Source organism: Herpailurus yagouaroundi, unplaced genomic scaffold (genome assembly GCF_014898765.1).
Source record: "Herpailurus yagouaroundi ecotype Mexico unplaced genomic scaffold, PumYag 159, whole genome shotgun sequence".
In the NCBI taxonomy this organism is placed as follows: Eukaryota; Metazoa; Chordata; class Mammalia; order Carnivora; family Felidae; genus Herpailurus; species Herpailurus yagouaroundi.
The window spans coordinates 82,442,386-82,559,516 of record NW_024412400.1 but is presented as its reverse complement, the minus strand read 5'-3'; the positions used below and the strand labels follow the sequence as shown (position 1 = coordinate 82,559,516).

At 36.0% G+C, this 117,131-nt stretch overlaps 2 protein-coding genes across 5 annotated transcripts; one reads left to right on the top strand and one right to left on the bottom strand.

The window, feature by feature from the left end:
• Nucleotides 1-29,750: 29,750 nt before the first annotated feature.
• On the top strand, nucleotides 29,751-47,915 carry UTS2B (urotensin 2B). 2 transcript variants are annotated; one of them, XM_040479551.1, is made up of 5 exons: nucleotides 29,751-29,969; nucleotides 34,470-34,550; nucleotides 35,702-35,739; nucleotides 37,020-37,113; nucleotides 47,500-47,915. In XM_040479551.1, the coding sequence occupies exons 1-5, from the start codon at nucleotides 29,867-29,869 to the stop codon at nucleotides 47,523-47,525; spliced, it is 342 nt and encodes a 113-aa protein (XP_040335485.1). In that variant the 5' UTR covers nucleotides 29,751-29,866; the 3' UTR covers nucleotides 47,526-47,915. The 2 variants fall into 2 exon arrangements, with proteins under 2 accessions (XP_040335485.1, XP_040335484.1); XM_040479550.1 differs by having other exon boundaries at nucleotides 34,452-34,550.
• Nucleotides 47,916-51,902: 3,987 nt separating this feature from the next.
• Nucleotides 51,903-105,555, bottom strand: OSTN (osteocrin). Of its 3 annotated transcripts, XM_040479549.1 has the most exons (7): nucleotides 105,488-105,555; nucleotides 95,405-95,433; nucleotides 82,606-82,704; nucleotides 79,264-79,478; nucleotides 56,571-56,667; nucleotides 54,445-54,481; nucleotides 51,903-51,994 (listed from the first exon to the last, which is right to left on the bottom strand). In XM_040479549.1, the coding sequence occupies exons 3-5, from the start codon at nucleotides 82,702-82,704 to the stop codon at nucleotides 56,583-56,585; spliced, it is 399 nt and encodes a 132-aa protein (XP_040335483.1). In that variant the 5' UTR covers nucleotides 95,405-95,433; nucleotides 105,488-105,555; the 3' UTR covers nucleotides 51,903-51,994; nucleotides 54,445-54,481; nucleotides 56,571-56,582. The 3 variants fall into 3 exon arrangements, with proteins under 3 accessions (XP_040335483.1, XP_040335481.1, XP_040335482.1); XM_040479547.1 differs by lacking the exon at nucleotides 54,445-54,481; XM_040479548.1 differs by lacking the exons at nucleotides 54,445-54,481; nucleotides 95,405-95,433; nucleotides 105,488-105,555 and adding an exon at nucleotides 95,694-95,844.
• Between the last annotated feature and the right edge of the window lie 11,576 nt (nucleotides 105,556-117,131).

Sequence of the window (117,131 nt, the reverse complement as noted above, 5' to 3'; positions counted from 1 at the left end):
CCCCGCGCGCGCAGCAGCAGCGCCCGACGCGGCGCAAAGTCCGGCCGGCAGCGCGCGCCGACCTGGGGGAGGAGCGGCCGCCTCGGAAGGGCTGGCGACAAAGGCGGCGGGAGACCGGTCCCGGCGGCCCAGCTGCCCCGCCGCAGCCACCTGCTCCCGCGCCCCCGGCCCCGATCAATACCAAATATCCGGAGCCCGGAAATGGACCCGGGCCGTCCAGTACGGAGGGAGAGAGGAGACAGAAAGGCGGGCGGGCCTGGGTGGGGAGGGGGTGGGGGAGGGGGAGCTGCAGGTCTGTAACCGCAACTGCTAGTGGCTGGCGAGCGAAGATAGGCGCCCGCGGCCGCCTCCCTGCTGTCTCCTTTGTGCCTTGTGACGCCCCCGAGGCTGGGGCCCCCGCTGTGCCCCCGCCCCCGGGGCCCTGCCTCCCTCCCCACGGAGGGTCGCGTCTGTCGGTGGGGCCTTTGTGTCCTTCTGAAGGCCTCAACAAAAAGGCCACATGGGTCACCCAGAACGTAATCGGTATTGTCACCGGCTTATACAGCATTCTGTGCTCTGGTTCCTGGGCTGAGATTTCCTGTTGCCTGGCTCTGTCTCAGGCATGCTTTGCCTCCGAATTAGAGGAAAAATAACATACGGAGACGGAAAACCTCTAATACAACCTACAGAACTAGACGACAGCTGATATCTAGGCCAGTTTAGAAACGAGGGCGTTCACAACCAGCTGGGGGAACTGAGTCATCCATTCATCAAAAACGCATGAATGTCTACCAAATGTGATGTTAGGTACTGGGGGTGATGAAGTGTGTTTCAAACATTATCTCTCTTATGGCATGTCACATATTGTACTATAATTGTGACATTTTTATCTCCCAAAAATAGAAATCTGTATCTCCTGGCAACAGAATTCTCCCTCCCTTTGGGAAACCCTCCTCCGCAGTGGGCTCCTCTCCTGAGCTTGTGCAATCATAGAACCTCTCTACCACCACCACCCTTCCCACCCCACCCACCCACACACGTTCTTCTAAGGATGGGTGTGTGACGAATACAGGTCAAGAATACTTGCCTGGGATTATTGCCTGAAGAGGGACAGGTACTTTCCGTTTCCTATGGGGAAGCCTTGCCCTCACTAATAAACAATGAAACCAAACTGTAGACTGAGCAAAGATAAAAGAGAGATAAAAAGGGCTTGTTCTGATAACTACAATAGCAAACCAGGTCCCTGGAGTAGCTGGGGTTCAGGCAGTTCCTGGATTCTGGGATCTACTTCCAGCATCCTCTCAAATTTAAGCTAGTAATTTTACTCTCTTCAGCTTGTAAAAATTGACTTCCTGTCATTCATAACTCAAAGAGTCCCAGTATTACAGGTCATATGGAGGTTTTATTTGGAATCGACATTTAAAAAATAGGCAGATTTAGGCTAGCAAAAATTTAGAAGACTTTTTAGGTCAGAGGGTGGGAAACTATGGCTTACAAGCGAATTCCAGCCCACTAGATTTTAATGACTGCATTTTAGATCCGTAAATGATTATATTTTAAGTCGTTACATAAATACAATGTAATACTTTAAATTTTGCCCCTTAGGTCTCAAAGTCTAAAATATTTACTATTATTGGACCCTTTCCAGAAAACGTTTGCTGATCGGGGTACTAGGCAGAAAGAACATTTAGTAAGTTAAATGTTTGAATAGGAAGGAGATAATATTAGAAAGTTACTTTTATGGTGATTTTTAAGTTCCCTGCCATCTACTGACTTTTTTTAATTCTTGTGGTCATAGAAAATATTTATAGTAGATATTTTTGGTTTCCCTCTCCAAATCCATTGTCTCTATGCTCTGCCCTGGGAGCTGACATTTTTGAATACATTACCAGGACCTCCTTGCCTTGTGCTTCCTGTTGAGTTGGACCAATGGGAGAAGCACTGGCAGAAGATCAAAAGAAGGGAAGAGAAAAATACCAGCGTATGAATTACACACCCCTCCCCCTTGTACTAGGCCAAAGTTTTGGCCATACCCTGGCCTTCTGTCTACAATGCCTGTCTCAAAGCCTCTTTTCCATGGCTCCAGCTCTCATGGGTCTCTAATAATACCATTTTCTTCAACTGCCTAGGGTTGTAAAGGCTTCCCATATTAGTAGTCCTCTTAACCATACCCACAACTCTGTCATAGTCCCTTCATTATATTCTTTTCAGTTAAACCATTTTGAGTGGGGCTTCTGCTTTCTGCCTAAACTCCATATAATATGGTAAGATATGCCAAAGTGTCACTGCTTTGTTTTCCTTGAAAACATCCATATTTCTGCCATAGAGAAAAACATATACATATATACAAAGTCATGCCTATTGTTTAAGAAATCAGCTGCCTGATTTTTCAACAAAGAAATGGACCAGAAACCCCTTTTAGGTGCTGGACCAGATGACCTTGCAAATCCCCCAAGAGTTAGGCTATCCTTCCCCAGCTCCACCCTTATTCTGTATCTACCCCCAACCTGAGCAGTTAGAGCTCAGGGTTACAGGATCAGTACCTTCCAACACAGGACTGAAATGTCTAAATATCTTTTAACTATTTAAAAGGAAACGAATGTATAGTGAGTTTGTGTAGCTAGTTGATGTATTTTAATGTCCTGAAATGTCAATTTTGCAGTAAAAGGAACCAAAAGATAGGCTTCCCAGAGGAGGTACAAATCCCTGATTTTAAGAATGTCTCAAACAAGCAATTCAGGGCTGAATTGCAACACAAATGCTGCAAGGAGAAATAAGGATTTACTTATAAGATAGTATCAAACCACAAATTGAGTAGATTGTTGTAAATGGAGAGTTATATGATACATTTTCTATGTGAAGAGCATTGACTTGGGAATAACAGAACAGGTGGATTGGACTGGGGAGAGTTTGATCGTGTCAGAAAACTAAAACATTCAAAAGACAACCTCAAGTGGTACTAGTTGGTGAACTTTACGAGAGCAGGGGTTTTTCACCTGTTTTATTCACTACTTTCCCTAATGCCTAGAATAGTGCCTGGAACATAAGAGGCACTCGATAGATATTTGTTAAATAAATAATGAATATAGTTATCCAATTGTATTGTCAATAAGAATCCTAAGTTAAAGGAAGGCTAAAGGAAGGGTGGCTGGGTGGCTCAGTTATATGTCCAACTCTTGATTTCGGCTCAGGTCGTGATCTCACGGTTCCTGGGTTTAAGCCCCATGTCCGGCTCTGCGCTGACAGTGCAGAGCCTATTTGGGATTCTCTCTCTCTCTCTCTCTGCCCCTCCCTCGCTCACACACACACTCTCTCAAAATAAATAACATTTTTTTTAAAAGATGGAATTTATCAAAAGATGGACATTATCAAAACAACCCCATACACTTTGACCTAAAATTCCATCTATTATATACTGTTTTCCCTTACCTATTCACAACAAACCTCTTTGAAATACTTATCTACTCCAATGATCTCCTCTTGCTGCTTCGCATACTTTCTTGAACCCATTCCAACCATACTTTTTAGGCCCGTCACTCCAAAAAAAAAAAAAAAAAATTTTATCACATTAACAATGACATTCATGTTGCCAAATCCTGAATTCAGTTTTCAGCCCTTCACAATAAACCAGTTGTTACTGTTTAATAGATATGATTGTACCTTCCTTCTTGAAATGTTTTTGTTCTGTTTTGTTTTGGGGGTTGTTTTTTTGTTTTGTTTTGTTTTTCTTTTCGTTTTTGTTTTTTGCTTATTTCATTATCTCCCACGGGCCTTTTCACTTAACTGATCTCTTTTCCTGGAAAGCCCCCTACCCTTGCCCCACCCCCCTGACAAATAACTGCATGATGTGCTCCTCCATTTTTATTCAGGTATCTGCTCAAGTGCCATTTTCTCAGAGAGACTTCCCTGACTTTATCTAAAATAGTCATCTAATCCCTGCCATTCCATATGTTGCCCACTCTTTTCTTTTTCTCTCTCCAAGTCAGTAATTTCTGCAGATATTATATGTTTAAATGTTTGTTTATTTTGTCAGTCCAATCTACCAAGATAATTGGAACTTTGTCTATATAAATCATTACCGTATCCTTAGTACATAGAACAGTGTTGGCACAGTGTCTGCTCATAAAATGTGTATTGAATAAATTTTTGGATAAAGAATTCTTTTGGTAATTCTTTTGGAGAATTCTTTTGGATAAAAAATTCTTTTGGTAAAGAATTATTAATGCAGATCATGACTATGCTGATCAAGCAATATCTTTTAAAAAGCAAAATTTTTAAGAAAAAATGTGTTTTTCAGAAATGAACTTTAAGAAAAAACCTAGACCTTAATACATTGTAGACATAATTAAAAATTTGTTAGAGAAACAACCAGGACTAATCTCGCTTTGCCAAGAGGAAGCTTTAGCTTATACTATCATGTCCTGAAGCCTATTTTTTAAAGGTCATTTATTTATTAAAGATAAATATATTTCTAAGATGGAAAAAAAAAAGAAAAAAAAACAACAACTATGGACTGTCATTTAGGAGATGTTTCCATGACTTCCATGAGAGTGCAGGCAAGCAACAATGATGACAGTGAGTCTATATGGAGCCAGGGCAACAGAATCTCACCCAGAAGACTTGGCAGGGACTAGGGTGGGATGTTGACAGTTTTCACATGCAGGGATATTAAGCATATTGGCCCAAGTACTGATGAATGCATAGCATAAGGAGAAGCATGAGCCAACAGCAAGAAAGCAAAATTCAGTAGTATGGGCTGTGGTAAAAGGTACCTAACCTCTGGGCTTAGTATACTGAAGTACAAATTCATATACATCATCAATTAAGTACAAACTGCATAAACTATAACTCTCTCATAAAGTATATTTCTAGTTTTTTAATGAACACAAGTACAGTTGTGTAAATGCATTTACAAATTGTGAAAATTAATAAAGAGAAACCTCACTAAAATGTAGTGGGAAGGTCGAAGGGGGAACATAAAAAGGGGAGCCCCATCATTCAAATGTCAATTATAGGAAGAATTGTCAATTACAGACCCCAACAGAAGCATAGTCAACAAGAAAGAATCATCGGTTATAGGCCTGACAGAGAAAGCTGTGCATTGCATTTCCCACAAGAAATTAACTACCCTTGCAACTCAGCCAATGAGAAACCATCATAACCCCAAACTCTTTTGTTTTTCTGCAATAGGCTTTCATTTAAAACAACCCCTCCCAATTTCTTGCTTCTCCATAAAACAACGTCCCTCTTTTGTATGTGGGATTTGCCTATGGTTTTACCATAGCTTGCGTGTCCTAAGTTGTAATTCTCTGCATTCCTGAGTAAACCCATTTTGCTGATAAAATAACTGGCTATTTTATTTTTAAGGTTAACAAAGTAATCACTAATATAACTTTTTTTGGCTGGGTATTTTTTTTTAACCAAAGGTTAACAACAACAACAAAGATTACGTATGGAAAAAAGTCTTAATTAAAAGGAGAGCTGCAACCTGGAAAGAACTGGAATCTACCTTAATAGGATGACCCATACTGTCATTTTTTCTGTAGGAGACCCAAAATTTAGGAAACTTTTTCTACATGTGATTTTTCCTATGATACCTGTAACCAGAAGGGCAGGACCATAAATTCTAATTGGGAGAAGGAAAAAAAAATGAATCTGTCCAGCTCAAGCTGTCCACAATGTGATGGCCTTAGTAGATTCTTAGGTAGAGAAATCTAGGGAATCCCTGGCCTATAACACATTTGTGAAAAATTCTCAATATTTTGCTTGGCTCTATGTGGAGAATGCTTGATGTATGAAAGGCATTCAGTGCTTCAGAGAGCTGTACAAACAGTATAAAAACACGAATGAGAAGAATACATATCAATTACAGTGACTACCCCTGAGGGAAAGAACTAGGGGATGTCAGGAAAATGTGCTATATGTTATATCTGCAAGACTGACCACAACATCCTTTCCTACCACATACACCTTCCTGCAAAATGACATTGTAATCCACCATCAGAGTGTGGAGTCTAATTCTCCTCCTATTGAATCTGGGCTGGACTTGTCATGACATTGATCAATAAAATGCAACAGAAGTAACATTCTGAGACTTGTAAGCCCTGGCACTAAATAGACTAGGCAACTTCTGCTTTTATTCTCTGAAAGAGGCCAGCAGACTTGTAAGAAATCTGACTGTCTTAATATCTCCATGTTGTGAGAAGCTCACTAGTTACTATGTGAAAGGGAACAGAGACTCTCAGCCAACATCTCAAGTGGAGGTCCCAACTGACAGCCAACACCAAGAAGATAGCCAAGCATCTTCTCCAAAACCCAGTTGAGACTTTTGAGTTAAAGCCATGTGGACCACGTCCTCACTGATCTTGCCCAGTTTTTAGAATATTAAACAAATGTGGGGCAGCTGGGTGGCTCAGTCAGTTAAGTATCTGACTTTGGCTCAGGTCATGATCTCACAGTTCAGGAGTTTGAGCCCTGCGTCGGGCTCTGTGCTGACAGCTCAGCTCTCTCTGTCTCTGCCCATCCCCCACTCATTCTCTGCCTCAATCCCTCAAAATAAACATTAAAAATAAGGATATTAAAAAAAATGAATGTTCTTGGTTAAAGCTGATAAGCAATAGTGTGGTATATCATGTATTCAAAGATAGCCAAAAGAGTGTGCTTCAACTATATCTGTGAAGATTCAATACTTTGAGAAAAGGCCATATATCTGAGACAAATATGGAAAATTTTGACCTTGGATCTGGGTATGGTACATTGGTGACTGTATTCTTATTTCCCCCCTTTTTATCTTTGTATAAGAAATATGTATTTCATAACTCAAAATTTAAAAACCTATTTAGGCTTGCATTTCTGGTTAGGATAGAATGAACAGTTCTAAACACATCTCCTTCCATAAACAACTATACAGCTAAAGAAAACATACGTGGCAACTTGTCAAATACTGGGCAGTAGGTAGTATGATCCCTAAGGAAAGATAGACACATGAAGTGAGGCTCCCAGTCTCTAGCCAACTCTGTATTTTGGTACAATTTTCTAACATTTATAAAGGAGGTATAATCCAAGCAGAGTCTCTCTGGGGAGGCACGGAATTGAGCACAGGGCTGCTGACATAGTTAAAACGTGTGGGGGAGGGTACTGAAGAGGTTGCTTCACATAGGAGTCCCAAGCGCTTGGCCAAAGCCCGCCCATATGCAAGATGAAACTCTATGAGACCTAACAGAGAGCAGCATTCATGGAATAGAGAATGGAATGGCAAGTCAAGAGGTCACTAGATCCTAGAAATGTCTGATTAAAGACCCACTTAGCTTGAGACCTCATTAACACCTCTACTGTTCAGATAAGATACTGAAGAGGCCATAAGTTAAAAGGATAGCCTACTTGGAAAGGCTACTCTTTAGCTTATCTAACAAAGTCTGAAACCAACCCTTGACAGAAGGAAACAGAGTTTCTAGTAAATAACTGTCTGCCAGGGCAAAAGTTAACAATTGATAGAAAAAAAAAAAAAGCAATCTAACCAAATTAGATTTAAAATATGTCTTTAGGGGTACCTTGGTGGCTCAGTCGGTTGAGCATCCGACTTTGGCTCAGGTCGTGATCTCACGGTTTGTGGGTTCGAGCCCCATTTTGGGCTCTGTGCTGACAGCTCAGAGCCTGGAGACTGCTTCGGATTCTGTGTCTCCTTCTCTCTCTGCCCCTCTCCCACTCACGCTTTATCTCACTCTGTTTCTCACGCTTTGTCTCCCTCTGTTTCTCAAAAATAAATAAATGTAAAATGTGTCTTTAAAAGTGTCCAGAAAAAAAATTATCTAACAAAAATGACTAGACTTGAGGGGCAACTGGGTGTCTCAGTCAGTTAAGCATCTGACTTTGGCTCAGGTCATGATCCCACCGTTGGTGAGTTCGAGCTCCACGTCGGGCTTTGTGCTGACAGCTCATAGCCTGGAGCCTGCTTCAGATTCTGTGTCTCCCTCTCTCTCTGTTCCTTCCCCGCTTGCACTCTGTCTCTCAAAAATAAACATTAAAAAAATAAACATTTTTTTAAATTACTAGACCTGAAAAAGAGTAGGAAAATGTGGTGAATAATTAAGAACAAAAGCCATCAGTGGTCACAGACACCAAGATGGCCCAGATATTGGAATAGGCCAGGATACAATGAAGCTCTTAGTATCAATTATTATAAGTGTTTTCAAGGATTTAAAGCAAAATGTATGGTCATAAGGAATGAATAGCTGAGGAATCTCAGGAGATAGTAGAAACTGTACAAAAATCAGTGAAAAAATGTAGAAATTTAGCAGGTAAGACCTGAAAATAAGTCAAAATTCTAAAAGTAAAATATATAATATCTGAAGTGAAAAAGAAAACACTGGATAGGCCTACTAATAGAATGAAGATGGTAGAATAAAGACTCTGAACTTGAGGACCGATCAATAAAAATGATTTAATCTGAAAAAAAAAAACCAGAAAATAGATTTTTTTTAAGCTTATGTATTTATCTTGAGAGCCAGAGAGAGCACGAACTGGGGAGGGGCAGAGAGAGAGGGACAAAGAAAATTCCAAGCTAGCTCCATGCTGTCAGTGCAGAGACCCATTCGGGGCTCCATCTCACAGTTCATGAGACCATGACCTGAGCTGATATCAAGAGTCGGATGCTTAATTGAACTTAATTTTAATGCTGCTTAATTGCCCCCAGAAAATAGATTTTTATTTTAAAAAAATGTTTTTAAATATTTATTTTTGAGAGAGACAGAGACAGAGACAGAGTACAAGATGGAGAGGGGGCAGAGAGAGAGGGAGACACAGAATCCGAAGCAGGCTCTAGGCTCTGAGCTGTCAGCACAGAGCCCAACAAGGGGCTTGAACTCATGAACCGTGAACTGTGAGATCATGATAAGCCAAAGCCAGACACTCAACTGACTGAGCCACCCAGGTGCCCCCAAAAAATAAATTTTTAAAAGAAGATCTTCAGGTACTTTGGGTATATCATTCTGTTTATAATACATGGACTTAGAGATGCAGCAGAGGGAGAATGAGAAGGAAATACTTGAGAGAATAATCAATCAAATCAGTATTCAATATGTAACAAAATAGTCCTTCAAAAATAAAAATAAAACAAAGTTATTTTCTAATAAATAAACACTCAGAAAATTTGTAACCACCAAACCTAAATTATGAGAAATACGAAAGGAAGTTCAAGAGGCTGAAGGAAAGGATAGCAAATGGAATTTCAGACTTAAAGACAGAAAAGTCTAAATATAAGGATAAATTTTCAAATGTCTAGCTTTTTATCTTTTTACTTTATTTTCCTAAAAGATAATTTGTTTAAAACAAAAAATAAAATTGTAATTAAGTGTTTAGAAAGTATGCAGAAGTAAAATTCATGACAACAAAAGTACAAATGGGTAGATAAATGAAATTAAATCGCTGTAAAGTTGACGTGTGAAAGACACAGATAAATTAGGAAAGAACATGACCCAATTTATTTATGTGTACAGTACAGCCCCAAATACAAAATCTGACAGATATATAAAAAGAACAGTATAGACCAACATCCCTTATGAAAATGGATGCAAAAATCCTCCACAAGATATTAGTAAATCAAAATCAGAAATATACAAAAAGAATAACACATGAACACCAATTGAAGTTATTCCTAGGACTGTGAATGCAAAATCAATTTAGCATTCAACAATCAGTCAACGGATTCAACATCTTAATCATCTCAATACATATCAAAAAGAGTTTTGACAAAATGCAGCATTGATTTATAATAAAAAAAAACTCTCAGAAGACCAGAAATTGAAGGAATATTCCTCAATATCATAAAATGTATCACAAAAAACACGCAGATTGGTGAAATATTGTACTGTTTCCTTCCAAGATTGGGAACAATGATAGGATATGAGCTCTCTTTACTTTTATTCAACATCTTACTGTGCAATATTCCACAAGGCAATAAGAAGGAAAGAAAATAAAGTACACTTAAGCTGGAAAAGAAGTAATTTTATATGTTATATGATTGTCTAAATAGAAAACCCTAAGATATTCAAAGCAACTATTTGAAATCATAAAATTAGCAAAGGTACAGAGTATAAGGTCAATACATAAAAATCTATTGCATTTCTATATATTAGCAACAATTGTAGAATACAAATTTTTAAAATCCATTTACTATAGCATCAAGATATATAAAATTCTTAGAAATGAGTTTAACAACTATATGTGAGACTTCCAGTCTGAAGAGCAGAAACCATTGCTCATAGAAATTGAGGATGATCTATAGTAGAGAATGGTTCTGTGTTCATGGATTAGAAGAATTAATATATTAAGAGGCCATTTTTCTCAAAATTGATGTACAGATGTCATGAAATTCTATCTGAAATCCCAACATTTTTTTTGTAGAAATTGACAAGCTGTGTTTCTAAATCTCATATAGAAATGAAAATGGTTACACTAGTCAAAACAGTTTTGAAACTGAGCAACATTTGTGGACTCACACTTTCAAACTCTTAGTATAAAACTACAGTAATCAAGACAGTGTAGTATTGGCATAAGGAAATAATTCAATGGAATAGAGACTACAGGAAGAAACATATATACTGTATATGCATTTAATTGATTTTTCTATAAAAATAGTTCAGTCTTCTCAACAACTGAAGGATCTGGAACTCATACATTAGTTCTGTATGAAATTTTATAAGCATTTTAGAATACTGACAGTTTTTAATGTTAAATACACAGGTAACCTATGACCCTTCACTTTCTGTTAAAATGTGACATGCAAAGAAAACACCTTGTATTTGTTTTATCTTATTTCTGCTTCATTTTCCTTTTCTCTTTACTCTTGATGCCCTCACACTTCCTGAAAAAGTGTTGTATAGTAAGTTTTGTCAAAAGTTCTGTTTCCTAATGGCCCCAGGCAAACATAATGGATACAAAAAGTGGCCTTCAAAAGCCAATCCTCTGGGATACCTCAGTGGCTCAGTCAGTTGAGCATCAGACTTGATTTCAGCTCAGGTCATGATCTCACCGTTCCTGAGATCAGGCCCGGCATCAGGCTCTATGATGACAGCATTGAATCTGCTTGGGATTCTCTCTCTCCCTCTCTCTTTCTAAACAAACAAACAAACAAACAAACAAACAAACAATAAAAGAAAAGCCAATCCTCAAGTTGAGATTTTGGGGTTAGATAACTCATGTTCTGGAACCAAAGCAACTTATTCCCTTGCTATTGTTACGTGGAGTGGCAAAACTTTCTGGCCTACAATGGAATTACAATTATTCAAGCTTTCACCTTTGGTTAAGTGGAATGAAGTGTAGTTATAAGAAAAGGCATTAAGAGGTCAAGTAGCTATTACACTTCATTGGTACAGAGGCATTTCTAATTATAAAGTTGCAAGAGCTGCAAAAAAGAAGTAAATGCAGACTTGATAGGTCTCTTAAGACAAATATAAGAAATGGGGATCCCTGAGGCCAGAAATTAGGATATTTGGGACTCTGAACCTCCTAAATTCTCTGATCTCTCAGGGCTAGCAGAATCAGTCCTTTCTACTTGCCAGAGGAAAGCAGCATTACCTAAAGACCATGTAATAAACTATGCAAAACAGTGACTGGGTAATATGACCACTGGTGTCCTCAGAATTCATGCCTTACCATTCCTGATGGTCTCCAGTAATGAAACCCAGAATCAGCCTTTAGTACAACCTGAGTAGGGAAGTAAAAGCATGAGAGTTTGCTGGTGTGGTTTCTTGAAGCCTGCCAATGATAATGCCTATGTTAAATGAAGTCAAGATGCCAAAACGTCCATGCTTTATTACTGAGGAATTTCTCAGAAAGCTCAGGGAAGGGGCGCCTGGGTGGCGCAGTCGGTTAAGCGTCCGACTTCAGCCAGGTCACGATCTCACGGTCCGTGAGTTCGAGCCCCGCGTCGGGCTCTGGGCTGATGGCTCGGAGCCTGGAGCCTGTTTCCGGTTCTGTGTCTCCCTCTCTCTCTGCCCCTCCCCCATTCATGCTCTGTCTCTGTCTGTCCCATAAATAAATAAAAACGTGGAAAAAAAATTTAAAAAAAAAAAAAAAAAGAAAGCTCAGGGAAGTGTAGATGTTGGAATGACAACACTTGAGAATTACCACCTAAAGCCCAAAGAATGCTACCTTTGCTAAGGTAATATTAAATGCACAGTTGAGAAAGGTATTGGCATCTTTGAAAAGCTCAGTGGTAACTTCCTTTGTCAGTAGGAGAGGATGCTATGAAATTAGTCTAATTAAATACACATGAAGAGAATGGGATTCTGGAATGCCCAAATGCAAAGTAAATATGCAGAAATTCTGGAGTGGTGGTAAGAGGAGCTTGACCATCAAAGAAGGATGGTGATGGCTAATAATTTATGGTTTTCCCAGGGTTAACAAAGATGGACAGTTGTTTTGTATACATAATGGAGAGATAGAAAGTGGGTGGGGGATGTCTGACATCCAGTGCCACATTGGAAAATTACAGTCCTTCTTTCAGTTTCCATATCTAAGTCTACTCACAGAGCTGGGTCCTATCGAGTAAAAGGCTGGAACCCTGTAACCATACATGGTAAATGTCCTCCAATCTTCTCCATAGGGATTTGCAGCTATTTGACAAGACAACTTGTCATGGGTGATTTTTTTAAATGTTTATTTATTTATTTTGAGAGAGAGAGAGAGAGAGAGAAGCAGAGGGAGGGAGAGAGAGAATTCCAAGCAAGCTCCACACTGTCAGCACAGAGCCCAAGGCAGAGCTCGATCTCACAAACCATGAGATCATGACCTGAATGGAAAGCAAGAGTCCGATGCTTCCTTGACTGAGCCACCCAGGCACTTTGTCCTGGGTGATTTTTAAAAGACATATATGCAATTTGAACTGACTGGTAGGAAGCCTGAAATGCCATATTAGACCCCTAATGAGAGAGGGATCTTCTAGGGGACAGGTGTTAAGTGCAGCTTTTTGTTTTTTTAACTTTACTTAAACATATTTAATTTTAAGTACAGTTCTGATACAAGTCTGTCTCTCAGCTGACCAACTGGGTCTATAGGCTAACCCTATGGTTATTTCCAGAGTCAACAAATGTATGCTAAGGATGGATACACTTCGCAGGTGACAGAACCCTTACATTGATTCTCTGACCTTTGGAATAAGAGCCAACTGGAGGTGCCAACTGGAAGCATTTACAACTGCCCTCCCCCTACCTCAAAATGGAAAATAAGAAGCAATAGAACATTCAAAAGTAATTGAAGGGATTGGAGCCACCATCAAAGACTTAAGCCGCAAAGTTAGTTACCAGAATGTTCCTCATCAATTTATCTCTGACCTCTGTAAAACCCACTTGGATCATAGTGGATGACGGAGACTCCTGTAACCTTAACCAAATTATAACTCCAAACACTACTTTTTTCTGGATGTCAAGAACTGGGAAAAAGTCTGAGATTTTACTCCACTAGCAAGCTAATAAGTTAGCCTGCCACAGTTTCATGGATTGTGGCAGAAAACATGAGATTCCTGAGTTGGAGACAAATGAAGTTTATTACTCACAGAAATAGCAGTCGGCAGAACATCAGCACTTAACATCAGTTCCTTAGGCCCTAACTCACATAGGGTGGAGCACAGAGGGCCGGGTGGTTTTTTCACACTCAGTGGGGTGTGTTACAAGAGAAGAATCTCAAGCATTCTGATCTTGAATCTTTTATTTTTTTTTTAAATTTTTATTAATGTTTTTACGTATTTTTGAAGGAGAGCATGAGCAGGGGAGGAGCAGAGAGGGAGACATAGAATTTGAAGCAGGCTCCAACCTCTAAGCTTCCAGCACAGAGCCCAGTGCGGAGCTCGAACTCACAAACTCTGAGATCATGACCTGAGCCGAAGTCAGATGCCTAACCGACTGAGCCACCCAGGCACCCTAGTAATCTTGAATCTTTTATAGTGGGAAGTGAGACTATCCTTTATTTGCCTTGATGGAAAATATTATTTTTCTTATACTAGAACCTACCATTTGCTCTGAAAGGAGATGCTTTTTCTGTCTTCCTCCTCCAAAGCTATTTGGTATAAAACATACCTTGAAAGGTAGTCTAGAATGAAGAAAATCAGTGCCTCTGCTCACACAATATGCAAAAATGTGGGATGCCCACTGAGAATTGACTCTCTCTTTTTTTTTAAATTTTTTTTAACATTTATTTATTTTTGGGACAGAGAGAGACAGAGCATGAACGGGAGAGGGGCAGAGAGAGAGGGAGACACAGAATCTGAAACAGGCTCCAGGCTCTGAGCCATCAGCCCAGAGCCTGACGCGGGGCTCGAACTCACGGACCGCGAGATCGTGACCTGAGCTGAAGTCGGACGCCTAACCGACTGCACCACCCAGGCGCCCCGAGAATTGACTCTCAATAGTAGATGCATTATCTTTATTGAAGCACATTAACCAGCCTCTGACATTTGGTGTGTTATTAAAAATTAGTGATCCATTTACCAGAGAGGATCAAATACAGCTTGCCTTTTCATGGCTATGTTTACTGTCCTACTTTTTTTTGCAATATCGCCCTCGGCTGTACCTCAATTCTCAGGTATCCTGACCATGGTGATCATTCTCACATTCTGCAGAATATCCCGGTGGTCAAGTCTATAGATGGCATCATTCTGATTGGTTTGATAAGCAAGAGGTGATGAGTGTGCTCAATACTCTGGTAAGACATATATGTCAGAGAATGGAAAGAAAACCCACAAACATTTAGGGGTAATATTCTTAGGGTCTGGTGATCTGGGGCATACTAAGTCATGGCTAAAAGCAATGAGTATTAACTGGGAATGATTTTGCCTTCAAAAGACATTTGGCAATGTCTGCAGACATTTTTTGGTATTCAAAAATCGGTGGGAGAGGGTTGCATTAAATGGGCCATAAACCAGGGTTGAAGCCAGGGTGACAACAGATGTGGGTAGAGGCAAAGGAAGCAACTAAACATCCTACCAAGCACAGGAAAGCCCCCTTACGATTAGGGAATTCTCTAACCCCAAATCTTAGTAATACCAAGATTGAGAAACTCTGGTTTTAAAGTAATAAATCTGATATTGCCCTTTGCAACTTCTACATAAGAGAAAACAATATTGTATGTTGGTCCCCCCCGAATTTTAGAGCCAACATTTACAGCAACTGGGAATACTATTGAGACCCTTTAATTAAGTGACTTAGAGGCTTCACATTTTTAGTGTAGCCTTGTACAAGAGGGGGTTCCACAGTTAGGTCCGTATTGTATTGCCAGCTGCCTTGCCACTTGGAACACACCCACGTGGCTCAGTTCTGCTTCTATCCCTGGCCTAGCACTTGCTTTCCTTCTAAGCCATAGACATTTTAGCAATAGCTCTTGATATTACCATGGTGATAAGTCCCCAACTCTTTCTGTTCATCCAACCACAACACAAACAAAAGAAGAACCTACATAATATACTGATGGGCAAGGATAGACCAGTGCAATGGCTTATTGGTGCAATGAAGTGCAGGAGGTTCTAGCATCCCGACTGGATGCCTTGGGGCAGAGAGGGAAATAATAGAAACTGCGAGTGAGTGTAGGGGCGTTAGCCTTCTATGGGGTAGACCAAAGATGCAAGAGATGAGATGGAGGCAACAGAGAATCTCCTTGCCCTTCCAAATCACTATGGACTGTTTTAAGGTGCAGTGACTCCCCGATGTCAGTCTAGATTTATCCAGCAGGGCTCAGCAATTAAACACATGTTTTCAGGTGAAACTATAGCAAGCACAGAAACACATCACCCTGTGTTTGGTTTCCTTCTTTCCATGCCTTGCTTTTCTTTTTCATCTTGTGATTCTTTGTGCTGTAGGGGAGGCAAAATGGTACCTCTAACCCTCTCAGGGTTTTTGACTGTGACTGAGATGTAATCAGCATAGACAGATTAATAGGAGAAAAGCAAAAAATGTATTTGATATAAGTTTTGCATGACAGACAGCCCTCATAAGTAAATGAAGACTCAAAGAAGCAGTTAGATTTGAGTGCTTATCTACACTGAATTGGGCAAAGAGTGGTAAATTGTGAAAATATGACAACACAGATGGGCTTGGGCTTAGGGTAGTTAATTGGGTAGAGAAGTGATTAGAAAGATAAGTGTTAGTTTAACAAGGTTTGTTTTTATAGATTTATCTCAGTGATAAGAATGTTTGTTTTCTCCTGATATCCAAAGGATATCTTCCATTCAGGGTTTTGTCTCCTGCTTTCAGGTAGGAGGAGGAGTCACAGCATCCCTCTTGCACCTGTTGTTTTTCAAGTGTCTTTTAGCTCTAAATAATCCTTATGTCAAAATGGAATATCATGAAGTGGCATGATATTTAGTAACCTCCAGTAAAGCATCAGCATGTAATTTTGTCTCAGGGTTTCTTTTTGAAAACTTGAGCTAAAACACAGTGTATTAGAAATATGGATGGCATGTGGTACCTGGGTGGCTTTGTCTTTTGAGCGTTTGACCTTTGATCTCAGCTCATGTCATGATCTCACAGTTCATGAGATCAAGCCTGAATCGAGCTCTGTGCTAAGCATGGAGCCTGGTTGTGATTCTCTCTCTCCCTCTCTCTCTGCCCCTCCCCTGCTCATGCTCACTCACTCTCTCTCCAAATAAAGAAATAAACTTAAAAAAAAAAAAAGCATGGAGGGCATATGGAACTGTAGTCAGTGAGGGGACTGTAGAAGTAGGTTGAGGCCAGTCCATGGAGCACCTTCAAAGTCAAGCGAAGGATTCAAAGGAAGCACAGGTTCCAAGAATTTAATTCTGTATTCACACAGAGTGGTAGGAACAGAATTCTGCATCAGTAAAGTAACTTAGTGCCTGTCCAGGCATTCATTAGCTAATTAAACTGAGGAGCAGAGATAGCTGATTCTTTCTAGTCACGTAATTCCTAGGAATCTCTCCTTCGTTTAATTATGTGGGGTGCACTCTGCTTCCTGTCAGCAGCCCATCCCTCATGTGCTGAGGAGGAAAGGTCTTCCAGAGGTGAACCAGAGCTTCTTTAGGGAATTAGTTAATAGGAAATCTGCAGCAACCTCAAGCATGAAAATTTCCCCTCCTTACCAGAGGAGACCAGTGCTCAAGCAGCTGAAGAGCCCCCAGGCACACCTTCTGTATTATTATCAATATCTCTATGAGGCTTTGGGCAATTTCTGAAGCTAATATGGAAACTTGTTGCTGTTGATATTTCTGACTTAAGTTTTTTGGGGGTAAAACAAGAATAGATATAAACTAACAAGATACATGACAAATAGATGGTTTGCAAAATGTAAAATGTGCTAGGGTTCCATCATCATTACGTCTAATTTACAAACGGTGAAATCAGTGAGTAGGTTAATTTTATCTCTGAAGTTAACTGGTACTCTTTATGTTTGGAAAGCATTGTAGTTCTTTTTCTTACAAGGTAAGTGAGGGAAAAGATCAATGAAATAAACATACCTTATGTTTGGCAAATTTCTATATTGAGGTTAAAATGAAGTGTGAAATATTATATTCACATTGTGTCAGTGGTTTTCTTAACTTTATTTCTGCTGAGGTATACCTTGAGGCAAGGCTTCAAATGCAAGTAGTTTATTGGGGCAGATTTATCAGAAGATATCTGGTGAGGATACCATACCCAGTGAGGCTGGGAAATAAAGAAAACCAAAACAGTATGGTATCAAACAAGTTACCACTGTGGGCAACTAGAGAATAATAATGGGAGAGGGGCAGAGAGAGAGGGAGACACAGAATCCAAAGCAGGTTCCAGGTTCTGAACTGTCAACACAGAGCCCAACATGGGGCTCAAACCCATGAGCCGTGAGATCATGACGTGAGCTGAAGTTGGATGTTTAACCAACTGAGCCACCCAGGCACCCCTAGATTTCCTTTTAAAGCCATCAGTCATGTCTTTCTTCTTCAATACATCCTTTTCCAGTGAAGGATCTGGTACCAACCTGCATCTAAACAAGTGTGTGCATCCTAGTCTATGTCTTGCTACAGTGAAAATTAGAACTATAATGGCTTGGGTGTGAGTCGAGGTCATGTACATAATACTCCATAGGCAACTGCTCACTGAAGTACTGAGAGGTATCATCAGTCTGAAGTGCTAAAAAGAATGCTGGATGTGGAAAAAGAAAAATTGGGACTCGCCAATTGTCATGACATTCATGAGTAGTGCATCATAGATTGAATTTAGGTATTATGAATCTTATTGATGGGCCCTTTCCATTATGGAACACAGCTTCTTGAATGACTGTATCCCTCATATCACTTAGCTCACTGACAGTAATAATATTTGGGATAAACAGGTACTTGGTTTGTGAGGTTTGTTTGTTTGCTTGTTTATTTTTAAGGGATGTGTTCCTAGATACTACTATCCAAATCTTGTCTTAAATTCTTCCCTCTTAAATTCCAGGGAATGGATATCTGTTCAAGGGATGTAAGTTGTGCCTGATGGAGGTATCTTATACTAAAACTATCTATGGAGCTGAATCTCAGCAGCCAACAAAATTGATTGTTTCTGTGTCCTCTGATTTCCAAAGACTCTTTTTTCCTCTCAACCCACACCTCTTCGCAAAGCTCCTAGTAGTGGCAATAAATCTGAGTTCATCCTGTTATAGTAGTTAATGGACTTAAGAACAACTGAGCTGAAAAGTCATACCCAGGCAGGAGTTACAAATTACACAAGTCAGGATAAAAGCTTCATAAATATTGACTCCACCTAATGGTTTGTGTCAGAGGAAGAAATCTCATTATGATAATAGCATCTTCTCCCTAAAGCACTGCTCTATGGACTGAAGTTCTGTAAATGTATTAATATCACCAAGAATTTAGTTAATAAAACTGAATTTTTCAATATCTATCTTCATTCATTATTTAATGTATTAATAACATTGAAGGTTTCTCAGAGTGAAATCTTGAAATATATTGTGGTGAGAAATGAAAGGAAATTTGTGGAGGGTAAGGTAGCATTGTGAATCATCCAGGACTGAGCAAAATGGATTATGCAAAGCCAAGGATGTTTGAATTACTTTGTTGTTTTCCATTCAAATGTTCAGGCCATCAGCTAGAATGAGACAAATTCTCCTGCTGGTTTGACTAAGGCTTATGTAAATTCATAAATATGTTTGGCCACCCAAAATGACTTGCTGGAATTCACCTAAAAAAAAGAGGAGATGGCTCAATCCAGGAGAGAAAGGTTATATATTGTGGGTAAGCAGGAAGTCACTACTATAAATGAAAGAAAAGGAAGTGATACACTCGAATGCACACAAAAAAATAGATTTACTGAGGAAAAAGAGTAGTCATTCTGAGTTAAAGCAGTGACTTTTTCATAATTCATCAATGGATTTTTTGTGAGATCTATTATCATGTTAGATACTATGTTGGGTGTGCAAATATACAAAAATCATCTTGAATTACCTTTTTTTTTCTTAAAAAAATAATGATGGTTATACATGCTATAAATAGATAACTATAGGTTATGAGAAAGTGTTCAGCAGAATATTGCCACAGAATATTCAAGGGGAAGAGATCACGGATGTAATTAACCTCAACATTTTACATGAGAGCCTGAAGCCCAGAGCTTGGAAGTACCAATGTTACATTGAGAGGCAGAAGGTGTCAACTTTTTTTTTTAACTAGGTGACCAAAGAACATTTTGCCTGGCTAGATGTCAATGTAAACATTTCCTTATGTGCATTATTATGATAATGTTTTCTTAAAATTAATTTTCTTGGTAGAGACTATTTAAATTAGGATCATCAATGGTGGAATTACTATTCCCTTTAATCAGCATTTGCAATGCATTTGCATTTGCAATCGCAAACTGTGTTCCAGGACCCATGCTAAATATTTCCATCTATTTTTTTCATTTAACCCCTACCACAAGCTAGAAGGTATATGTTACAAGGAGCAATAAAGGAATTATCATCCTGATGCTCAAGCAACTCAGATTTAGAGAGAGACTCTAGACACACAGGCCTATTTAGTAACAAACAGAATGCAATAAGTGACATAATGCAAGTTATATTATGCTTTCAGTATACAGAAGAAGAAGCAATTAATTCTGCCCTAAGAAGATGGAGGAATTCTTAATTGGAAAATATAATCTTGGGCCTCAGACTTTTCTTTTTCAATGAGTTTCCCAAGTAGAATAATGAAGGATAAGTATCTTCTAGACAATGGGAATTGTGTGAACAAAAGAATGGTCTCTTGAAAGTATTCTCCTATCTCCACTACATAGTGAGGCAAGCTCTAACCAGCTCTCAGAGTATGAGAAAGGAGAAAGCTGAAATCAGGGACAGTGAGGAGAGAACAGGAAACCCAAGATTAGTTCCTAACAAGAGTGAAGTCAGGAACGTGGCCAAACACAGATGTATACCTTTATGAGTTAGATGCTACTAAGGGACAAACCTTCAATCTGCAGTTCAAATCCAAGAGTCACACACAAGGAGAAAAGGCACAGAAGTTACATTTGAAGAGATTCTCCTAGAAAAATGTTCTTTTCTCCCATCCTCCTCTGGAAGAGCCTTGATTCAGATCTTAAATGAATCTGCAGGATGCCTGACAGTTTCCTTTTCTGACATCTCTTGGCTTCAACACTGTTCTTTCTCATAGATATTGACTTTCTTTCTCAAGCATAGCAAGCATCATTACTTCATTGCATGACCTATACAAACATTGAGGTGTTCACATATGAGTTAACTTGCCTATTAAATCAAAGTCATGTTTGGTTCCCCTTCACCTCACTTGCTCAATGCCACCTACTTCCTCTATTTGGGAGAAAAACAACAACAACAAAAGTATGACAGTCTTTGCCCTCTTTTGCCCTCTTTTCCTCTGAGCACTGAGACTCTGATTTTGGAAATCTCAGCCCTGCCTTGTTTTGGAAACATTTTGTCCTTCCATCTTCCTTGAAATATTCTGTGTCTAGAATAGTCAGGAGCCTTCTTTCCTTTAGTAGGTTGATTTGAAGTAGTCAAACTAATGGGAGGCACCCAAGCACAAACAGAACTACAAACGGACTCTTATTCTACTTACTTATTCATTTGTTTAATCATTAGATATTTTTCTGGGGATTTTTATGTACCCAGACCTCTTGTGGTTGCTGAGGATACGAACATGGCAATAAGGACAGACTGCACAAAAACATACATAGTAATTTTTTTAGAGTTGAAACATGGGCTAGTCAGGAAACATACAGTGAAAGGCTATGACAGGCAGAACTACCTAGTGGGGAAAAATCAGAGAGATTTTTCTGAGGAAGTGACAATTTTAACTGAGGCTTAAAATGGAGTGTGTGTGTGTGTGTGTGTGTGTGTGTGTGTGTGTGTATGTAAGTGGGGAGAAGGAAGTGTGCCTCCCTGAAGGTACAAAGTCCTTGTAGCAAAAGTAGCTTGACATTTCTGAAGAACTAAAAGATCATAGTGGCTGAACTATGGTAAGGGAAAGATGAGTCTGGACAAATTGAAGGTGTAAGTAAAGGCAGATAATGCAGGACTTTATAGACTATGTCATGACATTCAATTTTTATCCTAAGTGTAACAAAGAAGGGTTGAAAGGTTTTAAGTATGAATATTACAGACTGGTATTTGCATTTTCCAAAGATTAAAAGCTTTGTGGGAAATGGATTAAAGGGGAGCAAGAGTGGTACAAGGAGACTTAGTATTAATGGTATTTTAGTAGTGTAGGAATGAGATGATAGCTTCCTAGTCTAGGGAGGTGCCAACAAAGACAGATATGGAAAGATATGAAAAATACTTAAGTTGTTTAATGACAGAACTTTGCAATTTGCTGAAAAAGATGGGGAGGAAGGGAGAGTAATGGGGTTCTTGAATGAATAACTGGGTAAACGCCATGCTGCTTAGTTAGTGAACATTAGAAGAGACATGAAACATTGGAGTGAAAATGAGGGGTTTGCTTTTGGACATGGTTGAGAACCTTGTAAAAAATCCAGGTATGGTACTCAAAAGAGAGGTAAGGAGAGAGGTATACATTTTGGAGTCACGGGCATGTAGGTAGTGATTAAAGTTATGCATTTCAGAGAAGAGATTGAAGCATGATAAGGAAAGAGAATCTAGAACAAAACCCTGACAAAGTTCATCTTTCAAAAGTCACAGGAGGAGGAAATGTTAAAAGAAACTGAAAAGGAATGACTAGCAAAGTAGGAGAAAACCAGGGAGTTTTTCAATGAGAAGGCTGTGGTCAACCAAGAAGATTCTGAAAAAGATACACAGGGAGAGGAGATCCAGAAACGGCTCTTGGGTTTGGCAGCAATGATGTTCTTGGAAAGGGCGATTTCGTGGAGCTGGGAACAGGAAGGTAGAAGCAAGATTGAAACAGGCTGAAGTAAATATGTGGGAAAGAACCAGAGGAAGGAAATTATTTCCAGAAGTTTGGCCTTGATGGAGAGAGACACTAGGGATTACTAGGGAAGGAGTTGGAAGTTGTGAATAGTCTAGTAAAGTTTATTTGTTGTTAAGATAAGAGAGAGAAAGGTTTGTTTAAATGATAGTGGCCAATGGACCACTTTACAACTGATAAACCATCTTTACAACTACCATCTCCATGGTAGCTGAAGGAAGAAGGTGAGGTTAGAGACATTTGTCATAGTCCAGGATCCCTGATGGCCAAGGAGTCTACCTTTTAAACTGAGGCCCAAACCCTTTTATTGATGGTTGCTTCCTCTGGTCTCAATTCTAAGAGTCTGGTTTCCTACTGCTTTCATTTATAGGCTTAGAGAATCTTTTTTCTTACACTGGATTTTTTAATCCAGTTTTTTTCTCTTTCTATTTCCATAGACTGTGTTTTATATGATTTCTTGCCCGGTGATTTATCTCACTTACATTTTTGAATGATGTTTTGTTTTGCATCATGTGCTACAAGGAAAGAACCATATATTTGACGCTTGATTTTAAGTCCTCAGTCTGACCAGAATCTAGTCCCCTATTTACTTCTACTCAGACACCTTCCATGCTTTTCAACAGTTATCAAAAGTGTTACTTAAAAACATTAAGCTCCCATATCACAGTGTATCTATGTCTGGAAATTTCTGCTGCCTTGCCTGTCTATTGGTTTAAAACCCTTTATGGATGTTACTTCTTGCTGGTGTTCAATGTTAGGTGTGTATGTTTTATTACTATTACTTTCCCCTGGATTCTGCCAGAGATGTCTCTATATCTCATGGTTCTTCTTTTTTTAAACAATTTTTTTTTTTCAACGTTTATTTATTTTTGGGATAGAGAGAGACAGAGCATGAACGGGGGAGGGGCAGAGAGAGAGGGAGACACAGAATCGGAAACAGGCTCCAGGCTCTGAGCCATCAGCCCAGAGCCTGACGCGGGGCTCGAACTCACGGACCGCGAGATCGTGACCTGGCTGAAGTCGGACGCTTAACCGACTGCGCCACCCAGGCGCCCCTCTCATGGTTCTTCTTAATAAAGAAGTGACAAAATCTCAATGTTTTATTTCTATATTAAAAGATAAATAATCACATTTAACAGCTTGGGGATATTACTGCAAACCTATGGAAATAAAATGGTGTATATGGGGCGCCTGAGGGGTTCAGTCAGTTGGGCGTCTGACTTTGGCTCAGGTCATGATCTCATGGCTCATGGGTTTGAGCCCCACGTTGGGCTCTGTGCTGGCAGCTCGGAGCCTGGAACCTGCTTTAGATTCTGTGTCTCCCTCTCTCTCTGCCCCTCTCCTGCTTGTACTCTGTCTCTCTCTCAAAAATAAATAATAAACATTAAAAAAAAATTTAAAAGGTGTACAAAGGAATACTGTGAACAATTATATGCCAAAAATTAGATTATCTACATGAAATGGACAAATTCCTAGGAAGACACAAACTACCAAAATAAAATCAAGAGGTAGAATAGATCTATACAAATAAGATTGAATTAGTATTTCAATAACTTCCCACAAATAAAAGGCAAAACCAAATGATTTCACTGTTAAATTCCACAAAACATTTAAAGGAGAATAAATACCAATCCTTACAAACTCTTCAAAAAATAAAAGAGGAGAGAATCAGTTCATTCTATGATGCCAGTATTATCCTGATACCAAAGCTAGACAATGAAATAACAAGAAAATTACAGAACAATATCCCTTATAAATACAGATGCAAAAGCTTTCAACAAAATACTAGCAAACTGAATCTAGTAACATTTACTAAGGATCATACACCAAATGGGATTTATCCCAGAAATACAAGGTTTATTTAACTTATAAGTCAATCAGTGCAATACATCATGCATAAAGGACAAAATCACGTGATCAACTCAATAAATGAGGAAAAAAAATTGACAAAATCCAATACCCTTTTATAATAAAAATATTCAAAAAGCTAGGAATTGAAGGAATTTCCTTAATCTTGTAAAGGGCATCTGCAAAAAACATCTAGAAATAATATTGTACTTAAGGTAAAAGTTTGAAATCCATCCTCCCTCAGATCAAGAACAAGGTAAGTAGGTCTACTCTCACCATTTCTACTAAACATTGCTCTGGAGGCTATAGCCAGAACGATTGACACAAAAAAGAAATAAAAGAAACCTAGAGTGGACAGGAGAGAATAAAACTATATTTATGGATGACATGATCTTCTATATAGAAAATGCTAAGGAATCTTAAAAAAAACAAAAACAAAAACAAAAGGTTAGAGCTAATAAATGAAGTCAGGAAGGTTTCAAGAAACAAGATCAACGTACAAAAATCAATTGTATTTTCATACCCTGGCAATGAACAATGTGAAAGTTAAATTAAGAAAACAATTCCATTTATTATACCATCAAGAAGAGAAAACATTTAGGAGTAAATTGAACAAAATTAGTGTAAGACGTGTTCCCTGAAAACTACAAGACAGCTTTGAAAGACATGAAAGACCTCAACAGTCAGAGAGACCATATGGAAGACTTAATATTTTAAAAATGGTGAAATTTCTCAAATTGATCCACCAATTCAATGTAATTCTTATCAAAATCCCAATTGCCCTTTTTACAGAAATTGGCAAGCTAATTCTAAAATTTATGTGAAAATGAAAGAGATCCAGAAAAAGGACACAGTTGGAAATCTCACACTTCTTCATTTTGAAACTTACTACAAAGCTACATTAAACAAGCTAATATGTGGGGGCACCTGGCTGACTCAGTTGGTTAAAGCATGCAACTCTTGATCTCAGGGTTGTAAGTTTGAGCCCCACGTTGGGTGTAGAGATTATTTAAAAATCAAATCTAACCAAAAAAAAAAAATAGTATGGTGGTGATTTAAGGTTAGAAAAACCGATCAATAGAATAGAATTGAGAGACGATAAATAAAACCACATATCAACAAATGGTGCTGGGACAACTAGGTATCTATATATAAAAGAATAAAGTTGAACCCCTACCTCATACCATATACAAAATTTAAAGCAAAATGGGGTCAAAGGCCTACATTTTAGAGCTAAAACCATAAAACTCTAAAAGAAAACATGGGCATGAGTCTTCATGACTTTGGATTAGGCCACATTTTCTTAAATATACTAAAAATACACACACGCACGCACGCACACACACACACATACACACAGAAAAAATAAACAAACTGGGCTTTATTCAAATAAAAACTGTGCTTCAAAGGACATTATCAAGAATGTGAAAAAACAATCCACAGAAAGAGGAAATATATTTGCAAATTATATATTGGATAAGGGACTGATATCCACAACATAAAGAACTCTTAATATATAATCCTAAATAATTTATTATAATAAGAATAATCAATTAATAATGGTAATAAGTTAATAATAATATTGTAATAAAAAGACAACCCAATTTTAAAAGTTGCCAAGGTATTTGAATAAACATTTCTACTTTATTCTGAAAAATTAAAAACTTTCGGAACTCTTTTAAATGAAAAAAATATCCATGCACACTCTTGCCAGAATGCCAGAGCCTCTACTTTTGCCTTCTTTTTGTCTGCTGCTTTTTTTCCACTCATTTAACTTCGCGTTAAAAATTCTACTAAGAGGGGCTCCTGGGTGGCATAGTCGGTTAAGCATATGACTTTGGCTCAGGTCATGATCTACAGTTCATGGGTTCGAGTTCTGTGTCAGTCTCTGTGCTGACAGCTCGAAGCCTGGAGCCTTCTTCAGATTCTGTGTCTCCCTCACTCTCTGCCCCTCCCTTGCTTGAGCTCTGTCTCTCTCTGTTTCTCAAAAATAAATAAAAGTTAAAAAAAAAAGAAAACATTACAAAAATTCTACTAAGCAATCACAGGGTCAGAGGGAAGTCCAAATAAAATTGCTTAAGTTTTTTACTTTGGAAAAAAAGCCCAATTGTTTAATAGAGTCAGAAAGTAATTATTCAAATGTGTTTGAGTCACCATATGGACCTTGATTATCTGTGCTTTTCCTGTCACTCATTATGAGAAATAGTTAAGATGTAAATGATTCTTAGAGTTATCTATAAATTGTAATATAATTCGACAATGTCTTCACTGACAGAATTGAAATGTTATTTAGAAGCTATAACTGAAATACAGACTAACTGATCAAAATAAAATTGCTCTTGAAAATTTGAAGCAAAATGCTGTAAGTGTCCCTTAAAATTGGGATCTCTCTTATTGGAACAACCGATCATTTTACATTTCTGTTTTCCTAATTGAGGACAAGAGACAATGTGGGTTAAGAGTGGGGCTCTGCAGTGGATTTAGGTTTCCTTTTGGCTCCATAACTTTTCCTTTGTTGTAAAAGGTGAAAAATCAAAACAACTTTATAATTTTTGAGGGACTGATATAGGAATTAAATAAGATACTATATGTGAAACGTTTAGAATAGGGCCTGTCATGGGGTGATTACTCAGTAAGTGGCAACAATAACCTTGTTATGTATTATTATTGTGTATATACTAACAGCTCCAGAAACAAATAATCTAACTTCATATATTTGTTTAATACAATCACTAGTGAAAATTTGTTTTTATTTGAACAATTAATTAGATTATACACTATATATATATATGCATATATATATGCATATATATATATATGCATATATATAATCATGAAAAGAATTTAGTAAAATATTTTGGTCTTTGTGAGCTTTTTCCCCAACGTAGATGGAAGGGTCATGGATAAGGCACTTATTTTTCATCACTTTGCCAACATCAGCTAAAATATGACAGAAGATTCAGGAGATTGCCTCGGATTTCCCGAAACAAATGTTTGTAGAACAAAAGTAATGCATAACATTTTGTTTAGAAATGAGTCATTAGTACCCAACCTTATCAGAGAAGGCAGTTAATTTGCCTCTTTTAAGTAGGCAAACCCCATAGGAATTGGGGTTCCTTGACCTGCTGTTTAACATCAAAATTTTTAAAAATCCAAAAATTTTATTTACATTTAAAAACATTTTTTTAAATTAAGGAACCATGAACTGAACATGTCTTTAATATTGACTCATATTTAACTTGCCATTTCATTTGTTATTTATTGTCGCATCTTCATTTTGGATTATGAAATTTATTATCAACATATTATATAGGAATGATCAGGTTTATTATCAGTATATTGTCTATTTTTTACTTTTTTTTTTTAAATTTTTTTTTCAATGTTTATTTATTTTTGGGACAGAGAGAGATAGAGCATGAACGGGGGAGGGGCAGAGAGAGAGGGAGACACAGAATCGGAAACAGGCTCCAGGCTCTGAGCCATCAGCCCAGAGCCCGACGCGGGGCTTGAACTCACGGACCGCGAGATCGTGACCTGGCTGAAGTCGGACGCTTAACCGACTGCGCCACCGAGGCACCCCTACTCTTTTCTTTTTTTAAAAAAATATTTATTTATTTATTTTTGGAGGGAGAGAGAGAGAGAGAGAGAGAGAGAGAGAGAGAGAGAGAGGCAGGGAGAGAAAGAAACAGAGAATCCCAAGCAGGCTCCACACTGTCAGCACAGAGCTTGATGGGCTTGAACCCACGAACCATGAGATCATGACCTGAACTGAAACCAAGAGTCGGATGCTTAACTGACTGAGCCTCGCAGGTGCCTCTTTATTCTTTTCTGTAATAATTTCTTGCAACTATACTATTTTTCATCATGTTGTATATTTTTTTGTCCATTAAGTAATACTGATTTTACGTTTTCTATACTGATGTACTTTTTTTTTTTTTTAAATTAGAGCTTAAAAAGCTAATCCAAATAACCTAGTAAATAAATAATGGTAAATGGCATCAAGGTATATTTGAATGACAGGTTTTGAAACACTATGGTATGAAAAACTTTAAGGATCAAGTTTCAAAGACATTGTTCTTGAATTTTTAGGCTAAAGAGAGAACAGAAACTTAAGGAGCTGCAAGTATTGTATTCTGTCAGTTAGCTTTATACCTAGATATAAAGTTTAAGAGCATTATCCAATTTTGCCTTTAAATTTCCATATATTTCAGTTGCTCTTTACTCACAAATGAAATATGTTTTCACTTATTTTTCCTTTGAATCACTCCAATATTTGCAAATCAGGACAGAAACATCCATGACCATAACTGCTCTCAAAGTAGTCACAATTTAATAGTGGAGGCAGACACAAAACACGTAACTGCAATGAAATGAAGAATGGATTTGGAGTGATGATAGATATCTAAGCAGTCTTATGAAAATCCAAAGGAGGTAAAAACAAAACAAAACAAAACAAAACAAACAAACAAAAAACCAAAATCTATGTCTGAAAGCAAAAGAGAGAGACAGACCCAAAAGACGGAATAGAGCTGGTGGCATTTGATCGGATACTTAAGAAATGAACAGGTAAAATGGCAGTGGAATGAAGGAGTCCAGGTAGATAGAAATTTGTCAGTAAACTCTGAAGTGAGGAAGTGCCAGGTGTGTTCAGGGATTGAAAGCTTACTGTGTCTGGTGCCCAGACATATAGTGGAAATGAGCCTGTGAAAGAAAAACAAGGCTAAATATCAAACTAAGTAGTTGAGACTTTATTTAGGGAATTTATTAAGGCAATGGGTTAGTGGAAAGATGGGCCATTGCCCTTCTTTCACATCATCTCATGCTGCCATTTGTGCACAGGGAACGGAGTCAGTTTTAGAGCTAATGCATCTAGAGTTCTCCTGACAGAAGAAGTAAGTGTCAAGGCCAGAGGTCATTAGCACATCTTTGGAGCCATAAAACTGGAATTGTGGATGTACTGAAAGACTTCGACTTAAAAAGAAAACCATTACAATTAAAGCAAGTATTAAAGAGTGTAATTGATGGGACATTTGCCAACTTTGAATTAATTAGATTTAGCTTTAATCTTTAGAAGTGCTGGTTGCAGCAAAATGAAACCATCCTTCTTTAGTGCAGTAAGACATTAATGTTCCCATTATGATTCATTTCCAATTTGAGCTCTTCCCAACTCAAATCTATTTGGTTGGTTAAAAATGAAGTGATGGTTGCAAATAACATGGGCTATCAGGGAGACCTGGGGTGGGGAGGGGGGAAGGAGGGGTAGGGGGGCTCTAATTTGGTCAAATGAAAGGCATTGTTCCCATTTGATTGTTATGAAAATTGAACCAACAGGTTCAATTGCCAATTTTCCCTCTATGCTTATGCCTGTGTCTGAAGTGCGTGGGCATGCATAGGAATGCCTGCTTTTAGTGAAATGGGCAGGTATGAGATATATCGATTGGGTTCTTCCTGTCATTGACTGAGTAGCAAACCTGTCACTTCTCCAAGTAGTGAATCATGTCGATAGAATGCATTACATTTTATAAGTTTTTTTCTTTGTCCAGATCATCTGTAGTTGAAGCACACTTGCCACCTTTTAAAAGTGATCTCTGCAGCATTCCAGAGCCACTGAAGTATTCATCTTGACCTGGATAGTCAGTTTCTCTGCTAGCACAAAGAAGACTTTTTAACATGAACAAGATCCTTTCAACCACTCTTTGCTTTGGACTCCTAACTTTGTTATCTGTAATGATATTTTTCGAATTGGTGCATGGACGGCCATATCTTACCCAAGGTATGTACACATGAATCTAAAATCCTACAGATGGGTAAATAATCCTTATCTTTCTGTTTGTATTGCCTTGATTTCTCTGCCATTATCAAAATAATATGTTAAGGCATTAGTATTATTAATCATCAAACATCTTTTCAGAAGTTGCTGTTTTAAATTACATGTAATCCGTGATGCTGTTCTTCTCAAGTAAATTAATTTTAACCAACATTGTACTAAATTTATTTTGACTACACCTAATTTTTTATCTAATCATGGGGCACCTTTTTTCTCACTTCTGTTCTATGACCAAAGATAGTGAATGTGTAAGTAATAATACAATCAATTACCTAATATGTGCATATTTTCTTTTATTTTTTAATATGTGCATATTTTAAAGTGTATCCGGGGAAAGCAAAATAATATTTTTAACCTATGAGATTATAAGTAAGTTACTAATGAAAGGAGAATGACTTAGATAAAAACACATTAGGATGGAAATTTGTGTTTGCAGAGATTTGGAAATAATAATGCATGGGGAAATCTACATAGTATTTTCAGGAAGACGATGCTAAATCCACATTATGCATTGACTGTATTTATCAGATTTCTAACATAGAGTACTTACATTAAATGAAATAATTTAATCTATGACATCTAAAATTTGTACCATGAGAAAGTTGGAGAAAATAAATTTTTGCTCTTGTAATATTGTAACTTGTATTGATCTTTCTTTAAAATTTTCAATGCATTTTGTACTGGAAATAGCTCTTCATCTGAGAATCAGTAGGGCTAAATGTAATGTTGATTTATTAGGCAAACAACCTCCTTGAAACTTTTATATATTTCTTTATGTTTGGAAAATAGTAATTTAAAATAGTGCTCTCTAATTTTCCTTCCAGCTTGAAATTTTGAGGTTATCTATCGTCTAACTGACCTCCTTGCTGGGAAGGAAAGAGCCTTTAACTTTGTCTTACATAGGGGAACCAAAACAGGATAGAATACATTTTATTTACATGATACTTGGTTGAGAAGAGGGATCAAGTTTCTCCCTTTGGGATCAAATTCAATTTTACTAGACCATGTTGCTTCCAATGTGGTTTTAAAAGTCAATGAGAGAGCAGTTCTTTTGGCAGTGAAAATAAAATTGCATAAATCCTTGTTATTTATTTATTGGGATTTTCCCATGAAAAATAAGTTGTCTTAGAGACCTAGATATAAGGTTGGGAATCAAAAGAGTCTGGATTTTATCCATAGCTCACATTTACTCTTTGGCCAATCAAAATCATTGCACATGATAGGCATCCTTTGTTCTTCCTGTGAAATGATGGTATTTTCAATGTTCTTAACACAATGTAAATGAGGAAAAATGAGACCATTCACTGAGGACTTTGCAAAATTAGGATGTTGGTGGTAAATGTAACTTCTGATTTCATGTGGATGTGGAATACAGAAAAATCAAACTCTAAAGTATTTTGCTAGGTTCAAGTTAAATAACACCTCTGACCCCAGAATACCACACAGTGATATGCATATATCACTGGCAGCATATTGGAAAGGTTTTTCTCTCTGGTACTCCCTTGGATTTATTTTATTGTACATAAACAGAGAAGATTACGTTACTAGTAGGGTTATTTTCTGATCTAAATTGTCTATGATTAGAATCTCTCTCCATATACACGTATTTCAAAGCAGCCAAAGGTTTGACTTATGTCCTTGAACACATTGTTCAAATAAGCATTTTTGGGGGTTACCATCCCGCTCTTTCTGTGTTACACAATGTCCAAGACAAATGACACAATCTGCCAGCTGTCATTTGGTTGGAGCTATAGAAATGCATGGTTCAATGGGTAAACCTGACATGGGGCAAACTGCCTACCACAAAATGATGAAGAGTGAATATCAAGACCAAGAATACTGGAAAATTTATTAATTGTTTTGTATTTTATCATTTTGGGGATTTCCAGATTTCTTTCTGGTAAAATTTCTTGTCTATATGTAGTGAGAAGCTTCAAATTTGAGTGAAAAGTGAGGAGACAATGAAACCTTTAAGATTCAGTATCTTTAAAGGGTGCCTGGGTGGCTCAGTCATTGAAGCACCCAACTTTGGGTCAGGTCTTGATCTCATGGTTCATGAGTTCCAGCCCCGCATTGGGCTCTGTGCTGACAGCTCTGAGCCTGGAGCCATTTTTGGATTCTGTGTCTCCCTCTCTCTTTGCCGTTCTCCCGCTCATACTCTCTCTCTGTCTCTCAAAAATGAATAAATATTAAAAAAATTAAAAAAATTCAGTATCTTAAGTAGCAACGAACCAGTATTATCTGTGTATTTGCAAAAGCCTTCACTCTGTCGTGTCTGGATAACTTTGTCATCCTTTGTGCTAAGGGTTCACCTACACTCAGGTATTTTTTATTCAAGCATTTCCCTTGTCATACTAACTTTTAGTTCAAAGACAAAAGCATATTAAAAGTATGTGTAATTGTTTTCTTTTAAAGCTGTATCTGTTTTAAAACTAAAAATGAAAAAAAGAAAAAAGACTTTTTTTCAATTATATTTCTAAGACAATATCTTAACTTTAGAAATATAAAAAATATTTTTAAAAAATTTCTTGAAAAAACTTTTTCTTCAGGGATTCCTGTAAACCATGGTTGTCTTTAAAGGTACTGACAAGAATTTCTGAGGAGAGTTATGCAAGTGTAACCACTGGAAACAAAAGTAGTAAAGAGAGGCAAATTGATTCAATTTCTTTTGTGAAAAATGTCCCACTTAAATATGCAGAAGTGGATTAGTAATTAAGTTCCTAAAAGCTTCAGCTCTACACTTTCCTTGTTACCACCTCCTGGTCTTATACATTCTCTAAGTTTAAGGCAATGAATTGGTTTCTCTTATCACAGTTCTAAAATAAGTAGTCATTGTCATCTGGCTATAATATGTACCCTATTTCTTTTTCTAAGAAAAATATTTTAAAGATTGTAGATTGTAATGTAACATTTTGATGAACAACTGTAATAACAATGACGTTATTGCATGGTCACATCTTAAACTAAACTATCTCTGAGGGTCTTCATATAATTGATGTTGAGCAAATTTCCATTGATACTGTATTATGTTTTAATTAATCAGTAGAAAAAATGTTACAGATAATTTCTATGTTTATGAAGTAAAGGAAATTGAAGAGTTGAGCATCCATAAACTATGTTTGGTCAATGTAGAAATGATGCTGTCACCTGTCCCACGTCATCCATTTGCTTCCTCATCAAGTCTCTCTCATTCGTTTTATTAACCTCTTAATTGTTTGAGTTAATCAATTAACATTTTGTAGACACAAGAAAGACAGATGATTAAACAGAATAATATAGTTAAATTACGGGCCATTTCTGTAGCTAAAACCACAATATTCTCACTTCTAAACTTCAGACTCAATGAAGCTAGCTTCTGTTCAAGCTGTCAGCTAGAATGAGGAGCTAGCAAGTGGGGAGCATGATCCCACAGAAGTTCTGGACAAAAGTTTGGCTGTTCAAGCCACATCACAAAAGTTCATTTTGTTTGTAATATACTAGTTGTTACTTCAATTGCATTACTTGTTGATAGATATCTTGTTGAGTCTTCATGTCTTATACCTTGAGTAAAGGTTATTATCCTGATTTCTACTTCAGAATAAAAATATTTACAAAAAATTGGGTGATATTTTGCTTTTAAGGTGTTGAAAGAGTTGAGCATCTGATCAATGAATGGGCTGAGAGGTAAATTGGCAAAGATGGAAAGATGTCAATATGGAGAAAGGAGACTTCATATCACCTTTTCCATAAGATTTCCTTGAGTGGTTTAAAGGCAATCTCCAGAACACAAAATAGCTCATATTTAAATGTGCATAGCACATAGAATCTTAAAATCAAATATTGTTATTTTTTTCTTTAAAAAAATTTTTGGGGTACCTGGGTGGCTCAGTTGGTTAAGGATCCAACTCGTGATCTCAGCTCAGGTCATGATCTCACAGTTTGTGAGTTCAAGCCCCCATCAGGCTCTGCACTGACAGCATGGAGCCTGCTTGGGATTCTCTTTCTGTCTCTCTCTGCCCCTCCCCTGCCCTCTCTTTCTTCCTCTTTCTCTCAAAATAAATAAATAAACTTAAAAAAATAACTTTTATATTTTTCATATTAAACACAAGAGTAGAAAATTTCAACAACACAGATAAAAAATAAGAAATTTACCTGCGATTCTACTACCCAAATTTACCTACTACCCAAATTTAGCAGGTAAATTTTAGGGTGTCACCTTTCAGACATACTGTCTCTCCTCTTCTCTTTCCCTCTCTCATAATCTCTCTTTGCTCCTATACATTGAATGATTTTTGAAACAGCCCCTCTTTTTGGGTTACACACCTTTGTCCACAGCACTTTTTTTGGTGAGTATATGCATTGATAGCTATAAAATGTATTTAATTAAAAGTGCTTTTGGTGACACAGATCGAAAATGGAGGCTTCATTACATTGGAATGATTATTACAGGAAATGAATTGTTTCCAGATAAAGAAGATGCAAACCACGAAGAACTATTGCTGGCTCTACTGAATAAAAATTTTGATTTCCAAAGACCTTCTAGCATTGGTAAGTTAGGAATTTATTCTGTCTTCTGACCTGCTCTTTCTCAATGTTAATTTGTAGTAAAGTAATAACTACTCCTTTTCATGCTGCACTGGCAGCTTAAGTGTGTCTTATTATTTCATATTCATGATAAAGCAATGGCATTATTAAAAAATATTAAAATCCTATTTTCTTTAATTAGAGGGTCCTAATGGGATCAGTAACCATCTATTTACAAAATAGTTATCTTTAGTCATATTCTCATCTCTGCAACTTCTCACTCATACAGTTAATATTTTCTTTTACTAAATGCTTCAAATCTGTTCCCAGGTTTTCATTAGAAATTTCACAAATTAACTGCATTTTAATGGCAGTTAAGTTAGCACATTTGCAATGAAATTCTCTCCATGTGGGAAACAATTGGAGTAGAGACCACTGGGAAATTTAGGCACATCGACTGACATTTTTTTCTTTGAAGATCAGCAGAATCTAATTTACAATTATGCATTAGAGTTTTCTCCAAGAAATGACAAATACTGTCAGAAACTTAGCAAGTCTAGCCTAAGAGAAAATGTGAGAATATGTCAATGTGTTACACTCTCCAAAAACATCTGATCCTCTAAAAAAAAAAATCTAGTCATGGGACAATGTGCTGACTATAACAACATCTTAATGAATACTTTAAAAATACAGGGTTTTATAATTAGAAATAAGATATTCTCATTGAAGAAAATGTATGAAATTATAAAAAAGAAAAATTCATACTCAAACTGTAAAACCCAGAGAGAGCTAATATCAATATTCTGGGAATTTCTTTAATGAATGAATTGTATAGATGTTTGTGTCCCACTTTTTTTCACTTACTATTGTTTCATAAAATTTGCTCATGTTAGTAGAATAATTTACTTCTAAATAATAGTCCTTGTTAGAACTATGGTCTGTTTTAGAAAGCTTTGTGCTTATTACAAGAAATCAGGTATTTTCTCATGACATAACTGGTTGCAATTCAATATGTCAGGCATTGAGAAAATATTTGGGTCTTATATTAGGGATGGTGGGTGGTCTCAAATCTTATGGAAAAGACCTTTGCCTTCCACATAAGATCCCGAATGTGTGACTTGGGATGAATCTATTATTGGCCATGAAAGTTTTCATGTAACGAATGTGTCTTGCAGATACAGAACTGACTGGCAAATTGGAAGAACTTAACCAGGTGAGAGTGTGAAATACTTACATTTCAATTTTAATAATAATTAGAAGGCATTTATCTTTGGGCACAGTTTGAAAAATTATTGGTATGATACCGTAAATTTTTTTTATTCCTGCTAGAGAAAAAGTAAAGTAACTCATTAGAAAAAAAAAAAAATAGTCAAATTCCACTTGGGAAAAAAAAAAAAAACAGGAAAGAAAAGAAAACCAAAACAAAACTAAAGCTGAAATGATCTTGAGATAAAATCTGGATTCTCGTCCCAGCTCTCCAATTGTTATGAGACCAGAAAGAAATTAAAATTCTCTGGATCTAAATCTCCTCATCTATAAAATAGGAAGCTATACCTAGATTGGTGATTTTCAAAATTTATTATTATTTTTAAAAGTGGAAATATTTTTTCCAAAATAAATTGGATACGGTCTCATATCCAATTCATTCGGTTGCATACGAAGGTGGAGCTGTTCTGTTTAAAGCACCTGGTTGGGTGCCTGAAGGGTCACCTCTTTGAACCCGCTCTTAGCCTCCCAAGAGGGAGACCCTTAGCAGCCTTTTCCCCAACTCCTTGACATGCTGTAAAGAAAATGTGAAAATCACCAGATTCGATGATTTCAAAACTTTTCACAAACATGCATGCAAATCCATTATTATGCAAACCATGTGGCTCTTTGGGAGAGAGAATTGTGTCCCATCATTCTAGGCGGGTCAGACATGGACACTCTCAGTAGCCAGGCTGAACTCTACTTTGGTCAGAGTTAGATCTTCAGGGTGTAGACAATCAGAAAGCTTGCTAAAAATGAACATGGGTTGAATTCTGGGTAAAAACCCTAAGGCCTCAAAATACTTCTCCCTTCCTGCTGGAAAGGAGAAATATTTCAGGAAATCCAAACATTTACATAACTCTGTGGAGCTCCTTGAAAAGCACTGCTCATTATAGGTGACATGAAATCGAGTCCAGGAACACAGGCTGTGTTTCCAGGCTCCCCATTAATTAACACCCAGAGTGGACTTCCTTAACCATAAACCTGTTTTTTCCTCATGTCCTGTTGAGTCATGTACCTTTCTCAGTCAGTCTCTAAATACTAGTTTCCTTGTACTTTTCCTGTTTCTTTTTGTTTACTTTCTTCATTACTTTTTCTCCTTTTCAATTCCTTGTTTCTCGTTTCTCCCTTTCTTCTGTTTTTCCTACTCTTTTCCCTGTTTTATTCAAATACTTTCTCTTCTTCAACAGAAAATAGCATCATTCTAATTAAAAATGAATAATTTTTATGTTTGTTTTTTAACAGCTGGAAAATCTAAAAGAGCAGCTCGCAGAGGCCAAAGATTCGGAGATATCCTATGCTATAGGTGGTCTATCTTCTTCCCATCCCAATAAGCGAGGTAAATTTTCATTTCAAATTTTTAAAATTGACATCTGAAAGATGAGTTTTGCAATTATTACTAAGAAGAAAGAGAGTAACTTGATATTTCTTAATCCTATGGTGGTGCTCAAGATCAAGGCTCATATCTTTATTTTTTTTTTTATTTATTTTTTAAACAAATTTAATGTTTATTTATTTTTGAGAGAGGGAGAGAGAGAGAGAGAGACAGAACAGGAGTGGGGGAAGGGGCCAAGAGAGAGGGAGACACAGACTCTAAAGCAGGCTCCAGGTTCTGAGCTGTCAGGACAGAGTCCTACACAGAACTTGAACCCATGAACTGTAGATCATGACCTGAGCTGAAGTTGGGTTCTCAACTAACTGAGATACCCAGGCGCCCCTATTTTATTTTATTTTATTTTATTTTATTTTATTTTATTTTTTAAGTTTATTTATTTTGAGAGAGGGAAAGCAAGAGTGGGGGAGGGGAAGAGAGAGAGGAGAGAGTGAGAATCCCAAATAGTCAAATTCCACTTGGGGAAAAAAAAAAAAAAAAGAAAAGAAAAGAAAACCAAACCAAAACTAAAGCTGAAATGATCTTGAGATAAAATCTGGATTCTCAGCACTAGCAGTGCAGAGCCTGATATGGGTGGGGCTCAAACTCACAGACAATAAGATCATGACCTAAGCCGAAGTCAGACACTTCTCCTACTGAGCCACCCAGGCACCTCCAAGGCTCATATTTTTAAAAAAGATTCCAGTGAAAACGTTCCCATATGAATGTATCTGAGTTCTGTGGTGTTTATAGCAGTGTGTCGCAAGGTCATAGGTTCTAGGTTTAAGTAAAATAGGCCCTTATTGTTTAAAATTGTGACTTACCTTTGCTGTTTTGCTTAAACACTGGAGATAGGAGAATCACAAAAGGGAAAAATCAAGTTTCAAGTTAATCCAGAATTTTAGAACATCTTTATTAAAGTCATTGCTCTAACGTTTGATTCAAGGCTTGATTCATAACATATAATTTTAGGAGGATTTGTCTTTTGGATCCCTCTTACTATTTATAATATTTCTTGGGAAATTCTTGTTTCTTGCTGAATTAGTTCTTATATTTGAAAAACTTGTATGTATGTTTTTCCATTCATAGAGTGATGTGAGCCTTCCTAAATCTTGTTTTATTTACACTTGTCTCTCTTCCCAGATTTGTCTTTAACTTGTACATAAACCTATGTCACAATTGCTACTAAGGGGGAAAAGGAGACACTGGTATTATTTAAACACTTAGCATATTATATTTTATATTTTCGTATCTCAAAATATTGTGGTTAATACATAAGCACTAGAGCTACACTTCCTGGGTTCAAGTTAATATTGACATTTCCTACCTGCTTGAACTTGTGCAATTATCTAACTTCCTGTGCCTTATTTTCTTTGCCCCAAATGCAAATTATAATTCTAAGTATCTTTATGAGATTGTTGGGAGGACTTGCTGAGTAATATATGAAAGGAATTTAGAATAATGCCTAGCAAATAGTAAGTACTATGTAAACTTAACTTGTTTTTTATGGTTTTGATCAATGCTATAATTATTATTTTATTCTCTTCATAAACATCAGGTAGCTATTACTATGCTTATTTTATAGATGAGGAAATTACATCTCAGAGGGATTAAATTATATGCTGAAAATAACCCCCCTGCTAAGTGACTCAGCCAGTGAACCTGAAGGAGATGGTAGTAGAACTTTCCGGAGTTTTAAGGACTTTGGCTTTTACTAGGTATCATGTGGGACATCACTGGAAAGTTTGAGCTCAAGAGTGATATGAGATAATTTTTAGTACAACCACTCTTGATGCTTTGTGGAGAACACACTGCAAAAGATGGGCAAAGGTAGAAGCAGAGAAAACTTTAACAAAAATAATTTAGTGGTAGCAGCTTGGATTCGGTTTGGCAATAGTGAATTGATAAGGAGGGGTCTTATTCTTTGGCTATATTTTCAACAAAGAAGCCAACAAAATTTCTTGTAGGATTACATGTAGTTTGTATTAAACAATGACGGAAGGTGTCAAGAGTGACTCCAAAGATTTTGTTCAAGCAACTAGGAAAAAGAGGGCAAATTCTACTTATTGAACCAGAGATAGCTGGAAGAGGAGAAAGTTTGGTAGTGTAGAGGGTTGAAATACAGATTTGTTGGGCCTTCTCATAATTAGCGTAGCTTAGGCTATGATGTGTTACCAGTTTTAATCCAAATCTCAGAGGACTACCATATAATAAAGTCTAATATATGTAGTATAACCCTCTTTGATTTTCTGACTATTTCATTTGAAAGGTTGTTATAGCTTGACTGCCTCTCATATTGCCAAGACATAGGAAAGGACTAGAGGACACATCCCAGGTCTAAACTGCCCCAGTTCAGAACTTGGTTCAGTGAGAAGTGTCACTTCTGAAGTCCACTGGCTAGAATTAGTCATGTGGGCTGCCACCAAAATACTGGCAAGATAGGCTGATAAATTTTAGGAAGTACATATAATACCTGGGGACCACTGCCTCTACTACAGTCAGTCCTTTCATCTCTTCTTAACCACATAGACTATACTTATCCCATTCCCATTAGAGACAATCCCAGATCTCTTTCACTGACTGAACCCAGAACAAAGAACAGGCTTTCCAGGAGAAACTTACTAGTCTTCATTAGATATAGTGTGGCTTCTTCCTCTTCATTCACAGACCTGTTGGCTAAAAGGACAATTCCAATAATTGGCAGAGGAACAGGGACAGGATAACCACAATCAGAAATCCATCCATAAAGGAAACAAACAAGAGATACACAGAATGCTACCCTCCAGGAATTCTGAAACCCCACTGGGCAAATATTATAAAGGTCTTCTACCCTGGGGATGGAAAAAGGTGTCTTGATTTGAGCCTTTAGTATCTAGGAGGAGTCATTTGCCTATTGTAATATTTCTGGTGTCTACACTGTCTGAGATTTTTGCTTTTTCATTTTCATCCCTGGATACATCTTATGTGTTCCTTGGGGAATATTCTCTTCTCTGGGATGGTACAGTTTTCTTGGGTCTCATCCCACTCTTGCAAAGTTGGAGGACTGAGGTTTATTTTGTCTTAAAATATCAAAGATATTTTTATTTTAGGGTTTATGATGTCCTTTCAAAAATTTAGAAAGCTTCTCATCTGCTTGCTACATGCAAATGCTTTTGAAGAAACAATTTTAATTATTCTGCCTTCTCACCCCCAATTTAGTAGCAGTTGTCTTGAAAGTAGGTGGAACATGGGCACCTGGGTGGCTCAGTCAGTTAAGCATCCGACTTTGGCTCAGGTCATGATCTCATGGTTCGTGGGTTCAAGCCTCGTGCAGGCTCTGTGCTGACAGCTCAGAGCCTAGAGGCTGCTTCGGATTCTGTGTCTCCCTTTCTCTCTGCCTTCACCCACTCCTGGTCTGTCTTTCTCTCTCTCAAAAATAAATAAACATTAAAATAAAAAAAAAACAAGTATCTGGAACATGCCTTAAAGACTAAGCACTCACTCTGACTTCTTTATTCAAATTGTTATTTATGGAGCCTCTGTCACTTGGAGTAATTTTAAATCTCATTTTATAGTGTTTTGGATCTAGAGGAAGTTAACCCTTTCAACATTTTGAGAGCTTGTATTTCTGAACTTTTTATTCCCTTTGTATTTGCTGTCACATTGCATTTGGGGATGAATTAGGTAAACTACACTAGCAAAGTAACCTTACTATCTCAGTGATGTAACTTGCTTTAATATTTATTTTTTATTTACACGAAGCCTTGTGTATGTTGGTCACTTTACTCTGTATCCACACTATGTGTCCCCGTAGTGGGACAGGAAAGAAATGGAGGTAAACACATTCTTATCTGCCAAAATTAGACTCATGATCTTAACCTAACTTACTGGGGTCAGGGAAGCACCTTGGAAATGTAAAAAAAGCACAAGGAATATTTGGACAGTCACATCCCTACCACAGATGTTTTGGGCTTATGCTATGCATAGCAATATCATCCCAGTATAGCAGGCCTTCTTATGTACATTTTTGGGTTTCAGTTACTTGTGGTCAATCATAGTCCAGAAGCAAATGATCTTCCTTCTGACATACCATGAGAAAGTCAATAGTACCTTCATGCTACATCACAGGGCCTACGTCATTCACCTCATTTCATGTCCTCATGTAGGCATTTTATCATCTTACATCATCATCATAAGAAGGGTGATTATAGTATAATAAGACATTGTGAAGAAGCCACATTCACATAACTTGTAGTATATGGTTATAATTGTTCTAGTTTATTATTTATTGTTCTTAATTTCTTTCTGTGCCTAATTTATAAACTAAACTTTATCATCGGTATGTATGTATAGGATAAACATGTATTTTTTTTATTTTTTATTTATTTAAAAAAATTTTTTTTAACATTTATTTATTTTTGAGACAGAGAGAGACAGAGCATGAATGGGGGAGGGTCAGAGAGAGGGAGACACAGAATCTGAAACAGGCTCCAGGCTCTGAGCTGTCAGCACAGAGCCCGACGCGGGGCTCGAACTCACGGACCGCGAGATCATGACTTGAGCGGAAGTCCGCCGCTTAACCAACTGAGCCACCCAGGCGCCCCAGGATAAACATGTATTTATAGCATTCAGAACTATCTGCATTTTCAGGCATCCACTGATGGTCTTGGAACACATCCCACACAGATAAGGGGGGACTTCCTGTAGTGATCTGAGTAGACCATTGAATATATAAATTTGAGGTTTAGGGAAACAGCTCATATTGGAGTTATTCATTTGACAGTTATCAACATATCAATATTGCTTGGCATTGTGATGAAACCATCTAAGGAATGACTCTAGATATTAAAGAGAAGACAACCAGGCCTGAAGCCTAAGTGATTCCAAGGTTAGAGATGGGGCAGATGAGAGAATCAGCAAAGGAGGCTGGGTAGGAGCAGCTACCAAGGAAGGAAGTGACAAAGAATGTCCCACTCCTTCCAGGAAGAAGTAGTGAAACTATATTTGAAGTTGGATAACTCCAACTTTCCTTCTGAACAGCAATAGAAAGATTATTAATGGCTTGACCAAGAATTGTTTGGTGGACTTTTGTTGAAGGAGAAAATGATAAAACAATATTTTTATCATTTGTCAGGAAACACTGACAATACACATCACTTTTGAAAAATTTTGTTTTAAAGGGTAGAAAAATTGGGGTATTAGCTACAACATTTTGGGGGAGTGTCAAAGAAACTTTTTATTTGTATTTATGCAAGTAGATATTAAAACATATTTGTATGTAGTAGGAACAAAGTAAAACATATGAATTAGATGCCCAGGTTAGGTGACAAAAACAACCCACATTATACTTAAAGTGTGGTTCTATTGCAAAAGTATGAATAACGTTACATGAGAGTAAAATGGACCTAGAGATCCAGCTAATGCAATAGTAACTTATGCTTACTGGGAAATATTATAGTTTGGTTTAATAATTTATTTTATAGTTGATAGACACCTGCTAACTTCATTCAGAATTTGTGATAAAATATGATAAAATACAACATCTTTCCATTTATAAAAATCCTTAACAGATTGCGTATAGAAGGAACATACTTCAATCCAATAAAGGCCATATATAACAAGCCCACAGGTAATATCATATTCAATGGAGAAAAAATTGAAAGAGATTTCTCTGAAATTAGGAACATCACTTCTATTAAATATAGTGCTAGAATTCCTAGCTATGCAATTAGGAAAGACAAAGAAATAAAAGGTATCCAAATAAGGAAGGAAGATGTAAAATTCACTTTTTGCTGATGATATAATCTTATATATACAGAATCTCAAAGAGTTAGTAAAAAACTGTTGAAATTAGTTGGTGATTTCAGTAAGTGGCAGATTAAAAAATCAGCTTACAGAAATCAGTGGCATTCCTTTATACTAATGATGAAGCATAAGAAGAAAAAACTATCCCATCACAATAGCATAAAAAATAATAAAATACTTAGGAATAATTTTTTTATTGAATTGTATTTGATGTAAAATATTATGTTAGTTTCAGGTATACAGCATAATGACACAATAGAAAGTGATCACCAGGATAAATCTAGCCACCATCTGTTACCATATAAAGTTTTTCAATATTATTAACTATATTCCCTATGCTGTACACTGAATTCCCATGTCTGATTTATTTTATATCTGGAAGCCTGTACCTTTTAATCCCCTTCCCCTATTTTACACCCTCTCCTCTGGCAACTGCCAGATTATTATTCTCTGTATCTAAGAGTCTGTTTCTGTTTTGTTTGTTCATTTATTTTTTAGATTCTACATATAAGTGAAAGACTACATATAGTCTTCGTCTTATTTTATTTAGCATAATACCCTCTGGGTCCATCCATGTTGTCACAAATGGCAAAATTTAATTTTTAAATGGATATTCCATTGTGTGTGTGGATGTGTGTGTGTGTGTGTGTGTGTGTGTGTGTGTGTGTGCATGTGTGTGTGTATAATCAATCTTCTTTATCCATTCATCTAATGATGGACACTTAGGTTCTTCTATATCTTGGCTATTGTAGATAATGCTGCAATGAACATAGGGACACATGTATCTTTTAAAATTACAGCTTTCATTTTCTGCAGCTAAATATCCAGAAGTAGAACTGCTGTATTATTTGGTAGTTTTGTATTTAATTTTTGAGGAACCTCTGTACTGTTTTTCATAGTGGCTGCACCATTTTGCCTTCCCACCCAAAATGCATGCGGGTTCCCTTTTCTTCACATCTTTGCCCATTCTTGCTTGCTTGCTTGCTTGCTTGCTTGCTTTATTTATTTATTTATTTATTTATTTATTTATTTAATAGACATTCTTACAGGTATGGCGTGATAGCTCATTGTGGTTTGATTTGCATTTATCTGATGATTTGTGATATTTAGCATCCTTTCATGTGTCTGTTGGCCACTTGTATGTCTTTGGAGAAATGTTTACTCAGGTCTTTTACTCATTTACTTAGGAATAAATTTAACCAAGGAAGTGAAAAATCTGCACAATGAAAACTATAAGTTTTTTCTGAAAGAAATCAAAAAGAAGACACAAACAGATGGAAAGAAATGTGTGTTTATGGATTGGAACAATAAGTATTGTTAAACGGCTGTATTCTGCATAGCTATCTACAGATTCAGTGCAATGTCAAAATACTATTACACAGAAAACACTATTTCAAAGAAACCACACAAATTTATGTTTCACATAAATAAAAGAAATAATCTTAAAATTTATATGGTACCACAAAAGACCCCAAATAACCAAAGATATCTTGAAGATAAAAGAACAACACCTTATTTTAAACTAGATTTCAAAACCATAGTAGTAAAAACAGTATAGTACTGGCACAAAAATAGACATATAGACCAATAAAACAGAAAACCCAGGATTAAATGCTGGCATATAGAGTCAATTAATATTCAACACAGGGCCAAGAACACCCAGCAGGGAAAGGATAGTCTCTTCAACAAATGATGCTGGGAAAACTGGAGGAATACATGCAGAATTGAATACATGAAATTGGACCTTTATGTCACACCACGAACAGAAATTCACTTGAAATGGATGAAAGACTTACACATTAGACCAGATAACATAAAACACCTACAAGAAAATATAGGGTAGTAGCTTATCAATACTTGTCTTGGTAATGACTCTTCGGACATGACACCAAAAGCACAAGCAACAAAAGCAAAAATTAACAAGTGGGACCACATCAAATTTAAAAAATTCCTCACAGCAAAAGAAACAACTAACAAAATGGAATAAAATTTTTGCAAAGCAAATGTTGGACAAGAGGTTAATATCAAATAAAACCATAAAAGATAGCACTTAATAACAACAAAACCCCCAAGAGTATCTGACTTAAAACATGGGCAGAAGAACTAAATATATTTTTTTTCTCAAAGAGGACATCAAAATAGCCAATGGGCACACAAAAGATGCTCAGCTTCACTAATTAGCAGGAAAATGCAAATCAAAACCACAATGAAATATCACCTTACACTTGTTAGAATGGCTATCATTAAGATGACAAGAGACAGCAAGTGCTGGTGAGGATGTGGTGAAGGGGAACTCATACACTGTTGGTAGGAATGTAAATTAGTGCAACCACTATGGCAAACAATATGAAAATTCCTCAAAAAATTAAAAACAGATTTACCGCATGATCCAGCAATTCAACTTCTGGGTGTATTACAACAGATGAGTGGATAAAAAAGAAAATGGGGTACATATACACAATGGAATATTATTCAGCCATGAGAAAGGAAGATATCCTGCCATTTATAATGACATGGGTGAACATTGAGCACATTTTGCTAAGCAAATAAGTCAAAGAAAGAGGTGTTGTATGATATCACTCATATGTAGAATCTAAAGTCAAACCTGTGGAAGAAAGTAGCAAGTAAAATAGTGGCAACCAGGAGATTATAGAGGGAAAGGGATTGGTTAAGGTTGATGGTGTTTGAGTATATAAACTTCTACCGTGTAGAAATAAGCCACAGAAATCTAATACACAGTGTAATGAGTGTGGACGATAATATTGCACTATAATGATGTAATATGACAAATACTACTTCAATGGCAATCATATTTACAATATATAAATTTATCAAAGTAACACATTATACACCATAAATTTAAAAACTGTACTGTGAAATTTATCAAATAAAAAAAAGAGAAGAAAAAAACTCTCCTTAGCTTTCACTCCAATCTATTCACTTAGTTGCACTCCTAATAACTTGGGCTTTGTGGGTGCATAAACTGAAGTAGGATAGAAGCAGCACATTTGAAGAAACCTGGGGTTGGGAGATGAAAAATAAATATATAGCTGCCTAGCACATAATATCCTCCTAAAAATAGGGATTACAAGAGTGAACTGGACAGAGATCAAGAAACACCAGAATACCGGCTAGAGTTTTTCTTCACCTAGATGGTAAATGATGGATAAACACTAAGGAGTTTGGCTGCTCTACAGGGAATATCTTTTATGACACTTCCTTTAATTCGGGTCCAAAATTTTCCAACTATGCTCCATTGCATACTTCATCGAGCCACTCATGTGATATAATTTTTGGATATATGTAGATTTATTTCCTGGAAGACTGATTCAGTGATATCTGAAGGGCTGGAAAGGGCAGTGATGATAACTTTCTGAAGCACACTATAAAAAGAAGATGGGAATGGAAAATAAACTTCTTTCATAGGATTTGAATGTAGTTTCGTTTAAAGGAGGATGTGACTCTTGTAGAAATGAAAAGTAGACTCAGTGCTATCATAACACTGTGTGTGTAGGTGGTAATGAGCTTGAGGATTACAGTTTACACAGTGAGAAGAGAGGGAGGGAAACTTGGAGAGTAGATATACTTAGCATTTATTTCAAAGAGTATCTTAACAGTACTGAGTTTTTTTAAAACATTTTTCATTGTGTTCCCATTAATCAATGGAGAATCAAAGATCCATCTTCTTGGGGTCATAATTTTAGAAACCACTTAGATGGAAGGAAATTAGAGAAATTTATATTGTGTTCTATGAAGCTACTACAAGCCTGATGATTGATTGGGAACAGCCTACAGAACATTTAAAAGGACTCATTTGTGCATTTGAACATTAAAAAACTGATAGAATTGGTTTGATTTTTCTGAAGCATGTGAAGACTCGATGTGATAATTAAATTACTTAAATAACATTTGATGGTTTTCAAAGTGAGCCTTAAACTCTCTTCCTTCATTTCCCCCCAGCAAATAGAAACATATTTATCATACTTTTTGCTTATGTTACTTCCTCTTTGGGATTTCAGTTACCCCAAATATAAAACAAAGGGGTATATCTAATAGGATGACCTACTGTATTCTCTTTATAGTATTATATACATTATAATGTAGAACAGTGCTGTCCAATAGAACTTTCTGTGATGATGTGAGCGTTCTCTAATGCATTACCCATTATGGTAGTCACTAGATACAACTCATTACTGAGCACTAGAAATGTGGCTAGTGGGATGAAGAAGCTGAATTTTCTTTTCTTTTCTGTTTTGTTTTTTGTTTTGGTTTTCTAATTTTATTTAAGTCCAAGTTAGTTAACATAGTGTAATAATGGTTTTAGGAGTAGAATTTAGTGATTTATCACTAACATATAACAGCCAGTGCTCATCTCAACAAATGCCCTCCTTAAGGCCCATCACCCATTAATTTTAATTAATTTATAGATGCACATGAGGCTAAGAACTCCATGTTGAACATTCCTTTCACAAAACTCTCTCATACTGGCACACATAAACTATTTTATTCAAATGTAATATTTCATCAAATATCCTCCTAATAAAGAATTTGTTTTGCTTTCTTTTTTAGCCTGCTTTTGGAAATACTGTGTCTGAAGGTTTTTCTCTGGATACAAAAAAGATAAGAACATTAGAAAAAGATACACATCTACTCACCACTACTTAAAGATTCTAGCTATTTGAGCATAAAGAAAGGATGGTGTTTATTCTGCATACTATATGCTTAAGGTTTAAGTTGTGAATGATGACAAATCAGTTGCACTTTTGCATGGCATGGGTTATCAAATGGCCTTGTAGTGCTAAAATTTACAGTGCTGTATCTATTGTATGCTTTCCGTAGATTCATTTTCTACATATAATTTTGTCTCGTGATGACTCTGATTTTGAGCTATCAATTAAAATATTTTAAAAAGTGGGGCACCCAGGTGGCTCAGTCGGTTGAGCCTCCGACTTCGGCTCAGGTCATGATCTCACTCACGGTTCGTGAGTTCTAGCTCTGTATGGGGCTCACTGCTGTCAGGAGTGTCAGCATGGAGCCTGCTTCAGATCCTCTGTCTCCCTCTCTCTCTACCCCTACCCCGCTCGTGCTATCTCAAAAATAAATAAACATTAAAATAAAAAAATAAAATATTTTAAGGGTGCCTGGGTGGCTTAGTCAGTTAAACATCCAACTTCAGTTGAGGTTATGATTTCAGGGTTCCTGAGTTCAAGCCCCACATTGGGCTCTGTGCTGATAACTCAGAGCCTGGAACCTGCTTCAGGTTTTTTGCCTTTCTCTCTCTCTGCCTCTCCCCTCTCACGCTCTGTGTCTCTCTCTCAAAATTAAATAAACATTAAAATTTTTTTTAAAAAAGTATTTTAAAAATCATCTTGGAAATTAAAATAAATTTAATTGTATCAACTTATGGAAAAAATATGCATCATTGTCCTTTGTCTTTCTTATGATTGTGCTAACTACTATCTCTTTTCTGTTCATTTGGACAATTGTCACTGAAACTACTACAACCAAATGAATACATTACTGGGAGCAGAAATATATGGTTTATTAGACTCTGGAAGAAAGTGATATTAGATGTCTCAGAGATAGAAAACTTTCTTATAAAACAATTTGCCTGTTGGTTTCTTAATTCTCATCTATGCCTCCTCCACAGCATCACGAACTATGTGAGACTCAGAATGTCTATAAGAGATTAGCTTCGTTGTGCCAAAAAAATAAACAGAACAAAAGAACTCATTGGATTTCTCCTGATTCTTTTTTTTTTTCCTTTTCACATCCATATATCAAACTTGCTCTTGCTTACATATGAACAAGCTTATTTACTTAGTCAATTCAAGGCTGGGAATTCAACTTCAATATTGTGTGTCACCTGTTCTAGCCCCAAAACATTGTTAACATAACTTAAAATAACATTAAGGACTAGACTAGATGGCAAGGCCAGCCTACTCACATTCCCTTACTTCACAATATGGGGGAAATGCAGTTTACCTACATGATATCAATTTTGTGGTGCTTAAAGAGAAAATTATTGCAGAGTATGAACAATATTGCTTAAGTTGAAAAAAACCATAAAACAAACCAAGTTGAGTGACATATCTAAAGTGCCATATATATACTTGTTAGGAACCACTCAAATGTACATAAATATTAGTTGCTCAATCATGCCTGATTATTCCTACATATTTACACCAGTAGTAAACAGAAACATAATATTGTTATGAAGAAAGACAAAAATTCCCGCTTTCATCATCTCATGTTTATTACCTTTGGAACAGTTAAACAATATGCAGGCAGTTTGAATCTTTAGGAGTAAGGTCACACAGAAAGGTTTTTTGCTACTTCTTCCTTTTAGGAGAATCCATTAAGTTATATTTTAATAGTTTGCTTTAAGAAATTTAATCCCTAAAGCTATCTGTAGATTAAAGGTAGAATTTGTTAGACTTTCTGTAGTGTGAGTAAATTTTAAGATGATGCGGCATCATAAAACATCCCTCATAAAAAATTGTTTATATAATTGATGACAGAACACAGAAATCCATATTCACAGTTTGCTCTATGAAGCTTCACAAATGAATGAGATGACTCATCATATTCTGAACAGAAATCATGTTTTAATTTCCTGCTATGTTAAAAGAATGCCCTATTTCGAACTGGTGTACTGTTGATTTATTTTCTACTTTGTATAAAGTAGTGGTGGAAATAACATGAAATAAAATAGTTATAAGTGGAGAAAACATTTTTCTCTTTTTGATCATTAAAGTCTTGTATATATATTATATTATGAGATAAATGCATTATTACACATCAGAATAGAGTATAAATCCATACATTGTGACCTCTGACTTTAATTAAATGGAATGCCATAAGCATAACTTTGCATTAAAAAATATAGGTGATAGGAATTCACTTTGTTTATTTCGACTTTAAACCTTCACCATGAGAAAATTTTAGGCTAAAGTAGGCTTTAATACCTTTTGTCAATGCATGAAGCAGCAGCATCCAAGTGGATTAGAAGCTTACAGATAACCAAATGGGAGAAAAAGGGAAGAAAGAACCTCCAAGGAATAGAACACATTCCTAAAATTGAACAGAAAGTTGAAGAAAGCTGGCAAGAAACATTTTAACTTCTTCTTCAGTAATTATTTCAAATAGAAAGTCCTACAGGATATTTTCCATGTACCACTGCTAACTTTCTAATGCAAGCTTCTGAAAACAGAATTGGTTAGCTCTCTCAAAATTCATTTCTCCTTGCTATAGCCCATCTATCACAATTAACAAAATCATTCATTTACTGTATTTTTCTAAAATTTGAAGACTTTCAGCAGTTGAAGAAATTTTCCCTAAACTAAGAATACAAAGCCAACCATGTTCTAAGTGCATATGTTCATTTCTGTGTGTCTTTGATTGCATTCTTTGGATCATACGTTTATTCAATTTTAGTTAAAATTAACAACTATCCATTTCTCATCTCTTGTAATATGAATATACCTTCTCATAACATTCTTCCTTTATATTCTAAAATAAAACTCTGCCCTATTCATCAAACTTTTCTCCTCCCATATATCAGGTCCATCTGACAGTGATTGCTAGTGTTTAACGTTTTCCAGAGGTTTTACAAACTTCGGCTACTCTTTGGTTCAAGAAATAAGTTGTCTTTGTGTTTTAAAAGCATACCCAATGTACCATTGGCTTATATACCTAAGTTGTAGTAATATTGTAGTTATTGTTGAGAACTGAGCGTTCCAGAGTATCAAACTTTATACTTCGATAGATCAATTAAAAATAATTTGAATCATTTAAAGAAATCATTCTTAAACACATTATACTTTTCAATGTCTTTTTAAACACAGTATATGAAACCAGTCAAACAGTTTCTTAGGCAAGTCAGTAGCATCAAAAAGATTGTTTATTGTACTGTGTTAAAATTACGTGTATTTAATAAGCCCCAGACTGGTCCAGTGGTTTACTTTTTGATGATTCCTAGTCTTCTTCCATAATTTCCTCTGTTACTCCTGTGTGGTTGTTCTCCTCATAATCAGCCACTGCTACTGTTAATTAACTACCAGTTGTAACTAAACAGTTTTTTAATGTTTATTTATTTTTGAGAAATAGAGAGAGCATGAGTGGGGTAGGGAAGAGAGAGAGGGAGACACAGAATCCACAGCAGGCTCTAGGCTCTGAGCTATCAGCACAGAGCCCAGTGTGGGGCTGGAACTCACAGACCACGAGATCATGACCTCCCAGACCGCGAGATCATGACCTGAGCCAAAGTCTGACGCTTAACCGACTGAGCCACCCAGGCGCCTCCTACCAGTTGTAATTTAGAGAAAGTGGTTAGGCACCATGAGATGTCCAAACCTGATCAATGATTAATATCCTTCACTTCCTAATTCTGTCAATATGCCCTGACCTGCAGGTATTTTTTTTTTCAGTTCTTTGGAATAATAAAATTGATGGGCTTAATTACTGTTTTTTTTTTTTTTTTTTTTTTCCTTGCTTACACATCTTCTTTTATTTCTGGAACTGAGGCTGTGCTTTATTTGGTTGAACCTGACTGTAATTTGAATACATTAAGAGACGCTCAATCTCATTATCATTTCCAAAGAGGCTCCCAGGAAAAGGATAAAAGAGAAGAAAAAATATTTAACAGAACATATACAATATTGTCTTTCCATGTTCCTCAATAATGAACAAATAGATCCTACCTAAGTTTTACAGAAACAAATCAGTCTTCAGTTATTATTCTTCAACTGGATAAATGTAAGTGGGAATATAGAAAGTATTTCACTGTATTGTGTTTTTTCATTGTTTCTTAGAAAAGTAAAGTTTGGGGCTAGGTAACCATTCCCGTTAGCTAAAATGTATATTTAAAAAATATCCACACATTGAAGTGGTCTGCGTAATTTAATTAAAGCTGTAACAATACTGTGATGTGATGGACTGAAGTTCAAACTGTGGAAAGGATTTGCAGAAGATCAGTTCCTTAAAAGTTTAATCATTAAGGAGTGTAAAGAACTTCACTGAAGCATCTTCCATGTTTCTGTGATTTCACCCAGGGAAGTTGTGTCTGCAAAAACAAAAATTGAAATTGTTAAAGCTACGAGAACTCCATAGATAAGGGGAATACCATCAACTTCGCTTAAGAAGAACTAAAACTACATGATGTTTCATTATACCTTTTATTTCTAGGACATATTTTTATTGCAAAGACAATAACACAAAATTATAATTACAGATCAAAATGCATTAGGAAGAATATCTTCAACGTATAAACTAGGTGCTTATTCTCAAGCCACAGTTCCTTTCTTTGGGTACCTGCTCTATTCTATTTCTTTTCCATTTTCAATCTTGGTTCAAGGATGTTGCCATGACATATATAAGAAAGATAAAGAAAATCTGACTACTACTTCCTGTTTCTTGCTATGATAACATATTGATAATTGTTGTATATTTTGCTCAAAGGGGAACAATCATAATACTGGAATTTAAACATGGCATTTCTGCTCTTTGAGAGTTCTGTCAGTATATTTGAATGATAGTGTGTCAAAATTGTTTTAAAATAAAAAAATTGTCAGTATAATAAAGCAACATGTGCCTTACATTCTTAAAAGTCTTAGTGCATATGGCAGCAAGGGGTAGCATTATCAATAGTCCTATTTCTACCAAATTTGATCAGGAAGGCACCCTGATTTCAATGGCCTAGAACTTGCTAACTGCATTTAGAGAAAACACCGCTCTGAATTTAAGTTGTTTAGAGCAGAAGGCTATAAAAAACTCAAAACTCAAAATTTTGGTCCAATATGTTAATGACTTGAGGAAGACATTGTGCAAATACCAGATTATCTTCCTTTCCAAAATATAGCAGAGAAGAGGTTAGCATTTGTTCTGCAAACTAGGTAACATAAAGCAGCTGTATCTAGACCTAAACTCAAAATAATAAGCAAAACTTCCACAATTAGAACCAGTTTCACTTTTAGTGTGAACACTTACAGTGAAACCCAGAAGGTGAAAACCCACAAATAAACCTGGTCTAAAAGAGCCTACATTAACTCCTACAGAAGCGGAACAAAGATTTTCACAGTCAGACATACTGCTTCTGTTTGTTTTAGAAATGTATAACCAGAGAAATTGGCATCCAACAATGACAATTATACCCTGAGGACCTTATAGGTGATGAAGAGAACTTTGGTCTAGAAGTCTAGAGACCTGAGTCCTGGACCTTGCTCTGTCTGAGAGCCTGTACAATTTTGAGCAAATCAATTTCCTCTCACAGACCCAATGTCCTCATTTGTTAAAAACAAAACAAAACAAAAGGATTGGATTAAAATAGACCTTATATTCTTGAATCTCTTAGTACTTAATCCAAAAAATATTGTACCAATAAGAAATAATATACCAAAAATTGTTTTGAAAAGTTAAATGGAAATTAGAAATCTATTTTTATGTTTTTTATTATTCATAAACCATAAAACATAAAACTTCACGTGAGGAAGTAAAAAAGCATCTGAGAAATCCTGGTGATCATGTCAGGAAATAATAAATAGAAACCTAATGGTTGAGCAGGTGCACTTGCAATGATTGACAAAAGAGAAAAAGAAAATATATGATGTTAAATTTTATTCTAAACCTATTCTTCTGTGATATACCATCGTGAAACTTTAATAACAAGGACAGTGATTGTCATGATACTCAACAAAGCCTATTAAATGAAGGACATAATATATTAATTTGGATTTCACCCATAGTGATTCAGGAGACATTATATTAATTCAACTACCTTTTGATAGTTTAGTAGCTCTCTGGAGTTTATATGGTCTAAAACTTCATATGAAATTATATGGAAATGAGTTTCCTGAATGATTTTTTTCTTATCATAACCTGTTTTGGCTTAATTCAGAGATACCAAATGGGATGTCCAAGGTGATAGAGAACAGGTGGAAACTGATCAAAGTTTTAATCTCAGTGTCATAATGTTATCAATACATCAAGAAACTGGAGGATTGTGATCCTGATTTCAAGGAGTTACTTGGTTTGTAATAGCAATTAGTTAGATCTTTCTCAGATATAAGGTGGTGATTTTTAACAATCTTAAAGAGTGACCATACTTGGTATATCTCTAGATGTAAAGAAAGTTTGATCTATGTTTTGAAGATGCTACTGCTCAAAACGCACTGTTCGTCACAGTATTCATTAAGCATCACCCCCCCCCCCATTATTTGTGGACATTCAGTAACTTCATACCTTCATTGATCAAGAGCTCTGTGGACAAAAAAAGATTCTTTTAACTAAGTCATTCTGAGAATAAGAAAGTTGAAGTAAAATATTGACTTCTCATTGTGGTTTAGAGCATTTGACAAAGAGAAAAAAACAGGCATGATTCAAGTTGAGAGGTTCAGGGCTAATGTGATGCTCTTTGGGACTTTGCAGATTTGGTTTAAGCATCATCTTGAGAGAAATAAAAAGCAGAGTTTTCTCTTCTGTAGCTTGAAATTGTCAAACAGTTCCAGGTTGTCTTACCTGCTTGGGAGAGAGGATGCATTCTCTGTAGCCTTTCCTGGGAAAAAACATATTGCCTAGATTTTATGTTTAAAATTTACTGTTTATCATGAATAGACACTTCTCTAAAGAAGACATCCGGATGGCCAACAGGCACATGAAAAGATGTTCAACGTCGCTCCTTACCAGGGAAATACAAATCAAAACCACACTCAGGTATCACCTCACGCCAGTCAGAGTGGCCAAAATGAACAAATCAGGAGACTATAGATGCTGGTGAGGATGTGGAGAAACGGGAACCCTCCTGAACTGTTGGTGGGAATGCAAACTGGTGCAGCCACTCTGGAAAGCAGTGTGGAGGTTCCTCAGAAAATTAAAAATAGACCTACCCTATGACCCAGCAATAGCACTGCTAGGAATTTACCCAAGGGATACAGGAGTACTGATGCATAGGGGCACTTGTACCCCAATGTTCATAGCAGCACTCTCAACAATAGCCAAATTATGGAAAGAGCCTAAATGTCCATCAGCTGATGAATGGATAAAGAAATTGTGGTTTATATACACAATGGAGTACTACGTGGCAATGAGAAAGAATGAAATATGGCCTTTTGTAGCAATGTGGATGGAACTGGAGAGTGTGATGCTAAGTGAAATAAGCCATACAGAGAAAGACAGATACCATATGGTTTGAGAAACTTAACAGGAACCCATGGGGGAGGAGAAGGAAAAAAAAAAAAAAGAGGTTAGAGTGGGAGACATCCAAAGCATAAGAGACTGTTAAAAACTGAGAACAAACTGAGGGTTGATGGGGGGTGGGAGGGAGGAGAGGGTGGGTGATGGGTATTGAGGAGGGCACCTTTTGGGATGAGCACTGGGTGTTGTATGGAAACCAATTTGACAATAAATTTCATATATAAAAAAAATAAAAAAATAAAAAAAAATAAAATAAAATTTACTGTTTAAAACATCTAATATGTATGACCGAATATACTTATTAAAATATAAGCTTAGAATTTAAGTTTTCTGGATTTGAATTCTACTTACATCACTTACTAGCTATACGGCATTGTGAATTAATTAATTTATCTAAGCTTTTTACTTATTTGTATAATAAAATAATAATTGTTATTATTGACTACTACATGTCAGATGCTATTCTAAATGTATATTGTATATCAGATTTAGTCCTCTGCACAATGTAATGTGATAGAACTTATTATTATCCTCATTTTACGGAGGGGGATTTCAGAATTTCAACAAGATCCCACAGCTAACAGATGAATTAGGATTTGACTACAAAACTGACCTCTCTAGCTGGCAGTTTTACCCCTTATACTGTACTGTTTCTCAAGGCACTGGAGAGAGTAATAGGACCTACTTTATGGAACATGATGATTAAATGAAGCTATGTGTGGACAGCACTAAGTATAGGGTCTAGTGCAGAGTAAATTTTCAGAACTATAATCTAAGATGTTATCACTTGCATGTACTATGTGTCCAATACATTCTAGACTACTATATGCATCTAATTTAATATTCACAACACCACACTATGTATCACAATACAATCACCGTGTTATTATGTAAGTGTACAAGACATAGAGAAATAAGGTATCTTCATGGAAACAAGATAATGAATGATGACAGAACCAGGATTTTGATTAGGTGTTCTGATTCCGTGCCTATACTCTTTCTGCTACATCATTCGCTCTCCTATGTTCCATGTTATCATAATTCTGGGAATGTAGTTATCAGCAACAAAATGGTATGTGTCACTGAAATGTGTCTTCTTCATAATAGAGGGATTAGCACACAGTTATGTACATGTGAAGGTGATTTATTACATCAATTAGAATTTTAACCATTGTTCATATATTAATACTCAATAGTTATTTAAGAATCTGGGAGAATAACTGAATCTTTTTTTTTTTTTGGTGAAATATATCTCGGACATTCTTTTGCTTCTTTAATGTCATTTAAGTTATTTAGCATCAATATATTATTGAGTACAGAAATGTTGAAAAAGTTATTTTATAACCTAGGAAATCAAAAGGGCAATTTATAAATCAACTGAATCAATTAGCCCATGGCAAAACATTAATCAGAAGCCTGCATATATTGTTACTTTGTCAAATGGTACTCACAGTTGGAATCAATTAGCCTCTGGAATTTGAGAGACGGTTTCCACCAATCCGATCCACAGGGATACCAAATCGCCTTTTTGGATGATCTACTACTTTCCTGTAATAAACCACGTAGAACATTTCTAAGCTGAAGTCCAAGTTATTAATTAATGACTTTTGCTTCTTTATTTCTTGCAGATCTGGGCACTGTCTTTGGGAGTGGGCATATATATGATAGTTACCTTTCATCAGTGCCCACTATATGCCAGACACTATCTCTTATCCTTTCAACATCTGTTAAAGTGGGTATACCTACCTCCATGTCACATCTGAGGAATCAGAAGCTTAGAGAAATTAAATGACTTATCCAAACCAAACAGTGCAGTTGAGAGTTGGGTCTTATTAGCATATCAATTTGCTAGGCGTTTAGCTTGGTTAAGTCCCTTCCTCTCTTCAAATCTTGGTGTATTCATTTGATAATAGAAGAAGATTGAAGTCTGTCAGTGGTTTTCCCCAATCTCTGCCTTAAAATGGTTCTTCAAGGGAAAAATGGTAGTGGGAGAGGAAAAAGTGCTGATGCCAACATTGAATGTGAAGTGCATCTCTCTTGTCTTCCCTCAGATTTTACCCAGATACACTTGGTACACAATGGTCTATGTCTGTTACATAGTCTCTGTGCCAAATACTGTTTGAAAAAAAAAAAGCTTCATTATTACAATAAAGTTTAGGGGCACCTGGGTGGCTCAGTTGCTTAAGTGTCCGACTTCAGCCTAGGGCATGATCTTGCCGTTCCCGAGTTTGAGCCCTGTATTGGGCTCTGTGCTGACAGCTCAGAGCCTGGAGCCTGTTTCAGATTCTGTGTCTCCCTCTTCCTCTCTCTGTCCCTTCCCCACTCACACTCTGTCTCTCCAAAAATACATATTAATATAAATAAATAAATAGATAAAAAATTTAAAATAAAGTTTAAAAATCCTACAAGAGACCTTCTAGCTTGTATGTCCTATCAATTCTCTCTTTAGAAAGAAGAAACATCTTAATTTGATTTGTTATTGCCATGCTTTAGTTCTATCAAATCAAAATCCTAATGGGGAGGTCTCAGAATGCTCAGTACATGACTTTCACTGGCCATGGAGCCGTGAGAAGTTTTGAGCCTTCCTAATGAAGATAGAGACAACTTAACCAATTTTCAACAGCTTAAAGAGTTAAAAAGATTTGTTCAGAACATTTTGAACAGCTTCTATTCTAATTATTTGCATTATATTGTCAATATATACTACACAATTTAAACACCAAAAATTAATGAAAATTTCAATATCTATTATTTTTTCCTATTATCATTGATCATGTAACTACTATATATAAAGTTATTTTTCTGGCTGTCTTGGGATTGATAAATCAGACACAGCCTTTGCTTTCAAAAACCTATAACTAAGTACTCACAGATGGGTAATGATTTAATAAAAATAAGAAGAAAAATCTCTCATTTTTATTGATGCCAAATTTTTACCTTATCAGCATTCCTCATATCACTATTAGGTAAATAATTTATTTAAAAACTCTGAAAAGTATAGAGAATAATGGAAACACAGGGGATTTTTATTGCTGTGTCTTACATATAGAACATTGTATAAACACTGCTTGATTGTAATTAAAACAATAAATTTGGTGGTAATTAATATTTACCTAATGCTTTGTAGAAACCAGGTACTATGCTTTGTACTGTGTAGACAAAGATGATAAAAATGGACATTGAACCTGATAGGGATCTATTCTCAAATGATATTGTAAGAATGACGCTATGTTATGTTTTTTTTTTGTTTTGTTTTTACCTAACTCAGCCTTCTTTTCTGTTGATTAACATTCATCTTCATTTCCAAGTTGGCCCTTAGTTTTGCTAGTCAATGCAGGTAGCATTGTTTGTATGATCTTTATAAGGCTGTCTGCTAGACAACAGTTTGCTCAGTGGGGAGAAAGCTGAAAAAAACATATTTAGTGCTTATCCTTAACCTAGACATACCTCTGCCTCTATTCTTCAGATTTCTAAAAAACATACCTTCTTAAGGGACTTCTGGGTGGCTCAGTTGGTTTAGTGTTCGACTTCAGATCACGTTATGATCTCACAGTTAGTGAGTTCCAACCCCACGTCAGGATCTGTGCTGGCAGCTCAGAGCCTGGAGCCTGCTTCAGATTCTGTGTCTCCCTCCCTCTGCCTCCTCCCCACTCATTCTCTCTCTCAAAAATAATAAACATTAAAAAATATTTTTAAACATACCTTCTTAAGAGGTGTCTATCATTTGTACTTCTGGATTTCTTGACACTACATTGGCTACGTATTTTTTGACTTGCTAATCAATGAGGAAACATGTTATCTGTCAAATTAGCATAAAATTAATGATAAAGCATCATAGGGAAATTATGTATATCAGCTGTACTTTAGGTATTCTGATGTAATTATAAATAATTACTGTTGAAAAAAGAAAATGTCTCTTTTTTATTTTGTGTTATTCATATAAGTAAATTTATAGACTTTTATTTTAAGCAATTATTTTCCTTGTGGTAGTAAGAACAAGACCTTCTCAAAGATGTTCACACCATAACCCACAGAATCTATGTCACCTTACATAGCAACAGAGACTTTGCAGATATGATTAATAAGGACCTTGAGATGAGAGAATTATTCTGGATTTTCTGGGTAGGCCCAATGTGGTCTAGCCTCCTTAAAAGTGGAAGATGATTGAAGAAGAGTGGGTCAGAGGGCTGCAAACTGAGAAGGACTTAACCCACCACTCCTGGCATTGATGATGAAGGAAAGGATCAAGAATCAAGGAATGCTGTGACCTTTAGAAGTTCTCAGAAGAAAATGAGAACCTCAGTCCTACAACCAAAATGAACTGAATTCTGCCAACAACCTGAATAAGCAGGAAATGAATTCTCCACTATCGTCTCCAAGGAGTGTGGACTGCTGACCTCTTGACTTCTGTATCCAGCTGGCAGATTGGGCAAAAGAGAGCACAGAGAAGCTATCAGGGAGAGATTGAGAGGCTACACAGTGGCTAGCAATCATATGGCTACACTTAACTGAAAAGGAGACAGAGAAAAGTGGTATAGAATGACATATGGGGACTGTTGTATAGGACTTCTGACCTATAGAATTATAAGATAATAAATTTGTGTTGTTTTAAATCCAGAAGTTTAAGGTAAGTCATTACCATAGCAATAAAATAGGAATATGTTTGTCTGATTTAGAGTTATGTCTAAAGGCAATTTGTTTATATATATATAAAACAATTAGACTGATGCAATTTTTACTCTTTGAACTCGTCAGTTCTTTTACTGACTACCCTACCATAACTCCAGGAAAAGGGTAAGAGAGAAGCCATCTCAGGGTCAAGGAGAGTGCTCAGAAGTCGCAGACAAATAAGAAGAGGAAGTGAGAAACCAACCCCTTCCAGGTGTTTAAAGGACTGGTTGAGAAGGGGAAGGAAACGACAGCTGGGAAAAAGAGTAGTGCCACACATGTGAACTGACCTCCCAGAGCACCTGTGGGATGGATGGTGGCAGGAAAAGTAACACTTCTGCTTTTTAATTTTTTAATTTATTTTTAAAAATTTATTTATTTTGAAAGAGAGAGAGAGAGAGTCGCGCATGAGCAGGGAGAGGAGTCCATTGTGGGGTTCTATCTTACGAAGAGTGAGATCATGACCTGAGTGGAAATCAAGGTCTGGAAGCTTAACCGACTGAGCCACCCAGGTGCCCTGCTTCTGCTTTTTTAAAAGAAAACATGACGTTCTATGCATCATTATAAATTAGAACAGAACATTTATTGGTTCATAGTACCAAGGCATTTTTTTTCAAAAATAAAGGTCCAATAAATGTAAAGAGGATTTTTTTTCTTTCTTTACCACAGTTGATCTTTTTCTGCTCAAGCAAATAGGAGGCAGCTGTAGAATGGTGGAAAGCAAAATATTTTTTTTCCTTCCTTCTTTCCTCATTCCATATGCTTTCCTTCCACCCTTTTCCCAAGATTTGATTAGCAACCAGGACATGAAAGACTCAGATTCTATTTGATTCTTCTACTTATTGATGGTGTGAGCATTTGTAAGACTGTTGTCATTCTGAGCTTGTCTTTCCTTTTTGATAAAATTTAGATACTTCTTGCTCTATCTTCCCAGCCTGGTTATTTATTTAACATATTTACTTGTTAAGTAATATTTTATTGATTTATGCACAACCATTTGTATTTGTTCTCTGCACTGGGGATAGAGTGGTGAATATGACATGCATTAGCTGTTAAAGCTCACATTTTACTTGAAAAAAGCTAATGAGGTAACACACCTGAAATCATTTTACACATTTTAAGTGATTCTACTATTCTTTCCTACAAGTCCTGCCCACTGGTTTTCCAACAATTTGTAGTTTACCATTTCTACAAATAAAAGCTTTATAAAAGAGATCAATGCCTAGAATGTTAAGTGAAGAACACTCTCAGTAAAGAAGTGCCCCTTCTCCATATATGGTGGCCCCTGAAAGAGCTTCCAGAACCACGTAAGGCTGCTTAGAGCAGAGTTTGAAAACCCCTGGCCAAGAGTATAAGAATGTTTTTGTTCTAGCCAGAGATCTGTAATTACTTTGATTCATTTTCTAAAATTTGGGATACGTTTCAAATGCTCACATGTACCTTGAAATCAAATAAGAAAAATAAATAAAAGAAATATATATGGTGAGCTCTTTATACATTTTGGATACTAGCCCTCTGTCCGATATGTCATTTGCAAATATCTTTTCCCATTCCGTTGGTTGCCTTTTAGTTTTGTTGGTTGTTTCCTTTGCTGTGCAGAAGCTTTTTATCTTCATAAGGTCCCAGTAATTCACTTTTGCTTTTAATTCCCTTGCCTTTGGGGATGTGTTGAGTAAGAGATTGCTACGGGTTGATGGGGGGTGGGAGGGAGGAGAGGGTGGGTGATGGGTATTGAGGAGGGCACCTTTTGGGATGAGCACTGGGTGTTGTATGGAAACCAATTTGACAATAAATTTCATATATAAATAAAAAAAAGAAATATATATGAAAAACCATGCAATATTTACAGTTTTTGGCAATAATACAAATGAAAACAATTATTCCCATAAAGCAGATAAACCAACAACATGATCATAGCTCAGTAAGTTAAGTAATTTCTACACAGTCTCCATCCATTTAGAAGTAAAATGGCAAGCTAGTATTTATCTTAACATTTTTGCTGATAAGAAAAATATGTCCAAGTACTACACTCTATGACACATACACTTACAGGAACAAACAGTGTGTAAAACATAAATAGTAAGATAGTGAAATAAGTGTTCTTAAGACGAAAGGGGAAACTGTACTTTCTGACTACCTAGTCCCTCTTGTGACAAAATAATGGTATGACATGGTTTATCTAATCTACCTTTTTCCATTCTAAAAGATTCTGAAATAGTTTAAGGATACAAAATACCTGCCAAACTAATACAAAAAGAATGGATTGGTCATTTTAAATACAACCTAAACTTCACATTGAAATATACTTCCTGTATAAAATAGGATTTGTTAAACATTTACATTCTTTGATAATTCACTTTCTGAAAAATTTTTTACACTCTAAAACAGCAGTTAGAAAACTTGTATTTAAACTTTTTATTGCGAATAACTTCACACATACAAAATAGTCTATAAATTTATCTATGTTCAGTTTAAAGAAAAATAAAATGAACATTCCTGTTGGCACCAAATTAAGAAACAATATAACCGGCTCTTGAATTCCCCAGTGTTCCTGCTTCCACACGGAATATCTTTCATGGTTCAGTCCCAGAGGTAATCTATAGACTGAATTTTGGTCTAATAATTCTCTTACTTTTCCTTATAATCTGTATGTGTTATTCAAAACTCTCTTGTTTAGTGAGGATGGTTCTAAAATTTTATTTAAAGAAATAACATATGAATTCTTCTTCCTTCAGCAAATATTTTGTGTTTTAATATTTGTCCATGTTGATACATGCAGTTTATTTTCACTATTGTATAATATTTTATTATACTAATTAATATATACAACAGTTTATTTAGATTTTCTATCATAGACAGAAAATTGAGTTATGTTCTTTTTTGTCATTATGTACTAGTCAGCTGAAAATTTTCTTATAGATGACTTTAATGTACACTTAAGGATTTCTCTAAGTATATTTTTAGAAGTAGAATTGTCAGCTGTGCCTGTACTTAATTATATTACATAGTACCAGACTGTTCCAAAGTTGTTATAGCAATTTACATACCTAAGAGCCATGTATGACAGTTCATATTGTTTCAAATCTAGGCCAACCCTTGCATTGTCAGACTTTCAGTTTTGCCATTCTGATGTATTTGTAATTATATCTCATTGTGGTTTTAATTTGCTTCCTTTGAATAAGTTTCTTGCCTTTTCATTTGTTTATTGGCTATTTGGATTTCTTGGAAGTGTCTGTTCAAGTCTGTTGCCTGTTTCCTATTGGTTAGTTTTTCTTTTAAATACTGATTTGTAGGAGGGTTACAACTACTCAGAATATTAGATTTTGTCAGATGCAAATATCCTTTCTCAATTGTGGTTAGTCTTTATTGTGTCTTTTATGAAAATCTTTAATGTTGTTTTTAAATTTATCAAGATTTTTACTTTTTATTAATGACTCCACTCTAATGTTATGAAGGTATTCTCCTATTTCATCCTACAATCTTTTTGTAGTTCTTTCACATTCATGTTTTTAATGCTTTTGAAATTATTTTTTATTTATGGAAGGAGACAAAGGTCATTTTTTTTTATTCATGACCAATTATTTATAAGTGTTAGATTCAGCTTAAGTTTCATGGAAATTTCTTTTGCAGTTTTACCTAGAATTTTATTGCATCTAAGGTATAAATAAGTTTGGAGAGAATTAAAATTTTTATGATATTGAATCTTACTATCTAAAATCTTTTACTAAGGTTATCTCTCATGCCTTCTCAATAATTTTTTAATTTTCTCCATAAAGACGTTTCATGTTTATTGGAATTGTTGTTGTGACACCATATAAAAATATGTGCTGTAGGTTTTTCAACAGGTGTCCCTTACTTGGTTAAAAAGTTTCCTTCTATTTCTATTATCAGTTTACCAGTGATTTTGATCATGAATAGATGTTTACTTTCATTAAGTGTTTTCATGCACCTATTGGGTGATGTGGCTTTCCCTCTTCAATCTGTTAACTATTTTTTGTTGGTTTCTTTGTTTGTTTGTTTGTTTTGAGAGAGAGAGAGAAAGAGAGAGAGAGAGAGAATGAATCTTAAGAAGGTTCCATGCTCAGTGTGGAACCCTACATGGGGCTTGATCCCATGGCTCCAGGATCATGACCTGAGCTGAAATCAAGAGCCAGTCGCTGAACTGAGCCACCAAGGCACCCCTATTAACTGTGTTAATTGTCTTCCCAAAGCAAATCAACCTTACATTGTATTTTTATGATGAACCCAACATGACAATGCTGTATTGTCTTTTTAATACATTACTGGGATTGTTTTGCTGAATTTTTTGGTAGAAATTTGTATCTACAGTCATTAATGAGGTTGTCCTATAATTTTTTTTTTGTTCTCTCCATATGTGTATTGGTGATCAGATAATGCTATTCTCATGAAATTGGTGATCAGATAAGGCTATTCTCATAGCCTCAGGTTTGCACCTTCATTTTTGGTTATCCTATTGTTATTTAATTACATCATGGTAGGAAAATGTGTTCCATTTGATAACCAAGGCCTTAAAATTTTAAGGCTTATTTTGTGAACTGGAACTTCATTGACTTTCATAGTTGTTTCATGTGAACTTAAACATTTTCCCCCAATTGTTGACAGCATTTACTGATCCTGCTTATGATTTTGAGTCTCAAGAAAAGAAACAAGAATCAGAGTGTGGAGAATGATCCCTAAAAACAACAGTCTGATTTGCTGATATATCTTTTTATTTATTTATTTTTATTTTTTATATGTTTATTTGTGAGAGAGTGAGAGAGAGAGAGAGAGAGACAGAGACAGAGACAGAATGTGAGAGGGGAAGGGGCAGAAAGAAAGAGAGACAGGGAGAGAGGGAGAGAGAGGGAGAGGGAGACAAAGAAGCTGAAGCAGGCTCCAGGATGTGAGTTGTCACCACAGAGCCCAACGCAGAGCTCAAACTCACTAACTGCAAGATCATGACCTGACCTGAAGTTGGATGCTTAACTGACTGAGCCACCCAGGTGCCCCTGATTAACTGGTACATCTTAAAAGCAAAACAAAATGCTAGGCCCTATAAAGAAGTACATGCCACTCCAGCAACTTTGAGTAATATGCAAAAAGGAAGGATATAGTAATGGCTAACAGGGGATGTTCTTTTAAATAGTTCAGTAATTTAGATTAGTAAAACATAGAATGAAATTACTACATTATAAAGTTTAGATGAATATAGTAGCCAAGCTCCAACATGAACCCCAATAATACTACCATAATGCCATCTCCTTCCATACTGAGAAGGGTTGATTTCTGTAACCAACAGCATATTGTGATTAATGTGTGACATCCAAAGCTACATCATAAAAATATTATAGCTTCTGCCCTGCTTTGTTGGCTCTCACACTAGGGAAGTCATCTGCCATTTCCTAAGGACTCAGACAGCTCTATAGAAAGGTTTATGTGGCAATGAACTAAAGCCTACTGCCAACCACCAGTGAGGAACTAAGACTTCCTGCCACCAGCCATGTTGAGTGGGTCCTTTTGGAAATGGATAATCCAGCTGTGGTATAGCCTCCAGATGATTGCAGCCCTGGCCAACTTCTTCACTGTAACCTTTGGAGAGACCTTGAACCAGATGCATTCAGGCAAATTTTTCTAGATTTCTGATGCACAGAAACTATGCAAGAACATAAATGTTTATGAATGCCTTAAGCTGCTATGTTTTGGGCAACTTGTCTGCATAGCAACAGAAATCTTACAGTGAGATTCAAAGTGCTTTGGCATTCTACAAGAGATCACATCCAATTTAGGGGTTCCAGGACAATTTACAGAGCACGTGGAGACAATAAACAAACGGTGGCCCCTGAATTCTGCAATCTTGGCTATCACAATTTAAAATTAAGGTATAGGATTAATAAATTACTATAGGAGGGGGTGCCTGGCTGACTCAGTCAGAAAAGCATGCCACTCTTGATTTCAAGGTCATGAGTCTGAGCCCTACATTGGGGTTAGAAATTACATATGTACATACGTAAATAGAAATGATTATAGGGGGACATATATAACTATACAAACTTGGAAGGCCTGATGTGGGAGGACAGACTGAAATGAAGGACTCGGCGAAGCCTTGTAAAGAATGAAAAGGGAAATCATCAACGTCCACAGAGTCATGTTTAAAACAGGCAATTGGTCTTTTAAATTCAGATTCCAGAATATTAGGATGAAGGACCACAACCAGTGAATGATGATGTAGCTTTTAGGGGCTAATACATAACATCCGGAGTCCACATTCAGAAATAATAGAGAAATAAGATATGATCAATGCATGGATTTCAAAATGTCATTTGTACCAGTGATCAAGCTGAATATAGGATGTGCCTTTATACCTGCTTGTGAAAGGGCTTCTTTATATTTATTTCCTCCTTGGATCCGACAGATTTATATAACTAGTCATGGTTATCTAGTTACAACAGGAAGAAAGGGGATTAACTGAACATTCTCAATTCCTCCTCCAAAATTGGCCTATTAGGTAAATGGCTACTTTCTCTTCTGGAAGCAGTGGATCAAGGGGGGGGGGGGGGACAAGAAGCCAGTGTTTCCTTAACTAGAGTCCTCTACATGGAAATCTGAGGCTTAATAAATGGGATATGTTTAGGAGGATGGAAGAAGGTGCTACTTTGCTTAGCAGAAAGTTGATGTATGACTTTTGGAATTCTATTTCAAAGTGGTAATTCAATTTTAAATGGATTCCGTTAAATTTATGATGATGGCACTGACTACACATAATGTCACCTTCGAAGTATTATCCCAGGGAATGGGCGTATGAAGAGGTGTTCGGAAACACACCATGAGCACTGGAATAAATAAGACTGAAGTCACTGTAAAGTAACACAGGCATGCTTGATTTGGAAACTGCTGTAAAGTACTAGGCCAAGGCAGAGAGGACCTTCATTTGCTTGGCTAACGAACCTCTCTGAGGGTCTAATGAAGCTTTTGGAACTTCAACCCAGCAAATAGGTTTACACAAAAATGTGTTCTAGGATTCTCTTTCTTGGGGAGAGTGGGTGATATACATATCAAAATCTATACATAGAATCAATTATTGGCACTTCGGAGAAAATATTTTAAATATATGAGTTAGACTAGGGAGCAAAGGCCAAAGGGACTGTCTCAATCTGTGGTGTTGAGCTGCAGTGATATAACAGTTATGAGGAAAATGGCCCCAGATCATTTTGACAAGAGCATTTCCTATTGTATAGCCAGGCTTTTCAATTAGGAGGAAGGAAGCATGCAAATAGGGCACCATACTCTGCATCATTTTCCTGTGTTTCTCACTCTGAAATGGAGCCCATTTTGAATTACCTTCTTTGGGCATCACCAAATAAGAGCTGGAAAGAAATAGCAAAAATTATGAGATCTAGGTTGGCCTAGGTCTGTAGTACTGTTTTGCAATTAATTAGGAAGGAAAATGAAGTGTTAGGATGTTTATCTTTAATCTTTGGGACTATCATCAAGAAAGGCAACCGTATCTGACAAAATGAAACCACAGTTGCTATTCTCAACCATAGTCTGATTTTATGTCTGGCTCAGGATAGAAACTCATATATCATTGGCAAAATTTTTCTAAAACTATTTATTTAATGTGTACATTGTAAGTGAACCTTGCTGTTCTAGGCCTTGGAAATGTGCTTTTTTCATGCAGAAATTCAATTTCTTCATCAGAAGCTGCTGCTTACCTAGAAATTCATTAGACTTGGAGTTAAACAATCTAGTGTTCCAGCTGGTAATCTCAGGAAAATCATTTTGTCTCCCTGAAAATATGCAAAGAAAATGGGGATAATAATATCTTCTTAGGGTATTATAGGGGTTGGAAAAAACCCAACATATACCAGAATGTTAAATTTTTTTTTCTATCTCAGTTTCAGCAGTGGCCTCAAAAAGCTGAGGGAAAAACAGAAGTAGGTGGCAAGTATTTCCTCTTGCATTCCAAAGTGAAATGCTAGACTCATGCAGTATTTGTAAAGGGGTTTCCTACAAACTGATTTTCCCAACTTGAATCCAATAAAAGGACTGAGATAGAACAGGTGAGGAAGGAGAATTTCTGTGGAGTGAGTTATTGGAGAACAGTGTTTTTTTCCCTCCTCTTATAGAGGGAAGGCTTCAAGAAAGCAACTTAGACAGCTTGACATAAGCCCGTGGAAGCAGGCAGGCCTGAGAGAACGATGTCAGTGAAATCTAAAGAGCAAGACTCTGTGACAGTTTGCTCTAGGCAGAAATGAAGAGATGGTTCTATAAGGACAGCTTCAGTTTCAGTGACTGGAATCAAGGGCATGGGTTTTCTGTGGTGGAGACGCAGAGAAAGTAGTGGGTAGAGTTGGCCAAGGTTAATTATAAGAGGCATATTCCCTGAGGGGCTTGCTGCCAGAGGTGATGGGTCAGGCGACCTCAGTAGGAGACTGGTGGTGGTGTTAAATGAAGAGGCTGAAAAAGGACAATGAGGATGAGGGGCAAACTGGCCTGCCTGGGGAGAGACATTGCAGGAAGCAAGGGTGTCTATATCAATGGTCCCAGAGGGAGTTAAGTGATGACCTAACAAAAATCAACTTTGAGCATTTACTGAGGCCAGAGAGTAATAAAGCCAGGTCATGATAGTATCAGTCACATCAGATTTTTCTTTATCTCTCTGTATTGCCATCCCTAAGACTGGGGAGGCAGAAGGCAGTCCACTGTAGCAGGGGAAGGGGTGAGGATAAACTGATGACGAGCAACCCCCTTCCCACTGCAGCTTTACAGCATGAATGGGGCCTAAGCTGGGGACAGGAGAAACTTCAATCATATTTATAATTCAGGCTAAGACATAAGAATAGTTATTTAAATGACTGAAATATGGTTGTTTTTCTAATAAAAGTAACCAGGGGGGTTTTTATTATTTCATTGGGACCAGTAGAGTTGTAGCACTGCCTTTGTTTTTATCCAAGTGGTACGAAACAACTCCTACTGAATGGGTGGTGGGTGCATGTGGGTGGGAATGAAAATGTTTTTTCTGAGTTTGTCCCATGGAGTCCTTCTCTTTGAATTAAGTGTTTATAATAGCAGTGTACTGGAGCAAAGTTTATTGACCTGGATCTGTACAATGTGTATAATTACGCTGGGTATCTTCTGTCTGCTTGCCAGAGTCAATCTCTGCCTTGTCTCGTTTGACATCCAGTCTGGGAGGTTAACCTCTTTGGATCACATAAAAATTCCTTTGCTCTCTGGGTTTGGTTTGGGGTAGGCAATGGGTAGTGTTGTAAAGAGACTGGAAGTGAGGTCAGGATAATTTCCCCTGCCTTGCAAGGTCACTTTCCTCTGACTGAAGGTCACTGATTCTTTCAACCCATCTGTATGGTCTTCAGACCAGTGTATAAATCCATTATGATTCCCCTATACTCAGTCTTTTGTAAAAAGTCTTGTGAGCAAACCCTTCAATTTTCCTACTTTACATATGCTGCCTGTTTCCTCCAGAAACCCTGACTGACCCAATAACATTATTTGCTTTGCTGACCTCAAAATATTAATGAGAGAATTCAAGCAATAACAGTTGTAAAAATGTTTATAATAAGTAAATGCAGAGTATTAGTATTGTTTTTTTTTCCCCCACAAGGTATTCTCAGCATTGTGTGAAGGAGTGAGGAATTTAGAGAAATTCCAGGCCAATTTTAGTATATCTTCTATTAAAGGGTCAGACAGTAGATGCTATTTTGCCAGGGATATAATCATAGCTGCTTTGTTTTACTTGCATAAATGAGAAAACCATTCATTAACTTCAGGCTTTAAGCAAATGAACTGAATTAGGAAAATACTTTGGTCTTCAAAGCATAATTAACTTTGCCCTGAGAATTAAAGTAATTTGCACATCTATCTGAAAATGAAGCTGGTGTCAAGTTGAGGTGGAAAAAAAGTTAAGCATCATACAAAATAGAACCAATAGTTTCTTTGCTTCATTTTAATATGATCTGACATAGACATTGTTCTGTTTGACTTTTCCTGATTGTTTTTGTTTCCCCCCAATCATTAATTTATCCTTCCATTTCCATCTCTTATGAAGTTTTTCATAAGCAGGATTTAAAACTTTTCTTTTATAAATATTTTACAATAATTGAGAATAAAGTAATACATGTCATATGCCTGAAAGTCAGTTTTTAAATATGGAGTCATACACCAATATAATTCAGGGATCCATAGATGCTGGAAAATGTTACATCTTCAGTTTCATTACACTCTGGGGCGCCTGGGTGGCGCAGTCGGTTAAGCGTCCGACTTCAGCCAGGTCACGATCTCGCGGTCCGTGAGTTCGAGCCCCGCGTCAGGCTCTGGGCTGATGGCTCAGAGCCTGGAGCCTGCTTCCCATTCTGTGTCTCCCTCTCTCTCTCTGCCCCTCCCCCGATCATGCTCTGTCTCTCTCTGTCCCAAAAATAAATAAAAAACGTTGAAAAAAAATATGAATAAGAATGCAGGGAACAAATCACAATACCTAGACCTTTGTCACAAATAGAAATCACAGATACATTCAGATCATACTTCAGCCATTGTAGAAACTTTGAAATTGCTTTTATGTTCAGCACTACTTGAAATGATTGTTGTTTTTTAGACTTTTCTCTAAAGCAACTTATTTTATATGTTAACAAATAAGCCTATATGTTGTTATATTACTAATTACTTTTACATTTTTCTGGTAATTCTGTTTCTATGTATAGTAACCTTTGAACTCTTACAAATACTATCCACTTAAAAACAATATTCTGAGAAGGTGTCCATAGGTTTCACCAAACTACCAAAGTGGCCCATCACCCAAAAAAGTTTATGAATCTCTGGATTAAGTAATGAATGAAATCTTGGGGCTACCGTATGAAAATAGATCTCATACCTATGTCCTTCTCTGGGTGAACATGAGAAGGTAGAGAATGCATGCTTGAGAGAAAAGAATCTTGATACATACACATGAAAACCAGAGGGGTTTATAAGCAACAAGAAAGTGTGTTAAAATAATATGCTAATTCACAATCTTGTGAAAGCTTCAAAAATAAATAAGGAAGTGGTTAAATCTACTTGGATTAATGGACCAAAGCTATTGCATCAAACACAACAAAAGACCAGCAATTAACCTTATATGTGGCCTCCCAAGCAAAATTACTATAATTTTTATGGATTTTCTTTTTATAAAATAGTTGCAAAACTCTGAACTGTGCCTTTTTATACTAAATATGTGAAAATATTCATTTTTCCCTGTCACTTTATTATACATATTTCAATGATAACAATGATTTTCATAATGGATGATTGAAAAATTTATTTTATTTTACTTTTTAAATGCTTATTTATTTTCGAAAGTGAGAGCACGAGCAGAGGAGGGGCAAAAGAGAGGGATACAATCATTTCAAGTAGTGCTGTGCTGACAGCAGAGAGCCCCACGTGGGGCTTGAACTCATGAACCAAGCGTGAGATCACGACCTGAGCCAAAGTTAGACACTTAACTGACTGAACCAGGCACCCCAGATGATTGAAAATTTTAATCTTTAATCTTCAGTTATCATTACACTTTGAAAAAATCTAAAATTATTTTTCCTTTAAAATTTAAGAAGGTGTAGATAAATATTTTATGCGTGAGCTATTACTTATTTCCCATTATTTTCCACCGTTCTAATATATAAGACAAATTTAATATTTACTTTGAGACTAAGAGCAGGAATTCCTACTAAAAAAATAAATCCTGAAAAAACCTCACAAGATGTGCCTTTTGAATTTCATTTGAAAGACTAAGACATCAACTATTGAAAAAAATTATAAAATGCATAAATAAATTACATCTATAGGAAAATTGTTAATGTGTATAGGTCATTCTAAATAATTTTTTTTAAATTTTCTAATGTTTATTTTTGAGAGAGAGAAAGAGAACATGAGTGGGGGTGGGGTAGAGAGAGAGGGAGACACAGAATCTGAAGCAGGCTCCAGGATCCAAGCTGTCAGTACAGAGCCCGATGTGGAACTTGAACTTGTGAACTAGGAGATCATGACTTGAGCGGAAGTCAGACGTACACTTAACCGACTGAGCCACCCAGGCGCCCCCTAAATAAATTCTACATAAAACACTCCTGACATTGAAGGTCACCTTTGTTGCTATGCCATAGAATAGAGAAAAGTCTTGTCTCTGATTTTAATTCCAGATATGAAACAAGGTAAAATTGTCTAGATTAAGGGAGATCCTCAACTTTTCAAGTTCATGGGGAAACTCTCGTACAAATGTATTCTACTTAACCCATTTCCAACATCTGGAAGTAGTTAGAAGTGAAGAGAAAGGTAGAAAAAAAGAAAATAGATAATTATGATTTTTGACCACATAAGATCATCAGTTGCTAAAATCCTTTCTGGCTTTCAGTGGATAAGACCTTCACAATCTAGCTTCAGAGATACCTTATAAGTTTATATGGGTTTTGCATTACATTTTGAACACAGCATCCCTGAGTAGCCCCAAATCTCTTTCCCAATTTCATTTCTTATCCTCTTCCTTATCTCTATCTGATATTGAGCCCACACCATGCTATTGAGCCCTCCCAAGAACATGCTCTGAATGTTCAAGCCTGTAAACCATATCGTACATGAATCTCAACAGAATAATTGTTCTTAATCCACTTAATCTTACAACAGCAGTACTAGTTATTTCAAAGTTTGTTATTATTGCTAAATATGAAAAATCTTTTTTTTTTTTTTTTTTTTTTTTTAGCATTTCTGGACAATTCTTGAAAAACACCCACCGTGTCCTTAAATAGTGATTGTTTCTGTTCTATTTTGTCCCCCTACACTCCCATTAGGTTAATTTATAGGTTACAATTTCTCATTCTGTTATCTATCTCTTTTGACATTCTGAAGTCATTTCCTTAGTCTTCTCATATGATGTATTTATTTATTCTTTTGCCAGATATAATCTGCTATTTCTTGCACTGTGTAGTCTTTTTTCCTTCAATTTATCATGGGATATTTTAGACATTGGCCAAATAGAATAGTATAGTAAGTTCCCAAGTATCTCTCAGTCTAAATCAACAATCAGCAATTAGGCAAATCTCATTTCATCTGTTCGGTTCTCATTCCTGTACTAGTTTGAAGCAAATCCAAAATAAGTACTTTTTTTATAGTGTAATATTGGTTTCAGGAGTAGAATTTAGTGATTCTAAGATAAATACTTTCAATCAAATTTTTAAATGAGAATCTCTCTCACTTTTAATGTAACTGCAGTACCATTTTCATATTGAAAAGTATGCAATAATTACTTAAAATCATCAAGTAGTGCCTGCTCACATTCACAATTGTTTCTCACATAAATTATTTTTTAAACAAATCATTTATTTGAATCAGTACTCCCCCAAATTGAGACTGGTTAATAAATGTCTTATTCTGCTTTAATCTTTAGGATCCTCTTTCACCTCTGTCTCTCTTTTTTTCCTTCAAAACCATGTAATTTATTTACCAGAGAAACTGGATTGTCTTGCAGTTTCCTATAATCTGACTTTTGCTGTTTTCATCCCTGTTGTGTGTCTGAAGTGATTCCTCTGTCTTTCATATTTCCTGAAAATCTACCTACTAGGAGGATCTAGAAGCAAAACTATTCTGTCTCTTCAGTGGATTTTTGCCAATTTAATACGCACAAGAAGAGTATATCAGTAAAGTTTTAATATGCCTTTTTCTTATGATAATGGGTGGCATCTTTTCATGTGATTTGCATCATTTACATCTGTTTTTTCAGGAACTATTTTTACCTCATTCTTGAGCATTGTGCTTTTTCCTCTCAATTTTTAAATGTTCTTTATATATAATAAAGTTGTTAACACTTTGATGTAACTTATAAGCATTTCTCTAATTTATTATTTTTCTTTTTACTTTGCTTTATGATACCTGTAGCCATGGAAACTTAAAAAAATGCAAACATCAAATGTATCTAGTTTTTCCTTATTTTTTTTCCTGAGATTTTCTGGATTTTGCATCAGAATTTGGAACACTTTATCTCTGAACAGAACTCACCAATGTTTGCTTCCAGTACTTATATGGATTCATCTGTTTTCTCACTTAAATTTCTGATTCCTTTAGAATTTATCATAATGTATGGTTTGAGAAGGGATCAGTTTTATCTCTTTTTTCCATATCTCCAAGTCGTTTATTCAGAATCTATCCTTTCACTCAGTAATATGTGAGGCTGCTTTTTAAATAAAGTTAGTGTCTATTTCTTGAATTTCTGTTCTGTTTTTGTTGTTTTGGTGGTGGTTTTATCTTTGGTCTATCCATGGGCTATTATTATACTACTGTAAAGAAAGGAAAATATTAAAATATTTAGTAGGGCTCTTCTTTCCTCTTTCTTTGGCATTTTTCTGTCTATGCTAGTTTCTAATTTTTTTCTAATTAATTTTGTAATCAATTTCTTTAGATCCAAAAGAACCCTGATGGTATTTTTTATTGCAGTTAGGTTAAGTTTGCAATTTAACTTAAGAAGAGCTGCCATCTTTTCTGCTTTTGAGTCTTTTGATGCCAGTAACACAGTGTGAGCCTCCATTTGTTCAATCCACTGTTTGCATTTCAGCATTATTCTCAGAGGTTTCCTCATATATGCTCGTATATGAACATTTTTAAAATTTTTATTTAAATTCCAGTTAGTGGAAATATAGGGGACAATTAGTCTCAAGCGTACAATATAGTGATTCAGCATTTCCATACAACACCGGGTTCTTATCAAAACAAGTATACTCCTTCATCCCCATCACCTATTTCACCCATCCCCCCCACTGCTTTCCCCCTCCCTGGTAACCACCAATTTGTTCTCTACAGTCAAGAGTCTGTTTCTTGGTTTCTCTCCCTCTCTCTTTTCCCCCCTACATTCATTTGTTTTGTTTCTTAAATTCCACATATGGGTGATATCAAATGGTATTTATCTTTCTCTGACTGATTTATTTTGCTCAGCATAATACTCTCTAGCTCCATCCACATCATTGCGAATGGCAAGATTTCATTCTTTTTTTATGGCTGAGGAAGGAGCTTTCTTTGCTAACTGTATGCCTAGGTACATTCCTATTTTAATGCAATTATAAATGAGGTCTACCTTCTATCTGACCTCTGCTGGTAATATAGAAGTACTATTAGCTTTCTGTATTTATGCACTTTGCATTTTAATCAAAAGGGTTTTGTTGTGGTAGTTTTTCCATTGATTATCTTTGTTTTCCAGTTTCTCATTTGTAAATAAAAATAATTTTACTTTTTTCTTTCCAATTCTTATGTCTCTAAATGTTTTCTCTTGTCTAAAGTCATTTCTAAATAATAGTAGAAGTGATGGGTGTGGTTTTCCTATTCCTTGCTTTAGTAAAACTTCCCATATATGTCACCATTAGGTAAGATAGAGGCTTCGGGCTGAGGTGTACATAAATACTCACATATACACACACACATATGCACACACCATGTTAAGGAAATATCTGTCAGTTCTCATTCTGTTGTACTTTAAAAAATATAATAAATGCTAGATTTTGTCAAATGCCTTTTCTGCCATCTAAGGATATAATCATATGCTTTTTCTCCATTGCTCTATTTATATGATGGATTACATTAAAAGAATTCCTAATATTGAGTGACACTTTCCCAGAATAAGCCCAATTGGTTTAGATGTATTATATTTTTAAAGTTTTGGATTCTACTTATTAACTTTGTATCTCTGGTTTTTGTACTGATATTTATAGATGACATGAATCTAAAATTTCCTTTTAAGAATGTAATGTTTATTATTTGAGGATCAATATTATATTTGTATCAGGAAATGAACTTAGAAAGTTTATTTTATTATGATCTGAAAAGGTAAGATAACCTTGGGATTATCTGATACCTTAGGATTTGATAAAATTCTCATATGAAAATATCTAGATCTACTTTCTCTTGGCAAGCTCTTCTAAAATTAAAAAAAAAAAACTCCATGGTAATTGAATTATTTGTCTCTTTTGGGGTCAATGTTTGTAAATCATATTTTTCCAAAATTGTATCCATTTTCCAAGTCTTCAGTTTATTTGTATTCAGTTGAGCAAAGTAGTTCTCTTTTTTAATTTTTTTTTTCAACGTTTATTTATTTTTGGGACAGAGAGAGACAGAGCATGAACGGGGGAGGGGCAGAGAGAGAGGGAGACACAGAATCGGAAACAGGCTCCAGGCTCCGAGCCATCAGCCCAGAGCCCGACGCGGGGCTCGAACTCCCGGACCGTGAGATCGTGACCTGGCTGAAGTCGGACGCTTAACCGACTGCGCCACCCACGCGCCCCAGTAGTTCTCTTTTTAAAGATTCTCTGTTTTGGTGTTTCCATCTTGTCACTTCTAATTTTGTGAATTTACTTTCTACTTTTTTCTTAATTAGCTTAGGTTAACTAGTGGCTTGTATTTTTCTCAAGAAACAGTTTTACATTTATTTTTTATACACTATGGTTTGCTTTACAAACATTGATTTCAGCTTTTGTCGTTATTCTTACCTTCTGCTTTTTTTTCTCATGGCTTTTCTTGACTTACTTTGCTGTTCTTTCCAGATGTTTTTGTGTGTCATTTTGCTTTACTTCTACTTTTAATTTTTATTGGTATAATGATGACTTTTATCTGATATTTGCTTTATGTGCCCCTAATATTACATTTTCATTATTATTATCTTGAACAAAGCATATAATTTTATTTTGTATTCCTCTTTGGCCCAATAGTTATTTAATGACATGGTTTATACTTTTAGGTAAAAATGACTTCTTGTTTTTCTAGTTTTGTTATTAAGTTCTAGTCACACTGTGTTTCAGTCAGTGAATTTTTTTTTTAATATACTGTTTTTAGAATTCCTAGAGGGTTTGTTTGTCACCTCAGATACGGTAAATTTTTTGAATACTCCATATGCACTTCAGAAGATGCTATATTTTCTACTGAAGTTCAGAGTTCCAAATAGATCTACAAATTCCATTTTATGGATTATATTGTATATGCCTTCTATACATTTTAAATATATAATCGGCCTTGGATTTTAAGAAATGAATTAAAGTCTCCTATTCTTAATATGTTTCTTTCTATTTCCTGGCATTCCCTGTGGTTTATCTTTGATAAACATTGGTACACTCTTTTTAAATTTTTATCTATTTCTTTATGTTTTTATTTCTTTTATTTTAGTTTATTTTAATGTATTTTTTCCTGGTATAACTTCTCCATTCTTTTATTGCCAACCTTTCTAAATATCTTTATTTTTAGTTGTGTATCTTAAATATAGAAAAGGGTTGGATTTCCCTTTATCAGCCAATCTGAAAATATTTGCATTTTTACTTATTTGTTTAATTATTTTTAATGCTTATTTATTTACTTTGAGAGAGAGAGTGTGTGCATGCTAGCAAGTGGGAGTATGGGAGGGGCATAGAGAGAGGGAGAGAGAGAATCTCAAGCAGGCTCCACACTGCAAGCACAGACTACCAGGTGGGGCTGGATCTCATGAACTGTGAGATCATGACCTGAGCCAAAATCAAGAGTTGGACACTTAACTGACTGAGCCGCTCAGGCACCCCCAAAACATTCACATTTTAATAGAAAAGTTACATCTATTGACATTTATTGACATAATCAGTATTTTTTGAATCTGTCATATTGTAAATGTTGTATTTATATATGCCAATATTTTATATAAAGTTTTTCAATACTCCTTATTTTTTATGCTCTCTTTTTTTTATAAGAAAGTTTTAATTTCTTTCTTATTTTTTACCTTGATCTCTTCATTTGTTTTCTTTTATTCTTCAGGAAAATATTCATTAAACTCAGTTTGTAATCTTTTTTTTCCCCTTCTTCTCCATGTTTCCAAGTAACTATTTGTAGTGATCACTTTGATTCTCAATTAATAGCCATGAAATAATCAAAATTCATTCTGAATTGTATATGCTCTCACTACTGTTCCTGAATTGTTAGATATTTGATGAATCTATATTGTCATACTATAATCATAGCACATGGCACTCTTTTCCTTGCAGCCTTCATTTCTCTTAAATTATACAGTTATGGTCCCACCAATTCTTATGATATCTCTCCAGTCATTCCAGATGTCCAAAGAAACTCACTTAGTATCCTTCTCCAAAAGTGCTCATGGAAACAATATTCCCTAATTTTTAAAATGCTTATAATAGTTTATTTGTAGCCTTTATATGTGAAAATCTGTTCAAATGGGTATTAAATACTTGCCAATTTCCCTTTATTTCTTGCAAGCTGAGCTGTGTTAGATAGATTATATCTCCCAATATAGTCTCCTCTTATAATACGTCCTAAAGATATTGTTAAGATGAAGCCTGAAAATGGATTATATGTATTTATGGTATTGATGCAATATGTGTTTAGTATATATGGTGTTTATGCTATTATAAATTTATATTTAAATATTTACATATAACATCTATATATTGATTTTTCAATTATTTACTGGACTATGTTGCAAGATCCAGAAATCAAAAAAATAACATTTATTAAGAGGCACAAAATTTTCTCCTCTAAAATTTCACTTATTCCTTGGATTTCCATGGCCTTCTTCATACATTGGTCTCTAAACATATCTCTTCTTGTTTTGCATTATAATTCATTATAAGTATTTTCATATTTCTTATTAGTATATGATTTCTCTGAGGGAAAAGACTATACTTCCCTCCTCTTTTCCATCAGAACCCAACACAATGCTTAGGACATAAGTTGAATTAATTTATATTTGTTTATTTAAAATAGGGTCTGGATTTCAAAACCTAGGTGAGGGATTATTTTCTAAGTATAGTAGGATAAATTACAGCCCCTAAGTGGTGATTTTATTTCTTCATGTAGTTCTGAGACTCTCAGAACATAAGTCCAGCAAATTGCATCCTGTATGCTGAGTCATGGAGCACAGCAAAGTCGTGGAATCATGGACAAATGTGACAAATCCTAAAACTCCAAGTAAGCACGTAAGACAGGAGCAAAGGACATGGAAATGAGTGCATGAAAAAGTGGGGTGCCAGATGATGAAATTCTTTTCAGGGTTTGCTGAGGAGTTTTCTTTAATCTTTTAAGCAATGGGAACATTTCACCAAAACACTTTTGTGTTAAATGATGCCCCTGGTAGCAGAGATCCCCCCTCACCTCCTAAACCTGTAATGTCTTATAATAACTATTTTACATGTGCACGCAATGAAATCTTCCTTAGGAAAGTATGACAAAAACATTCATACATACTGTAGCAGTCATTTTACTTCCTCAACAGTTATTTCCCAAATTATGCTATTAAACTAACAAGTTAGCGAAAACATTTAATGTTTAGCTAATGTTTAGCTAAAACACTGAATGTAAACATTTAATGTTTACAAATATGTTTACCTCCAAGGTTTTCATCATCTTTTCTTATGTAGAATTCTGTTTCTGGAGTTAGAGTGGCAGGATTAAAAAATAAAAATGTTCCTTCTTCAAGAGTTCACTTACCTCTGTTTACCTTTATGATCGACAGAGCCAGCCGAGAGTCTGTCCAGGGGAGACCCAAAACCAGAGAAGCTCCTTTTCTTCTTTGTTTCAATTACATCATTCTCCAGGGACACAAGTTCATCAAGAAGCAAGAGTTTTGCTGCCAGGTTAGTGGCTGATTTCTCTTCCCTGACTGTGGGCGGTGACTGCACATCTATGACTCCAGAATCAAAAGCCTGTAGGGCAGGAGGGGGTGATTCCACTCATTCAGAAAAAGAAACCTCAAATATGTATAACCATCTGCCTTTGGCTTTTGCTACCTTTAGCTGACATGCCTGCCATGAAACTTGATTTCTTGTGGATTTATGCTCCCGAGAGAAAGACGTTTGGGAACAAAAATGCATAGAGATGAGGTATGTCCAAAAGCAATTAAGACAACAACAACAACACACACCCACACAGGAAATAAATAAAAATTTATAGGTCTGTCTCTAAAATTTAGTATATTAACTGAGCATTCTTTTAGACTCTTTCCCAGTAACAACTGCGTCCTTATCATTCCCATAGCGCTTTATCTATACTTCTTTCATCATTGTACGCATGACATTTTCCCTGTGTTAGATTGATTACAATATATTTGTATTGCTTATTAACTTGTGAATAACCTGAGGGTAATAACTGTGTCTAAACTAGTTTTTTATTTGCTCTTTTCAATGCTTAGGTCAGTGTTTTGCTCATAGTTTGTACTCAGTAGATTTCTGTATGTTTATGGAATGAAATTTGAAAAAAAAACAAACCTCACATTGTTTTCTTTTTACCTTTCATTCATACCTTATTGATTCAAGCTATTAAGCATCCGCTATGTACCAGCTTCTGCATCAGACCTGGGGGACACAAAAATGAACAAAATCCAGTCTCTGCTCTCAGGAAGCTTACTATCGTTTTCCATGTGATTTATTACCACATTGGGTTTTTTTTTTAATAGCTCATTTTATTTTATTTTTTTTAGCACTGAACAGTATTCCATTGTCTGGATGCATCTTAGTTTATTTATCCATTCACTTCTTGAAGAATATCTTGTTTGTTTCCAACTTTTGGCAATTATGAATAAGTTGCTATAAATATCTGTGTGCAAGTTTTTGTGTGGACGTAAGTTTTTATCTCCTTAGGTGAATACCAAGGAGCACAATTGCTGGATCATATGATAAGAGTATGTTTAGTTTTGTAAGAAGCCACTAAATTATCTTCCAAAGTGGGCTGTACCATTTTGCATTCTCACAAGCAATAATACCACATTGTTAATAAGCGTTTACAGTGAGTCAGAAATATCCCAATGACTTTGTCCTCTCATGTGAAATTTCTTATTTGTTTGTTTCACGTATTGGCACTTGACACTTCATTCAAGTCATAGAAGTGTGGGTGTCATTTATGAAGCCTGTCTTTTCCTTTCCTAAGCCCAATCACAGCATTTAAAAAAATGTTCCTATTAATAGTCTCTAGTCATTGTGGAGTCCAGGGGATATTACTTCTTTTCTAAGAAAGTGAGAATATTCCCCTGTGGGAAGAAATCAGCTCCAGGGACCTCCTCCCTGCCCCCCTGTTAATCACATTCTTCCTTGTGCCAGACTCTTGCTCTTGGCAAGATTCTTTTTCTTCACTTTCTGCCTTTCTTCTTAGATTGTTTCCTCCATTCTCTATGTTCTTCATTTTCCCCAGTAAAATGAAAGAGTAGCATTTTCCAGCCTTTTCATCATTGGCCCCAGCAACTTTCTTGTGAAATACATATAGTCTGACAATCTATTGAGCCTCTTCTTTCTTAAACCAACCAAATCTATACTAAGTCCTGACAGTTCTTCCTGAAAAACCTCTCCCTCCCTTTCTCCCTCCCTCCCTCCTTCCTTCCCTTTCTACCTTCTTTCCCTCCTCCCTCCCAGAGAGAGAGAATCTTAAGCGGCCTCCATGCCCAGTGCAGAGCCCAACAATGGCTCAGTGACGTCATGGCAGTGACAGTGAGGTCATGACGTGAGCCTAAATCAACAGTTGGACGCTTAACGGACTGAGCCACCCAGGCACCCCTCTCTTGCTCTGTCGTATTCTCATCAGTAGTGATTTATATCAGCTCCTCTTCACTGCTTAGTGTACATTGTTAATCATCTTATAACCTGCTTCTCTAACTCTCCCTTTTCTATTCTATCCTGAATACTGCCATGAAGTTAATTATTCCAAACACACTCCCACCTTGTAGAAATAAAATAAGAAATATCTCATACCTCTTGTTATTTGCATTGCAAACTCCACAATGTGTTCTAAACTCCTCTTAAAATCTCAACATCTACCACTTCCCTACAAAAGCTTGACAACATAGACACTGGGGAAGGGAAGGATGCTATTATGAGAAAGAAATTCTAAAGAGCAGGAGACAAAACTTTCAAAGGACAAAGATAGGAAATCTTTTATTATCTCTCAAAGCATCCTCCAAAAAAAATGTTATCATTCTTTCAATTGATGCCCATACAAAACAGAGTTTTCTTCCTTTTTAAAGATATTCATGGGGTGCCTGGATGGCTCAGCCAGTTAAGCAAACATCTCTGACTTCAGCTCAGGTCATAATCTCATTGTTTGTGAGTTTGAGCCCCATGTCAGGCTCTGTGCTAACAGCTCAAAACCTGGAGCCTGCTTCAGATTCTGTGTCTCCCTCTCTCTCTGCCCTCCCTGGCTCATGCTCTGTCTCTCTATCTCTCTCGAAAATAAACATTAAAAAATTTAAGATGTTCTTAATCCTCAGGAAAAAAAAATCATAGAACTCGTATAAAACTTGTTCTCTGGTAAAATGCATTTCAGGCTCTCATTTGTTATTTAAGAAGTACAGGGACTATTTTCTAATAAGATCAAATAAGCCAAATTAATGTTTCTCTGTGTGGAGATGTCCTCACATTTCTTTTTATTTGTGCTTTAGTCATGGCAACAAGAAAACATTTGTACCATAATACAAAGTTTGGCCAAAGCTACTCAAATTTTCACACATAACACCTTCAAATTTCACACAAAAGCACTTCATCTTGATGTAATTGAGTTAGTTAAAAATATGACTGAAATGATTATGAATTTTCTTTTATGCTTTTTCTGTTCAAAGAATGCTAATACTTATTACTTCCAGGTTATTTATTTATTTATTTATTTATTTTGACATTCAGTTGGATTTCTCTGAATTTACAGTGAGGTCAAGACAGTAGAAAAAAATATCTTTTTCATCAGTTTTGTGTTATTAAGGCATCTATTTGTCAGCAGTATCTGCTTCTGACATTAGTAGAAATGGCTTATGATCATAAAAAATATATGGTCCCTTAAGCTAGTTTCCATTACCTCTGTTGCTACATCCACTGAGCGTACTTTTCCTGAACTCCATAGCATCAACGTCACAGCCAGAATAAAATGTGCATTTGCCAGTCTCCCGTCCAGCATCTGAGGGTCACATACATCATGGTAAATATTTATTAGTTTAGCATATAACAATAGAAAACAAAATCTCCTGTAAAGCTTGTTAGATGCAGGTGATGAACCGAATTATTCAGCTTCTCTGTGCTGGAGTGCATCTCTGCAAAACTTGAATCATACTTAAAAGAAGCTATCAGTCTCCTGGAATGAATTCTATCAAGGCATCATTTCCATGGAAACCTAGACTGGGATTATATAGCTATAATCATAATTCAGACTAACTAAAGTCTGAGAAATCTAGTTTTTTGTAATCTTATTCTTTGACTATCTAATCGAAGGATTACAACCTTGCATACCTAAGGGGAAATGTGTGAAATTGGTCAGGTTTTAGAAAATAAGATCTAGTGAGGTCTGTAGTGCACCTGAGAGAATGTGCTGTGTCTGAAAGCATTTAAATTCATAATTTCAAAAACGCCACATATCTAATAGGTGAATATATTTATGTCCTTGTGCTGTGTAAGGATTTCTTAAGTAATATTCAAAAGGTGCACATCTTATACGAAAGAAATGCTTGTCATATTTCATTCTATTAAAATTGAAAAACTCTGTATTGTAAGATACAATAAACCTAAAAAAATGACAAGGTACCAAGTGGAGTATATTTTCAACACAATATAAAAATTAAAACTGGCATTTGAAATATTTAAAAACTGATTTTTTTATAATCTTATTTAAAAAAAATTAATTCAAGTTAGTTAACATATAGTGTGAAAATGGTTTCAGTAGACTCTAGTGATTCATCACTTACATATAACACCCAGTGCTCATCCCAAGTGCCCTCCTTAATGTCCATCACCCATCTAGCCCATCCCCCCACCCAACACCCCTCCAGCAACCCTCAGTGTGTTCTCTGTATTTAAGATTCTCTTATGGTTTGCTTTCCTTTTTTTTTCCTTCCCCTATGTTCATCTATTTTGTTATCTTAAATTCCACATATAAGTGAAATCATATATTTATCTCTCTCTAATTTATTTCACTTAGCATAATACACTCTAGTCCCATCCACGTTGTTGCAAATGGCAAGATTCTTTTTGATTGCCAAGTAATATTTCAGTGTATACATATACCACATCTTCTTTATCCATTCAAATCTGATAAATAAAATTTTAAAAATAACAATAAACTTAATTAACAATTAAGTAAAAATGGGCCAAAGTTATGAATGGACATTTTGTAGAAAAGGAAATAGCCTAATAGAAAACAAACATCCAAAAGTACACCATCCAAAAATACATGCAACTTGTTTAATGCAAAAAAATGGGAGAGAAATAATATACCCTTTGGCATACAGCAAGTTGGCAAAAATTCAAAGTGAACATCGCACATATTAGAATGGTGCTTGGAAACAGAGAAACATAAGTGATGCTAGTACAGTTGGAAATTAATCCAATCATTTGGAGAAAATTGAAATATACCTAGAAAAGTTAAAAATGATCATGTACTACCTATAACCCATTTATTTCACTTCTTAGTTTATAGTCCAAAGGAACTCTTACATGTTTATATGGAGACCTGTATCTGAAAGTTCATAGCCTCACTGTTTATAGTGGTGGAAAACCACAATCAACCCAAGGGCTCTACTCAAGAGGAAATGGATGTATGAGTTGAGGTATATTCATACTGTGGACTTAAAACAAATGACTTAAATACATGTGTGTCTACTGTTAAAACAAATGACTTAAATCTTATGTGTATATATATGCAAGGATTGCAAAGAAGCCCTTTTGGGGGGATATGGGAAGTTGTTGAACAATATATATGGCATGCTACCATTTACCTAAATTGGGGATGCACAAAGCAATTTTGTGTATTTTGGAATCTATATATATAATTAAAGTATAAACCAATGGAACTTGATTCATAACTATGATTGCTTCTGTGGAGAGAGGGAAGTAAATAGGATTATGGAAGAAACATAGGGACTTAGTTTTAATCTACATATTTTTTTAAAGCAAGTATGTCTAAAAAATACATTTGTTAATTCTGTATAGTAAGCACAAAGATGTGTCATTCATGCATTTATAATTTTTTATATTAAAAACCCTATACAGGCAATTAAAGCTAATATGTGGTCTATATCAGGTCTGCTGGCTGCCAATTTGACCACTGGTAAAGGGAAAGCATTGTCTGATTTAGGTAAGATCACAGGCTGTGGGCTACAATAGAATGGGCATGATTTCACCACTTAGTACATGGCATCAGGAAAGATTCCCCCTACCCCCATCCTATTCATCCCTTAATGAGAACTCTCAGAAAGCTCTTATTTCCCTAAAAACATCATTTGGAAAGCTGTTGGGAGCAAAAAAGAAAGGATGGTTAGATGGATCTGAAGAACTGGATTTGAGTCTTCTTGTGGCTTTAGTATTAGTGACCTTGGATGTGCATCATTTAATCTATTTGCACTTTAGTTTTCATATTTGTGAAGCAAGGAGTAATTCTCATTTCAAAAGAGCTTTGAGAGGATTGAACTGATTCATGTATAACTTCTTTGTCACATAGAGTATTTATAATTTGTAAGAAAGAACACTTATGAGGTAATACTAAGTATTTCTTTAGTAACTACATTCACTTTAGAGTGACTGGAGATTTTTTAGAGTACTTCCTTTATAGTACTGTTACTGTGAAACCTCAGTGTGGATTTTAGCAATGAAGATTATCTGCTAGAATAAAGACAAATAAATGTTTTATATAGACAGAGTAGCATGTGTATCAACCATGTCTATTAACATTTAATATGGGCATAAAAGTATTTTAGTGTTGTTGATAACTTTTATCAAATATGATTTTAATTTTCATGTTATGTAGTCTAAACTAGTTCTTCTGGAGGTTACCAATAAATACTTTGGACTCTTATAATGTCAATCTCTAGTTACTTCTCTATATTCCATCCTTTCTGAAAGGGGGCAGTAAATTCTGTGTTCTCTTTCTGACAAATTGATATCTGAACGGAGTATTTTTATAAGTATCAAAAAACAATAAATCATGTCTATGTCTCTAAATTGAGACAGTAGAAAAATAACAAAGAGTGTAACAGTTATCTGGTAAAAATACCAAAAAAAATGCATCCCCTATTCTTTAGAAAATTTGCCACCAAATCATATTTTTTTTTACTTGTAATTATGCTGTTGTCTCTTTAACCTTCCTCAACATAGAGGAAGACATATCAAAACCTTAATTGTATTCTAAAAATGACCTCACATTTCTGGCTATCTTTATTTTTTAAAAATAGCTCTCTTAATCAAAGGTAAACTACAATTGTGATGTTTTACTTTCTCATTTTTTATCATGTTAAAAACAGGTTACAAAGTGGGAAATTGCCCAATTTTATAAGCCTTTCCATGTGGATTTCCTTTAACTATTTTTATGTATGTTTTACTAACCAGGTTTCTCTTCATCTCTGCAATATTATAAATGGCACAGGATGATGGACATTTACAATATTGATGACTATGTGTGAGGCATATATTTTTGTGCTTGGGTGTATATAGGAAAAAAGTCATACTGTATCATCTTACAGATAACCACATCCTGATTATTTGGATAGGGAGATGTAAAAATAAATGCTGAGTTTAAATACACACATTTAATGGTTCAAAGCCATGTTTGTAGCCAGTTAACCAAAAGGCCAAGTTCCTAAATATGGCAGTTGGGACACTAATGAAAATAAACACCCTGGCACCTGCCACACAGAAGACATTTGATTAACTAGTTGAAACTTGATTGCCACAAAATTAGAAATAGAGGAAATTATAGGGAGGGAAGAAAAAGAGTAGGTTCAGTTCCATTTCCCTATTTTGTTGATAGTGGATAAATATAGCCTATGATTTAAACATCTAGTTGGCCCCATATACACTCCAAATCAAGAAAGAGCACTCAAGGATGTTCATTGTATGAATACACCAGAGTGGAGATGTTTGCAAATTTTTCAGTAATTTTTATTGAGTAATTTTTGAATGATATTCCTCTGGCTAGGGAGGAGCTTCAAAAGAGTGAGCATGGAATCTGCTTTATAAAATTAGGTGTGTACTTCATTCATTTTTAGCCAATTGGTCTGCTATGTTTGTGCATTTTCACATTTTAACTATTTTTTTGAGAGAGAATTTTTAACATGAATTTTTTTAAGTTTCTTTATTTTGAGAGAGAGAGAGAGAGAGAGAGAGTAGAGGAGGAGCAGAGAGAGAGAGAGAGAGAGAGAGAGAGAGAGAGAGAAACCCTAGCAGGCTCCATGCTGTCAGTGCAGAGCCCACAAACTGTGAGATCATGACCTGAGCCGAAATCAAGAGCTGGACACTTAACCAACAGAACCACCCAGATGCCCCAAGAGAACGAGAATCTTAAGTAGACTTCATTCTTAGGGCAGAGCCTGATGCTGGTCAATCTCACTACCATGAGATCATGACCTGAGCTGAAATCAAGAGTCAGATGCTTCACTGACCAAGCCACCCAGGGGTCCAGCATTCTCACATTTTAAATAATACTGCTGAATAAACAAGCATTTACATCGTGTAACATCTTAATCTATGTTTCAAAGACTTTCCAACACATAAGAATTTCTTATATATCCCAAAGGGATCCTCGAAACAGTATCTGGAGTGGCAGTGGAGAGGGCAAGGTGTGAAGTTCCGTCACATGTAAGTTTGAGAAGCAACACGTATTGTATATTCCCTACAGGAACATTGGGAGTGCATACTGACATAATAAAAACTCTGAAAATGCAGTAGCAAAGAAATTATGTAATTGTATTTAAACTAGAATTAAATGAGAATTCTGCTAAAATGAAGACATATGTTTGCATTACTGAGAACTGATGCTATAATGAATAATTTTTATGATAAAAAAGCCTCTCAAGTGGGCTGGGGCAAAGAAAGACTGAGAAGCATAGATCTAAAAAATGAAAGCAAATGAGAGTGAGGGGAGGTGTTAGGATGAGAGGGTTAAGCTGAAAGAAGAAACTACGTGAGTCAATATCTGATGGGATGCGTTTTGTGGTAAAGCTTTTAAACTGGGCTGGTGTTGAAAACAACAAGCAGACTACTCAGGTGATTAAGAACATTTCTCTTCAACCTGCAACTTGGTCATTAATGTCTGACTTATGGATAGTAGACCTATTAGAAAGTCTCAAGAGTACTGAGTTTGGGGGTGAGCCTTGATAACTTTGGAAATTTTTATTTACTTGATTGGAAATATTAAAAATAGACTTTACCCCACCGCTATCTTCAACAAACATTAAAAATAAAAGGCTTTGGGGCGCCTGGGTGGCGCAGTCGGTTAAGCGTCCGACTTCAGCCAGGTCACGATCTCGCGGTCCGTGAGTTCGAGCCCCGCGTCAGGCTCTGGGCTGATGGCTCAGAGCCTGGAGCCTGTTTCCGATTCTGTGTCTTCCTCTCTCTCTGCCCCTCCCCTGTTCATGCTCTGTCTCTCTCTGTCCCAAAAATAAATAAATGTTGAAAAAAAAATTAAAAAAAAAATAAAAGGCTTAGAGATAAGGGATAAAGGACTTACAAACTATCTCTTTTACCCTGTCTTCCCACTCTGGCCTAACACAGGCATTTAAGTAAGATTTAATAGGGCTTGTTGAAAAGGGTCCCTAGTTCTGACACCATGAAATGGCCATATGTGCCTGCCCACAGCATCGCCCACAGTCTTCTTGGAAAATAATGGTGGTCTTCCAGGTAATTGGTGAGTCAGCTTGGCCCTAAGTGAACCTAAACAGAGTAAGATCAAGTGTACCCTATACCCTACTCCACAAGTTACAGTCACCCACATCCTTTTTTTTTTTTCTTTTTTAAGTCAGCTCCATGCCCAGCACAGAGCCCAACAATAGGTCTTGAACTCATGACCCTGAGATCAAGACCTGCACTGACTCATGACCCTGACAAGACCTGCACTGAGATTAAGAGTGCGATGCTTAACCTACTGAGCCCTTTTGATAACAAAGAAAAGCTTCAGGAAAAATAGATAACAGAGTGACTATCATTTTTTATTTTAAAAGAGGGCCTAACAGGGACAATGCTTAACACAGTCTGTGTGGCGCACTGTAATGAAGAGACTTGCGAGACTCAGACCCTGCCTTGGCTTGACCAGATAGCTTGCGCGAACCCTTTCCATTCTAGGCCGAGTGAAACGGGTTTGGTCTAAATGGCCTCTAATGTTGCTTCCCGCTTTTTAAAAGTCTGCTGGTGAATCTGGCTCTTTTCTGGTACAAGTGCAGACATTGTAGGTAATGATAATAGGTGGTGCATGTTTAGCTGGAAAACCTTTCTGCTGTCCCTCAAGTCAGCCAGTCTATGCACTAGATTGCATGTAGCTTTTGACATAAACATACTCCTATTGAATTTAAAGTATTTCTAGCTGAAAAGACAGGGTTTCCAAATCTTTCATTTTAAGATGTCATTTATGGTAAGAGATCCCATTTTATACATGTATTTTGAAAGAAAATTGCTACCAATTAAATTATGTCATGCTATCAAGTGTAAGACTCACTCTAATTGCAGAGATGTTAAAAGTGCATCAGAATGGATGAAATATGGTACATCTATGTATTTCCAAGTGTTTACTTGGTTTTTTTTTCTTTTTTTCATCATGTTTAAGCCAGTATGCTCAATATTTTAAAAAATATAACTTTCAGTCAATAGATAGGTATTCAACAACATCAGAAAAATATTTCTGTGATGACGAAGAAACAACCCAGAATTAGATTTGAAGGATAGGAGAAGCATCCTTACTGTGCTATTTCTTGGTCTGGTGACCTTGAATAACATGTCTAAATTGTCAAAATTGTCTAATGAAATTCACTGTATGAATTCACAGAATTTTAATTTTAGTTAACTAAAAATTTTTAAATTAATTTACAAATAGCATAAATCATTATGGATTTGGTTTAGGGCTTCCATTAAGAGCAATAAGTGTGTTTAATATTACATTTAATGTTATTTACTAAAAATGTATAAAGATATGTAATTATTTATGAAAAAAACACCATATCATTTTTATTCTTATTTTATGATAGCTAAAAACTTTTCAGTGGGAACTCTAAACTGCACATGAAAACATTTCATGAACTGCAAAATAATGTGAAAAGATTAACTACACGGTATCAAAGGGATTATAATTTTGCTGAAACCAAAATCCTTCCAGGGGACATAAAGTTTATACTCAGCAACCAGACAAGGAACTGAAAATTTGGGACCATTCATAAAGGCAATCAGCAACACTTATTTTATTTTATTTAAGAAAAAAAAATTAATCTTTATTTCTGAGAGACAGAGCACAAGTGGGGGGAGGGGCAGAGAGAGAGGGAAGACACAGAATCCGAAGCGGGCTCCAGGGTCTGAGCTGGCAGCACAGATCCTGACACAGGGCTCGAACTCACAGACTGCAAGATCATGACCTGAGCTGAAGTCAGCTGCTTAACTGACTGAGCCACCCAGGCGCCCCTGCAACACTTATTTTAAATGATCAAGAGGATATATTTCACTTGGACATCATGCACACAATCTTGATATTTCAGTGAGTGACAATATTTGAACAGTGTTAAAGAAGTTTGCTAGTAGTTTTCTTTGAAGGGTGAAATAATCATGTGCTTGAGACACTTGCCTGTTGCAAGGCAGAGACAGACCAGGTGAGTTGCAAGTCTCTTCCTTATTGGAGCTTCAATTCCACTGCCTCTGATGAATTTGGCCCCACAAACAAGAATGCTGAGTGTGACTGGGCACTTAGAACTTTAGAAGTAGAGAATTGCTTTCACATCCTCATAAATAAGAGACTTAAAAATCACTGAGGATTTTCACCCCAAAAGCAACTGAATTATAAATCATAGCTTCTGTCAGCTAATACATATATCATCTATATCACCGTCACAAAAATACATCTAAGAAACATAGTCATGTTGCTTAGACACTTACTTGAGATTCTCTTTGAGAAAGTTGTAATTTTCGGTAAATTGTGTGATGAGTATTTTGGTCTGTTTTGAGTATTATCCTGCCAGAAACGTGAAAATTGAGGCTGCTTTAACATTTCCCCCCCTTTTTTTTGTTTTAATTAAAATATCAGAAACACGTTCTCTCTCATTCTCATTTCTCTTCAGTCGGCAGAAGTACATTTTCTAAAATCACAGAGCCAGTTAGAAGAAGATCCAGAAAAACAACTTACATTTTCAGACTCTCAGTTTCATGCTCCCTCAAGTATAACCTATTTGTAAAAGTATAAAACATTTTCCCATCTCCCAAACAAATTGCTTATAAAGTAAAATGCTTACAGGTGAGGTGTTCTTAATGTGGCAGACACCTGAATTTTAAAAGGACTTTTCCTGAATGCTATGAATCAGGAAGAATGATAACTTCCCACTATACATGTGTTAATTGGCTTTATTCTATTTGGCACCATTTTCATTCTTTTTTAGACACTACTATTTTAGAAAATCTCAAACTTTGTTGTTAAATCTCTCTCTTTTTGCTTATTTGGAATTGCCAATCATACTACTAGTCTGTTGCAAAAATTTATGGAAACCTACAAAGATACTTTAAAGGAAGATTGCATTGTTTAAAAGCAGGGGTATGTATCTGTAACAGAGTATGTAGAATCAACATGGTGTGCTGAATGAAATGAATGAAACAGTTTTATGTGGTAGGTAAATAGGAATGCAGAGCAGATATTAACATCCTGGCTTTATTGACAGGAAACTGAAGCTTAGAGAAGGGTAGAAATTTGCCTAAGTTGTACAACCACAGTAAATATGAAGACGTTTATGCCAGAGTCCCAGTTAGTCCATTAATGTTTCACATCTCAGATTCTCATTCTAATGAAAGCAACATGAATCAATATTCTCTAATAATTATTCCAGCAGAGTTTAAGATTTTTCCTTATCAAATCTTAATTTGTGCTTGGATCCTTGAATTAATACAAGTTTCTTGATATAAAATGATGTCACCCAGAAATAGAAAAAAACTTTAGGGTATGACTGTAGACAATTCTGCTAAGGGGATTTGTTGTTTAATTCCAATGCTTTATAATGAGAAAAACAAGAATCTTTAACACTATGGATAGGAAAAAGCTGGCAGAGTTGCACATAAACATGCTGCTTGTTCATCTAATACATGGGGAATTTTTACCTGGTGTAAAAAGGCTTTCAAAAGATAAAGTTGGATAAATGCAGTTACAGATGACACATATAAGGCTCAGGATATTGTAGGCTATTACCACCACTTTTACCTTTAGCCCATTTTGTACTTACATATATTTAATAAAAATATTAATTTACATTTTAATTACATTAAACTAGCCAATATAATCATGTACATGAAAGTCCCAAAGTATAAATTTTATAATATGCAACAGGATGCATTTATTAGGTAAACATTACATGTCAAGCACTGGAGATATAAATGTGAGTAAGACACTCTCCCTGTCCTCCAGTCGCTCACAGCCTGGTCAACCTGGAGACCCCCTCAACCACTTGCCCTGCCCAGGGACTTCCTCCTGCAACACTAGACTCTTAATGCTTCCGTTTCTTTCAAGTGCAATGGTTGCAAATAACCATTTTTTAAACATTTGCATTGTACTTTATTATTTTGAAATTAATTTACTTCCTTTCATTATCACATCAGTCACGTTAGATACAGGCAAAATATTATAATTTTGCTTTCTTAAATAGATGTACTGAGACAAGCAGAGTTACTTTAGAATCCTGGTGCCCTAACGCCTGGGACTGTGCGTCTACTTTCTAATACAATGAAGTCGACCAGTAGAAAGAGGTTGGCCCTTAAGTTACACCAACGTGGTTGTGACTCCTGACTGGGCTGGCTTCTTAGCCTCTCTGTTTCCGTATGTTCATCAGGAATGTGGGGCAAAGATTTACTTTATAGGTTTATTATAAGGATTACAGATAATAAAAGTGACTAGCGCAAGTTAATTACACAAATAATAGCTGTCATTATCCTGTATTGCCTTCTAAATCTGGCAACTTCACAAAATATGCCCTAGTACTTTTCTATGTTATGAAAAATACTTTTTTACCCTTGTTCATTTTAAGGAACAAAGTTACCTGAAATCTAGAATTATGGCAAAGTGGTAGAAGATAAATTATAATAAGGTAATATTGAGTGAGGGAAGGAATTTTACTGAAGAGAGTTAGACGTGGCAAGCACTCTAACATTTGATGTTACAGCATATTATGCATTACCATTAGTTTCAGCAACAATATTTCTATGAAATATTTCCATGAAAATATTAGCATACAACAGAATATCATAATGGGAAGAAAAGAAAGGGAATTAATCCAAATTATACTCAAAAAATAATTATTCAAGTTCTAATTATATTAACAAAAGTGAATTTTAAATTTAATTTTAATATAATTTTATATGATACATCGTTTTGTTTTACAGTTCATAAGAGATCTTTATTGACTTTTTAAAAATCTGTAATTATCTTGTTAGGATCATGATTTTTCACAGGGTTTTGGTGATACTGACTGTATAGCATAGTCAGACTATTGTCATAAAAGCAGAAGCACTGTGGGCATGATGGGAATGAAGGATCTTGTTACTGGAACTAGACCTTCCACAAGCATGGGAACAACTGAGAAGAAATGGACTGCAAAGGAGGTAGAGGAAGAGGAGAAGCCTCTACCAGCCCTGGCGTGGACAGACAAGTCAGAGCTTGCAGGGAAATGCAACCACCAAAATTGTCCCACGGGAACCACAGCTCTGACTTGGTGGGTCAGTGCCCAAGTTGCCAGTGGTGGCCTGGATGACATTTTAAAAGTGCATTTTTCACATGGTTACAGCCTTATGTATCATTAGGAACACAGAATTTTAGAAAGGGAGGGGATGCTCATTGGAAACTGTTGGATTTAATGCTCTCAAGAGATGGAGAGAGTGAGGCTCAGAGACAATGAACTTGGCCAAGGGAGAGGAGATGAAGGAGAGATTTAAGATGGACAAAGAAGAGGAGGGATCAGGGTAAGGCATGGCAGAGGAGCTGTTCCTGTGGGAGCAGCCTCATGCGGAGGCCTGATGTCATGGAACGTTGGTAAGGGAAAGGCTGGACAATAACCAGTTCAAGCCAACCAAGGCACCAGGCAATTACTGGCAGGTAATGCTAACCACTGCTCCACAAAGGTACCCTGAGAACAATGTGGAGAAAGAAGAGAGAGGGCTCAGTTACAAGAGGCTCTAATCAGAGAGATCTCAGACACAGGGGAGTTGACCTGTATAGAGAGGTATCCAGGGCTAGGAGGGAACTTGGGATCTTTTATAACCTCCCGATCTTAATAACTCCCAAACTCCAGTTTTACTGAGGAAAGAATGAAGCCCCAGGAAGGCTGAGTGAAAGATGCTGAAGTCAGGACTGGGATTAGAAGTCTGGTCTCCTGACCCCAAAGCTCCTATTCCTCTGATGGCACCATAGTAACTAAGCAAAAGGTGTCCTGTGGGTAGCGATCTCAGTAGATGAAATATCGGCAAGAAGATTAAATGAGGTGATATGTAAAGATTAACCCCAAGTCTTCATTCCTGACTATAGGAAAAACTGGCTGATGTGGGAGCTTCCCTCCATCATTCTCCCACTCAGTCTCCCTGGCACTTGCAGCCCTTTTGTCTCTTTCCATAATAACAGAATATAATTGAGTCCTACTCTGTGCTCCAGGCTTGTCTGAAGTTACAAACTATACAGTGACAGAGTTGGGGCAATATTTTGGGACTGCTTACTTTGAGTTCTTTTTCTTTGGGACAAGTTCAATTAATCTAATATTATTAAGCAAAGGTTCAAATCATTGAAAGTATTTGAACAAGAAGTTAAAATTATAATCTCGAGGTCCCCAAATCTGGTCTATAAACAGATCTGCTGCTCTACTGCCCATGATTCATTATATAAGAATCAGTTCAAAACTCTGAGAAAAAAAGGAGAGAAACAAATGTCAACTTTAAATGCCATATTGAGTGACATCACAGTGCAATTCACTTACAACGAGACTTCTATTCATATCTATTGGAGAGTCTCCTTAGAAAAATTCTGTAAGAGGGCTGAAGGCCAGTATCAAAATAAAGAGAAGACACAAACTGTACCTGATGCTTTTGGGAAGACATATCAATTTGATAGCTTCTATGGGCATTAAAATAATCATAAATTATTGTTAAAATTATTTAATTTCTAAAAGGTAACTTAGAAACAAATAATTATCCCATTCCTTAACCTATAGACTCTAGAGGTGTAATTTGAAGGAGCAATATTCCTCATTAGAACTGAATTTATTGAGTATACACTATTACCACACCCTGAAGCAAAATTTTAAATTTCTTACATGTAATTCAAATATATGTTTCAGATTAACTCTCAATTTGATCACTTAAAAGCAAGAACACTTCAAATACAAAAGAATAGATATGATTTAACTCTATTCTAAACTTGTACTAATATCATACTTGTATGTTTGAATTTTATAAGAAGAGAAAGAGGATATTTTAGGTTTGAAGAATATAGAATATTGACTCTGGAACTTGATTAATTTAGGGATATTTCTTAGACTCCAATTTTGATAGAAATAAAGATAAGAGAAAACCTTTTCTTTCTACTTAGGTTTTTAAAAGTCAACCATTTTTATACATTTAAAAATTTTATAATATTGGACATCGTTGATGAAAGCAAAATTAAGACTACTAACACTTACAGAAAATCATTATCTTGAGTTGTCTTTCTCTTTGTTTCAAAGTGGAAAACAAAAGCAAAAATTAATCGGTAAATATGAAATGTCTGAACTTACAATTAGCTCCACCCTAATTTTGTATTATAAAAATATCTTCTTAGAGTTTCTACTCATTTTAGAGAGATAAATATTACCATAAAACATTCAAGATCAGGATATAATCAAAACATGTTAAAAGTATGTGAAAATAAAAAAAGTAGTTAAAAGAAAAAAAAACCCTAAATTTTTCTCATAGCTTTTATATATAACTTACCTTGTGAAAAATCAGGAGATTCTAACTTTAGAATCCTGTCTGTGCAGTTTCTTCCAAACTCAGCCCTGATGGTGAGTTTTCTCTCTGAGTTTTTATAGTCTCAGTTATACACCCCTTACTCCAATCCCTGCCTTTGCTTTCTCTTACATCATTTCTAGGTTTTCCACTGAACATTTTCCCAAGCTTCTCTTCAATCTCTCCTCCCCTCACCCTCTCTCTTACTCTTTTTCTCTGAGTCTTTCTCTTTCTCTCTCCTATTCTCCACATCTATTTTATCTATTGCTTTGATCATGGTATTTAAGTAGCAACAGGAGCTTGGGCTCTGGAAAATTTAAGTACACATTTAGTATTGTGTTCAGCCTTAGACCCATCACTTCTTCCTGAGGTTTTAGTCTAGCTCGGATAATTACACATCAAATCTGGGAAATAAAATGCAGTAAGATTTTTTCAAAAGAAAGTCACTAGGGTATTTCAATGTAAGATTTAGGGAGATTATAATCAGAAACCCAAACTGATTTATTGGTATATTTTTTGGACCCTTATTTTAAACGATCATCTATGGAAATGGTGAGTAGTTTCAGGCTCAGTCAGGTGCACAGCTCTGTGTCAGTGAAACTGACAGCTACTTCATAATTAACATTGCTATACTGGGAAGGTTGTTGCCAACAAACCTATAAATACTTAACTGTGACATGTGGGCTATAAATGCAGACGTTGTACTCATTCTTTCTCTGTCCTCCAGGATTTTAATTTCTTTTTCACCAAGACATTCCTGCCTCTGTCTGAATGTTTTCTTCCTTTCCATTTCCTACTAATCCCATTTACAACATTATACATGCAGATTGCAAAAAAAAAATAAGTTTTTAAATCCTAGAGGTAATAAGTTATGTGTTAGCTCATTATTAGTTCATTTGGTTCAGCACTAGATAGATCCCCATTTGACAGGTAAAGAAACTGAGGCTAGATAAATTAAGTGATGTTATGAGGTCACACAGCTAGGAAGCAGTAACAGGGCCAGATTTCAAATACCTATCTTCTTAATTCCTTATCCAGTTCTTTTCCCACAACTTCATCCTGTCTCACTATTTAAAAAGCTAGAAAAAAATAACCCAAACCAGATCATGTTTTTGCACAAATAGAAATAAATTTGTTCTTCTTGGTTTTGCTTTAAAAAGCATTTAAAATACTACTCACTAGTGTAGGAACTATAACATGGTTGATTTGGATGTAGGTGGGAACGGACCGGAGCACAGTGAATTCGTGGGACAGTAAAATGCTTTATTTTTTGTGAAGGGTTTCCAGGGATAACATATGTCTCAACAAGCCTGAAATTTGAGTAGTTGGCAGTGATAGTTCACAAGTCAAGATAAAAATACAGCCTAATTGTGGACCCTTGTTTAGACATTACGGCCATAAAACGATTATGTTAGCTTGAATCCACATGATGGAAAACTCTCAATATAAATTTAATGGATGCATCCTAATGCTACCAGAAGCCAATATTCTTGATGTACCTTCTACCCTTATTTGAAATGCCTCCCTCAGCATGCTGACAAGTGATATCTGTGGCTGATTTATTCCAGATCTGTCCCTGCTTAAACAGCCCAAAGATTCCACCCTATTTGTGGATTTTGTTGACCTAATTCAAAAGTTTGACTTAACTGTTCTGCAGCAGTAGAAATAGCAACAGTTTATTCCAGGAACATAACCATGGTACATTTAAGCCATTTACACAGGATTCTGCATATTATCTACCCTTATATAAATTACTTATGCATTTATACATGACAGAGAAATTCTGTTACCTTGAAAGACAGAGTAGAAACCAGAGTATATGAAGAAATTGAAAGAGAATATACATCCAGTGATAGAAGGGAGAGAGAGATTAAGATGAGAAAGGGAGAAGATATTCATGAAAACTTTTCAGCTAGTATATCATTACTTAATCTGCAGGACAACCTTGCTGAAGAGGTATTATTATTCATATTTAACAGATGAAAAAAACTAAAGCTCAAATATGTGAAATGGATAGCCCAAGTGCTCACAGCTTAAAAGTGATGGAATCAGGAGTTGAGACTTGTTCTGTCAGGATTCTGACTGTAAAGAGACAGTACATTGAAACAGTAATTTGAGGAGAATTTAACGCGAGCAGAGTGCAAAGGAACCAGAAAGGACATTGCAGTCCTGTTATTGGACTAAACCAATAATAGGCAGATAACCCTAATCTTGCAGGGTTAAAGGTAAGTACAGACAGACAGATTTGGGTAGAGAAAGTTGCCTGGCAGAAGAAGTGTGACCTTTCATCAAGGGATACAACCAGTCAAGAGTCACCTAAAGGGGAGGGAATTTATGAAATAAACACCAAGATTTAAGTCTGCTTCCTCAATATAATCTCCTGTTGTGTTTACCTTTGGTCAAACCCAATTGGAAAAGAGATTGGGGCATAGATAAAAGACCCAGCACACTGTTTAACCTCAAAACTGTGTTAAAAGACATACAAATGAGATGCTTGGTAAAGATTATCATGACAGCAAATGCCATGATTTACTTGCATTAAAATCTGATACTTCCTAACATTTTTTTTTAAGTTTATTGGGGTGTTATTTATACACACAAAATCCGACCTTTTAAAATGTACAATTTTAGGAGTTCTGACAAATGTAAACGTTATGTAACCTCCGCTAAAATCAAGATATAGACTATATGTACCCCCTGCACACCAAATTTTCCTCATGCCTCTTTAGAGTCAACCCCCTCCCCAACCCCCAGGTCCTAGTAACCACCGATTTGACTTCTGTCCCTATAATTTTGCCTTTTCCAGAGGCTGTAGGAAATTATACAGTATATAGTCTTTGGTGTCTGGCTTCTTTCGCTTAGAATAAAGCTTCTGTGATTTATCCATGTTGCTAAATGTATCAGCACTTTGTTTCTTTTTAACGAGAGCATTCTATTGGATGGATGTACCACAATTTTTTTATCCATTCACCAGTTGGTGAAAATTTGGGTAGTTTCCAGTCCGGGATAATTATGAATAAAGCTGTCATAAACATTAACATAGGACTCTTGAGTTGATATTTATGTTTTCAGTTTTCTTGGACAAATACATATATATGAGATTCCTAAATCATGTGGTATGTTTATGTTTAACTTATTAGGAAACAGCTAAACTGACTTCCAAAGTGGTTCTGCCATTTTGCATTCTTACCAGATATGTATGAGAGTTCCAGTTGTTCAGCATCCTTTCTAGCTTTTGACATTCATTGCTGTTTTCAAAAATTTAGCCATTCTAATAAATGTATACTGGTATCTCACTGTAATTTTTTTAAATGTTTATTTATTTTTGAGAGAGAGGCAGAGAGAAAGGGAGACAGCAAATCTCAAGCAGACTCCATGCTGTCAGCACAGAGCTCAAGGCACGGCTCAAACTCATGAATTGTGAGATCATGACCTGAGCTGAAATCAAGAGTCAGATACTTACCCTACTGAGCCACCCTGGCACCCCTGTCATGGTATTTTAATTTGTATTTTCCTGTTGACTAATGATGTAGAAAATATTTTCTTGTATTTATTTCCCATTCATATATTTTTGGTAAAGTGTGTGTTCATATTTTTTGCTTAATATGTAGTTGTGAGAGTCCTCATAGGTCTGGACACAAGAATTTTATAAGATTTGTGTTTTGCAATTTTTTTCCACTTTGTGACTTCTCTTTTCATTCGCATAACATGTTCTTTCACAGAGTATTTTTAATTTGATTAAATCCAATCAGCCATTTTTTTTAATGGATCATTTTTTTTGTGCCCTGAGAAATCGTTCTCTCAGTCAAATTTGAAAAAAAGAAATTCTCTTTTGTTTACTTTCAGAAGTTTTTCAAAATCCTTTTGGCTATTCTAGATCTTTTACATTGCCATAAAAAAGTTTAGGATCAGCTTGTCAATGTGTACAAAAGAGCTTGCTGGGATTTTATTAGGATTTCATTGAATTTTTAAGGTAAATTTGAGGAAATGTGACATCTTAACAGTATGAAATTTTTTGATCTGTAAACATAGTATACTTCCCTTTTATTTAGATATTGATTTTTCTTAACAATTGTTTTTGTTGTAAAAGGCATATAAATCTTGTATATACTTTGTTAAATGTATTTCCATCTAATTTTCTTGTTGAGGTATAACTGACATATAACATCGTATTAGTTTCAAGTATGCAGTGTAACAATTCGATATTCATGTACACTATGAAATGATCACCACAGTAATTACCATTGATCTTCATAAAAATCATAATTTTTTTTCTTGTGATGAGAACTTTCAAGTTTTATTCTCTTGGCAACTTATAAATATGCAGTATAGTACTATTAACTATACATTACATAGCCATAACATTTATTTTATGGCTAGAAGACCGTACCTCTTGACCCTCTTTGCCAATTTACACACCTTCAACCTCTCACTCCCTAGTGACTTATAACCTTGCCCTCCTGACATAAATTCCGCTTGATCATGACATATATCCTTTTCTATATTGCTAGATTTGAAGTGATGCAATTTTTTAAGTATCTTTATTAATGAGGGATATAGGCCTTTTATCTCTTTAAAATTTATATTTCAGATTTCGGTAACATGGTTATATTGGTCTCATAAAATAATTGAGAAGAACTACATGCTTGTCTTAGTCCGTTCAGACTGCTATAATTCAAATACCATAGACTAGCTGGCTTCACCAACAAACACGTAGTTCTCATGTTCTGGGAAGTCCAAGATTAAGGAGTCTGCATATTTGTTGTCTGGTGGGTACCTAATTTCTGGGTTATAAATTATGGTCTTCTTAACGTGTCCTCATATGGCAGGGAGAGTGAGAGATCTTTCTGGAACCTGTTTGATAAGGGCAATATTCCCATTCGCGAAAGCTCCGCTGTCATGACCTAATCACCTCCCAAAGACTCCACCTCTGAATAACATCACATTGGGGGGTTAGGATTTCATTCAATACACGAATTTTGCAGGGACACAGATATTCAGTCAATAACAACCCACATCTATTTTCTAGAAGAGTTTGTGCAGAATTTGTATTATTTGCTCCTGGAATGTTTCATCGAAATCCCCAAGTAGGGTCATCTGTGCCATGAGTTGCCTTTGTGGGAAGGTTTTTAATTACAACTTCAAATTCTTTAATACGTCTAGGGCTGATCATTCTAGCTAATTTTCCTGAGTGCGCTCTCATAGCTTTCATCTTTCATATAAAATGTCCATGTCATTAAAGTATTAAAGTTATTTAATTCTGGTGCTCTTTTTCTTCAGTCTTTTTTTTTAAATTAGTCATTCTAGAATTCTATACATTTTATTTATCCATTGAAAGAATCAGCATTTGGTAATTTTATTATTTATTTATTTTCATTGTTTTTAAAATTTTTTTAATGTTTACTTGTTTTTGAGAGACAGAGAGACAGAGTGAGAGCAGGGGAGGGACATAGAGAGAGGGAGACACAGAATCTGAAGCAGGATCCAGGCACTGAGGTGTCAGCACAGAGCTCAACACAGGGCTTGAGCTAAGCTGAGATCATGACCTGAGCAGAAGTTGGATGCTCAAGGAACTGAGCCACCCAGGTGCGTTGGTCATTTTATTTTAATGATTGCTACTTCATATTGTTTTCTTCCTTTTTCCCGATTTGTGTTTAATGTGCTCATCTGTTTCAATGCTCTTAATATGGATGCTTAGATTATTGATTATAGATACTTCTTTTTTTTCTAATATAGTTATATAGTGTAATATATTTTCCTTCTAAGCACTGCTTTAGTTATATCCTATACATTTTTATATGTTCTGTTTTCATGTTTTATTTAATTTGGAATATTTTCTAATTTTCTTTCAAAGTTTTGACTACTGGTTAGTTAGAATATGTCATTTAATTTCCAAATACTTGGTGATTTTCCCATATTGTTTTGGTTATTGATTGCTAGTTTGTTTTGTATTAAGGAAACATACTTTATATTATTTTAATGCCTATAACTTTGTCAAGATTTGTCTTATGGCCAATAATATAGTTGGTGAGGTTTCATGTGTACTTTACAAAGAATGTGGGGGTGCATAGGTGCCTCATTCGTTAAACATCTGACTCTTGATTTCGACTCAGGTCATGATCTCATGGTTCATGAGATCAAGCCCCACATCAGGCTCTGCACTGACACTGTTCAGCTTGCTTGGGACTTGCTCTCTCTCTCTCTCAAAATAAAGAAAATTTTTTTTAAGTTTAAAAACATATAAAGGATGTGTATTCTATTATTAGTGGGTGGAATATTCTATAAATCTCAGCTAAGTTGGCTGATAATGTTCAAATCTACATTTTTAATGATTTTTGTCTTCTTGTTCTCCCAATTACTGAAGGATTATTGATGTTTCCAAAATTTCTTTATTTCTGTTTTCAGTTCTATCAGCTTTTGCCTTATGTTAGGGCTTTTTATATCTCTTTATCATTAGGTAATTTATCTTTTTATTCCTAGTAAAAATCTTTGTTTTGAAGTTTACTTTGTCTGATATTAAAAAATTCACTATAGCTTTCTTTTGATTGTTGATGGCATGGTGTATCTTTTCCCCCACATTCTTTTATGGTCAATCTAAGCCATCTGACACTGACAATCTCTAAATTTCAATTGGTTTGTTTTGACCATTGCATTTAATGCAATAATTGATGTATTTAAAACTACAGTCTTAAAAATTGGTTTTTTTTTTTTTTTGGTCTCATCTGTTCTCTGTTCCCCATTTTCTCTCATTCTGCCTTATTTTAGATGATTATTTCTACCTACTTTTTATTTTTTGTGTTGTTGCTACAGGTTTACAATATTCAGCACTATGTTGTCACAGTCTTTCTCCAAATATTTTTCTACTTCATCCATAATCTAATAATCTTTCAACAGTTACTTCTACTTTATCCATTTCTTCCTTTATAGTATTACTGTTACACATTTAAAAAATTTACCTGTTATAAACCCAGTTTTTTTCCATTTTTGCTTTACACAGTTATTATTTTTAATGATTTTAAAAATATTTAAAACCTCATATTTACTACATTTACCATAGCTGATGCTGCTCTGTATGTGTGTGCATTTAGAGTTACAGTGCCATGTAGTAGTATTTTCCTTTTGCTTGAAGAATTTCCTTTAACATTTCTTATAGTGTTTTGTTCAAGAAAGTGTTTAATTCATCTTTTTAAAAAAATTTTTAACATTTATTTATTTATTTTTAATTTTTTTTTTAATGTTTATTTATTTTTGAGACAGGGAGAGACAGCATGAATGGGGGAGGGTCAGAGAGAGAGGGAGACACAGAATCCGAAACAGGCTCCAGGCTCTGAGCTGTCAGCACAGAGCCTGATGGGGGGCATGAACCCACGAACTGCGAGATCATGACCTGAGCTGAAGTCAGACACCCAACAGACTGAGCCACCCAGGTGCCCCTAATTCACCTTTATTTTTAAATGTTATTATTGTGTACAATGGAATTCTGAGGTGACAATTTTTCTTTCTGTATTTTAAAGCTCACGTTCTATCTTTTTTGGATTAGATAGGGTCTGATGCGAAGTCTGCTATTACCTGCTTGTCTATGTTGTGTTTAATTATATTTTTATTTATATTTATCCTGAAGGTCCCTGAGTTTCTTGATTGTTTTCTTTTATTAATTTACGGGGAAATTGGCTATTATCTCTTCAAATATTTCTTTTGTACCCTTCTCGGTTTTTTTTCCTGTTATTCTAATTACATGGTTATTAGATCATTTGACACGATCCCCTATCTCCTAGAAGGTCTGATTTTAACTTTTTTTTAATGTTCACTTATTTATTTTGAAGCAAGAAAGCGCGTGCAAGAGCGCATGCACATATGCAAGTGGGGGAGGGGCAGAGAGAGGGAGAGAGACAATCCCAAGCAGGGTCCACACTGTCAGCACAGAGTCCAGTGTGACGCTCAATCTCACGAACGATGAAATCATGACCTGAGCCAAAATCAGGAGTTGGACATTTAACCTACTGAGCCACTAAAGTGCCCCTAAACTCTTTCCCTTCTCTGTATTTCAGTAAGAATATTTTCTATTGATCTAGCTTCAAATTCATTTACTATTTCTCATGCTGAGTTCAGTGTCTGCTATTGTTTGTGTGTGTTAAATTTTAGTATGTCATAGGCCTAGCAAATAAGGTATTCACTTACGTCTTGAGCTTCCAGGAAACATAAATTCTAATGTAGCTTACAAATTGGCTTAAAAATATTATTTAAATATCAACTGTTTTCTTTTGTAACCACTTTAATGATGGCCTTCTTTAGGTACTCTACCTAAGGTCAAACCTTTTGTGTGCCCTTTCTCCCCTCAGGGGGGCTGCAACCATTTGAAATTTCTACCTCTGATTGTCTACTGACCTCAGTTTCCTGATGCATTCTAAAAAGTTATGGTTTTGCGGGGCGCCTGGGTGGCGCAGTCGGTTAAGCGTCCGACTTCAGCCAGGTCACGATCTCGCGGTCCGTGAGTTCGAGCCCCGCGTCGGGCTCTGGGCTGATGGCTCGGAGCCTGGAGCCTGTTTCCGATTCTGTGTCTCCCTCTCTCTCTGCCCCTCCCCCGTTCATGCTCTGTCTCTCTCTGTCCCAAAAAAATAAATAAACGTTAAAAAAAGAAGCAGACATTAAAAAATTAAAAAAAAAAAAAGTTATGGTTTTGCACGATTTTGTAAAAGTGACATTGTCATCCAGCTTCCTATAAGCTAAATGGAAACACAAGTCTTCCTCCTTACATTTTTACGTCGTATAAAAATATTTTGATAATCCATTTCTATTTATTTTTTGACAAGATTGTTTTTATTATCCTCCCAACTTTGTAAACAAGAAAACATTTATTTGAGAGATGCAAAGCATGTTCTCTTAGCTAGGTTCTTATCTTCTACTGCATTTTTCATTGATATAAATCATCCCTCGAGTGAAATTCAGAGGTGTGAGAACTGCATTTACAAGCCCCCTCCTATTTTCATTTGTATTCATCCTGAAGTGAACTCCAGAAAGCCACATTTCTGTTTCATCCAATCTTCCAGGTCAGAGGACTAAATGCTGCCTCTGGACTCTAGGAAACTCCTCATGTCACTCTGGATTGCGCAGATTTTTGATATATTCCATGTCTAGGGCACACTGCACGTATGTACTTGCTATGATGGAGCATTTTACAACAGACTAGAGCTTTACAGATCCCCCTTTGAGGCAAAGCCCATTGGCTTCTGCCTTTATTTTATGGGGCTAGAGTCTTGTTGGCTGTATTTCAGAAACTGTTTTTAAAGCCACACTGTTTGCTGAGCCTGATGGAATACCTTTGCCATTTGATACCTCTGCCCATTACACTCTTTCCCCATTAAGATCACCCGACCAGTTACATTAACTACAGGATTCTGTCTGCTAAATTCCAACAGTTCAAATCATTTACTTTACCAATTTAAGGACATGGAAATGCTGGGATGCCAGAAGCCACACTAGAAGGCTAACTGCCTTATATATTCTTAATTCTCTTTCTCTGTCTCTCTCACGCACACGCACACGCACACATGGTGTCTGAACATGGAATGATTTGGTGACCTGTCAACATATAGCACTTCAAAACTGACAAGTCTTTACATAATTTATGTCACTGCTATAGTAACTGCTCTCCTGTGGATGCAACAATACTCTTAGATAATGGGGCAATTATTATTAACACCATTATACAGATGAAAAAACTTTAAAGAATTATACAGATATATAAACTTAGGTATATAAGTTTAAAGAATTATATTTACCTGTTCCTTTAATATGCAAGGAATTTTGCTGGGTCTGTGGAAGTCTTGACCCTGTTCTCAAGGAGCCTATATTTGAATGGGGAAGACAAAATTGAAATGCAAGTAATTCCAAGATGGTCTCCATGTTATGCTGTAAAGAATTCAACCCACCTATTTTAGCTTATTTGCACGATTTTTATAAGCACTTCTTTCCCTAAAGAATCATGTAATACTTGGAAGTTTTCCAACAATATCATGTCAAGTGTGTTCTCTCCCATGCTAAGTCAGGAATTACTTGTCTAAAGTCAAAATTATAGGAAATTACAGGGGTGGGCACTGAATAATAAGAATAACCATTTATTGATTACCTTCTTTGATACAGGTATTGTATTATGCTTTTGCAGTCATTATAAAAATAAACATAATTGATTGAAAACTTACCATGTGACAGCATTGTTATTAAATTCTCACTTCTAGGGGCGCCTGGGTGGCGCAGTCGGTTAAGCGTCCGACTTCAGCTAGGTCACGATCTCGCGGTCCGTGAGTTCGAGGCCCGCGTCGGGCTCTGGGCTGATGGCTCGGAGCCTGGAGCCTGTTTCTGATTCTGTGTCTCCCTCTCTCTCTGCCCCTCCCCCGTTCATGCTCTGTCTCTCTCTGTCCCCAAAATAAATAAACGTTGAAAAAAAATTCTCACTTCTATGCAGTGAAGGGAGACTGTGATTATCCTCATCTTACAGAAGAAGAAATAAAAACTTAGCCAAAGTCAATAAACTGGCTAATAGTAAAGCCAACATTTCAGTCAAATTTTTCAGATGTTAAAGTTTATGTTTTTTAGCAACTACACTGTACTGTCTCTCCATGTCATCCTAAAAACAATCTTACACAGTAAGTACTATCCACAGTTAAATCATGGGGAAACTAGGTTTGGACTATGTTCAAAGTCATACAGGTGTAAATGAGAGAGCTGGGATTTGTGTGCAGGAAAGACTATTCCAAAACCTTTTCTCTAAACCCTACTCAAGACTGTTTTCCACTGTACTACACCAGAGACACTGAGAGGTAAACTTGACAGCTCTGGGTATCCTTGCCTTTCCTGATATGCATCTGTTTAGGCAATCAGCTTCCATCACAGTGGAGAAGTAATATCTCCATGAATTATGCATCCCTTAAACTTGCCTCCATGAACTCACACTGGGAAGGATCCTCAGGCATATCAAAATAAATAAAATTTTTTTAATATGCCATGGGACATAACCTCTCAAATAAGTAGGAAATGCCACTAACAAGCTGATTCAATTCTCTAAGCATCTAGTAAAGCAAAGCTTTACCTTAAGTAAACATACCCAGTACAAACACAATGATAGAGATGTCTAAACATGCTAACAAAACTTTTAAACACAGATATGATATCCAAAGGATGGAGGTAATAGTCCTCTTCTATATTAGTAAGATTGCATCATTCTTCAAGAGAGATACAGACAGACTAGAGTGTCCCAAATGGGGGGCCAGCATAGGGTGGGGTCTGGATAGGAGTTAATCTAAGGACCATCAGAACTAAGGATATATTGGATTTGAAGAAAAGTAAATCTATAAGGAATCCTATCATTATCCTGGGTAATAAATTACAAAAAAAAAAAAAAAGATAGATTTGAATTCAACAGGAACAAAAGGATTGTTTTCAGTAACATTTTTATTTAATACTTTTTGATGATAAAACTATTCCTCCCAAAGAACAGTTAGCTTCCATATCAAAAGCTACTTGGGAAAAAATGGAAATATCAGGTGTTCTGAAGAAGAAAGGATTATCACATCAAGAGCGGGGTGAGATTAGGAAACTTGTAAGGTCCTTCTAAGCTTTGTGATTCTATTAACAAAAATGAAAATATGTTCAAGTAGATAAAAGAAAGGCTTGTTTAGATTATCTTTTATACAGTGATCAAAGTTCATACATACGAAAGTTTTAAAATATAAAACCATACCTTAGTGTGATTGCCAGATATATTGAGCAAATCAAAGTAAATTTTCATCTGATTATACTCATATCTGTCACATAGTTTATATCCTGTTGCCTAAACAACTCTACTGGCTGAATAAAACACATGTGCAATATGTGATATGATCATTACACTTTCTTGTTTCAGAATTAGTTCTTGTTACACTATTTTTGCTCATGAAACTATAAATATTTTCACTTCCAAAGGGGGTATACAGGTGTAGGTATGAATGTAAGTCCTGGTCAGATTTCACTCATTTCATCGATTATTAGCTCTGTATATTACAAATAGTGATTTACTCAACTACAGGCAGAGCATTCTAGAATTATAAACCTTTTAATTCATTGTTTTCTCAAGCAGAAACAACATTTAAGCTTATTTTACTCTGAAGTCAAATCAAGGAAGGAAGGATGGAATGACTTACCAGTGATTTGGTAGTTTTTGTTAAACTCTAAATTTCCTTTCAAGTTTCAGGTTACTCCTAACCTGAAATATTGAGGCATATTGAGGGATTTATAACTCAATGACTGGGAATTAAAAATAAAAAAATATTTTATACACATATCTTGATATGTGTATATGTGTATTTATACACATATCTTGATATGTGTATATGTGATATGTGTATATTGATATCAATATATGTGTATAAAATATGTAATAAATATATATTTAGCATTTATTGAGCACACACTATGAACCATGTAACTGCTTTAAGGTGTTTTACATATACCAGTTTACTTAATCATCACAATAAACCTATGAGATAAATTCTTTTATTATATTCATTTTGAAAATAGGAGAACTGAGGTATACAGAAATTAGTCAACAGATTTATTTTGGTTCAGAGGCCTGATGCCTAGCCATTAGTATTTATTGATAGAGAGAATGTACATAGTACATCAATGTGTTCATCATAAAAATTAGTTGGTCATTAGTAAAGATGTTTTCCTTTCTACTTTTTTTAGCACGTCAATATTTTGTCTAAATGTTATTATATTTTTATATTTTCATATAATTAATATAATTTCTTTGATAATTTTTTTTATTCAGAGCTTGCTCTTTCTTGCTATTCTTTCTTTCTCTCAATTGCTTCTCAGCCTTTTGGCTAAGATCAAGTCTTTCTTTCTTTCTTTCTTTCTTTCTTTCTTTCTTTCTTTCTCTTAAACACACAAGCACACTACACAAGCATTTTCAATGTTTTTATGACTTTGTGTGGTAGAGGTGAATAGATATTTAGCAGAGGAAAGCGAGTTTCCTTTTTTTCATGCATAATCTTCATGCCCCACAGCCTTCTGCAAAACTGGACTTTTGGCTGGCAGGCCTGATTTAATTTAGAAGTATCCCACAGTTTTTCCCTTTGCAGATTAGAAGTAAGATACTTAAGAGAACAACGACCCCCTGGAACCATTTGTTCCTCCATGAACTGGTGTAATTGGGATCTGGAAGTGATAACTGGATCTCTGCCATCCTGAGCTGGTCTGAACAACTGTCACATTTTTGTGTTTCTGGTTCTTGACCTGTGAAATGAGGAGCTTGTTAAAATGATCCTTAAGTCCTTTTCCAGTCTTCCAGTCTCTGATTTACTAAGTCAGGCAACTGCTTATTTGAGAATGTGTCTACAGTAACTACATTGTTGTCAGTTTCATTTCCATAAATATTTCCTGAGCATCTTTTGTATATCAGGTCTTGACAAAGTCACAGAGCAGGAAAAAGAGTTTGTAAAAGATAACCTGTGTCCTAAAGTAACTTAAGTTCTTGCAAAGAAGAGGTTAATTTTAGAAATAATGGCATTTCAATGTGATTGGTACTATACAAATGGTATAAAAAAAGTTTTATGGAAGCATAGTTTAAATACGATTTGAGAGATTTACCTTCTGTCATATTATTTTAGTTGCCAGGGTGCCTGAAGAGTGGCTGACAGATCTCACCCTAACATTAAGTATGTGAACACATGTTTTTTGAATAAAGAGGTATCTTAACCATCCACAGGCCAAGATTAGAAGAGGACTTTAAGGTCCACAATTGAAACCATAAATGGACAAAAGTAATTTTTTTTTACATCCAAGATTCACATCTTTCAGCCTCCAAGGATGCTGGTATCAACCTACAAATCAAAGTCCAGGCTTCAAATTATCTTACGTAGGATGATCACCATGAGGTATTTTCTCGAACAGGAATCACACATGCTTAGCCTTGTTCCTCTATATTTCTTAGAATATCAAAGAATGCTGTTCCTTCCACTTCACCTTGATTCTTTGTGTCAGCATTTATACTGATCTGCTCATTACCTGAAATAAACTCTAACTCCCTTGTCTGCCAATTTCCTAGAATTCACCGACCTGCCAAACTGAAGCAATGCTTGACACCTCTCATTAGAATGTATCCTTCAGCCATGAACCTAATTATGAATGTGGGTATGGTAATAGGAAGTTGAATGTGAAGGTGGGGTTTTACTTTGGGCAGAGTTGACGAATGAAAAGTCTGTGAATGTGAGCACAGCTACCTCCCCCTGGTCTGCCCCACAACACTCTCCTTTCAGCCGGTTGTCACTGAGCAGCAGTGGGGCGCTGCCATTTGTGTTCATTTTTCACTCATGCGTGAAGTCTAGCATGAAATAACAACAAAACATGCATTAAATTATTGGAAAAAGATTTCCTTATTGTATAAAAGAGACAGAATGAACTAAAAAATCACTGAAAATGAGAAACATTAAAGTTCAAATAGCACTGTATTAGAATACTTAATTGCTTCATTAAAAATCGTAAAGGATAGAGCAGCTACTTCTTCATGTATTAAGTTTTAAAACACTTTTCAAAGATTCTGAGTTCATTAAGCAACAAAACTCCCAATAAAGTGTTTCCCTTAATTGTTTTGTTCACGGCTCCTTTGGCAAAATGTTATTAAATAATTATGAGTTCTTGAACTTAGTCTCATCGAGGAAAAAAAGTTTATTATTTATGATGATCTGATCTAAGCAACTTCATGAGCCTCCATCCCTATGAGCAAGGGTGATATTTTAGTGAAGGTAAAGGAAATCGGAATAAAGACTAGCCCATTTACTTCCATATTACCAAGATGCGGGATCTAATACTAACAACAATAACCACCAACATTTATTTATTCAGTGCTTCCTCAGCGCCAGCACTCTTGTTTAATCTGCATGGTAATGCTAAGCACAGGTACTATTATTCGCCATAAGTTTAAAAAGAACTAACTTTGATAGGAAGGGCTTACATGACTTATCAGAGGTCTCCCAGACAGGAAGTGGTAGAGAGGGGGATTTACACCCGATGTGTTCAGAATCCACATTTCTAAATACATTCTACATGCTTCCTGAATATAAGCAATTTCCATTCACCCTCTTCTTTTTCTTTTTTTTTTAATTGTTATTTAAATTCAAGTTAGTTAACATATAGTGTAATATTGGTTTCAGGAGTAGAATTGAATGTTTCATCACATATATATAATACCCAGCTATTCACCATTTTAATTAGAACTAGTTATCTAGAATTATACACCTATCTTTTCATTCTTGCTTTTCTTTGTTCCCCAGAAACCTGCTAAGGTAAACAGAGTATTTGGGAAAAGTCAGAAAAAGTATATGAAAGAGGTTATGCTAACCACATGTATATGTTAAACAGCCTCTTTTTAGAAGCAGGGCTAGGTGACTTTTTTTTAACGTTTATTAATTTTGAGAGACAGAGAGACAGACCACGAGCAGGGGAGGGGCAGAGAGAGAGGGAGACACAGAATCTGAAGCAGACTCCTTTGAGCTGTTAGCCCAGAGCCCAACGTGGGGCTCGAACCCATGAACCGTAAGATTATGACCTAAGCCAAAGTCGGACACTTAACTGACTGAGCCACACAGGTGCCCCAAGGGCTAGGTGATTCAGGAAGGAAAAATCAGATGTAGGCCTATAGATTCTGGGCCAGCATTGTTACCTTAGTCCAAAGAATTTCAGATCCTAGGGAGAAAGCTCCCTATAGAACTGAGGATTTAGAATGCAAGGCTATTGACTAAACTACTCCGAAGTAAGCTTCTGTTGGAAATGTTTTTCTAGATCTAATGTCTTAAAATTAAAGCTCTATCCACTTAGAAACACAAGCAAAGATTGATTCATTTAACTCAGTATTTTTTAAAATTGATTTAAAAATATAGATTCTGGGTGCATAGTATAAAATTTTGTACTTAAATTCAAGAGCATTACAAATGAGTTAAAGACGAAAAGCAGTACAATTCTATTATCACCTCACTGATTTAGACCATCTTTAAAAATTAGCTTTCACTTTCTTGAAAGCCTCATTTTCTCTTTCTTATGAACACACTATTACCAGGGCAGAGAGAAAACACGATTTTCCAAATGTTTCTCTTCAGGTAGGTTTGACTCTGCTACTAGAAGAGGTTTGTATCTAGGGATCCTGTGGACAGACCAGACAGCCTGCAGCTACTATATGGAAGCTAAAATTAAAACGATGTGGCTTCATTTCTGGTATGTACTGTTCATATCTTCTTGTATAAAGGGATGGCTACTCTTTCCTTTTGTTTCAGGCTCTATCAGATACTCCTGACCTACAAGATACTCCTGTGTTTGGCTTACTGGAGTCATCCTTACTCCATTTTAGGAACATTTCTAGATCACTTCCTTTTTGCCACTCCATGACATTTTATGTTTCGTTTTTCTGGTTTCTCAGACCAATTGGTTTTATTACTGACTCCCAATGGTCACCTCATTACTTAGTTTGACTATTTGATTTTGTAATTGCTGTTGGATTTTAATCTTTAATGCATAGCTTCTGGGGTCTGTTCTCTATTTTCAGGTTATTAAAGTAAGAGGTCCCTACTTCTGAGTTCTATTTCAGTGCTATGGAACATGTCCTGACTGGAATTGCCTTTCATTCAAACTCCATCTGACGAGGGATAGAAAATATTATTTCCCTTTACTCAGAATCAGGTATGTGGAGAAAGTAGGGGGGTGGTGATTAGAAAGAGAAATATCCATAGAATTGGTGTGAAAAATGTAATTTATTCACTAAACATTACATTAGAATTATAGAATTTAATTATTTAGAATTATGGATTTTCATTTAATTCCATAATTAACGTATTTTCAAAGATGCTAGTCTCATTTCCTATTGCATAGATCTTGTTAAAAGGGGAACTAAGTATGGTTGTTTTGCATCCTCAATTTGTCTGAATTTCAGAAACAAATGCACAACATGAGCTAAATTCGTATCTTCACAGTTTTCAGTGCTGTCTGGGACATACTTTTTAGATAAATTATAAACCAGTATTTTATCTTATTGTTTAAATTCTGATAATTAATGTGTATTGGTCACACGATAATACCTTAAGTTTGCTTAGAATTTAGATTCCATTTTTGGGGACACATGTCTTTTGGATACACATTACCTAGAATAGAGCTTCTCAGTATTTTCCAAATAGACTATATCCTCAAGGTGATATTTCTAAAGAGTACATGATAACTTAATATTAAATATCCTTTACTTAGTTTCCAAAGACCACAAAATGCTCTCTATTCTGTAAGTCCTTTCCTATTCTCTCCAGTTGGCTTAGTTTTTCTTTCTGTGCCATTTCATAATGCAAGTACCTTTCCTTTAACTTATAACTTGACTGCATCTCTGACCCTCACATTGGATTGTAAGGTCCTTGACAGTAGCAACAGCATGTAATCACTTTTGTCTCCAGTCCAGCGTCCAGGTTGATTCCTAAATGTGTTGGATAGTGGTAAGTTTTCCCTTAACTGAACTGCCATTTTGTTTTATCTTTATCAGAATCATATGGCCTCTTTGGAGGTTCCATCTCATGAGCTCTTTTTGGTTATTTGCTAAAATATTCTTAGATTTCTCATTTTTTGCTAAAAATACCAGTTCCTTTTGGAGAGCTGATTGATGGTTTATATCTTAACAACCTTATTAAATTTGATGAAAATCCATACTAACTGAGTAGTCTTATTTCTAGCTTTCTTATTTCTAGTCTTCTTGTTCTAGCTTTCACTTTTTACATTTCAAATAACTCTGACCAGATTACTACACTAGGTATGTTCTTCATTCACACACACACCCCTTTGGGCAAATTTTCTGCAGAAAGGGATACTAATACCTATTCTGTACTGTTGCAGGGATGATTAAAGTTAATAATGTATGTAAAGCAAATGCTTAGTATATATTCAATAAATGTTGACTATCATCATAGTTTCACATTCAGTTGAATTTTATAAAAGAGCAATATGTTGGGGTGGTTACTATCATTATTACAATTGTTCAGTTGAGAACTTAAACAAACTGAAGTGGCAGGCTCCAAATCACATATCCAAGAGCAGAGATTGTGTTGAACCTTGAGCAGATTGTTCTCTCTCATTCTCAGATAATTTTCACGTTGGAGAGTAGCAGCATGCTAACATGTAAAGAAATTAGTGGTAGATCTTTTTTAGAAGTGTTTGCAAGTTAAAATAGGAATGGGCAGTGATGGAAATGAAGATACTCTGATGGTAGAAGTTCTGTCAATTGAGGAAGTTCTCAGGAGCCCCTTAAAACACAACAGAGAACAGGTCACTATATTGTATACCTGTGAAAGTCTTCTGTCTCAGCTAAGAGATGCAGACTGATACAGCTCTTTGAGCAAAGCCATTGTAATATATGTGTGTATATATATGTATATACGTATACGTATATATGTGGGCATATATATATGATTTTTAAACGGCATACATATATATATATATATATATATATATATATAGTTCTCTGTGACTGAAGCATGATAAAATGTATATGTATCGGGATAGGTATTAGAGGACAGAAGATCCAGAAGGCAGATTGGTTCATTTAACAAATTATAATTTTTCTCAGTTATGCTCCAGAACTGGGCAAAACAATAGAGGCATAAAGAGGCGAGACATGCCATTCCTCTGCTTGAGAACCTCATTCTGAGACAGGAGGTTGAAAAATAAGTTCAGTGGCCACTGTATCCTGTACAGTGAGAACATACAGGAAGGAAATAACCTCATCGCCTCTGCCTGGGGGTTCAGAGGAAAGTTTCATAAAGTAGGAGATATTTAAGATTTGAAGGATGTGTGAGAATACTAAATGATGAGGAAACATTACATGCAAAACCATTTGTGGATTAAAGTGCATGTTCTAGGAAAAGTATTAAATTGGGGCCAGAATATATAATGACTGGGGGGGGGGTATAATCTTAATCTTGGAAATGGAAAATTAAAAATATTAATACTAATAACAAGATCATTGCTTCATATTTAAAATGTATTCAGGGGCACCTGGGTGGCTCAGTCGGTTAAGCGTCCGGCTTCGGCTCAGGTCATGATCTCACGGTTTGTGAGTTCAAGCCCCATGTCAGGCTCTGTGCTGACAGCTCGGAGCCTGGGGCCTGGTTCGGATTCTGCATCTCCCTCTCTCTGCCCCTCCCCCACTCATGCTCTGTCTCTCTCTCAAAAATAAATACACATTAAAAAAAAGAAAAAAGAAAATGTATTTAATACAGAAAGTCCAGATTTAACACACATTCAGTGCATGCCTATTAACAGAGCATTTTATCATAGACATGGATTTTTAAACCAACGTATGAACTTGTTAATAATCACAACTTGCTTATTTTCATTGAGCTCTTGAATATACTTGACTCCAAAGTACAGAGATTAGAGCAGTATGAGCTATATATAGTCAGAAAGACTAAAAACCTCAGCAACTAGAACAGACATTTGCTTACTGGCATAGGTACACTGAAGGATGTTCTCTCCTCACATTACCAACATGTCAGGATTTTTAACAGATGTTATTAGGATGCCACAGCAATGCAGAGATGTATGTAAGCTGAGAGCATAATCACTATGAGGACTGAAGGCTGATGATTTGACTGTGTTGAAATTACTCGGGTGTCCCTCTAATTTGTCACATGACTTCATGTTTAACTCTGTTATATGGTTTTTAAATCTGGGTTCTTGATGATTTCTTTTTCTTTTTCTTTTCATGAAGTGGATGATGATTTGTAAACTGACTCTTCATGTTCCTAAACCACTGAGCATTTTAAAAATTAGTTTCCATGAAATAGAAGTGGTTTCAAAGGAAGTCTTGGCTCAACTAGCTTCTGTTTGGGGATTTTGACTGCCAGGATATCCATTCAAAGAAAGATGGTGATTTCTAAATTATTCTATTTTTACTTTGATATCCTCCCTGTAACTCTACAGTTTTCTCCACAGTACTTCCCAGGATTTCCTTCATGTTTGTCTTCAGGATATGTTACCATTAGCAACAGTGATTACTGGCCCTCCTTGTTCCATCAACTACCAAATCTTGGTGTAAAAGTGGAAAAACCTTGTAAACATAATTGTTTACGGAAATATTTTCACATACATTAATAATGGTGATCTTTTCTATTTTTTTAACATGTTGACATATGAAAAGCAAGTGAGAATCAGCAAACTAATCTTGATTATTTCATGTAAACTGAGCCAAAACAATTAACTATAACAGTATGGAGACAACGTTGGATTATAACTTGATCTGTTAACTCACTTCATTTTCATGCAAACTTGAACCACAAATGTTAATTGAATGCCTATTTGTACTAAGTATTGTGTTAAGTGTGAAAATGTTTAGAAACTCAGAAAAAAAATTCTGTTTTTGAGAAATTCACCAACTAGAGGGAGAGAGAAACACATAAGATTAGTTTTTATAAGGATATCTGCAGAATTCACATGATGTAATGTTAAATCTCTATTCTTTTGGGTGAAAAAACAAACTTCATTTTTATGCCTTAGAGACTTACTGATTTCAGGATAAACTGTAACTATAGGATTTAGATATGTTTGGGACATGTCTGGAAGTTCAACAGTAGGGATTTATCTGGAATGCCTTGGCATGAAAGACCAAAGAGCTTTATGGGAAAGAACTCTGTAGCAGTGTGAGTTAAGATGCATAAAAAAAAAATGCATTCTCATAAAAAATGTTCATATATCACTGGAAGGAGGGAGTTTTCTTTAGTCCTTCTCTTGTGGGTATGTCCTTGAGTCCTAATGAGAGGAGAAAAAAATGTGAGTCTCTAACTTTCTGCTAAAGATATGTGGTATGTGCAAGTCATGGTGGAGGTGCACATGTTAGTCTAAGTGGGCAATACTGTCCAGCAATGGACCAGAAGAAAAGTGGGGGAAGATGAAATGCTTTCACATATATTGGCAACTCTGACAACAACAGAGGCATCATGCTGTCTTCTGTATAGGCACCAGCAATTTTGGCCTGGGCACTGGAGCAATGGCTACTTTGGTAGTGTCTCTGTGGCTTAATGGTGATTTCAGCATATTCAGCAGCCATTTTCTTTCCAGTGGTCTAGAGAAGTAGAGGAGAAAAAATGGCAGATAACACAAAGAGGAATAATTTGTGAACAAATGTATGCTACCTTTTTGGAACACAGAGAGATAAGCTGGTAGAGTTTGAAAGCACCTGGAAGTACTCCCAACACTGGATAAAAATAGAGAGCATCCGGCGCCTGGGTGGCGCAGTCGGTTAAGCGTCCGACTTCAGCCAGGTCACGATCTCGCGGTCCGTGAGTTCGAGCCCCGCGTCAGGCTCTGGGCTGATGGCTCGGAGCCTGGAGCCTGTTTCCGATTCTGTGTCTCCCTCTCTCTCTGCCC

What these genes read in the sequence shown, in the direction of transcription:
- OSTN (XM_040479549.1), bottom strand. Translation starts at nt 82,704, where the DNA reads ATGCTGGACGGGAGACTGGCAAATGCACATTTTATTCTGGCTGTGACG. An exon ending in CAGTGGATGTAGCAACAGAG is followed by an intron (nt 79,479 to 82,605) that starts GTAATGGAAACT and finishes CCTGCCCTACAG; the next exon opens with GCTTTTGATTCTGGAGTCAT. An exon ending in GATCATAAAGGTAAACAGAG is followed by an intron (nt 56,668 to 79,263) that starts GTAAGTGAACTC and finishes GGTTTATTACAG; the next exon opens with GAAAGTAGTAGATCATCCAA.
- UTS2B (XM_040479550.1), top strand. Translation starts at nt 29,867, where the DNA reads ATGAACAAGATCCTTTCAACCACTCTTTGCTTTGGACTCCTAACTTTG. An exon ending in CCAAAGACCTTCTAGCATTG is followed by an intron (nt 34,551 to 35,701) that starts GTAAGTTAGGAA and finishes TGTGTCTTGCAG; the next exon opens with ATACAGAACTGACTGGCAAA. An exon ending in TTCCCATCCCAATAAGCGAG is followed by an intron (nt 37,114 to 47,499) that starts GTAAATTTTCAT and finishes TTTCTTTTTTAG; the next exon opens with CCTGCTTTTGGAAATACTGT.